The sequence below is a fragment of the Macaca mulatta genome, chromosome 4, assembly GCF_049350105.2.
Source record: "Macaca mulatta isolate MMU2019108-1 chromosome 4, T2T-MMU8v2.0, whole genome shotgun sequence".
Classification (NCBI taxonomy): Eukaryota; Metazoa; Chordata; class Mammalia; order Primates; family Cercopithecidae; genus Macaca; species Macaca mulatta.
Genome location: NC_133409.1, coordinates 143,073,613 through 143,216,761, shown reverse-complemented (window position 1 = coordinate 143,216,761; position 143,149 = coordinate 143,073,613). Strand labels below are relative to the sequence as shown.

At 45.3% G+C, this 143,149-nt stretch overlaps 3 protein-coding genes and 1 long non-coding RNA gene across 11 annotated transcripts in view; 2 read left to right on the top strand and 2 right to left on the bottom strand.

Moving 5' to 3' along the window:
* DNAH8 (dynein axonemal heavy chain 8) overlaps nt 1-45,246 on the top strand; it is a 317,698-nt gene extending 272,452 nt beyond the window's left edge. For both annotated transcript variants that reach the window (XM_078000047.1, XM_028847604.2), the window contains 6 exons: nt 3,294-3,454; nt 22,137-22,293; nt 25,451-25,603; nt 25,684-25,873; nt 41,019-41,140; nt 44,556-45,246. In XM_078000047.1, coding sequence (XP_077856173.1) covers nt 3,294-3,454; nt 22,137-22,293; nt 25,451-25,603; nt 25,684-25,873; nt 41,019-41,140; nt 44,556-44,843 — 1,071 coding nt within the window. In that variant the 3' untranslated portion in view covers nt 44,844-45,246. The remainder of the gene's footprint in view (nt 1-3,293; nt 3,455-22,136; nt 22,294-25,450; nt 25,604-25,683; nt 25,874-41,018; nt 41,141-44,555) is intronic.
* A 17,589-nt stretch (nt 45,247-62,835) lies between these two features.
* On the top strand, nt 62,836-101,916 carry GLP1R (glucagon like peptide 1 receptor). 5 transcript variants are annotated; one of them, XR_013416430.1, is made up of 14 exons: nt 62,836-63,353; nt 71,125-71,221; nt 72,201-72,308; nt 80,135-80,253; nt 80,617-80,723; nt 86,943-87,096; nt 87,701-87,860; nt 92,426-92,486; nt 93,055-93,124; nt 93,209-93,297; nt 93,662-93,800; nt 94,843-94,884; nt 100,120-100,343; nt 100,476-101,916. XR_013416430.1 is itself a non-coding variant. In XM_028847603.2 (13 exons), exons 1-13 carry the CDS (start codon nt 63,276-63,278, stop codon nt 100,285-100,287), a joined length of 1,392 nt encoding a protein of 463 aa, XP_028703436.1. In that variant the 5' UTR covers nt 62,836-63,275; the 3' UTR covers nt 100,288-101,916. The 5 variants fall into 5 exon arrangements, 4 of the variants coding, with proteins under 4 accessions (XP_028703436.1, XP_077856171.1, XP_077856170.1 ...); XM_028847603.2 differs by having other exon boundaries at nt 100,120-101,916; XM_078000045.1 differs by lacking the exons at nt 100,120-100,343; nt 100,476-101,916 and adding an exon at nt 98,902-99,176 and having other exon boundaries at nt 63,018-63,353.
* Nucleotides 101,917-111,308: 9,392 nt separating this feature from the next.
* LOC144340367 (uncharacterized) lies at nt 111,309-115,442 on the bottom strand. Its single transcript, XR_013416431.1, has 2 exons — nt 112,946-115,442; nt 111,309-112,255 (listed from the first exon to the last, which is right to left on the bottom strand). It is a non-coding gene; the product is annotated as an uncharacterized LOC144340367 (long non-coding RNA).
* Nucleotides 115,443-118,425: 2,983 nt separating this feature from the next.
* SAYSD1 (SAYSVFN motif domain containing 1) lies at nt 118,426-129,941 on the bottom strand. 3 transcript variants are annotated; one of them, XM_028846896.2, is made up of 3 exons: nt 129,663-129,941; nt 123,970-128,514; nt 118,426-120,161 (listed from the first exon to the last, which is right to left on the bottom strand). In XM_028846896.2, exons 2-3 carry the CDS (start codon nt 124,252-124,254, stop codon nt 119,817-119,819), a joined length of 630 nt encoding a protein of 209 aa, XP_028702729.1. In that variant the 5' UTR covers nt 124,255-128,514; nt 129,663-129,941; the 3' UTR covers nt 118,426-119,816. The 3 variants fall into 3 exon arrangements, with proteins under 3 accessions (XP_028702729.1, XP_014991750.1, NP_001177803.1); XM_015136264.3 differs by having other exon boundaries at nt 124,027-128,514; NM_001190874.1 differs by lacking the exon at nt 123,970-128,514 and having other exon boundaries at nt 119,690-120,161; nt 129,663-129,869.
* Nucleotides 129,942-143,149: the final 13,208 nt, after the last annotated feature.

The following is a 143,149-nucleotide window of genomic DNA, read 5'->3' as shown; positions in this document are numbered from 1 at the left end:
GCTGATGGGATCAAGTGCATAGGTGAAAGAAGAGGGGAGTCAGGGTCACCCCTAGTTTTGACTTAAGTCACTGGACACAGAATGGGGCTATTTACAGAGAAGAGGAAGGACTGCAGCAGGAATGAGTTGTATTGTCTGGGGCTGGAAATTAAGAGTTCAGTTTTGATCATGTAACATTTGAGATGTCTATTAGACATCCTAATCAAGTTGTCTAAGACTGTAACTGCCATGAGGGCAGGACTTTGTCTTATTACATCAGTGCCAAAGTCTGAGCACCGGAAACAGAGCCCAACACATAGAAGTGCTCAGTAAATATTTGTTGAATAAAAGAACAAATGCCTGAATGCTGGTGAACAAGGCACCTGGATGTACAGATCCAGAGGTCATGGTGGAGCTCAGGCATGGAGATAAGGATCTGGAATTCTTCAGCACGTAGATAGTGACAACGGAAAGCTGCTGTGTTGGTCCAGAGCCTCCGGGGAGATGTCTGAGCCAGGAACACAGGGAGGGGGAGGAAGCCTGCTCCACCTTCAAGAACTCAAGCGGGGCATTCCCCTCTCTGACCCCGCTCCTTCCTTTCTTTCTCTTCTACTTCTTCCCTGTACCCTGACATTTGGCATTTCGGGCCATAGAGGACTAGTCAGCTGACCTCAACCCTCTCCTAGAAACCCAAGATTCTCTGTCCTCTGGGCCTTGGTTGTGCAGACTTCCTGATCTAAAAGCACAGGGTTCCGTATCCAGGCCCCAGTTGATTGGCTGTTCCCAAGTAACAGCAGCTCCTCCTCACCTGAGTTATGTTACTCCCTTCTATCATCTGATTCTGGTTTCTCTGGACTCCATTCTCAGCAATTAGTGCCTGAAGTCAAAAGTTCATCCTACTATTTTCCCATTCATTTGCCCCTGAGTAACTTCTGTGGGCTCATTCCCTCCCCCTCTCTCAGGACTTCCCTAAGAGTAGCATAGCCTTCAGTGGCTTCAATTCTCTGACTGTTGGACACCCCACTTCCTTATCCTACTGAATCTTCTCTTTGCCCTACATCCTCTCCAACCTCCTGTCTTGTTGCTTTCCCTCATTCATTTCTGTCTAGCTTAGACCTGTTGCAGATGGTCATCAATAACCAGATGTGAGTTTGGGTCTCCGACCCTAAGGGCATGAGCTTACCACACAAACCTGGGAGCAGCAACCCTCTTGAGAAAGGCTGCACAAAAGCCCCACAGCCCCCACACCCTGCCTTCCCCTGTTTGATCTCATCTTCAGCCCCAGGCTTGCCTTCTGACCAGCTAGCTACCTGCCTGCACTGCCTCCACTTTACCCCAACCGTGTCATCCAGAGTTGCCCATGGGAGAAGCAGTTCCACTGTAAACTCATGCCTGCATATGGCATCCCCTGTCCCTCTGACTTTCAATCTCAGGCTTTTCTTTGAACCTTGTTTTCTCTGTTCTCAGCATCTTACAGAGTCTCTCTGCTAAAACCAATTGCAGAACTGTATTGGGTGTTTGTGGGGGATGACTGCTCACATAGTAGCTCCGTGTAGATTTCTTATTTCATATTTTGACTTTGCCCCAAAATAGCCTCCAAATTTGGTGAAACTCAGCTATTTGTGTGTGTATAAAGTGCTGGGAAAACAGGAAGAAACTTCATTTTGCTCTTACACATACACGTCATCTGGCAACACAGAATTTGGTGTGGTCATTTGTTATCTGTGTGCTGAGGATCCATGGCCTTTGCCCCCTTAGGGTGTCTTCCTGCAATTTAAGTCATCTGCATTGTGAAAAATCTAATATTTCTAAGTAATGACCATGCTCATAACACTGTTCTCTTTAATAACTTTACTCTCCATTTCTTAAATTAATCACCAGTCCTCACCCTGACATCAACAGTCATCCATGGTAGACCTCACCTCACCCTTCCTGTCCTATCTCTTATGACTACATTGTGTTCACCCTATATTCCATTATTCCCTTAACCTGCTTCTCATTTTTGCATCAGTTGTTCTATACCTTTGCTTATGTGACCTCCCCATTCCAAGTTCTCCTGTCAAAATCCTCTCCTTCAAGGCTTATCTCCAAAAATCACCTCCTTGAGAATACCTCAGCTGACATTCACCTGGATGTTCTTGTTCCTGCTTTAAATCTCCTTAGTACTTTGCTTATTTTTATTTCCTTCTGACTCTTGCCTTAGTGCACTTTGTATTGTGGTTATTAAGTAATTGGCTCATCCCTCCACTGGGTCACAAGCTCCTTGAAAGAAAGGACTGTGTGTCTCTTCTCTTTCATTGTGTTCTGGTTCTAAACTCAGCCTGCTCATGCATAGGAGTTGAATAGGATAAAACAGAGAGAGAATCAGTACACAGGGTATTTCAGAGCAATCACTGGATCTAAAAAGAGCTGGAGGAAGGAGATGGAGGGAAGGTACTAGAGAACCTGTGACCAACCAGAGTAAGGCACCGTCCCTCTTTCCTGTCAAGTGCTCTGAGTAATTCAGATGTCGTGCCTGCATTTCCACTCTTCCTGTCTTCCCATTATTTCCTTCCCCACTGGGAAAATTGCTCTGGGAGACGTAAGTCATTGCCTCACATCTGGTTCATAGGCATTTAGCATCATTTTTTTTTTCCTTTCTGAGAATAAGTCTATTCACACTAACCATATATTTGTTCTCTCACTGTTTTGTTAAAGATAATTCATATGGAATAAGAAAGGGTTGTCTTAAGGCAAACAGCAAGGCAGCTGAATATATTTACTTCTTGTGTACAGGGACATAATTAGCAAATGAAGCTCTTCAGCGCAAGGTGGGAGGGGAGAGTTTGCATGGAGCCCTCCTGGCCGTGTGCTGGGGCTCAGTGCTGTGTGAGTGAAACTGCGCATAAGGACATCCTCCTGGTATGAGCCCCACTTTGGGGAGAAGTGGGGTGATGAAAATGCCCAGATACTCTCTTGCGTGTGGGGGTATGGCCTCACAGACTTTGCAGTATGTTCCTACTGCTAAAGTGGAATTGAGAGTTGTCAAATGACTCAATTAAGAGAATGGGTTTATAGAGTTGCTCTCTGGTCCTTACTCTTAGTGAATATCCTCTTTGGTGTTAAACGGAGGCCAGGTCAAATTGTGTTCTGGCCTCTCTCTTTTCTCCATATATGTGCTAATTATTCTATCAGTAGTATTGTTAAGACACTCTCAAAATCAGTATTAAAAACTCTATTAAAATGGAAATAAGGTGGCCCCTCTCTCCTTTCTTGTAGCAGTTTTCATTTAGATGCTCATCAATTTTATTTCTTTTGTTTTCTCTCACATACAGGTCTGGTTCAGTGAGAAGATGTTTGAACCGTCATTCTGCTTTTATACTGGATATAAAATCCCTGTGTGCAAAACCTTAGACCAGTATTTTGAATACATCCAGTCACTGCCATCCTTAGATAACCCTGAAGTCTTTGGGCTTCACCCTAATGCTGATATCACGTAAGTCGCTGGCATTTTTTAATTTGAAGGGGTCATTTGTAACTCAGCCTGGCAAAGACGGTGCATTTCATTTTCTCTCCTAATCTCTCTCCTTTCCCCCTTTTTTTATTTTACTTTGAAAAATAGTGTCGCTTCCTGTCTCCCAATTACAACTTTGTCATATCTTGGCCTGCCCTCCTCTCACTAAATCCTGATGCTCCAGTGTTTATGACAATGTTAAGTTCTAATTTATGCATTGATTATTTCTCCTCTGTCATGTCATAAAACCAGTTGGTGTTAGTGGTAGCGGTGTTCTCCACCGACAGGAGAGTGGTCTGCCAGCTCCTCATCTCTTTCTTCAAAAATTCATTAAGAATATAATGCTCATAAATAGAATCTAAAAAGCCAGGCGAGAACAGATGGGAGGGTGAAGAATCATATTTCTGCCTGGTCCTCTCTCTCAGGGCCCCCCACCCCTAACTTGCTCATCTGCATCCTTTTGTCATGCTCTGCCTGTGGTGGGTGCAGTGCAGTGAGCACTTGAGCACCCGACACAGATGCACAGCCCCAGAAGGAAAGAATGGAGGGGCTTAGCTCTGCATGAGGTCCCTGCTCCACTCATTAACTAGGGAAGAAATGCTCCCCAGTCCCAAGCTCCTTGGGATGAGGTGTCATCCCTTCTGTCTTTAGAGTTCCCTACTAAACACAAGCAGCAGAACCAGAATCCTTTGGAATGGACCGCATGCCCTCTGCGGCCCCCTGATGAAAAGCCACAAGGTTTACATTCAGGAAAATGGTTTCAGGAATGGGAGAAACCAGGACTCCTCTGACAGATTCTAAGCTGAGAATGCCCTAAGAGTGGGGCATTCCTCTCTCCTAGTCCCTGGCATACTGTTGTGATTTTAATAATTCTCTGGGTTTGGACATGGACATTTCCCTGGCCTTGCTAGATGTCCCAGGAGTCCCAGTTTGCTGCCAATTTCCTTGTCTTCCCACCTCTGACTCCGCCTCCTAGCTCCCCGTATGAGGATGCACTTTTGGCCTCTTTACACCCACATTGATTCCACCTTCTCCATATCCTCTCATCTCGCCCAGGCTGCTTTTCATCTTCAAAGATGGGGACATGATTGAAAATACCTACAAATGCCAATGCTCCGTTCCACCCCCATAATGGAACCACAAAGACTCGCTGGTGACAGCTCTTGCTGTTATTTAAGGAGGCTTTCATAAGTTATTTGGGGATGGGAAAGAAGTGAAGAAATAAAAAGGATTCCTCAGGGATCGGGTTGACAATCAACTCTTACATTTTATGAAAGAGGGAGCATAGGAAAGTTGTTTTGCTTTAGCTGAGACTTTAAAAATGTGAGTCAGACCATGTCAACCCTCCGCTCAGAATCCTCCCAAGGTTCCCGTGACACTCTGTGTCAAGGTCAAAGACCGACAGTGACCTATATACAGATGACCTACAAAGCCACATAGTGCCACTGCCCTCTACCTCCCCACCCTGGCCCTTTCAGTCCTCTCCCACCTTTGTGCCCACTCAGCTCCTGTTACTCAGGCCAGACAGCTTCCTGTTACTCAGACAGGCCAGACAGCACCTGCCACAGGACACTTGCACTTCCAGGAACCTCCCTGCTCTTAGATATCACAGTGGATCACCCTTTTACCTCTTCCGGTCTTTGCTTAGATGTAGCCTTTTCAATGATGCCCACTCTGGCCGTGCTATTTAAAGATTGCAACCCACTCCGCAAGCCCTGCCCAAGACCTTGTCTGCCTGGCCTGCTCTTCTCTATAGTTTGTATCACCCACTGACATACTCTACATTTTTTTTTTTTTTTTTTTTGGAAACGGCGTTTCACTCTTGTTGCCCAGGCTGGAGTGCAATGGCACAATCTTGGCTCACCACAACCTCTGCCTCCCAGATTCAAGCGATTCTCCTGCCTCAGCCTCCCAAGTAGCTGGGATTACAGGCATGTGCCACCACGCCTGGCTAATTTTTATATATTTTTAGTAGAGACAGGGTTTCTCCATATTGGTCAGGCTGGTCTCGAACTCCCAGCCTCAGGTGAGTCCGCCCATCTCGGCCTCCCAAAGTGTTGGGATTGCAGGCGTGAGCTACCACACCCGGCCTCATACTCTACACTTTAGTTACTGATTTGTTCTTGTCCAACAACCACCAGGAAACCGTAAGTTCCACTACACCTGAAACTTTTGTGTTTTCACTGCTGCATCCCTTGTGCTATAGCAGTGCCTGGTGCTCAGGAAGTATTTGTTGACTGATCAGTGCTGCTAAATTCTTCTAGAGTGTGAAAGATGTGATCAATGAGGAGATTCCATAGAAAGATCCTACAGGTTCACGTGAGTGGGCAGAGAAACCACTGATAAGTCTTAATGCACTTGCCAATTTGTGACTGAAAATGTTCTCATATGAGAGCTCTGAGCTTTAATTCCATCCTTGACAAGAGACTGGGGAGTCATGAGAGCGGGTTCCTGGATAATCCACAGGATTCTAACAAGATGAAACCATCTCACCCTCAGCCAGGGTGATGGTGTGCCTAGGCCTTGTTCACCGCAGCCTGTTTCACTCACCAGCTCTCAAGAAAGATGAACCAGGGCTAGAAAAGGTCCAGAGAAGTACAACTCAAATGTAAAAGCGATTGGAGACAAAGACAAACTAGTTTTCCCTTGACTTTTTATTTGGGATGATTACAAACTCTTAGAAAAGTTGCCATACAGTAAACATTCATACGTTCCATCGAGATCCAGCAATTGTTAATGTTTTGATCCATTTGCTTTTTCTCCTTCTATATTTGTATCTCTGTATGTTTATATATCTACAGCTATATCTGTATATAATCACATATATTTCTCTGTGTGTCTGTGCTTTTATGCCCTCTCAGTGGATAGAGCTAGGAAGCATGTATTTTTTAAAACATCATGAGTTAAAACAAATAACTCTAATTCCAATTGTATACCTGAGGATTGTTCTTTGTCTTCCCCTATCCCACGTTGATATCTCCTTTCTCCCACTGTAAAAACTCTGGTTCCCAGCAACTTCAATATGTGTATTCATTTACTTGCAATTACTTTGCCAGTACCACTACCAGCAACAAACCTTTTCAGTAGAGGTCAAGATTTCTTTGCAGTTCTTTTTGTCCTTAGGGTATATTCCACTAAGTATACAGAGTATTGTGTTCAAAAGTCACTTGGATTAATGATTTTTTTCTGTGTGGTTATGCTATCAATTGATATATAGTTATGTTTATTTGTTTCTGTTTGTATTACATTTAAGGGTTTCCCCCCACATATGCTATTGTTTTGAATATGTAAAATATGAACATGGTTCAAAAGTTACAACTTGACAGTAAGTTGTTCTTAGAGAAGTCTCAGACCCTTTCAACCCATTTCCCTCTTATTTTATGGGTAACCAAACACAGTTTCTGGTTTATCTTCCCTGTGTTTCTTTTTGCATGTGCAGGTACATACATACATATTGTTATTACCCTTTCTTTCTTATACAAAGTTGCCATGCTATATCTATTGTATTGTGCCTTACTTTTTTCACTTAACAATGTATCCTGTAAATCACTTCATATCAGGTCATAGGTATCTTCCCCATTATTTTTTGACAGCTGCAGGCTACTTCATTGTTTATATGGATCATAGTTTGTTCAACCATTTGCCTATAGATGGGCATTTAGGTTGCTTCCAGTATTTTGCTATCTCAAATAATTCTTCCATTAATAACTTTATGCTTATGGACTCTCATATTATTGGAGATGTATTTTCAGGGTAAATTGTTATGGATGGGATGGCTAGATCAAGATTTAGTAAATATTGTCAAATTCCCTTACATAGGGTTATACTATTTTGTACTTTTACTTGCAGTCTGTGAGAGTGCCCGTTTCTTCAGAATGTCATCAACAGAGCACTGGAGAGGCATTTGAATCTTCACCAATATGACTGTGAAAAATGTTATCTCAGCATAGTTTTAGTTCACTTCTCTTATTTTGAGTGAAACTGAGAAAATTTTCATATACTTAAGGCTATTTATATATAGTCTGTCTATTCCTTTCCAATGGAGTTTTTATTCTTTTTATTTAATTTTAGGATTTATTTATATGTTAAGGATAACAACCCTTTGTTTGTGATATGGATTGCAAATAGTTTTCTCAGTTTATTTAGCTTTGCTTGTGATTTTTCCCCCATTGATCAGGTAGAAGTGTTATTGTTGTTTCGTTTTGTTTTTATGCAGTCAAATTTATGACTACACAAATTCTGTTCTTGCTGTTGTTACATCTGGATTTTTAGTAATAGTAAGAAAGCTTCTTCCCTCATCAGGGTATACAGGAATCATCTACATTTTCTTTTAGTGCCTGTAGGGTTTCATTTTTTACATTTAGTTCTTTTACCCATTAGGAATTTATTGTGGAATAAGTATGGATGAAATTCTTTTTCCAAATAGCAATCCAGTTATCCTATCACCAGTGATTTTTTTTTTCCTTTTTTGAGACGGAGTCATGCTGTGTTGCCCAGGCTAGAGTGCTGTGGCACGATCTCAGCTCACTGCAGCACCTCTCGGGTTCAAGTGATTCTCCTGCCTCAGCCTCCTAAGTAGCTGGGATTATAGGCACAGGCCACCAAGCCTGGCAAATTTTTGTATTTTAGTAGAGAATGGGTTTCACCATGTTGACCAGGCTGGTCTGGAACTCTTGACCAGAGGTGATCTGCCAGCCTTGGCCTCCTGCTTCCTTTAACATAGAATTTCCTTCCATAGGTACTTGGGTCCATTTCTGGACTTTCTATTCTGTTTTCCTTTCTATTTTGTAGCACTCTGTTTTAAATTTAGCTAGTTTCCAGGATGTTTTATTGTCTGACAGTTTTATAGTCTCCCCTCATTGCTCTTTTTTTTTTCCTGAGCTTGTCCTAGCTATTGTTTCATGTGTATTTTTCTGTTGTTGTCAGAAATTGGTGTTGAATTTTGTTGAATACCTTTCAACCTTTATGGAAATAATCACATGATTTTCCCCCAAACACCTAAAAAGTTAGTGAATTATATTAATGGATTTCCTAACTCAAACTTTCTACAGATAATCTGAAATTAATACCACTAGGTTCTGATGTATTATTATTCTCCTAATGTAGTGATAGACTCTATTAATGGTTCCCTGGGGAATTTTGCATTGATATTCACAAGTAAGAGTGGCCTAGAGTTTTTTATGGCATCTTTATCAGGTTTAATTACTAATCAATATTGTATTTGCTTTGTAAAAATGTGGACGTTTTGCTAAGCTCTGGAACAATTTATGTAGTATTGGATGCTTTAAAGTTTGGTAGAATTCTCCTGTGAAACCATCTGGGCTCAGTGCTAGTTCTTTGATATCTTTCATATTCCTCTGTCACCACTGTAGTCAATTATTTTGTCAGTTGTGTTCTCCTAGGAAATTATTTGTTTCATCTAGGTTTTCATATTTATTTACACAAAGACATGCAAAGTAATCTTTAATCTGCTCTGATAAGCTAAACTCAGTACAATGTGGTAAAGAATGAAATCACTTCTCCCTTACCCTATACTGAGTCCAACCCATTCAATAAAGTGTGGACATAACGCTAGCTCTGTAGACGTTGGTCTAAAATCTGATGACAACTTGAAGCCACTCTGGTGCCTCTCCGAAAGGAATGTACTAGCCTTCTGAATATAATCTATCAAGGCAGCTCTGTTCAACCGCTTCACTATGGTGTTGCCAACACATCCCAGAGAAACCACCGAGAAACAGTGGTTATGCTGTTATATGGTGGTTATACTTACTTAATACTAAGAAGGAACTTAGTATTTGACACAGATGAACACCTCACCAGAGCCGGGGCTCCTCTTCAAAGGATTCTCCTGCTGTCCGGCTCAGCAGGTTCTCAGTCCTCAGTGGCAAAATCACACTGTGACAGAGTAACAAAATATGTTGCAAAATGCAAAAGGCTGCAAAGCATGACTTTAATAGCATCACCCTTCAGTGTATGGTCCAGGTAGCAGTGTGATCTAGTATCTCTCTTGCTTTAAAGAGTCTTCCCTTCCCTTCACATGCCTGTAAATCTATGGCCTATGTTCTACTCACATTTTAACCTCTTTTATAGTCATTTCCACCTTCCTTCCTGAATAGAGCTCATCTATGCCAATGGCCTTTAGAACATCAACATGCCACATATATATTGTCTAGACCTTTCCTCTGTGCTCCATAGTCATTTATACAATTTCCACGTGACACCCACTGGCATGTCTTTCAGGCAGCTTGACCTTAAAAGCCCCAAACTGAATCTCCTCCATCTACTTCTCCTCTGCTTCTCCTCCATCTAAATGGCTCCCCACAGCAGTTAGAATAAAAGACAAGCTCTCTGCCATGTGACAAGGCTCATCTCTCCGCCTCATCTAGAGCACCCATGGTGACTAATCGACACCTTGGGTTGGGTACCCTGTGGGTAAGTCCAGGTGCGTGAGGATGCAGGCCTAGAATACGGATGATTGGGGGGTGGAGTGAAGCTGCAGGACAGGTCTCAAGAGGGGATTGATAGGACTTAGCGAATGCAGAGCAGTGGCTGAGAACCTTCTTCTGTGGCTGTTATCTGTTTCTTGCTGCACACTGGTGGGTTAGAGAGGGCATGGCAAGCCTTTTGTGTTTTGTCAAGTCTCTCTTCACAGCTCTGTCTAGAGGCCCACATGGTGTTGCTGGCATGCATGCTGTAGGATGCCGTAAGCGAGCTTCTCCCAAAATAGTGTCAGGATCTTGCAACTTTTCACCACACTGCTGAGGTCAAGTAGAAAGTCCTGGACCCGTGCCTAAAATGGGGGATTATATCCACTAGAGCAACTGGCGGACCGGTAAGACCTATGGTCCTCCTCTGATCTCTCTTCATCCTCAACTTCCCATGTGGTCTGCCCTAGGGTCTCTCCCACCCACCCTGATCCCTTTTCCCCACTAAATCTTAGCCCATTTCTGGTTCCTGCTTAGGCGGTCAGCTCTGTTCTGCAGCTCCGTGTTTGGTGATTTTTTTGGTCTCTGAGTAAGCCTTGTCCTAGGTTCGATTCTTCTTTCCTCTGGCTCTGAATTATCTCGTGGATGGAATCCTGCCCCTACTCATCCTGGCAAGTGAGCTTGCCTTCTTGGAGGACTTCGCTATGCCCCTTGCTGTTCCCCCACCGGCCACCAGGAAGCAGTAAGCAATAACAGACGAAGCATCCCAGCTGAAACCCACCTCTGGTCTTCACCCAGCTCCAGCAAGATGTAACTCTCCAAGCTCTGAGTGAAATGAAAGAAGGAGTCAAAGATGCCCCTGACATTGCTTGTCTGGGAGCTGGGGTAGTGGAGGAGTTTGGAACAGGAGTATGTTAGAGAAGTTACACAGTTATGTTGGGGGCATGTTGAGCTGGGAAAGAACATGGGATATATCTGAATGGGGTGAGAAATACGGACTGGAGCCCAGGTGAAAGATTTGAATGCATGTGTGCAGAGATAACAGCTTCAGCCATAAGAGAGGACTCTGTAAGATATGCTGGCTAAGTCTGTGTGAATGTCCCCAACCAGAGGAATCATTAATTTATCTGACCATCCGTGGCGTTCAACAGCATTCTTGCTTATTTTTGTTTGTTTGTTTTTGTTTTGTTTTGTTTTGAGACAGAGTCTCACTCTGTTGCCCAAGCTGGAGTGTAGTGGTGCGATCTTGGCTCACTGCAACCTCCATCTCCCAGGCTCAAGCAATTCTCATGTCTCAGCCTTCCGAATAGCTGGGATTACAGGTGTGTGCCACCACGCCCAGCTAATATTTGTATTTTTAGTAGAGACAGGGTTTCACCATGTTGGCCAGGCTGGTCTCGAACTCCTGACCTCAAGTAATCACCCACCTTGGCTTCCCAAAGTGCTGGGATTATAAGCATGAGCCACAGTGCCCGGCCATCACTTGATGATAGACTATAATTGGGCCTTGATGGAGAACTTGATGCCTCCTGTTGATTGGCATCTTCACGCTGAAGTTAGCATCCATAAATTTGAGAGAAGAGGGAGATTTGGGCAGGGCGAATCACAAGTCTGTCTCCTCAGTCATTGCGTAAGAATGCAGAATCTCTGAAGTGGAGGGGGAAATCAAGGTGAATAAATGCTTTAAAATAAGTACAATCTCTCTCAAGAGTTTAGATAGCATAGTGATAGGAACCATGAAAATACACAGTTTATTCACATTTTATTATGTAGATTTATAAGATACTAAAGACTCTGCAAATTCAACTCTCTCAATGTCAAAAATGGTTGCTTATTTTCACTCTTTTTCTCATCAGTGGTTGTGTATGTTTCTTTACCTTCTGAAATTTATCAAATGTCTTATTACAACCTTTATATTCATTTCAATGCAATACAAACTGAAATGTATTCCTTTGTGTATTCGAGGACACTTTTGAGATTTAGATTTTTAAAAAAATTTATGCTCATTGATATTTCATGTGCAAAGATATATGTAAATCTAGACTGATTTGGATATTATGGCACACTAATATCTCATTAGGTAGTTATTTCATAGACAGCTCTGTTTTTCAGTTGTTTTGCATTTATATTATCCATGACCCTGACTTCCCAGAACCACCAAGCTACAAGGGCAATCTGAGCTTCCTCCCATATTTACTCCAAAAAGAAATTTTCTTCAAGAAATAACTTAGAACCAACCCTCAAGGAATATTATAGTTCTTGTTCTTCATCTCAGAGCATTTATGAGGACTGTTCTCCTGAAAGCCCTTGGGCTTTTGTGGCATATAGAGAGATTTGCAATTCTCCGTTATAGCTAGCTAACTAGGCTTCTGCCTTTCATATCTTTGCAAACATAAAATCACATTGTGGAAAAAGAAATGTGAGTTGTTCAGCCCTGGAATACCAGGGAATGACATTCTGTGCATAATAAAATGTGTGTTGGGGAGAGCTTGGCTAGCTCTTATTCACAGTGGATCAACTTTTCAAGGCTTCTTCCCCACATCTATGTTTTCAGGCCTGGGTTCAGATCATCTCATAAAAAATTAAATCACTCACCATGAAAATGACTTTTTAGGTGGGATCTAGCAGCAGCAGCAGCATCTCCATCAGCCTCTCCTTGGAGCACCAGTGAACTTGGCCAGAGTTAGCAGAGAGCAAAATGGTCATCTTTGCAATGGTGTGCGCTGTTGGGACCTAGCCCCTGGTGCTGAGCACGCTTCCATGGAGGGCTCAAGTTGAAGGTGACTGAGAGAGCACCTGAGGATTTCGATATGGGGGCTTTCTGGGTTTTTTTTTTTGTTTTTTTGTTTTTTGTTTTTTTGTAGCTAGAACAGGTAGGAAGAATGAACTCTGCTTTTCTTAGCATGAATGGAAATTTACTGTGGTTTTCTTGTCTTTAATCATTAAAGATCTACATTGATAAAATAATAGAAGAAGAATAGCTTTACTTCACTCTCAAATTATATCTTTCTGATTCTCCTGTGTTTTGAGGAATATGTATATATGGCACAAAAGGCATTTGCAACCTATTCCTGAATTTTGAAGTAGGGCATGATCATAGTTTTTAAAAGTCATATAAAGTATAAGAAAAATACAAATAACTCTGAGAGGGGGAATCCTATGAAAACAAATAAACTTATCAATTGTCAAGGACTCAAGGAGAGATAGATAGATATTTCTAATATCTATAGATGTATTTATTATTATATTATCTTGTCATATTATATAATAGATACATAATAATCAGAAATGAATGTTCCTAATTCATTATTAGAAATGAATACAAAAGTTGTAATAAAGCATTTATACACAAACACACACACACAAACACACATACACACATTGAAAGGTGCCAGGAAATCAAAAAACAATAATAACAATATACTATGTTTTTACCATAAGAAAGAATAAGTACATTTTCATGCCCTTTAAATATTGAAGAATTGCTGTCCTTTATATTTGAGGTTTAATAAAATGCAAGCCAATTGGCCTCAATTCAACAAAAAAACATTTATTGAGAACTTACTGTCTGGCTAACCCCAGGGCACAAAGATGAGTAAGATGCAGTCCGTGCTCTTGGAGCACATTATCTATTGGGGAAGATGATGAATGGCAAATGCTGATGAGGTACAATGTGGTAAACTCTAAAATCAGGGTATGTGTACATTGCTATGATGACACAGCTGAAGGAGCAATCAATTCCAACTTAGGGATCAAAGAAAGCTAGTGAGAGAGGCTCTATTTAAGTTGTGCCTTAAAGCAGGGGTCCACAACCCCTGGGCCACAGACCAGTACCAGTCCGTGGCCTGTCAGAAACTGGGTCACACAGTAGGAGGTGAGTGACAGGTGAGTGAGCACTACCGCCTGAGCTCCACTTCCTCTCTGATAAGTGGTGGCATTAGATTCTTATAGGAGCGAGAACACTACTGTGAACTGCGCATGCCAGGGATCTAGGTTGTGCACTCCTTATGAGAATCTAATGCCTGATGATCTGTCACTGTCTCCCATCACCCCCAGATGGGACCGTCTAGTTGCAGGAAAACAAGCTTAGGGATCCCACAGATTTTACATGATGGTGAGTTGTATAATTACTTCATTATATATTACAATGTAATAATAATGGAAATAAAGTGCCCAATAAAGGTAATGTGCTTGAATCATCCCCAAACCTTCCGCCCCCTTCCCTCCAGTCCGTGGAAAAATGTCTTCCACAAAACCAGTCCCTGGTGCCAGAAAGGTTGGGGATCGCTGTCTTAAAGGATGTGCAGGAGTTTCTCAGATTGGAGCTGAGGTGGGAAGGAAGTGACTGCAGGACTGGGGCCAAGGACAAAGTGCAAAGAAGAGGAACATAATGAGCAGTAAGGACCAAGACTCAGACTGGGATGCACACACCAAGGAACAGTCCAAGGAAGGGAATGCAAACGTGAACGTGTGTGGGTGTTCTGGGAACCAGGTCCAGTACACCTGAAGCATGAGGAAGAGGGGTGCTTAAAGAGCAGAGTGGCCAATGCAGTGTGGCTTTTGAAGGTTTTGCCAGAAGAGTTTGGGGCAATATTTTAAATTGGAATACAGTTATTTAATCATTTATTTAAATGTACTTAACCTACTCTACCTTCTACATGGCCATTTCTCCTTGCATGAGGTGATGGGAATTAGCATTTTGTATACAGAGATTTAAGCCTTTTCCTGCCATCAAGTAATTCAGGCTGAAGTTGGAATGAAGATAAACAAGCATGTCATCATGTACAGAATGAGAAGTACAAAAAGAAAAGCAAGCACTGAGAGCTGTGCACACACATAGGGAGAAAGTCTAGGGAAGGCTGTCTAGAGGTGAAGACATCTAAGCTGAGCTTGATATTAATAGCTAGTTAGGAATGAGCTATAATCGATGAAGAAATGAGGGCAGAGCATTCCAGGCAGTGGAGTTAGCTTGGGAACAATCAAAGAATATGAGGGGAGTCATGGAATGCTTGATGAGCTTCAGGTAACTCACAGCACAGCGTAGAGTGTGGGAAGAAAGAAGCAAGAGCAGAAGCTGGAGATAGAAAAAGACTTAGTGATGAAAAAGGTTTGTATGCCACGTGAAGGACTTCAGATTTCATCCTGAAGGTTATGGGGAGTCTTTGAATAAATGTAATAATCACTTTTGAAATGTCAAAACTTACCTTGGAACAGTGGATGGAGGCAGGAGGATGTGTTAGGAGGTGACGGCAGTGCCACCCACGGAGGATGATCAGAAAGTTAGGGGCAGAACTGAAGGCAGTGGGGATGACAGTGGGTCATGGGGAGGGGATGCTGGAAATGATTTGGAACTAGGTCTTGGAAACTAAGAAGGTCTGGGGAGTCACAGCAAGGAGGAAGCCATCTCTGAGGGTTCTCAGTTGGGCAGCTGGGCAGACACTGATGTCACTAAAGTAGATGGGGCAAGGAACAGTCCAGGAGGGGGATAAGGGAGAACTAAAATAATAAGATTTTGGATTTGTTTGATACAGGAACCAAAGAGCTCTGGGGCTCCAGGGAAATGTGAATGCACAGAGTTCATGATAAAGTCAGAGGTTTAATGTTACCCAGGTTTCCCCGGTATTTCGTGGCTCTCTGAGATGTCAGCCATGGTGACACCTCTGTCTTCCCTAACATAGCACTTCATCCACATATTCTATCTGTAGTGTACCTAATGCTAGAGAGAGCTCATGGAGTAATATGAATCACATACAAATTTAAATTTCTGAAAAGGTATGTAATAGCATGGGGAACCTTGACTGTTGTTAACTTCATTTTGTTGCCTCATCAGCTATTTTCATCGAACTTTCCTCTCAGACTTATTTGTATTTTTTTATTATTATACGTTAAGTTCTAGGGTACATGTGCACAACGTGCAGGTTTGTTACATATATATTTTTCTTATACAGTACTTTATATGACTTTTTAAAACTAGGATTGTGTCATATTTCAAAATGTAGCAATGGGTTTCAAATGCCTTTTGTGTTATTTTACTAGAATATTGTGTTCTCTGTTCATGTATTCAACTGCATGCATGTTTCAGCTTTTAAGATAAGTGTCTTTTGGGATATTCCAAATCCCCAACATCTGAATAGAGGTTGCTTACAGAAATAGTAAAAGAATTTTAAGTTATATCTAAAGTATACTCTATAGTCCATTTTTGTTCATTAAAAATTAGCTTTTACTTCATTGATCCTTACTGGGAAAGTCATGTATTTAAAGGTAATATGGAGCTAATATCCCAATTCTGGATGGAGTTACAAACACTTGCTAGATCTGATACTAGGACCCTCATATCACTGTATCTGACTGAAAGTTCTGTATGTGAAGCATGACATCTTATGCATTTATCATGGCATGACTTTTGGAAAGGATGCAGGTAGTTCGGGTATACATGTTTGGGTCCAGATGTGGTATTCTAACTGCTAATCAAATAAAAATGCTGAAGACAGAGCATCTCCTCCATTCTTCAGCTTTGTTCCTAAATGATCCAAAGGCTGCTCTATAGGATTTCCTCTACTCCCCTCAAACGCAGCTTTTTCATAAGCAAAGAAGCCTGGATAACTTTCCCAGCAGACTCTTAGGTTTCTGCCAATTCGTGTGGCAAGTTCCGCAAACAGCTGTGGAAGTCACCCCAGGGAAGGAGGAGAGAGAATGCTGGAATTCTCTTTCCGTATGCCGCAGAGGAAAGGCAGAGGGCCACTTTCTGGCGGGGCATAAAGAGTAAGGGTTTGTAAGCTGCATCTCAGGGAACCTGAAACATTTGTCCCTGATTTATCTCTGTTAACTTCTTGACAACTGTGATGGGCTTTACCTTATGGGGGTTTATTTTTCTCTGTTTTTCAAACTGAAAATGATTTTTAATATTCTTTATTCTTAAAGTCCTCCATTCTTATTGAGGAGCATAAACAATACAGAAAAAGAAAGAGCAAAAAGAAACTAATAATTACAGAAAAAGCTAATCATGCAAAAATCCTACTGCAAAAATACCCGTCTAGATTTGTTTCTGTGCCTATAAACACAATATTAACAACAAAATTAGATCATACCATAACTGGGTTTGGTGCCATGTTATTTTATGCTATAATCCCCCAATGACACCTCGCATGATCAATGAATATACAGCTACATCACCATTTTCATTGGCTATATAGATTTTTATAAAGCTTTACTAGGATTTGTTATTACAAATACTGTTATAAAGTCATATACATTCATCTTTGTACACTTGTCTGATTATTACTTCTAAAACAGCTTTATTAAATGTTGAATAAATACAAAAGAATATGTATACTGTATATAAAATGTAAAGGACAAATATACAATGTTGCTTTTTTACACCACTCTTTCTATGTTTTGCTTTTCTTCTTCTTCCTTTTTGGCCTTCTGCTAAATAAGAATTTTCCATTTCATTTCTTTCCTCTTCTGCTACTTTGGAAATTATGTACTCTGTTTCTGTTCTTTTACTAGTTACCCTAGAAATTTTAACGTCAGTTCTTATTTAGGTCTAAAATTCATATATTTATGCTGGGCGTGGTGGCATGTACCTGTAGTCCCAGCTCCTTGGGAAGCTAAAGTAGGAGAATTGCTTGAGCCCAAGAGTGTAAGTCCAGCCTGGGCAACAGAGCGAGAACCCATCTCTTTAAAATAAATAAATAATAAATAAAATGAATATGTTTACTTTCCTTTCTCTTAGATAACTTTAGCTATAGCCACTCTCCTGACATTTCAGTATTTTAATTTTATCTTTTATAATCCCATAGTTAGACATATGATTATTGTTTTATACTATAATGCTTATTTAGACTTACCTATGCATTGGCCCATTCTTTTCAATACTTCAAACCTTCCAACAGAATAACTTTCCTCCTTTCTAAAGTATACCCTTTAGAATTTCCCCCATGAGGGGGACATTCTTTTATGGGTGATAAACTCTTCTATTCTTGTAAGAAAATGCCTTATTTTGCCCTCCTTTTTTGAAAAACAGCTTTTATGAGATGTAATCTGCCTATCTTAAATTATCTCATTTTAAGTGGACAATAAATGATTTCTAGTAAGTTTACCACTGCAATATAATGTTATACGATTTCCATCACTCTAAAAAGAAATGTTGGGCCCATTTGTGCCCAATTGTCATCCCCAACCTCAGGCAACTGCTAATCTACTTTCTGTCTCTGTAAATTTGCCTTTTCTGGACATTTTGCATAAGTAGAATTATACGTTATGTGATCCTTTACATCTGGATTCTTTAACTTAACATAATGTTTTTGAAGTTCATCCATGTTGTAGCATATATTAATACTTCCTTGGTTTTTATTGCCAAATAGTGTTCCAGTACCACATTTTGTTTACGCATTTACCAGTTGATGAATAGTTCGCTATGTTCTACTTTGGGGCTATTAAGAATACTACTATGAACATTCATGTGCAAATCTGTGTGTGGACATGTCTTTTAATCTCTCTTGTGTAGATAACTAGGAATGTTATGTAGTTATTGGGTCATTGGGTCATAATCTACTCTTAACATCTTAAGAAACTGCCAAACTGCTTTCCAAAGTGACTGCACCAGGCCGGGAGCGGCAGCTCATGCCTGTAATCCCAGCACTTTGGGAGGCCGAGGTGGGCAAATTGCCTGAGCTCAGGAGTTCAAGACCAGCCTTGCCAAACCCCCTCTCTACTAAAGTACAAAAGGTTAACTGGGTGTGGTAGTGCATGCCTATGGTCTCTGCTACTCAGGAGGCTGAGGCACGAGAATTGCTTGAACCCAGGAGATGGAGGTTGCAGTGAGCACCACTGCACTCCAGCCTGGGTGACAGAGTAAAACTCTGTCTCAAAAACAAAACAAAAGAAAGTCACTGCATGATTTTACGATCCCCTCTAGCAATTACGAAGATTCAAGTTTCTCCACATCCTTGCCAATATTTGTTATTATGTATCCTGTGATCATAACCATCCTTTGTAAGTGTGAAGTGGTATTACATTGTCCTTTTAATTTGCTTTTTCCTAATAAATAATGAAACTGAACATCTTTTCATGTGCTTATTGACCATCCGTATTTCTTCTTCGATGAAATGTTTATTCAAATATTTTTTCTTGCCTTCATTCTTGAAAGAGAGTTTTGTTTGGCGCACAATTTTAGGTGTATAGTTAGTTTATCCTAACACATGGGAGACACTATTCCGTTTTCTTCTGGATTTCATTGCTGTTGTTGAGGAATGGACTGCCAGTGTAATTGTTATTTCTTTCTAGATAATCTGCTCTTTCTCTCTGGCTGCTTTTAAGATGTTCGTTTTGTTTTTGGTATTCTACGGTTTTACTGTGATATATCTACATGTAGAGTCCAAGGGTGAGAGGGATTTGGCTTGCCATTACTGGCTTTGGAGATATAGAAAGTGGGCCACAAGCCAGGACGTGCAAGTGGCCTCTAGTAGCTGAGAAGGACCTTCAGCTGACAGCCAGCAAGAAATTGGGTACCTCAGTCCTGCAACCTCAAGGAAGTTAATTCTGCCAACAACCCAAATAAGCAAGGAAATGGATCCTCTCCTATCTCCTATGGAAAGGAACCCAGCCTTGCTGATGTGTTGATTTTAGTTCAGTGAGGCCTGTGTCATATTTAGCACCTACAGAACTGTAAAATAATAAATTTGTCTTGTTTTAAGCTGCTGACTTTGTGGCAATTTGTTACAGCAGCAATAAATAGTATAGGTTTTAAGTTTTAGTTATGTTTTATTTGTAGAAGTTCTTTTTGACTCTTTTTCAAATATGCTATTCATGTTTATAGTTTCCTCTTTAATACTTATATTTTCAATCTCCTTTTAAAACTCTTCAGTATCACAAATACAGTATATTGTAATGTGCATCTGAAGAGTCACTTAAGATCTCTACAGTTCTTATTCTGCTTTCTGTTGTTTCTACTGGCTGTTTCTCACATTGCCTTGTTTCCTTACAACTTTTTAAACTTTTGACTTTGAGCTTGTGTCTATTGAAGTTAACTGTTGGATTATTTGAGACCTGAGTCAAAGGTATATTGTTCAGGAACGAGTTGTGTTTGCTTCCATCAGGTGCCACCTAGGACTTCCTAGGACCACCTTAAAATAAATTCTTGGCTTGAGCATTTCCAAATTGCACAGGTAATATGAATAAATGGTAACTAATGTCACAAACATGGTGAATTCAGAATTTTCAGGAAAGATTTTTCCCCCACTTAGTGCTAAGCTAGATAGAACAAGTTGCCTATCTTCTTCTGACAGGTAGAGGTTACTTTCTAGTTTACCCTTATACTGAGGTTGTAGCTGTGTGGGGTCCCAGCTTTATGTAGGAATTTCCTATTACGCTTTTCACCTCAGGTATGAGGGTTTCTCCCCTGTCTCATTGCACTATCCAAACAGAAACTCGAAAACACCAGTTAGTTGATTCCCCCGGGGTAAAATCTGGCTTTATCTCTCTGGATTCCAGCATTCACTTTATTTCCAGCATTCATTTTATTTGACCCTGAGGATTTTTTATTGTCTTGCTAGTTCAGTGATGTTTTTAAAAGGATGTTTTTCATATCTTCTCCAGAAGTTTTAGTTGTTTCAGAAGGGTGGTTCACAGTAACATTTGCACCATACTGTGAGAAATGGAAATGTCAAATGTCTCTTTCTTTTTAAGGATGAATTCTTAGGTGTAGAATTGCTATATTAAAAGGTATGCACATATAATATTTGGATATATATTTCCATATTACAATGGCTTGAGATTAGGAAGTCACTAATCTCAAGCATTTGCTGAATCCCTTTTAGATTTGCCTCTCACATCTACAAAAGGAAATATGAATGTGGTTGACATCTGGACAAGAGACAAAATTAGCAAACAAAACAATAACCCTCCAAAATAAAATTATGTGAAGTGTATAGATGGTCAATTAGGAGTTCAGAAAAGGCTGAAAAATTTAAATCTGACCATGTCACACCTGGCTAGGGATATCTTCAGTGGCTGCCCATTGCCTTTAGGGTGGTGTTCAGAATCCTACAAGTTCCTGTATAACCCTGCATGGTCTGGCCCCTGCCTCTTCTTCATCCTCATCACTTCTAGCTTACTGGCTCTGACCTCACTGGCCTTATCTCTATTCCTCAAATGCACTGAAACCCTTTTCACCCCTACCCTTACTTCTTGTCTGAATGTCCTTTTCTGCCTCCCACCCCACCCCACCCCACTGCCTGGCTGACCTGTTCGTCCTTCTGGTCTCAGCTTACATGTGACTTTTTAACTTTTACTAATCTTCTAGTGTAAATTACCTCCAGCACACAAATACATACACACACACATGCACATACAGCGCCCACCCCACCCGCCCACCCCCACACACATTTTTACTCAAATGTCCAGATAATTGGTCAACCCAGCATCTCAGGGACAGAGACTAAGTTCCTGCATCTCAGAGTATCTGGTCAACCTGAGAGAAAGCTAGAGAGTGGGAATGAGAGAATCAAAACTCTCTGAAAGCATCCTGTTACTTCCCTCCACAGCACTTGTTATAATGGGGTTGTCTAATATCTATCTCCTCCACTAGAGGACAGAACTATGTCCTATTCCCTGCTATATTCTAGAACTTAGCTCAGCGCCCGGTACGTAGTAAATATTTATTGAATAAATGGATTTAAAGATGCATAGCTGCATTTGAACAGGTGGAGCAGGTGGGTGTCAGTAGATTTCCCTGGAAATCATAAAACCGGTGGAAAAATGAGAAAACAAGACAGAAAAGATGAAAACATTTTAATAGTTTATAACTCAGTGAGGAAATATGAGTGGTCCTATTTGAGCAAACAAACTGTGCTATAATGATAGACTCTTATGACCAGTCTATAGCAGAGGAGAGTGAACGGAGGTGAGCTCACTGTTTAGCAAGAGGTGGTCAGGTTAGCTACAACCAAGATGGTGAAGCAGCGATTTGGATTTCCAGGGGAGTTTTTGGGTCTCTTTCCTTGAAGATGGAGAGTGTTTCATTTCACTGATGTTCTTGATGTCCTATTAGGAGGTAGTAGAATGTATCTCTAGTTTTTTTCATTACCCCAGGTTGATAGTAGTTAACTTTTCTTCTCCTTTTTTTTTTTTTCGTAGCTTGCTTTGATTTAAGTGATTCTATCAGTTCATTTTAGCTTTGACAATTATCTCTTACGTGTTTCCCTGTGACGTGCTGAACAGCTCACTCTTTTTACTAGGTATCAGAGTAACACTGCTTCTGCTGTTCTTGAAACAATTACCAACATTCAACCCAAAGAGAGTGGAGGTGGTGTGGGAGAGACCCGGGAGGCCATTGTTTATAGATTATCTGAAGATATGCTGAGTAAACTCCCTCCTGATTACATTCCTCATGAGGTAAGCCTTGCTGCTTTCCCGCTGGCATACAGAGCTATTTGTATATTTAAACAGTAAGTCTGATTACCATGGAAAGCAAGAATCTACCTGTTGGTGACTATGTGGCAGATGACCTGTGTAATAAATTTTGACTATATTACTAAACTCTGCATCTCTCGTTGTTCACGTCATTCTCTCTTCAAAACTTAAAAATATCAGAAGAAAACATTTTCCATGTTGCATTCTTTTAAAAATTCCCTTACAAGTTAATTCCTCCTCAATCAAAGTTTCCACAGTGACCCATTTATATATCAGTTTCTATGATGCCTTAAGCTGTGGTAAAAAAACAACTCAAAAATCTTTAAGGCCAAAAGGCAATGGTGTTGGTGATTTGGTATTCTTTAAGATGTTCCAAGTGTTTTAACTGTAGATAGATGACTCACCTGTCTACTCCATTGATTTTTAATCACATCTGCAACTCATTGAATAGGGTAGAACAATTAATGGAGATATTATGATGAATATAAGCACCCCGTTACCAATCTGAAGTTTTCTAAGAACCACACTTATTCATTGATTAGAATGGTGTGGCATGGGACAGTAGCTGTGTTTTTGAGCACTCATTACAAGCCAGACCCTGTCCTAAGTGCTTCATACACATTATGACACTCAGTGCTCAGGACAGCACCAGCAGAAACCAAACTAAGTGGCAGAGCAAGAATTTGAACACAAAGTGATCTGACTCTAAAACCTGCAGTCTTAACTAGTTTTAGCATGCAGTGAGTGTCCCAACAATAACAAGTGTTTTCTTGCCTCTTAAAATAATTATTGTTTCCATTGTGTAGATAGGTACCAAGACCTTTGGTTAAGATATTGAAATCAATAGCTTCATGTAGAGATAGTTATGGTAAGGGGAGAAAATATTTTTAAATGGATAAATATTGTAAGTATACACTTTCAATAGTTTTATTGGTGTGATCTTCAAAAAACAAGGCAGCATACTTGCCTTCAAAGATTTTTAATACTGGCATGTGCAAGTGAGATAAAGCTTACTCTATATGACTGTACCACAGGGCTGCTATTGCCAGGGGAAAGGTTCAAGACCTTGTGATAATTCGAGCTGTCCAGTCTTGGTTGGAGCCACTTCACCAACAACACCTCTGTTCTGGTGATTATTCCAGCAGCAACTGAGCATCAGGGGTGTAACTAAATGGATTCCTGTATGGGAAAGAGTTTGTACTAAGAGGCATCTAAAACTTGTCCCTGTTCCAAGATCACTTACTTTTTAGCATCTTATTTTATAGACGAGATCTGTTCTTGAACATGTGGCTGTAAAGTGAATTTTGTAAATCAAAATATAATTATACCATTGACTTCTGTAGTAAAAATGAAGCTACATTATTGTAGAAAAAAACTACCTGGTCCCAGAAACATAATGAAAATGCTATATAAGATTACAGCAAGTCTTAAATTTTATTAATAAAAGGACAATTTTAGGCTGGAACAATAATTATACTCAGAATCAGGATTAGAATTGCATTTTCTAGGGTTTAAGATTTTTCTAAGCATGTCTCTATCTCAAGTAAAGTTTCCCTTTTAAAACGCTAAGCAGGACAAGGCGATTTGTTTGAAACTGCTAATATACTAGAGATACCTGGGCTATTGATTTGAGACTGTGGTCAATTCCTGAGCTTTATTTTCCACTCATGAGGTTGCAAAAGTATTTCTATAATTTCCCTTTTTCCTAAGAGTGAATTTCCACTCTTGAGATGGATTGATTTAAAGGGAATTATATATAGATGTAATTACACACACACACACACATCTGTATAGCATATATATATGCTATTCAGCCACTGGAGGCTGAAGGACTTGGGATGGAGATGAGAACGAGGCACTGGAGGCTGCAAAAATGTAGGCTCTAGAACCAAGAATTCTGGAGAGTAGCTGAAGGTTGCTACGTCGGGCTGGGCCAGGGACCTTCCCTGGCATGCTTGACTGATTTTAATATAGTTTGCCCCACCTGCATAGGTAGTCCTATTCAGCTGCCTGTTTTATATCTGTACTCAGTGTTATATCTCCTTCCGTTTTTGTGCTTTCCATCTTCCTCTCTCGCTCACTAGAAACAACCCAATTGCAGTAAACAGAGGTGTCCCTTGCTGAAAGGAAACTTCTGCACCGTGCTAGAGGCCTGTCCTATAAAAGGAGGAGAATGGTTCAGATGACTCCGAAGCCCACCGTCTCTAACATTCCAGGCCTTCTGAGGGGGCAGTGGGCATCTCTGGCAGAGAGTCCTGCAGTTCCTGGCCTCCCGTGATCCTTCAGATTGACACCTCACTTTGAGTTCTCTCCCACTCCACGTGTCCCGTCCTTGTTCCTTCAATTCGGGCATCTCTTTGATTGTGGCCAGCAGAAAGTTCAAATCCCTTTATGAGCTCCTGCCAGTATTTGTAGTCAATCTTCTGTTGGGCATATGTCACCAAATTGAAATGTGTATATTGTATTGGCTTGTTTTCCAATAATCATCATATTTTATTGTTCCCACAACCAGAGGCTTTTGTTTTGATCTCTTCAAAATAGTCAATAAGTGATACATCAAAAGGAACACATGACAGATATTTAACTGCTCTCCCACAAAATTAAATATTTTCATTTACTGGATTAGGAAAGGCTCTCTTTAGCTCTCATAGCTAAGGCAACAATGGCTTTTGGAAACTATAGCTAATCATATTTGTTGGTAACTGCTCTGTAAAGATTTTTGCTGTATTAACTTTCTATGACATTTCTAATAACTCTGCAAACATAATGAAGGAAAAAATTCCACTGTATTCCTATGAAGGTTAGATTGCAAAAAGAATATCTAATTGACACCCAGTACTTAATCATGTGAAAGGAGAAAAAGGTACAATTTTATTTCAGTTCTTTAAAGTACATTTCCAATTATTAGCTAAGTACAATCAGTAAGAAATAAAAATCATTTTAGTTGAACAGTAGTTTTGGAAACCCAGGAAATGGAAATTTTAATGGCAAGTTTGGTTCTGCAAGAGATATTTTAGAGTTCATTTTGGCTGGTAGAGATACATTCAGAGGAAGAAAACGAATTGAGAAAGAAGAGGTCATTGGAAGAGAAATGACAGGTGATAAAATCTCCTTTATTGCATTGTTTACTTTGTTTTAGGTGAAATCTCGTTTGATAAAGATGGGCCATCTTAATTCAATGAACATATTTCTTAGACAAGAAATTGACAGAATGCAAAGAGTCATTTCAATACTCCGCAGTAGCCTGAGTGATCTAAAATTGGCCATTGAAGGAACAATCATTATGAGTGAGGTGAGCTGTTCTTACATCAGTAGGCATTTCCTTCTTTGTTGATGCTTCTTATTCATGTGTTTTAACTTTTTCTTCTCCAGAACCTGAGAGATGCTCTGGACAACATGTATGATGCTCGTATACCTCAGCTCTGGAAAAGAGTGTCTTGGGATTCGTCCACACTGGGCTTCTGGTTCACTGAACTTTTGGAAAGAAATGCTCAGTTTTCTACGTGGATATTTGAAGGGAGGCCTAATGTGTTTTGGATGACTGGTTTTTTTAATCCCCAAGGTATGTGCTCATAGGAATTTTGACAAACTTGGAATTTGTGTGTTGTTGGATAGTAGCATTGTGTGATAAGTGTATACCACATAAAACAATATGGAGCCGTAGCTTGCTGGGTGCTGCACATAACCTTTCAAAGGCGAAAGGACACAAATAATTCTTCTGTATTTGTTTTACAAATTCAATCTGAAGCTCTTCCTATCAGTTTTTTACAATGTGGTGGCAAAACCCTTCCTTTTTCTTTTCACCAACTTCAGCAAACCATCAGTCTGGGGTTAGGACACATGAAAGAGTAAAAAGAAGTTTCTGTCGAACTTACAGTTTTTAAATGTTTGTGAAATGTCAAAAATGAAGCACCAAAAGATGCAAAAATTGTTTACAGGGATTAGAAAATTAGATTGATTTCAAAAATGACTGTGACAAAAGTATTCAGGGAACTTCCGGGGGGTCTTCCCCCCCTCAGTTCCCTAGTTTTCTTTTTCTTTTTTCCTGAAAGAGTGCTTTATAATTCTGCTTCATTTATTCCTTCCTTCTAGAAATGTTTACTGAGAAAGTTAATGGCTTGATGTCTTAGAGTCTGTAAGGTTCAGGAACATGACATCTTTTTGTCTTACTAAAATATGGATAGTTTTACTTCAAGTAATTCTTGGTGAAAATGAAGAAATGTTGAATTCCTTATGGTTCAGCAGCTTATGGCTCCATTTGTAATAAAATTTTAGAATCATTCACACTTACAGATTTAGGATGAATTATTGCTCCTTGTAGCAATATAGGTGCATCTCATAAAATAATGTTGAGTAAAGGAAACCAAACAGAAAACATTACATGCAGTGTGGTTCCATTTATACAAAGAGTAAGAACAGGCACAATGGCTCTATAGTGTTCAAAGTCGGAATAATGACTGTAGAAGGAGGGCAGCAATTAGAAAAAGGGTCAAAGGGTCAGGCACAGTGGCTCACACCTGTAATCCCAGCACTTTGGGAGGCCAACGTGGGCAAATTGCTTGAGCCCAAGAGTTTAAGACCAGCGGGGCGACATGGTAAAACCCTGTCTCTACAAAAAATATGAAAATTAGCCAGGTGTAGTGGCATGTGCCTGTAGTGCCAGCTACTTGGGAGGCTGAGGTGGGAGGATCACCTGAGCCTGGGAGATCAAGGTTGCAGTGAGCCGTGATTGCACCACTGCACTCCAGCCTGGGCAACAAAGTGAGATCCTATCTAAAGAGAGAGAGAGAGAGAGAGAGAAAGAGAGAGAGCGAGAGCGAGGGCACAAGGGACTTCTGGGGCCCAGGAATGTTTTGTTTCTAGATCTGGATACTGGTTATGTGGCTGCATTCTCTTGGTGAAAATTCCTTGATATTGCTGTATACTGATGATTTGTTCAGGGTTTTTTTGCGTAAAGCGTACTTTGATCAATATTGTACATGAAAAATATGCATTTAATTGTCCTCTGTATACGTACATTCATTCACTGTATGCATTTTCCAATACCTTAAAAATGTTTAAATTTGAAACACTAACCATGGTGATTTCTATGAACATATCAAATTATACATAGTATTTGATAAAGTCCGTAGCCTTTAGATTTGTAAAGGGCAGCCCCCAGATTTCACTTATCTATTTTTCTCCCAGAATTTCCGTTGAATTAGGAGAGGAACATTTTTTATTGCGGGTCTCAGATTTTGTGTGTCTACTTACGAGTCTCTTTCCTCTGTATGAGCCTCAATTTGAGTAAGTCGTCACCAGGTAATTCCTGGCTAGGGAGCCTGAAGTAATAGCATTTAACTTAATAAGGATTGTTTGACCACCTCCCATTTGCCAGCGCCTCTGCTAGGTACTTTCAATGAAGAGAGATTTGAGACCTGGTTCCTGCCCTAAAGGAGCCTATAATCTGGTTGGTAAGACAGACACATCAGCAACTTTAATGTAATGTGATAAGTGCCCCACTGTGTGAGAACTAAGTGCCATGGTAGCCCAGAGGACAGAGAGATCAATTCTGCCAAGAACTTCACACAGGAAGCAGTGAGTAGGGTTTGCAGAAGCAGGGATGCCAAAAAAAAAAAAAAAAAAAAGAGTGAGGGCTTTCCAGGCAAAGGCCTGAGCAAAAACAAGGCTTGTTCAGGGGAACAGGGAGACCAGGGCTCAGGAGCAAGGCTGCGGGTAGTGGGGAATGAGGCTGGAGTATGAAAAGTCTTCCGGGGCTTCAGGGGTTGGGGCTGTATATCAGAAGGTTATCCCAAGAGAAGGCAAGTGATGGACTGGAATAGGGAGGCCCAGTGCAATGAGACTCTTGCCAGGTCCTAGGAAGAGGGCCTGGGACTTAACCAGGTGCTGAGGAGGGAACAGATTTGATGGAGTGATTAAATGTGGGTCTCTGAGAGAGCAAAGAGGGATAATGTAGGCTGGAGGCAAGGTACAAGACAGGGAGCACTGGGAGAGAGACAGGTAGGGCAGAGAGGCAGGGAGCACTGGAGAGGTGTGTTGACAGACTTGGAGTTGGGAGAGGTGTAAGGACCAATGATTTTCAAAAGTGTGAGGTTATTGAGTGTATCTTTGATATTTAGAAACCAAGAGAGTGGAGTGGGTTCATCCCTGGCTTTCCATAGACATGAATGCACATAATTTTTTTCAGCGATTTTTTCCATTCAAAATATAACTTAAAAAAGCAAAGTTAACACTTATGAACTAATCTTTAGTTGTTAATATTGTTAAGAAATGTTACAAACCAGAACAATACTTAAATACATACAAATGTAGATTCACATGATATGGTTTGGCTCTGTGTCCCCACCCAAAACTCATCTCAAATTGTAATCCCAGTGATTGGATTATGGAGGTGGTTTTCCCCATGCTGCTTTTGTGATAGTGAGTGAGTTCTCATGAGATCTGATGGTTTAATAAGTGTTTGGCAGTTCCTCCTTCACTCTCTCTCCTGCCTCCATGTAAGACGTGCCTGCTTCCCCTTCTGCCATGATTGTAAGTTTCTTGAGGCATCCCCAGCCATGCAGAACTGAGTCAATTTAAACCTTATTCCTTCATAAATTACCCAGTTTCGGATATGTCTTTATAGCAGTGTGAAAACGGACTAATACATCACATTTCAGTTAATGCCTTACTTTCCTTCATTTGTTAATAATACTCATCTTTTCCCTTTTCTTCAGTTCTGCTTTCAAGTTAGACTTTGATTCTTTCTCTCAGGTCTCTCCACGTCTTGGAAAGCCCTAACTTATTCAAACATCCTACCCTTTACACACAAGCACACACACACCCTTATCCATGACTGCTTTCCATTAGTCACACAGAAGACTGGAAGTCAACTCTTCCTGCACACTAATCACTTCTCTGCTCTCTTTTCATTCTCTTGACATGAGGGACAAATTACTTTCTGTTCCACCTTTCTTGACGAAATCTGGCAAATAAAGATTACAGCAACTCCATACATGTTCCCAGGCAGTGTGCAAACAGATAGAGTCCTTTCCAACTGGAAACTCACTGGACACTATTTGACATCAACAGTTGATTTCCCAACATGAATGTATCTCCCGGGTTTTATGTCCTCTAACTCAGTCCTCTTCAATGAAATAATTTCTTTCTTTGGTTCAAAACATTTAAGTAAATGGCTTAAAAAAAAACCCTACATATTTAAGTAAAACACAATACAGTTTGCGTAAAGGCCATAGTTTCATCACAAGTATATATACAGTAATCAAAATCACCTGGACCATAAAGAAGACTCTAGAACGCCTGCAAAGGCTTTTTTCATGTGTGATTGCTAATGTTTATAATTTTACAATGTAATGTGGCATCTGATACTGTTTAGTGTGTTTCCCTCATTGTCCTTTTGGTGACTGCTCCACAGGCCTAAGTAACTTTGAGGTCTGTGCTACCTCAAGGACAAGTGACATGCTTCGCTTACCCCTGGTCAGCACCCGAGCTTCTGCTGTTTGTAGCACTGCTGTTGGCCTTATGGATGGCCTGATATTTTGTCTGTCATATTTAAAGAGGCTGAGTCAGACACCGTGGAGCTCATCTGGCATTTTCAGCACCCCTCACAATCATTTCTGTAGCAATTGACGAGCTCAACCATGTGGCAATTAGACTGGATGATTAAAATAGTCAAGCTGTCTATATCTGTGACCCTATGATAGTTTTTTCAATGTGTGGCTTTTTTCAGTGTGTGGATTTGTCTCCTGGCAGATTGCTCAGGCCGGGAGAACCTTTGTGCTCCACTGTGTTTTCCCAGCAGTCGTTGGTGCACATCTTCCCACATAATTTAAGATTGTTTTTCTCGGGGGTCACAAAGGATGGCCCCTGGTCTGTTTTTCCCTTAGGTGCTCCTTTTCAGTGCATCATGTAACATGGTTTAGCTTCTGGTGCATGAGCTTGCAAGTGTGTGTAGATGTCTGTGCTGTGTGTGGGATGTGTTTAAACCCAAAGAATATGAGTTGTAATGAGCCTGACTTCAAGCCAGGGTATTGACTGCCTTTCAGAACATCTTAATTGATAGCCATGCTTTGCCATTTGATGTTAGCTATGACTCACAGGGGCTGCTAATGAAATGGAGGCAGAGGCTGAACGTGTTCCCCAGGTCTCACACCTCTGTAGTAGATTGAACCATGCAGTCCCATTATTTTCCTAATGTTTAGCTCAATCTGGAGCTTGATGCCATTTAGATGCCAAACTGCACCCACTTTTTTCTGTTATTTTTTTCTCAGTGTCTTGACAAGCCATGCCAGTCTGTTATGTCAGATATCAGTGACAACTTCTTCCATAATGCAAATCAAGATTTTTCAGTTAGAAGCAATTTTGCTGGATCAAAGAGATGGATCATGTTTGTCCTGTTATCTTGCATTTCTGTAAAAATAATCTACAACCTTCTGCCTGTGTGTGTGTTTTCAGGGAAACATCATCAACTAGCTAGAATCTCTGAATGCTTGTCTTGAAGAGTTATAAAAGCCTGCCATTTGTGGAGGTGGGAATGTGTGCCAAGGACTAATGGAACTTTAGGATTGGAAGGGACTGGGAGACAGCTTCTAATCTAATAGCAATTCTAAGCATGCCCCAGTGCCACTGTTTGATGAATGAGAGCTACCCTTAAACATCTTGGGAAATCTAGGTGAGTGGACCTCAAGGTCCTAAACTTCAACATGAGTGATAGCACTAACCTGCCCTGTCCCCAAATCACTGAACTATAGAAATGCGTCGGAGTGAATAACAACCCGTACTCCTTGACTTTTTGTGTGAGCAGCTTTTATGCACTGGCCTTAGACACAACCACATCTCTTGTAATTCCAGTCTCTGCATGTGTTTACCTTCCTTACCAACCACCCAGTCCTTTGTAATCTGGCCAGGCTCCATCACTGTGCTGAAACTGCTCCCTCCACGGCCCTCATATCTAACAACCTCTCTGATGACATCATTGCCCTTGACTCGAGCTAGAATGCCGACTCTGAAAACTCTCATGCCTTGGTTTCTATCTATGCCCCTCCTCTCATCTCTTCCTACCTCAGAGCTCACTTTGTGTGCTCTTCTCGACAGCTTCTGTCCTTGGCCTCAGCCCTCTCATTGATGACCTCGGCCTGTGACTGACTCATTTAATGTCCAACTGTAGCATGCTCATTCCTCAGTTCCACCTGCCAAGTAGGAATTTCATCCTCCTGCAAAGGTCACCAGAGCCGTGATCTGCCCATCTTCCTCCTGAGTCATCCTTGCCGGGATTCTGCTGAATGTGCTTGTGCACCATCCTCTAGGTCACCTGGACTCTTGTGAATGGGGTCCTTATGTCAAACAGTGTGGGAGAGGGAAACCAGGACAGCATGGTGTCATGGAAGGCAAGGTGAAGGAGAGTAGTAAGTAAGTAGTGGCAGGTGCTCCAAGCAGGCAAGTAAGATGGGCCAAAATGGCCAGATGGATTTTTCAACAAGAAGACCGTTGGCAGAAGTCTCAGTGGAATAGGTGGGGAGGTGCAGGAGTCTGATTTGGGGGTGTGTGAGTGAAATGAGGAAATGGAGATGGGGTGAATATGGATAACATGGATAATTCTCTCAAGACATTTGGCTGGGAAGAGGAGAAGCAAGCTGGAGGAATAGGTATTTAAATAAAAAGTTTTCTTTCTTTTTCTTTTAGTGATAGGAGAGGCTTAAACCTGTTCAAATACTGGTGGGAAGGAGAGAGAAAGATAGAAAGGGGGTTGGGGGAGGGATGAGGGAGGGAGAAAGAGCCCAACAATCCCAGAGAGGAGGTAAAAGAGTCAGAAGGAGGTGGACACAGCACTCACAAGTGGAGAAATGTGCTCCAGGCAAGCAGCACCTTGCACATTGTAACAGGAGTAATAAGGAAGGAAAGGGCATAGATGCTCATGGTAATGGAGTATAGATAGGCTTGCTGGCAAGAAGTTAAGGGCATTCCCGTCTGATGCTTTCTACTCTCTGTCCGAAGGAGGAGGCGAGGTCCTCTTGAAAGCAAGAAGGTGTTGGTGGAGAGATTTGATTTATTTATTTCCATTCAGATTTTATTTTGTAAATGTGTAAGATAATTGAGATGTGCATTATTTTTATCCTTGTTTTACTCATGACTACTGACACACTATACTGCATCTTGCTTTTTCCACTTAACACAACTTGGAAGTATTTTATACAATAATAAAGAACATCAAGATCATTCTCTGTCATTTCAGTAGATGTATGGCATTGTAAGGATGTACCGCAATTTATTTAGCCAGTTTTTCATTGATAGACATTTAGGTTGTTTCCGACGTTTTGCTGTTATAAATAACAATGCAATGAACATACTCTACATATGTCAGTTTACATATTTTCAAATATACTTGAAAGACAAATTCCTAAAAGTGGAATTGCTAGGTCAAAGAGTATATGCATTTTACATTTTGATGACACAAAGGTGCTCTCAATCAGGGTTTGTTGTGGCAACTTTTTTCCCCTACTAGCAGTGTATGAGGGTGCAATTTTCTTTTTCTTTTTCTTTTCTTTTTTTACAATGAAATATTATTTTTACTTATGTCCGGTAGGCAATTATGATTAACATGAAATATCCATTTTGCCCATGGGCAGAAACCAGAGGGGAAATAAAATTACTTACACATTACTTCTTACCATTCCAACTTTATAGGAAACTTTTAAAGAATCTGGCAAAATAGTTCTTTGTAACATTTTGATTCAGTTGTGCCTATACTTTCTGATGTGAATGATAGCTAAGAGAAAACATTTGAATCTGATTACCTCTATGAAGATATTTCAATAAAGATATGTATTTTCAGGTATTTCTACTCTCAAGAATATGATTTGATAGGTCTCTTTGTGATACTGTAGCCTGATAAATGTCATTTGGGTGAGTTATGCAGTGGGGTTGCAGGTGTCAAACCCCAGATTCACTGTCTGACATGAAGGGGAATCAACAAGAGTCTCAGGTTGCGGGAAATGGTAGAGAACTAGTGGAAGCTGAGCAGAAGATAAAAAAAAAAAAAAACAACTGGAGACATCAAGCAAAACTTTAGGAATGTGTAATTGGATATGAATAGAGAATGGTAACAATAGGCCTACTTACCAAGTAAGGGTAATTTTATATTTTTGTAGCATACTCACTACAAAAACCCAACTTGGAGCATCCACTTAGAGGCTCCTTGATTTACTGAAGTCTCTTTAATCCAAAACCTGGATAATAGTTATAGTTAATAATTAATAATTAGTATGTAAAGAGAATTGTTAGTCACTGTTCTGAATGCTTTACATAACAAACCCTGGTGTTACTATCAGCCGTGCTTTATAGTTCAAGAAACAGCAGCATTCCATTAAGTAGTTTGTCCAAGGACTTATGGAGCAGATCGAGGATGGACCAGGTCATCTGGCACCAGCATGTGCAACTTTTTTCTCCTGTACTCTACTTTTTGATGATCTGTAAATTTTGATACTTTTTCAAAGTGAAAATTTGAAAAAGTGGTATCTTTTCAAATTTGGTGAAAATTTGATATTTTTTATATTATTATTATTATTTTTAAATTATACTTTAAGTTCTAGGGTACATGGTGGAGAGGTTTTAAAAGAGTGGCAGAAGTTTGAGAAAGAGGGCAGATGAGGGCGACAGGGAAGGACTAATCAGTGGCCTTGAGAATTCTGTTGAGGCTCTTGATTGTGAACTGTGGTGATGGTGGCTATGTGATGGTTTCTAGTTTCATTCAGCAGCCTGGTATAGATGTGAGAGGTGGGGACATTTGGATTCATCTGGGATTGTGGTTTTGCTAGGCAAGAGATGAAAAGGATTGATCTGAACCAAGCAGGGAAGGAAGTGAAGAAAAGGGGTGGAGTTGAGGAGAAAGTCATAAAAAATAGTGAGGCCAAGGGTCTGAGAGGTCAGATGCTGAATAGGGTACTGGAGACCCAGGTGTTGTCAGAGTGCTTAATGGGTGGCAGCAGATGGGTATATGGTAAGGACAGTGAGAGGAGGGACATGTGGCCAGAGGCTGTGGTTGTTAATGCAGCAGAATTTCCCATAAAGGGTGGAGGAACAGTTGGGAAGGGCAAGGTCTTTAGGGTTGAGCCAGGGCAACCTGGCGGAAGGTGGAAAGAACGTTCTGTGAAAAGGTGGAAAATATGAGAGTTTGTCAACAGAGGAAACAGTGGAAAGGTTTGGGAGAGAGGGGAGAAGTGGGAAGTTAGTTAAAGGGAAAGGAAGCATAAACTAGCTCAAGGAAAAGATAGTTCAGGGCAGGAATTACATTTTTAAATGTGGGACATGGTGGATTTAGCTGATCCCAGCCTTGCTAAGACGGGTAGTCCCAACTCTCCCGTTTATACTGAAGTTTTACTGTAGCCAATTATGTCTTGGATTAGTCATTTCAGAGAAGGTGTGTGTCTCAAGGGGCCCTGGAAAGAGTCAGCTTTTACCACTGACAGTCTTCTTAATATTGTGCCTGTACTATTCCCACTTGTCAGACTTGTTCTTAAAACACCTGTGGATCAATGACTGTCAAGGACTTGTCTGTAGAACTTTTTACAGGGCAGTGGTTCTCACACCTGCCTCCACAGTAAAATCACCTGGGGAGCTTTTAACACCTACTACTGCCTAGGGCCCCAGAACAAGTATATCAGAATCTCTAGGGATGAGCCCTCTAGGGTCCACACAATCAATTTTCTTTTCTTTTCTTTTTTATTTTACTTTAAGTTCTGGGATACATGTGCAGAAGGTGCAGGTTTGTTACATAAATATATGTGTGTCATGGTGGTTTGTTGCACCTGTCATCTAGATTTTAAGCCCCGTATGCATCAGCTATTTGTCTTAATGCTCTCCCTCCCCTTGCCCCCACCAGTAGGCCTCAGTGTGTGTGTTCCCCTCCCTGTGTCCATGTGTTCTCGTTGTTCACCTCTCACTTGTGAGTGAGAACACGTGGTGTTTGGTTTTCTGTTCCTGTATTAGTTTGCCGAGGATGATGGCTTCCAGCTTCATTCATGTCCCTGCAAAGGACATGATCTCATTCCTTTTTATGGCTGCATGGTATTCCATGGTGTATATGTACCACATTTTCTTTATCCAGTCTATCATTGATGGTCATTTGGGTTGATTCCAAGTCTTTGCTATTGTAAATAGTGCTGCAGTAAACATACGTGTGCCTGTGTCTTTATAGCAGAATGATTTGTATTCCTTTGGGTATATGCCCAGTAATGGGATTGCTGGGTCAAATGGTATTTCTGGTTCTAGATCCTTGAGGAATTGCCACACTGTCTTTCACAATGGCTGCAGAGAAATAGGAATGCTGTCACACTGTTGGTGGCAACAAATTTTCTGAAAAGCTTCCTTGGTCATTCTAATGAGTGAAGAACCTTAATCTTGGACCTTTGCTCCCCAGTATGTGGTCCACCAGCCAGCAGCATCTGTATCACCTGGAAGCTTGATTCAAATGCAGAATTTCAGGCCCCACTCTTGATCTACCTACTGAATCAGAACGTGTACTTTTAGTACATCCCCCTCCCCAGGTGATTCCTGTGGACATTAAGGTCTGAGAAGCCCTGCCTTAAAACAAAGCTGGCACCTGGGTTCCACCTCCGGAGATTCTGATTTTATTGATCTGAGCTGTGACTTGGGAATTGGGAGTTTTAGAAGATTCCTGGGTGTCTCTAATTTTCAGCAGTTTAACGTCCTTGCCTTACAGCAAAGAACCGGGAAAGGTGCTTGTTGCATTTTTATTCAACTGGGTTGACCAACCCTATCTTCATTTAATGATTTCTGACCTTTTGTTTAATTTACCAATGAACTACATTTGCTTCTCATTTGGGGGAAAAACTGCCTGTCGTAAACTCGTGGCAGGAACATCATTTCTCCTCATCTTCAAAGATGCTACTGGGAAGCTTAGTAACTGATTAGACAGGAAATACTGCACAGCCTAAGGCCTATTGCATAAGGACCAGTTCATTTATTAAAGAAAAGAAAATGTTGCTTATTTTTAGTATGAATCATTACAAAATGCCAACCAACTCCTTATGAATTTGAGGAGAGCAATCTTCCTGATTAGTTATTTCTTTCACCTTTTCTAAGACCTTGTATGAAATGATATTTAAAGCACTCTTCAGCTTTCTTTAAGCCAGCTGATTGCACAAGTCAAACAACGGCCATGAGTGTGCTGAACTGTTGGATTACTACTATTATAGGAATGGACACATGCCAAGTGTTACTTTAGACCTGAGTTTCCAAAGTATAATCCTAGCTTAAAAGGGAATTTTTAAAAAGAAAGAAAACAGGAAACTGTATTGTACTGGGAGGAGGCTGAAGGAGAGATGAAAAAACCATTTGGATATTGGGGGTGGGGTAAGTGGGGGGTAGTTGTCTATAACTTTCATTAAGCGCTTTTTTTTTCTCTTCTCTTTTTAAAGTAAGCGGCAGGCTTTGGGTTGGCAAACCCCAGGGGGATGCAGAAACCTGAGGCTGCTACCTTTTTATCTGCCTTTACGGTACTGTCCTCTTCCCCCAGCTCCTCCCTGACTCCATGGACCAAGCCTCAGACTTTCCAGCTAACTGCTTCCCATGAGCCACTACTCTGATACCAGCCTATAACCAAGGGAGCTGGGTGGTCCAGGCTTGGTGAACAACCCTTCTCAGCCCACTCAGTCAGGGTGCTCCCCAACTGCAGGCAGGAGGCAACACCCTGTCTGCTACCATCCTCCCCTTCCAGAGCCTCCTGCCTGCCCAGCCCTGCCCTGCCCTGCCCAGCCGAGCCATACCTTACTTTGTCCCATCTGGGGGTGCCCTGCTCAGGGATGCGCTGGCAGGGCTGCACTCAGCTTCTCTGGTAAGCAGAGGCTCAAGAAACCTCTGGGGTCTTGTTTTCTGGTTGTGTGATCCCAGGGGTGCACATGTTCCTCTTGGGTGTCTGAACAGGAAGGGCCTGGGAGGGAGGGCCACACCCCTGCAGTCTTGCTCTGCTGATGTAGTGGGCAGCTGCCTACCCCCACCCGACCCTGCACTGTGGGCTCCGGAATCAGCAGATTAAGCATTTTATAAATTGTATTTTAGATACATGTTTCAAACTTGTGAGTTTTTTCAAAAGAACAAGCTTGACAAGTGTGTGAAGAATTCATTATGCTTTATGAGTTTGAGGGGGAAGAATTTTTTTTTAAAGCGTCTGATTCAGACCACATGTAATTCAGATGTTTAAATAATCAAATCACCTGTTTAATCTCATGAAGAATAGAAGGTTACTATTGTTGAAGATTTTCCCCAACTTTTTGATTCTCCCTTTGGAGTTAAACATATGAACATAAGAATCATTTTTCTACCACTGATGATTGAAATTTGGTTTAGGAATTATTAAAACCAAATTGTGCCGGCCGGGTGCAGTGGCTCATGCCTGTAATCCCAGCACTTTGGGAAGCCGAGGCGGGTGGATCACGAGGTCAGGAGATCGAGACCATCCTGGCTAACATGGTGAAACCTGTCTCTACTAAAAATACAAAAAATTAGTCGGGTGAGGTGGTGGGCGCCTGTAGTCCCAGCTACTCGGGAGGCTGAGGCAGGAGAATGGCGTGAACCCGGGAGGCAGAGCCTGCAGTGAGCGGAGATCGCGCCACTGCACTCCAGCCTGGGTGACAGAGCGAGACTCTGTCTAAAAAACAAACAAACAACAACAACAAAAACTAAATTGTGCCAAAACAAAAGTACTGCTTTCAAGCTCTTATAAAGAAAAATATATCAATAGTCTTTAAAAATTATACAGGCTTCAAAAAACCAGTTTTTCATTCCATTAGATTTGTTATCAGTCTACAAGAAAGATGGCCATTCATTTTTTAAATTCAGTAATGAACAGTTCATTGGATTTGCTACCCTTTGAGTGCCACAAGGATCATGCTTTCTTTAGGAAGCAGAAACAAAACGATCAAGACTTGAAAGGATATGTATCTTCTCTACGTTCTCTGAACATGGGAATGGCCCATTAACGTTTCCTATCCTGCACTCTCAGGCTGCAAATATATTTAACATTTTCCTTTCTTAATAGTACAAGGTAACATAAGTGTGTTCTAGAGTCCGCCTCCTGGCATTCCTAAGCATTAGGAGGCTTATGGCTGAAGTCGGTTGGCCAACATGATTCCCATGAGAGAGCACCTCTCCCCATTAGGGAGAAGACAAGAAATGGCCTCTCTTTATTCGCACTAGAGTTTTTCAGAGCTCTGATGATGGCTGAAGTCTTTGAAGCAGATGTGCTAAATAAGTGAGAATCCAGTTCTATCCTCCTCTGGCACCTATGACATTATCTTGAGTGCCACAAGGAGTGAGGTCAAATTTGCAGTTTAGCTGGAACTTTAAATGTTATAGAAAAAATTTAATTATGCAACTTGTGCAAATGGATGGTTAAGACCAGGATTCATGCCTTGTACATTATGACCTTGTAGATTTATAGAATAGTAATGAATCTTAAAATGTCATAAAATAGGGTTGATTTAATTCCAAGGCCACATAACCCTACTAGGATATAGTGTCTAATACATGGGTGCACACTGAATGTTCAGTGGTGAAAATGACATTTTCATGGAGTGCCTTAGAATGGAGAATTGGATTTTATTATTTTAGTCATATATACCATTGACTGGAAAACACACCAAATGTTTTACCGCTAAAGTATGGGAGCCTCGATGTTTAAAATGGAAGTTGCCTGGCACAGTGACTCAACATCTGTAATCCCAGCTACTCCAGAGGCTGGGGTGGGAGGATCACTTGAGCCCAAGAGTTTGAGACCAACCTGAGTAACCTAGCAAGACCCTGTCTCTAAAATAATAAAAAAAGGAGGTCAACATAATTGCATGCTGATCAAATCCCCTCAAGTGACTCCACGTAGAGCACAGGCATTGACCAGCAATTGCTGCCAGGCAAACTTGCACTATATTTCCTGCCTCCTATACTTAACATTTTGTATCATAAAACCGGTCTCTCCTACTATGCACTCTCGGTTTCATGAAACTGTAGCTGTATAAGAATCTATGAAAGTCCTTCACTCAGCTGCTTTGGTCGGCTGGTCAACTCTTCTTTTGGGTTAATGCAAGGGCCCTTCTTTACCACACCAAATCCTATTTTAGTGGGCACTCTGAGTAAACTTTTCAAGATGCAAATAAAGCATTTGCATTTGAGTTATTATTTAAATTTTCAGTGGCTTCTCTCCATCCACAGACTTAAATCCAAACTCTGACCTTGAAAAATCACTCCTCCATCTTCGTTCTGAACTTATCTGTGGTCACTGACTCCACACTCTCTCAGCCATCCGTGTGTGTGCGTGTGCTGTTCCTTTACCTGGAATTGCCCCATCTGGCAAACTCCTATGTTGCTCTCAAGAGTCACCTTCCACTTCATCTTCTCAATGACGCTTTCCCTGAGTTGTCTTCCTGAGTAGTTAACTTTGTTCACACCTTTGTTCATAATGACAACGTTGTGTCAATGTCCAGCCTCCCCCACACTCCCTCTGGACTGAACTCCTTGAATGTGGGTCCCATGGATGGCCTCTTGATCTTTGTGGTCATCCCACATAGTACAGGGCTTGGTACATGGTGGCCACTTCAGCAAGATTGACAGATGAATGAAAGCATGACCATATGAGTGCCTCTCCAAGTGTCTCATTTGATAATGGGGAGAACTTGACTCTCAGTAAAGCCAGGCTAGGACCTGTTCTTCCCTTCCAACTCCAAGGGATCTCGACTCAATGCTTATAATTATGCCTTGCAACTCTCCCCTCCCCCAACTCCCAGTCAAACCCGATAAAATGTTATCATTTTTGTGTTGTTTTGTGCATACATTGGTATGTGCTGGTTTTGTTCTCAGAGTTAACTAATCTAGGAGTAGCAGGAACACACACATTATAAAATTTTACTCATTGGAGAGCTTTATGATTTTTAATATTTATGTGGAGGCCAAAATAAAATATGTAGACCATAAATGTGTTTTCTTAAGGTTTTGAAGTCCAGTTTGAAGTTTAGGGTATTTTTTTCTAACATTGATTGTTACTCTCCAAGAAAGGCTTATCTTATTGAATTGAATGGCATGGTTTGCAAATACTAACTTTAAAGAAAAGCCACAATGTGCAGAACCGCATATTGTCTTAAAATCACTGTATTATGTACATTAAAACATGTAGCTTTCCTTTCCAGGGTGATTGCTTTGTTTGGTCAAATTGAAAGTCAGGTTTTCTATTTTGGCATTACGCCTTATTTCCCTAGACTAAATGAAATTGTTCCATTATAGCAAATAGATGCTTAGTAATGGTTTGATTCAAGTCTAATTGGAATGCTATTCTCAGAATATTTCACCATTCCGATCTTATTCCTCGATATTATATTTTCAAATAGAGACTGTGAGCTAGAATTGGGTTACAAGCCTTTAAGACTTGAGCAGCTGAAATCTCAGGAGAGTTTCAAACCAAGGGCCAGTTTGAAGTATAAACGGTACTGCTTTCCTGCTGTCAGCAGGCGAGATTTAGCTCATTGCCGGTCCCCACAGAAATGAAACACTGAGAGAAATGTCTCCCCTGGGGTTTGGCCTCAACTCCTTTTGAGTGGGATGTGTAGTTTGGAGATTGATAAGCAAGTAACACTTAACATTGCTTCCTTCTTGTTTTTAAAATGGATTGCAACAAGAAGTCAACATCTCCTCTTTTTTTCTTTAAGGCTTCCTCACAGCAATGAGGCAAGAAGTGACCCGTGCCCACAAAGGCTGGGCACTGGACACTGTGACCATCCACAATGAAGTTCTGAGACAGACCAAGGAGGAGATCACGTCACCCCCTGGGGTAGGCATCTCTGGGCAATAGCAGGGACCGTTCTGGAGACAGAGCTGAAATTTCAAGTTCTGCTTAAAACTGAGCTATGAGTGCCTTGGTTAGGTCCATTTGCTTTGCAGCAAGAGTTCCCTCTGTCATAACGAGAAGACCTCCCCTATCTGCCGGAGTGGAAGGTTAATGAATGACAAGGTCTAATGAGCTCTCAGAACTCCGCAGACTACATTTCTACAAAATTAGAAGTTATACTTGTGTTTGCTAAAAAGGCTTTTTGGCTAGGTGCAGTGGCTCATGCCTATAATCCTAGCACCTTGAGAGGCTGAGGCAGGAAGATAGCTTCAGTCCAGGAGTTCAAGACCAGCCTAGGCAACACATGGAGACCCTGTCTGTACCAAAAACAAACAAACAAACAAAAAAATAGCCAGTCGTGGTGGCACACATCTGTAGTCCCAGCTACTTGGGAGACTGAGGTGGGAGGATTGCTTTAGCCCCGGAGGTCGAGGCTGCAGTAAGCAGTGATCACACCACCAGACTCCAGCCTGGGTGACAGAGTGAGACCCTGTCTCAATAAATAAATAAATAAGGCTTTTCTACACATCTCCAGCTACTGCTATGGGCCACTCACAGATTCTACTATAGGCAGCAGAGACGAAGAGGACTAGCAGGCTGGAGCCGGGGGCCAGTTCCAGGGTGTCCCCTTCGAGCTTCGAGTGGAAAGGAACATGGCTGGGGAAAGAGCCCCCACTGCCTGGACGCTGATCTGCTCAATGAATGTGGGCAAATTCTTTAACTTTTTTGAGTCTTCACATCTTCATCTGCAAAATGAGCGTGATAATTCAACCTTATTAAAGGTAGCTGTGGCCAGGCACGGTGGCTCACGCTTATAATCCCAGCACTTTGGGAGGCAGAGGCAGGAGAATCACTTGAGGTCAGGAGTTCGAGATCAGCCTGGCCAACATGGTGAAACCCGTCTCTACTAAAAATACAAAACTTAGGCTGGGGTGGTGTTGGGCACCTGTAATCCCAGCTACTTGGGAGGCTGAGGTGGGAGGATCGCTTGAATACAGGAGGCAGAGGTTGCAGTGAACCAATATCCTGCCACTGCACTCCAGCCTGGGTGACAGGGCGAGACTCCATCTCAAATAAATAAATAGATAAATAAATTTTTTAAAAAGGTAGTTGTGAAGATTTAAATGTGATCATTTAGGTGCGGTGCTGGACCCCACGTAGAATCTCAATAAATCAGTCTCCCTTTCCCTTTCTCTGATTTTCATTCCCTCATTTGTCCAGTAAGGGGGCTGGACCAGATGATTTCCAAGTTCTAGCCAAGTTCCCTGCCACCTTATAACAAGGGCTGCCTTTCCTTCAGTTTCCAGTATTACCTTCCTCATTCCTGTCTGAGGCCTCACTAGAAGCACCTTAACCTCCAGGTTCCCACCAACAATCTCTTCTAGGCAGTTTCAAAATTCCTCCAGCCTCTCCCCATTATGCAATTCCAGAATTCCTTCCACATCTGTAGGCATTTGTTACCGCAGCATCCTGCTTCCTGGAATCAAAATCTGTGTTCCTTTCAAGGCTGTCGTAACAAAGTATCATTACAGTGGGTGGCTAAAAACAAAGAGATCTGTTCTCTCGCTGCTTAGGAGGCCAGAAGTCAAATCAGGGTAGGGTTGGTTTCTACTGGAGGCCCCGAGGGAAAGTCTTGTTCTCAGCCTCTCTCTTAGCCTCTGGTGGTTACTGAGGATCTTTGGCTTTCCTTCATCATTACAATCTCCGCCTCCTTTCTCACATTCATCTGCATAGGTATGTATATCTCTGTGTCCTCTCCTCTTATAAAGTTACCAGTCACATTGGATTTAGAATCTACCTTAATTCAGTGTGTCCTTATCTAAACAATGTGTGCAAAGTCCCTATTTCCAAATAATTACATTCCAAGGTTCTGGGTGAACATGAAGTTTTGGGTGACACTATTCTATCTACCACACCTTCTCACTGACTTTTTAAAGTTCTGAGGCTGAAAGCACCCTGGAGAGGGATACAATTTACCATATGATGGCTTTTTAAGTGGTCCCATTATTCATGTAGTTCATTGTCACCCACGGAGTTAATGATGGTAACCGTATGTCCTGATTTTCTGGGACTGCCCATGGTTTTACTGTCAAACCATGTGCCTCCGTTTTTGGTTCAAAAAATATGGTCCTCACACGGTGAGTCCACGTGGGGGGGGATTCCAGAAAACACTCTGCAACGAATCTTACTGTCTTTTATTCTAATCGGCATTTACTTCCCCTGATCTGATCCTCACTGGAGATGGAAAAATGGTCACCATCCTCTACATTTATCTCTTTGGTGAGCTGGCATGATTGTTGGAGCCTCCCCTGTGATTCTCCTTCACCCCTTATTTTTTTAGTGAATACATGTTCTGTGGCTCCCCACTGCCTACAGGATCCAGTTTAGCACCCAGATCCTTCCACAGTCAAGCCCTAACTTCTTTTACAACCATTGAGCCCTCTGGTAAAGGAAATACTGGGGCTCTTCCTCCCGCTCTGCCTTTCTTTGTAGTGTTACTCCTGCCTGTGTTGCCTGTGCTCTCGCCTTTGTCTTTCCAAACACAGCCCCCTGCTGCAAGGCCATCAAGGCCCATCAAGGCCATTCCCTCTACAGAGGCCCCTGAGCACTCCAGCCACAGACACCTTGCCTCAGAAGTCACTGCCGTCACCCCCAGAGCAGTTCTCCGGGCACTCCCAGTAACAAGTGTGTGCTGCTATTCAACTCATCTTAAAAAAAATTTTCTGCACCTATGCATCTTATCTCCCTGATTTAATGATGAGGACCTCCAGGGCAGGGCCTATTGTATGGGAGAGACACTGGGGAGGGTGGCCAGACGCTGCCCCTGCCATGCTTCCCCTGGCTCTACCATGCCTGACCTCTGGGGGCGCTCTGACTCTCCCACTAGCTGGGCCTGGCTATGGAAACCTCACCTCATCCTGTGGCTGAGATGAAGTTGAGACACAGGTTGGCTAGGCCAGTGGCAGGCTGAGATCCTACATGACAGCAGCTCCAGATCCTGTTCCATGCTCCCGCCTTCCACCAACTCAAACCAGACCTCTCAGAGACTTTCACCTCCCTGTAGAGGTGATCTGGTGCTACTGGCTTAACCTGTAGCTCAGGGAGGCCACCCCCACACTTAAATAACTAATAGCAAACACGAACATTTCTACAGCACTCATAGCCTCAACACAGGCTGCAGGAGAAAACTGGGCTTAGTATTTCATGAATGCAATGTGCCCGGTGGTGCCTTCCTCCCTCTGGTAGTGTTTTAAGACTGGTGTGTGTTTTATTTCCAAACTGACGGCCTTTATGACACTAATTTTGCAGCACCTAGTTTAAAAAATAAATCCTATTACCTTATGCTTGACTCTTCCAGGAAGGTGTGTATATTTATGGGCTCTACATGGATGGAGCAGCCTGGGACAGACGGAATGGGAAGCTCACGGAATCCACCCCCAAGGTACTCTTCGCGCAGTTACCCGTGCTCCACATCTTTGCCATTAACTCCACGGCACCCAAGGACCCCAAGCTGTATGTGTGTCCTGTTTACAAGAAACCCAGGCGAACTGATTTGACCTTCATCACTGTGGTATATTTGCGAACAGTGTTGTCCCCAGATCACTGGATCCTGAGAGGAGTGGCCCTTTTGTGTGACATCAAGTAAGTTCATTTCCATCTGCTGAGGGCACCAGAAGCCACATAGGCAGCCTGTGCTATTGAGGGACTCAGTGATGTGCGTGTCTTTTCTCCCCAATAATTACTTAATTACTCTTTCTAAATTAAAAAGTTGATGTTCTCAAATTGCTAGTGTGTGTGTGTGTTTTCCTCACATATCAATATTCAAAAAGATCACTCTAAACGAATGTTTTTTATTCTGGGAAATCATATTTCATTTTAATTACTTTTCAAAGATAAAACCCTGTCTGGACGTTAGAACACTTTGGAAGCTCTGCATTTTAAAAATTTTGAAAGTGTTGACATGTGACATCCTAAAAAGAGCCTAGTAGTTGAAAACTTTTCCCTCAAGTAGGTACCAGTTTCCCTTGAATAAAATCTAGCCATGTCTATGTTTGTGCTAATGTGTTACCTTTTGTTCTTTTGAGTTTGGTATTCTCTCTCTGCTTCCGAAATGGAAACTGAAGAGATCCAGCCAGTACTCCTTAGTAGTAGAGCTGTTCAGTATGAAGTGTTTAAGACAGAAAATCCACTGGGATGGCCATTCTTGTGATGTATTTTAATTTTATTTCATGTTGTTTTATTTTAATTTTTACTGCTTTTGAGGCCCAGAGAACTTAGACTCTCCAGCTCTCCCTCCCAACTCCAATTCTGCAGGAGATAATGAAACACATTTCTAGGCAGCAAATGGAGAAGGGAAAAACAAACCCTATCAAATGAAATTAGGTTACATGCTGAATGTCTTAAAAAGCAAAGTCTTTAAAAAGTGAAGCTATTTCTTATTCCGTAGCTAGTCTAAAACTCAGTTTGAACCTTGATTTCCTGCTAAAGGAAATTGTCAATTTAACAAAACAGATGGGGTCCTATACTGAATGCTCATGCGGCTTCAGGACAGTGAAGAAGTGTCTCTACCAGTCTTCTCATCTAGAATCTTTGTGCCTGCCCGCAGCTAAACGCACAAACTTCATTCCTTCTGTCTATTCTGAAGGAGGGAATGTTTCAAGTTGCCTTGTTTCCCTCTCATCCTTCTGCCACCTTGATCAGAGATGCTGTTGACAAACAAAGCCAGGCAACCAAGCAATAGCCCAGGTAAGCTTTACAGAAAATACCCCAGAGAAAACTCTGCCACAGTCTAGTGTACTTTCAAACAGTAGAAAACACATTATGAAATGCAAATTGAAGCAGTGGCCTCTGGTATTTTCCTGATATTGATTCAATGTCAAAACCATAGAACTGTAAAAAAAGTAAATGCAGTTTTAAAAATAAAGTAGCCAAGCCCCTGGCCCCAGTGTTTCAGCACTTTCCTTGGCCAATACATACACTAAAGTAAGGATGGCATTCTCGAGAAAGAATGTCCTCCTGAACTGAGGCTAGAATTTGGAAGCACCTGTCAGTCTGGGTAGACACAGAAAGTTAAGCACCATGACATTATAGCAAACCAAGCTGCATGTTCCTAAATCAGACACACATGTTTTATTGATAGCCCTGTCCTGCTGCTAAAACAACTGAAGGCAAATGCATAGTCAAAATGCCTGGATATCATGATAGGTTTTCCAAGAATAACAGTTATGTTCAGTGTTCTCTAGTGACTTGAAAGCTCATGGAAAACTGGGAAAAGAGGTGAAGAAGATGTAAATCTGGCAAAGATCATTGATCAGACCAGTTAAAGTCACACATGTGCTATTTCCTGGGAACTCTCTGCTGTTGCTGGTTACTTTGCACTATGTCAACATAGAAGAGAGAGATGGGCATTAAGGTCCAGCAAGGATGGGCACCAGGCACCCGAGCAGAGCCTCAAAATGGTCTTCTTTCTGGTCAATGCTTCTCAGCTATCCCTAGTTCTGCCAGGGTCTAGTTCTGCTTTCTTTCTCTAGGCCCAGTAAATGGTTTCCTTGGACATTTTAATTGACATTAATTGAAATTCCATAAGCACATAACCATTTTCTCTGCAAAATTGTTGCTCTTTCACTAATTACATAATTTGCCCCACTTGAGTCAGGGAGACCTGGTGCGCATAAAAGAGCAAAGGATAGAGGACGAAATGATTAAGCCAATGAAGCTGGGAGAGAAGCAAAGTAATTGTTCTTCTTCCTTGGAATCAGTCCACATCTTCTCATTTTGCTCTTGGCAAAATGAGCAATGAGATTTATACCTTCCTTGATTCAAAATGTTCCTTTACTTTGGACTTTGCATAAAAATAAGACCAAAAGAAACGTGTAGAGAGATACATCTTCCTAAAGGGATTGGTTTTGTGGATGATGTTGCATGAACGAGCCACCATCTCTGCCACCAGAGACCTCAGATGAATAGGGGACTCACCATAATTGGAGGCGCAAGGTGACTCAGGGCCATGGGTGAAGTTCAAAGGAATGGTGAAGGAAACTCAGGGTTGAGGATGAACTTGAAGACAAGGTAGCATTTCAATTGGGTCTTCAACTTTTCATAGATATTACCAACACAGTAGATGGGTATGTTCAAAGGAAGGGAGCAGCATGAGGGAGAGAACAGTCTAAAGGTGGGAAACCTCATGGAACGTCCAGAGACAGAAGATGGAGCCTTCGATGAGTTTCCATTGCCTGGAATGTACTCTCCAAATACCCAAGCCCTCTAGGAGCTGGCCTCAAACAAAATTTCTGCTTTATCACCCATCCCATCTCTCAACCTGCTCGATTGCTTCTGCTACTCTGACTCTCTGATGTTCTTGATGTTCTCTGAAACATTTTCACCATCCTTTGATCACCTTATCAAAGAAAACCCTCTTGTGTGGAACAACTGGAAGTTTCATACATGGCTGTGGAGGCACTGTCAAATGGTACAACCATTTTGGAAAACAATGGTTGGGTAGTTTCTTAAGAGTAAAACATATGGTTACCATATGACCCAGATATTTCGCTCTCAGGTATTACCCTAGAGAAATGAAAGTGTATGTCCATACAAAGACATACATACATTCCAGTGCTCATAGAAGCTTTATTGGAATAATCAACAATTGGAAACAATACAAATGCCCATCAACAGGTAAATGAATGAAAAAAATATGGTGTATACCTGCAATTGAATACTGCTCTGCAACAAAAAGGAACAAACTATTGATGATGCACACTAAAGCTGGATGAATCTCAATTATGCTGAGTGAAAGAAGTCAGACCAAAAAAGGAGTACACAATGTATAATTTTGTTTATGTAAAATTCTAGAAAATGCAAATTAACCAACAGTGACAGAAAGCAGATTAGAGCTTGACTGGGAAGGAAGGGAGCAGGAGAAAGAGGTTACAAAGGGGCAGGAGAAAATGTTGGAAGGTGAGGGACAGATATGTTCATTTTCTTGATAGTGGTCATAGTTTCATGAGTGTCAAAACTTATCAACTTGTACACTTTAAATGTATGCAGTTTATTGTACTTCAATTATACATCAATAAAGCTGTAAAGGAAAGCTCATCCCATAGCACCTGATCCTTTCTTCACCTTCCTTGAGGATTTCCACGACCCCTCGCTCCTCCCCCAGGCAAGATTCATTGTGCTTTCTGAATTTTGGTTGCAACTGTGTTTAGTAATCTGGGTTGCAATCGTAGAATTTTAATGCAAGGAGTTAATTACGTGCATCTATCTCCCCATTCTATCATGAACTTTTGGAAAGCAGAATCTGGCTTTTGAGCACCCTAGGAAGTGTTGACCGAATGACAGAATGAATGGACAGCAAGTAACCCCAATTTGACTGGTAAATGTAGGCAAATGATGGAGAAGGAGGGAACACCAGGTGTGAGCCATGTTGGGAGGGTCTAGAGTGCCACGAAGGACAGTAGGGAGTCACTGGTGGTTCTGGACTGCTAAAGGAATGGAAGTGAGTAGGTCAGCAAGAAGGCTTCTAGACCAAAATCGAGAAAATGAGTGTTGGAACTACAGAGATGACAGTTAGAATGGAAGCAAAGTAAGGCATTTGAAAGACGGTATGGAGGTAAAATTTGGGGACTCAGAAACTGAGCTGAGATGAAGAATAGTCAGAAAGGGTCTAAAGATAAGGCAGTTTACAGACTGGGGAGTCTAGCTGGATGTTTCCTGTATCATTAAAATTTGGGGAAAAGAGCTATTTTGCTAGCCCTGTGCTTATAAATAGCTGCCAGGGTCTCTGAAGAGAGACTTAAATATCTGTGTGCTCACCGTTGCTTCCAGTGAGGTCCGGGAGTTAGTAATAATGTAGTGTACCTGTTTGCCAGGCATTGGTCTAGGCACTTGATGGGAATTAATTTATGTAATCCTTGCACCAACCCCATGAAATTAATACTGATATTATTATCTCCGTTTCACAGATTAGGAAACTGAGGCACAGAGAAGCTAGACAACTTGCCCAAGTTTTCACAGCTAGTGAGTGACAGAGCTGGGATGAACATAGGCTTAGGGCTTCTGATGTACTTTGTAAGACAATACTGGGTTTTTCAAAAGCCACAGTCCAAAGGCATGAACCACTAAAATTCATAATTGTGTATAGAAAATAATATTATCTATGTTTCTCTGACTAGTTAATTTGAACAGCTTTCATTACCTAAATGGACAGAAAAAATGTGCATAGAGGAGAGATTATAGGCAAATATCAGCATTTGTGTGATATGCAAATAAATATATTTAAAATTCATGGATTTTGAAGAGAATTGGTTGGTTTATTTTAACATGCTTTTTCTGGGCTTTCTTGAAGATTCTATACCAGTAGCTCCATTGCATGGTAACCAGAAGAGCATGGCTGGAGAATTTTGCCCTGAACTCCAAGTGAGAAGACATGGGGTTTAGTCCTGAGACACAGGGCCCGTGCAGGGCTACTACCTTGTCCACATGAAAAGGAAGAAAAAATAACTAAAATGTTATTTTCAAGAACACAATTCAGCAAGGGATAAATGGGAGCAAAAGTGTAAAACATAATTCACTATCCTAAATGAAGAAAAAAACTTAAGAAACTATGGAGATTGTTTCCACTTAAAATGCCAAAAAAAAAAAAAAATTCATAGTTAAAGTAACTCAGTAACTTAATCCAGGGTATCTAATAGAATCTCCAATGCTGTCTTTTTTTAAGGTTTTAGAAAAATAATCCTACTTTAGATATAAAAAGATACCACATGACAACACTCTAGGTATAGTTGGGATATATAGCATAAATCCAGAAATATGCACTAATATTGAATGAATGAAGATACCAACGGTTTTCCAGGGCTATGACAAACACTCTGACTTATATGCCTTTTCTGTATTTGACAAAAAATTATCTACTCATTAAAAACACTAAAAGCTTTGTCCCCTCCCTCTTCCCTCTCTGTCTTGGGTGAGGTTCTCTGGAAAACCCCTCTGAGATGGAGATCTATGTAGAAGAGGTTTCCCGGAAACGGTTTTTAGGAGCATCACTCTCGGGCGAGTAAAGGAGGCAGGACAGGGCAGAGGGAGAGGTTGGGCTGCGATGCAATCACAGCAAAGGCCTCCGCCACCCCTGGAGTTATGGAGCAGGCATGTGCCCCATGGGGTGAGGGGACACAGGGACCGGACTGAGGCAGCCAGGCAGCTGTGAGCCAGCACTTCCGGCAGCTGGGGAGGACAGCCTGGGACCTGAAGGCGTCCGTGTCCTGCCTTTCTTCCTCCACACTCTTCTCATCTTCTTTCCCCACCTCCTTTAATTTAAAAACAAATCATGAACATACTTTTCCTTGCTTCCTCTTTATGCTTTCCTCAGAGGATCTTAACAACTTAAATCAAGAGTGTTTTTGACACCTGCACACAGACTCCATATCCCTGAAATGTAGAGAGCTTTCCAGAATGTCTGAAATGGTGGACAAGACACTGGAGGGACATGTGGTTTCTGTCCTGTCTGAGAGGCTGGGAAAGAGGGGGTCCCTGGCTGAGGGAGTCCCCAGGCTGAGCACAGTGACCAGATATATTTTGAAGAGACCTCCAAGTGCAAAGACAACTGAAACCTGAAAGTCTCCTTTTACTTAACCGCTGTTTTTCTCAGTCATGAACTTCCTCACAACTTTTGAGGGATAGAGCTGTATTTTGCCTTTGAAAAATTACTTTTGTGTCTTGAGCAGGTGGAAGAAAAGCTAGTCAACTCTGTCGTTTCTATCTTCCAGCATCTGGCTTTGATGCAGATAGGAACCAAGGTTTTGAACACTCAAGTCTTGATTTACATCCAACCTTCTAAGATGAACATAAATACTTTGGAGTAATGCTTAAGATATGAAGCTGTTCTGTCTACCCTGAATCAATACCAATTCCTTACGGAAGCTGTTGGCTTATAGAAGATTACCCTAACCCATTCCATTCTCCCCAAAACAAACTGGAGAGGAGGAGCTCACAGTTGATTCCAGTCCTCTGGGGCTTGCAAGATCACCCTTCTTGGGAATGTGGGGTGTGACAGGGTGACAGTGTTACCGTTGTTTCTTTATAAGCTGCTTTGATTGAACAGGTGTCCTCAGGGAGGGTGGAAATTCCTCTTCATACATGTGCTGTGCCAGCAGCTCCCTGTTTCTCCTGACAGAGCTGCTTCTCCTCTCATTCTCACCCAGGACGAGACCGGTTCATTAAAGCACCTCCTCTCTATTTCCAGGCAAAATCCCCACCTGACCTGGTGCAGGGATTTGATGCTTGAGCCTCTAATTCCCCCGCATCTTCACAGCTTCTTCAAGATGGAGGGCTATGAATGCGAGGGCTCTGTCCCCATCTCCTAGATGACAAATACATGGGCGTTTCTGTCACTGGAACCTCAGCCTCCTCAGACATGTGAGTGGGGATGTCAACCTGTGTCTGGGGGATAAGGACACCCATCTGTCATTTGTGGTTTCCGTGTGGTCCTTCCTGATTATGCAAACCCTTTCCTTTCCATTGTTCCTCCTCTATTGTCCCCCTAAAGGACATCCGGTGTCCCTTCATGATAAGAACCTGAACAAGACAAATAGAAAATGCTCTTCCCCCTCCTCCTCCCTCTCCCCCTCTCCCTCTGTCTCTGTCTCTGTGTGTCTCCTGTGTGAGTGTGTGTGTCTGTCCCTCTCTCCCCAATCCCGCTCCCTTCAGAGCTGATAACTAGCTCTTTGGCTTTTAGCTAGACTACGTCAGAAGCTTTGTCTATTATGTGTCATCCCCTCTCTTGGGGAAAGCAGTCACTTTTAGTTTTTTTCCATGTTTATGGAATTTTTTAGAGTAGACTTGCCCTTTCTGCCTGGTCTGCTTTTTCTGGAAGCCCACACAGCAGTCCTTGGCCACCAGCAGCCCACTGTGGAGTTCCCTGGTGGGCCCTGGATCCTGCATTCCCCTCAGGGCCCTCCTCTGCCCATGGAACACTTGGCTGTGGGACAGCTGGCCCAGAGGTTGACTTCTCGTCAGGCCCTGTCCCGCCCCTCATGCCCACCTTTCCACTCTGCCCTAGGGCTCCTGGGACTGATGCCTGCAGGAGGGAGGAGGGAGGTTGTGCTCACGCTTCATTTGCTCACATCACTCACTCTGGGAGCCATGCCAGGCGAGAGCAGGGGGGCCCCGCCAGCCCCAGAGGGCACTTCTCTCAGGGCCAATCTGTGATGTTTCTCCATTCTCTTCCTCCTGTCCTGGAGGAGGGACGTGCTCACTGGGGGAAGCAGAGGGCACACGTGGGAAAGGGCCAGGGGGCTGCCATGCCTGTTTCTCATGACATCCTTCTAACAGCCCTGGAAAGGCAAGATGGCACCAGCCTTGCATGCCATACCACGTCCCCCTAAATGACGTGTGTGAGCGTTGCCCTTCTTCTCGAGGAATAGTCTGGGTTCTTCTAACACTCAGAGTTGCCTTTGCTTCCAACATCTTTTTGGGAAACTCTGACTTGACTGACACATAATGGGCAGCATCTGCCACAGCCAGCCACGCGGAGCTCAGCCCACTCCTCACTCCATTCTCATCAGGGCACCATTCGGTGGTGTATATGTCTTTGGTCAATTTATGTATTAATTTGCCACTTGGTGCATAATATTCAGCACTGAGATAAAAACGAATAAGCCATTCCTATGAGGAATTGATTTTCCCTTCCACATCTGTTCATGAAGATATAAATCTAAAGTTTTGGTACTTTAAAAGCCTCCAAATGCAAATATAATCTGAAATGACTAGGCTTTGAAATTGGGCCTCTATGTCAAAAAATGTTTCTAAACCCAGTCCCCGGAGCCTGACTGTTCATCTTCTGCCTCCAGGCCCCGAAGGCCTTGGTCACCTCTCGAGGTCCTTTCCGATTCATTGCAACAAAATGGAATGGTGCTGCATGCCTCCTGTGCACTGTCAGCTCTGTACGCACCCTTAGGAGAGATGCAAGAACCACCATGGCATGGACCCTGCCCCCAGACAGGCAAGACAGCAGAGAACATAAACTACACATGAACAGCCATCATGTAAGGCAGAAGGTGGTCATTGCCCTAAAGACGAAGTGACATGGGAACCCAGAGGAGACAGACTTGACTTTCTTTTGAAGGATCAAGGAAGGCCTTTGGAGAAAGTAGAATTCAGGTGGAGCTATGAAGGATGGATGGGATTTGACCAAAGGAAATAAGGGAGCAGAGCATTCTAGGAGAGACAGCAGGAGCTGAGGCCAGAGGTGCGCAAAGGCAGGCAGAGCTTAAACCAGGAGAAAGTGTTTGGTGTGGCTGCAGCACAGGACATATATCACCGTGGAGGTGCATGAATGTTGTGGGCATGACCCTGATTTTCTTCTATCTAGATGGCATTTTGCAATTTCCTATGTTCTTTTATGCACATTATCACATTTGATTTTCACAACAATTGTGTAAGTAGGCACTAGAAGGGATGATCATACAGATGAGAAAACTGAGACTCAGAAAGTTAAGGTGCTCTGCCTTAGGGGACAAAGGAGAATAGCAGAAGACCAGGATGAGAACTCAGGTTTTCCAACACCCTGACCAGGGCCTTTCCCCTAAACCAAGCAGTGGCAGGGAGCCTGCGAGAGAGCCTACCCCACAGTTATTTCCCTTACTGTGTGTTTGTGGGTTTTTGTTTGTTGGCTTGCTTTCAGGTTTGTTCACTGACTGTTCCCATGTAAAGGCACCATGTGGTGGCCATGCCTGGATGCTATGATGTGGGTCATTGTATTCACAATAGGGAGACTTGGGGAACAGTCTCTTTCCCGAAGTTAGCTCTGTAAGTCTTGGATGTGGCATCAAAGGCACAGAGCTGGCAGCACTGTGTCACCATGCAGAGCACTGTGTGGGGTTTGCCTATCTTGTCCCCTGGTAGTCACCCTACACCAGGCTGAAGGAGAGCATGGCAGGATGATGGTCCTGCAGACAGCAATGAGTAACTCCTTGGGCCGCTCAACTCCCAGACTGACATTATCGTTGCAGTACCTTATGGTGACAATCACTTTGAACCTGATCCACCGGCCAGCCTCGGGCTGCTTTTTCACAAACATGAGCTTCAGAACCTTGTCCTTGAGGGGCACCTCCAGGAGAAAGTCAGTGACCTCAAACTCCTTGATGGGCCGAGAGAAGAGATAGACCTTCAGGGATTTGATCTTCATGTCCTTGACCTGGCAAGGTGACTTGGTGATGGAGCCCGACTCCTTGTCCTAGACTTGCATCCACAAGATCTGGAGTCTCAGTCTTGATGTTGACCATAGCCAAGACCCCAGCCACAGCTGAGCTGCCAAAGTCTCCCCATTCCAGGGCCCCAAGGTTCTCTGGCATCATCAAAAAACTGTGCATTTTTGTATCACAAAACTGCCATGCTTGGAATTAATTCTGTGAGCCCACTTCCCTTAGGAGCCCCCCTCAGAGTGCCTGAAAGGTGGGGGATTAGACATCTGAGCTATTAGGTACTGGGTAGGCTCATCAGCTTTGTTTGCTATCCCGTTTGGCAAATGAGCCAGAAACCAGAGCATCACCGAGTGCATTGGAGGCGAGGGCTTTCAAAACAGAGAAGGAAGTAACTCAAGCTGGTTTTGCAACTGGTTCCTTGGAAAATGACACCTGCTGGGCAAAGCTGCAAGTCCACCTGAGGCCAGGTCTAGAGGTCAGACCAGAACAACAGAGGGAAATTCCGAGCTTCCCTTAACCATAGGCCAGTTTTAAATTCTGATGTGTTGCCACATCACAAGTCCGAGGGACTGAGAGAAATGACCTGGGGCGGGAATGAAATCTTTTGGGCTGTGAGCCTATGGAGGGGTAGGAGACATCTGCAGGCTCAGTCCTAGGTGGCCGCCCCTCCAGCTGGATCCGGGGTGTGACTCGTAAGGTCCAAGGTGGCTGGAGATGACCACTGAGCCCACACTCCGAAAACAAAGGCATGGTGCTGCTGGCTGTTAAGAGGAGTTGACCCAGAAACATTCAGATTTTCCATTTTCTGTTTGTTTTCTTTTATTTGGGAGAGGGGAATGAGTGGGTTATCAAATTCCCTTTATGTGGAACCAGGGGAGGTAATTTTGTCTAGCCTGAGTGTGGTGAGTGAAAGGGAGACCCAGAAGGCTCAGAGACAAGGGTGGGCCTGTTGCCTGGGAACCTGCCTGCCCTAGAGCTCCTCCTTCCTTGCCTGGGGGGCTCTGAGGCAGCTTTACAGTGATCTTTACTCAGCGCTGGTGCTAATCCTTGTCCCTGAAAGCCAGCAGCAGCTTCCCCACTCCTGGCTCCAGGGCCATTCTTTTCAGAGAAAATTCGGGTGCCTGGCTGGCCTCTTTTCCTTCCTCCCCATGAAGGTCTGAGGGGGCAATGAGGGGAACAGCTGGGACAGTTTCTGGGAAGGAGGCTGCTTGGGCCAGTCAACATGTTAGTCTGAGGAAACCTTTTATTTCAGACAAGGGTTAACATTGGTTTCATTTCTCATTTTGGTCTCAGTGGGTTTCTCAGTCGTGCCGGAGGTGCTGAAAGGCGACAGTGAGAAGGCCTCGTGTGACACTTCTTTTTCATTTGATTTCCAAATGTGTGAAATTTGGTACTTTTCCTCCTTACCCACAAGAGCTTTAATTCTGTGAAGGGGCAGTGTGGGCTCTGTCATAACACCTCCTCCCCAGCTCCCCACCTTTCCTCCAGAGAAAAAGGCAGACAAGAGGGGGAAAGCTGGGGCCAGATGGACAAGAACAAATGAATCTACTCCCCTGGCCCAGAAGCCACGGCCGCATGGACCCAGAATCCTTTTTCTGACCCTGTGATCCATTGAGTAAGGTGAAGGGAGTAGGAAAGGAGGAGATGGGCCCAGAGTGAGGAACCTCATTTACTTAATTGCCCCTACATAGAGGGAACCTTCAGCAGCCCCTCTGCCTGGACTAACTGGCCCTGCCCCCAGATAAGCTCAGGGATACATGCCACTGGGCTTGTCTGGGTGGGCTGACTGCAATGACAAACAGCCCCAAATCTTGATGGCCTAACAAACTACAACCCAACATGAGTTGGCAGGAGGCTGCGCTCCACACAGTCATTCATGGATCCAGGCCCCTTCTGTCTTGAGGTTCCATCATCCCTTGGGGCTTTGGCATTCTCCACTGACTATGTGTGTCCAACATGGTAGATGCAGGAAGAGAGGGTGTGAAAGGTCTTATGGGCCCAGCCTGGAGGTGGCCTGTGTCACTTTTCTCCACATTACCTTGGCCACCCTAAACATCAAGGGAACCTGGGAATGTGGTCTTGATGTCTTATAGGTTGAGTTGTCACTCACCAGCAAAAGATATCTTGAAATCCTAACTTCCAATACCTCAGAATATGACCTTATTTGGAAATATGGTCTTTACAGAACAATCAAGTTAAAATGAGATCGTTAGATGGTCCCTAATCTGACTGGCATTTTTACACAAAAGAGAAATGTGGGCACAGAGGGATGACCATGTGAAGACAGGGAGAAGGCCACCCACAAGTCCAGGGATGTCTGAGGCTACCAGAAGCAGGGAGAGAGGCAGGCAGAGTCTCCCTCATGGTTCTCAGATGGAACCAACTTTGCCAACACTTTGATTCCAGACTTCTGGCCTTCAGAACGACGAGACAACAAATTTCTGTTGCTTAAGCCACGCAGTTTGTGAAACTTTGTTATGGTTGTCCCCAGGAAACTAAAATACACTGTATGCTAAGATTTGGGGAGCATCCAGCCAGCTGTGCTGTGCAATCTCCTTGTCTGAAAAAAAGAGAACAGGTAGCTATTAGCACAATAGCTACCATCTTCACTGATAGGTACTTTCTGGTTCTATGACTGTTGCCAAGCTTCTCCACCCATGACTCCCTCCCTCCCCTGGGTTTTCGCTCACCTTCTCCCCACTTCTGATACTAATCCTTCCCAGAAGAGAGCAAGGGAGCCCAGTCATTTCTGTCTAGAGTTCCCATGTGGAGAAGAGAGAGGAACTTTGCCATTCTCATCTCATTTTTTTTCTCTTCTTTGGTCCAGAGTTGTACAAACCCTTCCAGCACCTTCCTAAATGACCTTGAGCAAAACCCCGACTCTTGTGATACTCAGTTTCCCTCCCAGTAAAGTGGGTGTGATCCCACTGAGTTCTTTTGCAACAGAAAAGTCAGTTATAAAAATGATGCTGTAACGCTTCAGAAAAACAGCGTGCTGCATCCACCCACAAGAGCAGTAATCACTGTAGCTCAAGAGGTTGTAAATTCTCCACAGCTGACTGTTGGGAGCTGGACAGGACCCAGCACCTGGTGACCTTGGCTGACTTGGTAAATGGGGGGCAACGATGGTGCACCACAGAGGAAGGGACTCTTTGCCCTGGCAGACCTCCTCCCCATCTAGACTTGCGGGGGGGATCTGACTGTAGCCACCTGAGCCAGGAAGTGATGTTCTGCACCACAGCCCCTGGGCATTAGCAGCTGTACTTGCTGCCTGGATGAGACCTGGCACAGCTGGTGCACCGCAGCAAGGAAGACAGAGGGCTGTGGGGAATAACAGTGGTGTTAACACTGCCATTTACTAGGACTTATTTGTGCCAGGTTCTGGGCAAGTGTTGCTTCTGATAGTCAAACTATCCTGCAAGGTGATAAATGTGGGATGTGGAGTTAGTGTGTGGATCTGTGGGGGTTTGCATCCAGGCTCTCCTGGGCTGTCTCAAGCCATCTCACGCTAGTTACCTAAGTGCACTGGGGATCAGCATCCTTATTTGTAAAATTGGGGTAAAAATGATCCAGGCGCGGTGGCTCACCCCTGTAATTCCAGCACTTTGGGAGGCCGAGGTAGGTGGATCACGAGGTCAGGAGTTCGAGACCAGCCTGGCCAACATGACGAAACCCCATCTCTACTAAAAACACAAAAATTATCCGGGCGTGGGGGCGGGCGCCTATAATCCCAGCTACTCGGGAGGCTGAGGCAGGAGAATCGCTTGAACCCAGGAGGTGGAGGTTGCAGTGAGCTAAAATCATGCCCTTGCACTTCGGCCTGGGCAACAAGAGCAAAACTCCATAAAAAAAAAAAAAAAATCCCACTCTACAGCTCAGGGTTGCTCCCAGGGCAGAGTCTGAGAAGAGAAGCAGGAGGTGGAGGGGTGGAGCCCTTACCTAAAGAGGCATCCTCTCATGACACCCTCCTTTGCCCCCAGGACTTGCTGGCAGCCAGGTTCTCCTGGCAGAAGGTGGATTCCTGGCCCACTGCTGAGTTCTCTGCCTTCTCTCAGCAGCAGATCTTCAGACTGTCTGGCAAGGGCCAGCCTGAGGGCGATGGTGAGCATTAGATGAAATAACACATAAAAACGCTCCTAAAACAGTGCCTGGCTCAAGGCAAATGCTCGGTAAATATTGGTTCTTATTATTGGACCCATTTTATACCAAGGCTTAGTGCTACTAAGAATACACAGTAAGTGACTGAGATGGATTTGACTGTTAGACTCTAAAATCTGTGTTTAGGTATGTGTGTGCATGTGTGTTTATATCAGGCTGAAAAAATGCTGGCTCTTTCCTCCTCTCATCACTCAGAAGATGAATGTGGTCTTGAACTTTGGGAAGTAAATGAGTTTCTTAGGGACATGGAGCTTGGAAAGAAACCTGAACTATGTGTGCAAGAGATACCTGTCCTGGCAGGGCTCAGTGACTCATACCTGTAATCCCAGCACTTTGGGAGGCTGAGGTGGGCGGATCACTTGAGGCCAGGAGTTTGAGATCAGCCTGGACAACATGGTGAAACCCTGTCTCTGCTAAAAAATACAAACATTAGCTGGGCATGGTGGCATAAGCTTGTAATTCCAGCTTGGGAAGCTGAGGCACGAAAATCGCTTGAACCCGGGAGGCGGAGGTTGCAATGAGCTGAGATTGTGCCACTGCACTCCAGACTGGGCGACAGAGCAAGACTGTGTCTAAAAAAAAAAAAAGAGAAGAGACACCTATCTTTTCTAGCAATTCCCTCTCCTTCCCTGTCCTTCTCTCCACTCTACGACCTCCCTCTCTCTCTTTTCCTTCTCTCCCTCCTGTCTCCTCTCAAGTGAAAGATCTGTCCTGGGCCGGGCACGGTGGCTCACGCCTATAATCCCAGCACTTTGGGAGGCCGAGGCGGGAGGATCACAAGGTCAGGAGTTCGAGACCAGCCTGGCCAACATGGCGAAATCCCATCTCTACTAAAAATACAAGAATTAGCCAGGCGTGGTGGCAGGCACCTGTAATCCCAGCTATTCGGGGGGCTGAGGCAGGAGAATTGCTTGAACCTGGGAGGCGGAGGTTGCAGTGAGCCAAGATTGTGCCACTGCACTCCAGCCCCAGTGACAATGCGAGACTCTGTCTCAAAAAAAAAAAAAAAAAAAAAAAAAAAAAAAAAAAAAAAGGATCTGTCCTGCCTACTGGCCTGGTCTTCCTGCTAGGGACAAGGCTTTCCTGTTGAAGACAAAAGAGGGTTGGGTGGCCTGCTCTCAGGTCTGCCTCCTTGGTGAATGGGCCTTGCAGCATCTTTTCCTTGGGAGCACACATCAGTTGCTCCCATTCCTATTTCTGAAGACAATCTCAACACCATGTTTTCTTAGTGGAAGCTGAGGGCACCCCACGCTAGGGTCACTGGAGAAGCCTTGGGCCTAAGGGTAAGGAGCAGGACCCAGAGCTCTGGGTTGTAGAGGGAGGTGCTCCTGGACAGGCTGGCTGAGCTGCAGCCTGCATCCTCTGTGCTGCCACAAATTCAGCTGCCTATCGGCAGCTTTGGCACCAGCTCTGGGGGCAGGTGGACCTAGGATGAATGCCCTGTTTGCTCTTATGGGCAACTCACTTTTCATCGCTGAGCCTCGGTCTCCTCATCCATAAAATGGGCACAATAACACTTGTGCATAATACTGGATGAGATCAGGGCACACCAAGCATTCAGCAGCTACTGGCTCAGTAAGTAGTAGCTATTATCTTTGTTTTCAAGGGTTTTCGTTTGTTTGTTTGTTTGATATGGAGTCTTGCTCTGTCACCCAGGCTGGAGAGCAGTGGCATGACCTCTGCTCACTGCAGCCTCTGCCTCCTGGGTTCAAGCGATTCTTCTGTCTCAGCCTCCCGAGTAGCTGGGATTACAGGTGCTGACAGTTTAGCAAACAGTATGCCATCCATTCAAATATCTGCTCTTACGGAGCTCATCCTTTCCTCTGCTCGAAGGAACCTGAGTGAGAGGCCCTGGTAACAGCAAGGGGAAAGAAGGAAACTATTCCCGAGTCCATACTCTGTCCTAGCATCACAGCAAACTCTGAGGTTTTTGGACCCCCAGATGTTAAGAGGAGGGACTGGCCCTAAGCTTCCCAAATACCCTCATATGCCCAGTGTCTTCAGCTGGGCTCTCCCAGAAGCAGATCCTGAGATGAGGATTTAAGGACAAATCATTTATTTATTTTTTATTTATTTTATTTTTTGAGATGGAGTTTCACTCTTGTTGCCCAGGCTGGAGTACAATGGCGCGATCTTGGCTCACTGCAACCTCCACCTCCTAGGTTCAAGTGATTCTCCTACCTCAGCCTCCCGAGTAGCTGGGATTACAGGCATGTGCCACCACGCCTGACTAATTTTGTATTTTTAGTAGAGACGGGGTTTCTCCGTGTTGGTCAGCCTGGTCTTGAACTCCTGACCTCAGGTGATCCACCCGCCTCAGCCTCCCAAAGTGCTGAGCTTACAGGCGGTGAGCCACTGCACCCAGCCAAATTGTTTATTTTTATGTGAGGTGTGACCCCAGAAGCACTGGCACCCTACTGTGGGAAAGTGGGACAAGTGAGGAAATGAAGCCAACACAGGGTGCATTCCTGAGCAGGTAACTGCTGTGGGAAGCTGGGCTCCATCACCTCTGGGAGACTGTGGTACACACCTCTGGATGGGGTATTTATCCATCCACTCCTGTCCATCCATGGTTGACAGCTGCTCCTAGGGGTACCTACCCTGCACTGGCTGAATGCAAAAATGTTCCTGCATGTCAGAGAAAGCCCCCTGGCAGAGAAAACATGGCCTTATAAGTGCTGGGGGCATTTGCTTATCATTATAGTGCTTATCACAATTATAAATGACTCTAATAATTATTTGTTTAATGTTTCCCTCCTGTATTAGAATATAATCTCTCTGAAGATAGGGACGGCATCACCAGTTGTATCCCCAGGACCTAGAATGGTGTCTGGCATGTGGTAGGTTTTCAATAGATACTTGCTGAATCAATGTAATCTGGAGGTTGATAAATTCATGATAAAGACCCCAGTTCTGTCTGAATAGCTTCTCTATCTCTTCCTTTCTCCTCTCTCCACCCCAAACCTGACATAGTAGTGCCTAAAACTCACTTCCAGTGCCTTTTTTAAAATTTGACTTCTTCTAGAGTATAAAAGCCCAATATTTAACCTTGCCCATGGTTGCCTGGAATAAAGGGTGCTTTTTCCAGCCTCCTTTGCAGCTAGGAGTGCCTACGTGACTAAGTTCTGACCAAGGGGTGTAGAATTGATGGCTGCCACTTTCAAGACATGTCTTTATGGGTGGAGGTGCACCCATCTCCTTCCCATTCCTCCTTCCTGCTGGTTGGAATTTGGATATCATGGCTGGAGTAGCCACCTTGGATCATTAGGTGGAAACCTTGGAGCAGAGGATGGTGGAAGCTAGAAGATCCAGGCACCCTGATGATCAGGGAGCCACACCTTGGGCTGAACCTCTGGCCTTGCTTTACATGAGAGAGCCCTTGGTTATGCCATTGTTATTTGGGGTGGGATTTTCTGTCACTCCCAGCTGAACAACCTAATCCTAAGTGATACGTAGAAGGTCCCTGCTAGACCGACCTCTTGGGACGGGAGGGAATAAATGAGTCTCAGGTGGTGGAACCAGAGCTTGCTGGAGAGGAGGGTCTCTCCTGCTGAATGGAAGCCAGGGGCCCCTCCCACAGGCTGTCTCCCTCCCTGGGCTCAGACAGGTCCAGCCTTCCTCAGGACTTTGAGAAGTTCAGTTCTCTCCCCAGGACTAGCTATTCTCACAAACTTCCTGTCCCTTTAGTCGACATGCCCCACGGCAGGTCCAAGGCTGGGCACCGCCACAACTCACCTTTCCTAAGAGTGGCATCAAGGTTCTTTGGTGGGGGATCCTCTTTTCCCATCCCCACTTCTCAAGAGCATTAGGGAAGATACAGTCAGTGCCCTCTTAGTGTTCTCTTTCCACTTGTTGGGTATAAGAAGGGAACCTGAGGGCCCTGCCGTGTTTAGGGGTGGGAGTGGAAACAGAGGCAGGAAAAATCCAGAGTCCCCAAAAAGCGAAGCAGGGAGACAGATAGAGAAGGCAGGAACAACCATGGGCACACGTTATCACACATACACAGGTTACAAGAGCAGGAGGCTGGAGCGGCAAGAGGTGGCAGGGAAGCTTCCAGAAAGGCAGATTCCAGCCTCATACCTCCCTGCCCTGCAATGCTGAAGTTCCCAGGTAGAGGGGAACCTCTAGACCCTTCCGACTGTCAGGGCTCTGTGGATCCATTTGTGGAAAGGACCTGGGAAGGGGTAACCCTGGGGAAAAAAAGTTCTTATTAGTCACCCCTGGCTCTGGGGATACTTTCCAGGAGTGGCCTGCCAAGCCGTGTGACCTTGGACAAGTCCTGTCCACTCTTCGGGCCTCAGTTTCCTTTGACGGACCTTGAATGGGCGGGGGTTGCTGTGGCTTTCTTCAGCTGGGAGACCAGGGAGGAGGTCCGGGGTGCCAGGGTGGGAGGCGGGCCCGGCTTGTCGCTGAAAGCCGGCCAGGCGCACTGTCGGCGCTCAGAGCTGGTGGCCGCCTCCTGCGCTTTCTGATCCCCAGCCGCGCTCGCTTGGAGCGCAGTGCCCACTATCTCCTGGCCCGGGACCGGCCAAGGGGTGCGGCGGGGCGGGCCCAGGGGTCTCTGGCGGCCGGGACGGAAGAACCAGGACCCTACCAGGCCCCTCCCGCCGGCAGGGCGGCCCCTCGCCGGCTCCTCCCCCGCCGCCCGCCACCCGCCCGGAATCAGTCGCCGCACGCGGTTCCGCAGGTGGCAGCGATGGCCCAGTCCTGAACTCCCCGCCATGGCCGGCACCCCCGGCCCGCTGCGCCTCGCGCTCCTGCTGCTCGGGGTGGTGGGCAGGGCCGGCCCCCGCCCCCAGGTGAGACCCAGGGACCCCGACGACACCGGGGGAGGGGGTGGCGCTGCGGGCTGCAGGCGCAGTGTCCTGGCGGGGGGCCCCGGGACTTGAATGAAACTCCGAGACCGCTGGCGGGGGCATCCGAAAGCCTCGGGGGGAGTAGGGACTGGAGAGTTTGTGCCCTTGGGCTGGAAGGCCCAGGTGAGGGCTTGGACCACAGAGGATTCCCCCAACCCCAGCGGGACGCCCTCTTCCTGGCCGCCAGGGTCCCTCTGCCAGGGCACCCGCTGCCCCGCGGCCGCCCTGCGCTGACTTCTGCCCCGCTTCTCCTTCCTCCCCGCCACTTTCCCAACTCCTTCTAAACCGTGTCAGTGGCCCTGGCACAGCCTGGCATCCTCCTAGACTCCCTCCGCCCCACAGTCTGCCCCAGACCCCTCTCCCGCAGTGCCTCCCCAGGCAATCCACCTGCTCAAAGACCCTGAGAAGGCCCTATGAAGGCTGAGAGCGCCAGGGTGCGGAGACCGGGCTCCTCTCCCTTTCTCGTCAGCCCCCAGCACAGCCTTTGATTCATGGCCCCTGGGACCCTGCGGTGGCAGCTTGTCCTTCCCAGTGACCTCCCAGATGGAACCTACCCCCGTCCCCTTCCAGCCTCTGTAGCAAACAGGCAGAAGGCTCAGTGCCCCCTCTGGAAGCAGCTAACCCACCGCCCCACCCCACCCACTCTGCTGACCTCCCATTCTGACCCTACACTGACAACAGGCACCAAGAGAACGCATGCTGGGACACGCAGGAACACCTGGGCTCCTTGGTGCCACCAGAGAGCAGGCCACAGGTGGACATCTGTAGCCCCTCTCTCCTGTCTTTGCTGCCTTTCCTGCCCCAGGCTCCTGGGCTGGGGGCAGTGGTCAGCTGCTTTTGAAGAGGGGAGCTGTCCAAAGATGCTGGGACATGCTTGAACAGAGAGGAGACATAGACTTGGGTGGCCTGTCCTGGGTCAGGAAACAGGTTCTTCCCATCACCTCCCACTGCTACCGCCAGACCTAAAAAACTGAGATCCGTGGGGAGTGGACCTAGACGAACCTTGAAGTTTGCCCCAGAACCATTGCCTTGGTGAGGGCAGACTCCACCGGAGCTGAAACCCCAGATGTGGACAGACGTGCCTCTCAGCTGAGGGGCCAGCACATTTTCAGCCCCCAGATTCTTTTCCAGATGCATCCTCTCCTTGCCCCTGTTCCCCAGCCCACCTGCTGCCCTGAGCCCCAGGAGACACCCACTCCCTTCCAAGGCACCTTCCCCACAGCGCCCCCAGCCAGGCCTTGGTTTTCCTGGTGTGGTTGGGATCTTTCAGGGGTCAGGGCTGCAGACCCAAGACATGGTTCTTGCCCATCGTTCCCTCCTCTTATGGACTGGGTTGGGGTAGGGGTGGAGGCTCTGCTTCCTGGTCCCATCCTGCTCTAGGCCAGGTTTACAGATCTGGTTTGAATGAAGGGAAGAAAGCATAGGGAAGAGGAAACTTTCTGTGAACTGTCTTCCCAGAGGCCTTATTCCCAGAAGTGTCAGGCTCCTGAACCCGCACTTCCCTCTGATCCAATGTTACTCCTTAGCCCCAGGCCTAGGGCAAAAGCTGGGCAACCTGGGGGCATAACACAATTGGGGTGGTAGAGAAGGATAGGAGGGGACAGGTCCTAGCTGGGACGGGAGCCTTGAGGGGGTGCTCTTGTCATGGGAAACTGAGCTGCCACGGAGATCTGAGTTACAGGGGGTGTTAAGGATAGATGCAATAATTATGACACAACATCATGCATGCTTATAGGACTAAAAAATAGTGTATTTTGCATTTTGTTTTCTGCCTATGAAGTCAGCAGGGTTAGAGTTTCTCCCCTCGTGTTGCTGATGGGGGGATGAAAGCTCAGAAAAGAGGGTCCCTGTATAAAGTAGTCCAGCAGTTCAGGAGCAGGGAGGAGAAAGGGGTGAGGGGCTGGGCTCTTGATCTAATACCTCCTACTCAGATGGGACTGAAGGGAGAACTCGGAGAGTGAGCTGCTCACTGTCGGGTCTGCTGAGGCTGGAAGCAGCATCCCTGCAGGTAGGGGGATGGCTGAGTTGACTTCTGGAAAAGGTGCCCTAGGCCACTCTTTCATTGTTGCTGGGAAACCTCACTCCCCTACCCTGGTCCTTACCTGTCCAAGACCCCGGAGAGGGAGTGGGCCTACTGAGGAGACAGGCAAGCCTTTGGCACTCAAAGTTAAAATCAGAACTGGATTCAAATATAGAGACTGCTATTAGCTGGTGATCTTGAGTTGCATATTTGATTATCCCCAGTCTGTGTCCTCATCTGTAAATAGGGATCATAAACTCTATCACACAGGGTTATGGAGGGGATGGACACTGGCACCCTGAAATGGCAGCTTTAGTCACTTTAGTCAAATGGGGGAACTGACCCATTTGTCCTTGGGGATTTGGAAGTGTTTTCCAGGGCTGCAGGATAGGACTGAGAGGGGCTCTTGAAGACCCTGGGTCTCTGTACTCTAGTGAATGGTGGATGGAGTCCAGGGCTGAGCGTTGGTCAGAGTGGACATTGTTCTAATCTGGGCTTCCTTCTGGACAGAACCCAGGCTGGGGGCTGGGGCAGGAGCAACCAAGAAACCACATCCTGCCCTTGAATGCCCTGCACCAAGGCAAAACAGGCTTCCTCGGCGGCAGCCTGCCCCTAGGAAAATGCCTATGTGTGTGTTGGTGGTGGTGGTGGTGGTGGTGGGGGCAGAGATAGAGACAGGTAGACTGAGACAGATCAGGGGGAGAAGGGAGTGAGCTGTATGAGCCCCCATTTCCCAGGTATATGTGAGTGACCGTGTGTGTAACAGTCTGTGTGGGTATGAGTCCCTGTGTGCAACATCTCAGCATGCAGTTGTGCATCTGACAGTGTCTATGTGTTTGTGACCCTGCATGTCATACTGTGTCTGTGGGAGGGTCTGTGTGTGTGTGTGTCTGTGTGTGTGTGTGGCATCTTGGTGTGTGAATGGGTGTCAACTAGTGTGTGTCTATATGTGCAGGGGAGATAGTGTGCTTGCGAGAGTGTCTGTGCGTTCCTCTGTGTGTGTGTGTGTGTTGGGGACAGTGTCTCAGCATGTGAGTGTGTACCTGGCAGTCTGTGAGTGATGGTGTGTGGTGGGAGAGAATCTGTGTTAGTGTCTCAGCATTGGGAATGTGCATGGGGGCGTGTGTGATGATGCGTGTGACAGTGTCCACGTGGGGGTTTTTGTGACTGTGAGAACATGTGTGTAGTATTCCTTTTCCTGTCCTTTCGTTCAGATATCTAAAGCCCTTAGGGAAAAAAAATGGATTGTAAGCTCTGAGCTTTAAAAAAAAAAAAAAAAAGAAGAAAGAAAGAAAAACAAGGGGCAGTCAAAGAGACAGGAGTCTGTTGATGGAAGGGATGATTTGACTTCTAGGAGGTAACATAAAGGAAGGAGGTTGGGGTCCTGGGAGGAGATGCCAGGGAACCTGAAGGGCTGGACCTGGTTGGGGGCCTCCAGAAATTTGAATTGGAATCCCTTCTTCCTCCTTCTGAGAGGCCCTCCTGCGCGTCTCCCACCTCATGGCACAGAGAGGCCAAGATCTCTGTCCTCCTTCCCGTCAACCAAAATGGTCCCCAGAGAAGGAAAGAATCTGATACACTTACCCACGCTGAGAAATAGGAGGCGCCTTTCAGGTTGGCGGCCAGTGTTGGGAGAGGGAGCCCCCTCCCGGGGTGTTGGAAGGCCTGCCACCCCGGGGGCTTCCGCTCCACCTGCTTCCTTCTCTGCTGTCTTTCCTTCCAACGCTGCCTGCTCGTACAGGGCTTGAGAAGTCACAAAGATTTTCACCTGCTTTATCTTGTTGGATCTGTACAGTCTCTGAGAAGAATGATATGCCCATTTTACAGGTGGCGGAACTGGCAACTGATGAGTAAACTGAGGTCCAAAAAGATAAAGTGTGTCCCACCGTCCTGCATTAACAGAGCTGGGATTTAGACCAAGGACTTGTAAATCGCTGACCAGAGCTCCTTCCTGTAGATCACACCACTCCCTCCTGGTGTCCTCTCTCCTGTCTCCTGCTTCCTCCCGAAACTCCTGAATCTGAGGGATGCCCCTTCCTTCTTGTAACCTCCAAGCAGGCGTCATCCCCATGTGCCTTCATCCACCTCAGAGAGATCCCATGAAGCCTGTCAAGTCTTGATTCTAGAAACTGCCATCCTGCCCTTACCATGGCCCCTTAGACCCCCACTGACCCCTGCCCTGCTCTCCTCGTCAGCTCTGCTGCCTTGTGAGGGACAGGGACATCGGGATTGCATCCTCCCCGCTCCCCAGCACCCACAGCCCCACCTTGTCAGGCTTGCGGCAGGGACTTATGTTGTGGGAGGATGAAATGGAGGAGTGGGGGACCCTGCTGGGCAGGGCCTTGCCCGTCCTCACAGGGCATGGGGTTCCAAGCCTCCTCCCTGCTTCACTTTGCCATTGGCTGTGGTTACTGCTGGAAGATCTCACAAATTAAGCAGAATGATTGGTCATTGGATGTGAAAATATATTAATTTCCTCTTTCTGGGAATGTGTTGATCCTAGAAGTGAGGAAGGGGTGGGGCCCCAGTCCCCAGGAAGCCTGGTCACTCCCTCCCACTCTGCTCTTTCCTCTAAACAGCAGAAATCATGGGGATTGCTGCCATTGACTGAGCCTTCTCCATGTGCCCACCATCCTAAGCATTAACTCAGTCCTCACAGCCGTCTCATGGGGGAGGGGCTGCTGTTCCCATTTGCACAAGTTTAAGCTGAGGCTAAAACATACAACTCTTGCACTCGGTTGCAAACCTAATGTCTGGGTGAGCCAGGTCCAGGCCCAGATCTGAGCCCGAGCCCAGGGTTGTTCAGCCTCCACTATGTTACCTGGGCACCCAGGCCCTGTGGCACTGGGTGACCCCAGCCTCATTTACCCAGCCTTTCCCCAGACCAGAACCTCCCATCTGTCCCAGGGCCTGCCACCACTCTCTCCCTGTCCCCCAAAATCCTCCTGATAACAGTCCACAGCTTTCCTCTGCTCCCCAGAGCACTGATGTCCCCACCCCTGTGCCTTTTCCCTGCTGTGCCCTCCTGCTGAAATGCCTACCCTCCTCCTTGCTAGCCCAGTCTACCCCCAACCCCCTTCACCCCAGCCCCACCTCACAGTCCCCAGTCCCTCAGGCCTCTTGAGTCTACACTGAGCCCTGCCCCAACCACTCCCTGAACACTTTCACCCACTGGCTTCCCTGTTATGTCACTTGTCCTGTAACGCATTGACCCCCACCCCCAAGTAGCCTGAGGACTCTCTCAGGCAGGACTCCTGCAGTCACCTTTATACTCCCTGCATTCCCCTCCACCCACAACCACCCAGAACCTGGCACCATTACGGTTTCTGTAAATACGAGGTGTGGGAGAGGCCAGAAGTCTGGGTAGTTCGTACTGTGTGTGTGCCTGCAGGGTTGGGATGAAGGCTCCAGGGTATCTAGAAACCCTGAACTCATCCAGGGAGAGGACAAGATATTCCTACTGTCAGGAATCCCTTACCTAAGGGGGAGGCACAGCCCCGTCCTCAGGGAGCCCCAGTCTGAGGGAGACGCAGCCCCGTCCTCAGGGAGCCCCAGTCTGAGGGAGACACAGCCCCGTCCTCAGGGAGCCCCAGTCTGAGGGAGACACAGCCCCGTCCTCAGGGAGCCCCAGTCTGAGGGAGACACAGCCCCGTCCTCAGGGATCCCCAGTCTGAGGGCGACGCGTCCCCATCCTCAGGGAGCCCCAGTCTGAGGGGGACGCAGCCTGTCCTCAGGGAGCCCCAGTCTGAGCGGGACGCAGCCCGTCCTCAGGGAGCCCCAGTCTGAGGGGAGGCACAGTCCCATCGTCAGGGACCCCCAGTCTGAAGATAGTTTTACGTCCACAGCTCTGCTCAGAGTAGGTGACAGCGCTGCCCTGGGGTGCCGGAGGCCAGATTGGCCTTCATGGCGAGGTCGTTAACCCCTCCCCCGCCTCTGGGGAGAACTGGCTTCCACAGCCTCTCTGCCTGCCCCAGACACACCTTCTGCCCCAGTTCCCAGCAGTGACCTTGTGCGTTGTCTACTTTCATTCTAGAAACAGAAACTAAGGGGGATTTCTCTGTCTCTCTGCCCTCCACCCCCAGCAGCTGCTGCATTTTGGGGCCGCGTGGAAGAGCCCTTTACCGGGAGAAGAGGGAAGAAGGGAGAAGGGAAAGGGGTTAGGGCGGCGGGGTTGATCCACCAGGACTTGCTCTGATGAAAACTGTGCCACCTCCTCAGCTGTGGCTAATATCATGGACAACACCTTTGCAGCTGTTATGTTTGATTTCTTGTTCTTTTTTTCCCCAAGCAAATACAGCTGACCTTTGCCCTCAGACGAGCTCTGTCCTTCAGGGTAGCCCCTGCGGCCTCGGCACACTTATGCCAAGGACGCTGCTGGGGCTCAAAGTGAGCTGGGCCCTTCCGAGGGGCCTGCGAGGCAGCAGGGGGTGAGCAAGGCAACCCAAGTCTCTCAGGGAGGTGCGCGATAAGCCAGCTAGAACCCGAGACCAGATCCAGCGTGTGCCCAGCACGCTACAAGGCAAGGGGGCAAGCTTCTGTAAAGAAGCTATTTTAATTTCAGCACACGTGGACATTTTTGTGATTTCAAAAGGCAAAATGTTGTTTTAAATTATGTATAGGTCCTACATTTTATACATGGGGCTCTTGGGTCATTTCAGCATCTGCAGCCTCTAAAGGACGAATATTTATAATTTTTAAGGCTGTTCAGGAAAAAACTAAACAGAACCACAATCCCAAGACATAGCTGAAGGAAGTGCACAAAAACGCTAAGAAGGAACGGTGGATTCTCAGTGGGATGGGTCTGTTTGGGTCTGTGTGCTAAAAAGCCATTTCGGTGACCTTACTGGAAGTGGAGGCTCAGCTCTCCCTATGCACAGGTGAGGGGGATCCCTCCCATTGCAGGCGTGACTTCAGTGGTCTGCAACCTCCCTGACCCCTTCACCTCATGTCCTCAGGACTCTTCCTTTGGGTGGATAGAAGCTGGGTTGAATATTAGATTTGGTGGTTGTGTCAGAGGGGAGCACGGGGGGGCTGTGTCGAGTGCATTTGTAAGTGAGTGCATTTTGGAGGAGGAATGCTAATGGCAGACATCCAGGTTCTCTGTAGCCCTGAACGCCGCCCCGCTTGCCCCCGCATACCTTCCAATATTCCACCATGGTCACTGATCTGAAGGACTCCAGATTCTAGCCTTAACTCTGCTTCCTGGGGGGGGCCTGTGCACCCTTGATTCAGTTCCTCTCCCACTCTGGCCTGTGTGTCTCCTTCTAGAATGGTTGAAAGTGAAAGAAGCCCTCAGGCAGGCTGACTAGGCACCAGAAGGAGCTTAGAGTCCTGGGCCCTCAGAAAGTCTCTCTCCTAAGTGAAATCAGAGACCAGGAATGAGGCACACACTCTCCTTTCCTCCTTCATCCACCCACCTCCCCAAAAGCATCAATTTAGCAGACATTTGCTGGGTACTTGTGACACATCAAGCTGTGCACCGGTCCCCTGGGAGGAATGAAGATGTCGAACCATCCACCTGGAGCTCCTGGGTGGCAGTGACTTATTCCCACTCTCCTTCAGAGGTGGCTGATGCCTGGCAGAGTTTGGGGCTTTGAGGTTTCATGGAGATCGAGAAACCAAGTGTGTTGGGGGTGAGGGGGGAGGAGAGGGGCTGGCTGAACCCACAGGCCTCCCATGTATGCCTTCCCTCAGGGTGCCACTGTGTCCCTCTGGGAGACGGTGCAGAAATGGCGAGAATACCGACGCCAGTGCCAGCGCTCCCTGACTGAGGACCCACCTCCCGCCACAGGTGAGTCCGGGGGAGCTCCCCACCTTTAGTGCTCCCCACCCAGTGAACTCCTGGAGGAATCTGATGAACCCAACGTCTGTGACTGGGACTCATTTGCCTCTGTAGGATGCCACCACCCCTGCCCTCTGCCTTCATCTCATTGTCCAAGCTACTCCTTCACCTGGATACCTTCCTTTCTATCGACCAAAGTCTTCCTGTTCTTCAAAGTCCGCGGAAGCACTGCCTCCTCCAGAAAATCTTCCCCAGAACTTCGACCATCATTTGGCTCTTACTCGTTTGCTGTAGTCTGCTTTGGGGTTGCTGTCTTACTTCTGTCTTAGCTGTCTTATCTGTGTGGCCTCCCTCCCGCCCCCAGCCACCCCCCAGCTAGAGCCTCTCAGAGCACGCACCTGGCCTTTCCTTTTTTGTCCTCAGCACCCCCAGCCTGTGCATGGACTGAGGGCTCCACAAACGTATTTACAGGAAGAAATGTTTCGGGGAGTTCACCAGGTGGTTTAAAGAGCACAGGATTGGAGCCCGCTGGGCCTAGGTTGAAATCCTGACTGTAATTATAACACATGACCTAAAGAAGGTTATCTTAGGTGAGATCAGAGGGAAGGTGAGCTAACATTTCCCTCTGATCTGTGAAGTGCAATTTAAGAATAGGCCTGTAGTGATTGTTCGTTGAGCACGTACTATGTTCCATTATCTATGTAGCATACAGTCTCGATCCCACAAAGCCCTATGGGGCTGGAAATACTCCTGTTTTACAGATCAGGAAACAGACATTCAGTTACTTGCTCAAGATCCTGCCACTGATAAGTGGCAAGTGCCCCTGCTTGGCTCTTGCTGGGTGGGGAAAGTGCTTGGCATACAGTAAGTGTTCAGCAGAGGTTAGTGGCATGCAGCCTCTGAGGAGGGGAGGGGTCTTGGGGAAGGGAAGGAAAGTACCATGGCCAGTCACAAGCAGGGACTCAGAGACTGTTCTCTCTGCTCCCAGACTTGTTCTGCAACCGGACCTTCGATGAATATGCCTGCTGGCCAGATGGGGAGCCAGGCTCCTTCGTGAATGTCAGCTGCCCCTGGTACCTGCCCTGGGCCAGCAGTGGTGAGCCCCCTCCCCCACCTGGTACCTGCCCTGGGCCAGCAGTGGTGAGCCCCCTCCCCCACCTTCCCCTGTATCCAGGAGGCTGGGGTCGAGACACTGCTTCCTTTCCTCTGAGACACAGCCCTCCCCACCCAGAATGTCTTTAGGCCTCCTAGTGAGTGGTCTGCCTGCCTTTCCTGGGGTGAGGGGAGTGGCCAGCAGTGATAAGTTTCACGATGGCCTGAGATGCCACCTGAGTCTGGGTGCGAGGCCAGTGCTGGCAGGTGTGTGGGGAAGGGAAAGTAAGTGTCTGAAGAAAAACACGATCCCCTCCAATCCAGTAGTCAGGAAAGGAGCTAGGTGGGGACAGACCCCTGCGGGGAGGGAAGCTATCCAGGGTGTCTGCTGTGTGTATACATGTATGTATGATATGTGTCTGCAGGTGGCCCATACCTATTAGTGACATTTAGCTATCTCCTCACTCTCTAGGGGTTCACTGGGAGGAGTGATCAGGGCATTGGTGGGGTAACCAACTCCATCAGACTCAGCCCTCCTCAGCTCACTCCTGCCTGCGAGGGGGACCCTGTACTGGGAGAGGTGTGACTGGGTAGGTGGGAAGGTCATTGGGGGTACAGAGATTTGCAGAGGCTGCAAGCGGATCCCTGACCAGAGGGTTAGTTAATGTGCCCCCCTATCTATCCCAGCCTCCCTTACTGAGCCCAGTTTCATCCAGGCACCATGGGGGATAACAGGAGACAAGCACCCTCGTGGCAAGGAGCTCCCAGTCTCCAAAAGGGGAGAAAAGATATTTCCCTGTCATCATCATCATCATCATCATCATCACCACCACCACTATTTATTGACTACATACTGTGTGCCAAGTCCTGCCCTAAAAGCAGGACTTTATAACTACCCTGTGGTTATGCCTGCTGTACAGATGAGGAAACTGAAGCACAAAAATTTAAGTCACTTGTTCCAAATGACGTGGTCAATGGTAGAACCAGGATTTGAATCCAATTCATGCTCTTATCATCACACCTTGAAGGGGCCAGAGCCCAAGCAGCAACTGGCTCAGAAGCAAGTGTGGGCATGAGGTTATGCTCTGGGGAAGCCAGGAGTCTTCCTGGAGGAGGTGGCCTGGTGGGGCCCAATGTAAACTTCACCTTGGCACGTAGGACTGAAGTCAGATGAGGCCCAGGCAGGTCTCCTAAAAGTGCTGTCTCCTTGTCCACCCTCACCTCTCCCCAAGGGGCAGGGAGAGCCTGGGCCTAGAAGGAGGTGGGAGCCTGGGCCCATCAGTGGCCTGCCTTCTCCAATACTGCCTGTTGGAAGCACTTTCCACGCTACACTCTTTCCATCCTCACAACCCTCTGAGGCAAGTACTCTGATTACCCTCCCATTTTCAGATGAGGAAACTAAGGCACAGAGGTGCTCAGTGACTTTTGCAAGCTCACACAGCCATTAGTGGGTGACCCAGAAGCTTGGTTTAGAGTCAGTGTGGCTAACTGCTGCACCAAAGGCTTCCTTGGTGGAGGGTTGGGGGGTGCCCTTGCATGTGGCTCTGGCCTGGAGACAGGTGAGTGGTCTGGATGCCCTCTGCTGTCTGGGCACACCTCTAGGGACAGGGATGAGCTGCCTGCCCTCTCCTATGAACTCTGCAATCTGGTGGTTCCGCTGACTAGCTGTGTGAGCAGGAGCAAGTTGCCAGACCTCTCTGTGCCTTGCTTGACTCATCTGGGAGATGGGATAGAGCCAAGTGACATGGGTGTGGGGAGGACCACAGGGCCTTGAGAAACGGTAGCTGTTAATTTTTCCCACCTCCCTACATACCTCCCTGACTTCCTGCAATACACACGCTTTCTCTGCCTCCCATAGATTTGAGACTGGCAGCTTGGCCAGCGTCTGCCGGGCTTCTAGACCCCAGGGAGCCAGGCGTAGGACAGGGCCCATCACTCAGCACTAAGCCGCCCCCAGCTCTGCCTGCCGCTTGCAGCTCCATCCATCACCTTTAATTTTATTTGAGCAGGAAATAGGTCCTGGTGGTGCCCATTTATGAGTGTACATGGTTTTATTGCTTTCTCCATGAAGATAACGGCCACGGCACAGGCCCCCTGCCAGCCTTTCCCCCACCCCCTCCCCCCACCACTCGCCAGGCTAATTTACTCCCTTTTTTGACACTCGGAATCACCGACTCTGCCTCCCTGTCCCCACTCCCTGAGTTAGGGATGCACAGAGACACCTGCCACAGGCTCAAGCTGCATAATTGCTGTCTGTGGCCTCTCCTGGAGCTTTCTTTGGCAAAGGTTGGCAGCGGGGGCTTCCCTGACCCCCACCCAGGTGTGTGGGAGCAGTTCTGAAGAAGGGGACAGTTCTGGAGCTTTCTTGGGCTGATCAAGGGAGTAGCCTGTGGAGAAACGTCACAGTGTGCCCTGGTGTCAGGGAGAAGGAAGGGGGTCCTGGCAGAAAACATGCTCAGTTGGCAATTTGGAGAGAATTTAATGTGGGACGGGGGTCCTTTTCAGAGGCTGGGCAAGGTAAAGGGACCAATAAGGCATATAAAGCACCAGGGACTACAACAATGGAAAGCTTGAGCACCCCTAGACCTGAGAAGTAAGGGGCAAGAATGGGGCTGGGGATCCCCATGACAGCTGGGCTACAATGGAAAAGCTACCAGCAGGGCTGTGGCCACAGAGGGGCAAAGTCACTGGCAGACCTCAAATCAAGGCAGGGAGGGAGCAGGGGAGAACACCTAGCATCTCTCTCCCTCCCTCTGCCCTTCCATCTTCTGCCAGTGCCTCCCACTGGCCCAACCCAGCAGAGGCCAGGGAAGCCGAGGGGTGCTGTCCCATGGCTCAGGCTTCTAGAGTTCAGAATGGAGCAGAGGAGTGGGTGATCTGAGAAAAAGCAAAAGTCAAAATAATCACCAGATCCTTGAGCTGGGTCATGTTAGGAGCTAGGGATGCCACTGAGACCTTAGAGGTGTGTGAGTGTGTGCGCTGGGGAGAAGGGGTAAACCCCTCCGTGGAGCTGAAGGTCGGCTCAGCAGCCCAAGTAGTGGTACTGAGGGAGGCCAGAGCCACCCCTTCTGCCAAGAGTGTGGCGCCATTAGGAAGTCTTCCAGGGACAGGTGGGACTGGGGCCAGACCTGAAAGAACAGGCAGATGCGGAAGGGAAAAGGAAGCTCCTCCAAGGAGCAAGGGTTCCAGGCAGCACCTTGGACATGGGGCCAGGCTACCGGCCTCGGAACTACACGGTGTCCTGGAGAAGCCAGCCAAGCCCTTGAATTCTGACCCCTCTAATTGAGAACTTGGGACTCAGGATCGTGCAGAGAGAGCAGGAGCAGATGAGTCAAAGACAGAAGATGTTCAAAGGAAATGACTGGCGCAAACGAGACCTGGAGGAGAAGGCTGAAGTGGGGCTTCAGAGAGCCTGTTGGCCGCCCGAGGACCCTTCAGCAGCCTCGCTTGCCCATAAATAGCTGATCTGCTGGTTACAAATCATTCCGGCCTCATTAGCTACACCCCCTCCTGATCCCTACCTGTTTGTTAGCTTAGTTCTAATTATATGAGAGTCATAAAATGCTTTAAAAATAACCTGTAACTCACAGTTCTTGGAAACTCTGGCAGGTGCCTCCCCTGAGTAATGTCGAGCCTGGGGGCTTTTACAACAGCCTGGGGTTGCCAAGCGGAGACTGGGCCCAAGCTTGTCCCCAGAGGAGTTCTGGCTGAAGTGGTGTCACAAGCTCCATCTCCAGTCTTAGTGAAGAAGTGCCCCTTCAAGAAACCGGCGTCGGGGAGGATGTTTCAAAGGTCTACTATGTACTGGGCACTTCACATGTTTTATCTTCTGGGAAGTCATAATGCTTCCCATTTTACAGATAAAGAAACTGAGGCCTGAGGATGTGAAGGGACATGCCCAACGTCCCACAGCTGGTTGAAGGCAGAATCAGGATTTGAACTTGGGTCTGTGTTGTTCAGAACCTGAGCTCCTTCTCCTAAGCCCTGATGCTCTACAGTACCCTTCACCCTGGCCCTGAGCTGATGCCTTCATTTCGAGCCTGGCCTTTGACCCTCATCTCACTCCCTTGGGGAGGCCCTGTGCCTGGCCTCTCTGAGTCTCAGCTTCTGCATCTGTAAAATGGGGCCCAGTAGTCCTTGCTGGCCACGTTGTTGCCAGGGTGCAGGAGCTAATGGATTCATGAGCAGCTCTCCATGGCCCTGAGTGCCAGCACCCACGTGGAAGGGCGGCTGTTAGCTTGATTACAGGCGCCGCATCAGCTTCCGGGAGGAGAAGTGTTTAATTGGGGGTTTTATTTCCAGCAGCAGGGTCTGGCTTAATGAAATATCCCTGGGCCTCCTGGCATGTGGCTGCTGGGCTGCCTCCCTGTGTTGACAAGCCTTGAGCCAAATCCCTGGCTGTGATTTACCAGCTCCTCCCAAGCCAGATAAAGCCTGGCTGATAAGTAGGGCTATGCCCTGACCCACCCCACCTCCAGCCAAGATGGGCATCTGGGGATCATGGGCCCAGCCAGGAACCAGCCTGGCTTTTAATATTTGATGCTAATGAAGGGTAATTGACAGATGCACTTGCACAGGCTTGCTGAGCGAGGGACACAGCGATCCTTTGACTCTGTGCCGGTAATGCACACATCTGTGCACACACCACCTCCCCACCCTCCCACCTGGCTCTGAACAGAGGGCACAGGAATGGTGCAGCTGCCGGGGGTCTGCACTGGCAAGAGGGCCTGCTGGCAGGAGACTGAATGTTGAGAAATCTGAGCCCAGAGGAAGGGCAGAGGAGAATGGCACATGCCACGTTCTTTCCTATTAACAGCAAGTTTGGCCGCTAATTTTAGGCCTCTGGAGGCAAAGAGCTGGGGGGTTTTAGTCTTGACTCTGCTACTTTCTAGTTGATGATCTTAGGAAAGTCACATGGCCACTCAGAGGCTCGGTTTCTTCATCTGTAAAATGGGACTAACCATTCCTACCTTGAAAGGTGGTTATAATGTCCAAAGGTGTCAGGTGTACAGTAGGTGTTCAAAAACTGGTTCTGTGAAGGCGCAGCCTACGGAAAGAGCGTATAAGGAGCATGTTGTGAGGGAACCTGCAACAAGGCAGTGCCTACTGTATGCCAGGTCCTGTGCCAGCTGTGGAAAGTGGTTCTTACTATCATCATATGGTTGCAGACTGAGTCCTGGGTATGTGGGTCTTTAGATGTTTTGTGTGCCAGCGGTTCCATGGCTGTGTCTTCTTTTCCCTGGCCCCTCAGCCTTCTTCCTTTCTCCCCATTCCCTCCCATCAAAGCAGGGTGCTAGAGCAGGCTCTGACAGCATCTCATTCTGCATGGAGTCAGCTCAGGTTCCCATCACTGCTTTTGGGGGTATTTACAGGAGAACACTGATTTTTCCTCATGTCAGAAGACTTGGCCCCAGTGAAGAATCTCAGGCATCCATGCAGCAGATAAGAGAGGCATCTGGGGGCTTGAGAGGGGCCCTTCACATTGCTAAAATCAGACCATGTGCCTCCCCTTCTCTGCCGTTGGGGATACGCCTGATTTTGTTCATAAATGCTTTTGAAGGGTATTGGAACACCATCGTTCCCACTGCTGTCAGTTTCACCATTAGATTTTCAGGTTTTTGTTTTTCTCCCAGGTGAAGTGTCTTTTAAAATGCAGGTTCTTCCAGAAGGAGTCATGCCACAAGCTGACTCGCCCCACTGGGTCACCAGATAATGTCTGTGTCTTGAAGAGGGACGTGGTTCAGGGTTTGTCTGGGAAAGGAGCTGGGAAGGAGGAGAAGAAAGAGCAGGGAGTCCTGGTGTCTGGGATCAGGGTTAGGGAAGGGCAAGGTCCATTGGCAGGCCTTGCTGACAGTGCTGTAAGAGGGCTGTCATCGGACTCTGCAGTAAAGTTGTCCCTGCCACATTTTTTGCTGGGGCGAAAAATAGAACCCCCAGACTAGATGGTTGCCCCTGTCCTGCACCCCTGAGGGTCAGGCCCTGGGGCTGCCATAGTCCCTATCTCTCTCTCTCTCTCTCACACACACACACACACACACACACACACCCACACACACACACACACACCCACTCTTTAATAAAGCCTCTTCTCAGGAGACCCAGTTCTTTTTTTTTTTTTTTTTTTTTTGAGACAGAGTCTCACTCTGTTGCCCAGGCTGGAGTGCAGTGGCTCGATCTTAACTCACTACAACCCTACAACCTCCGCCTCCCAAGTTCAAGTGATTTTTGTGCCTCGGCTTCCTGAGTATCTGGGACTACAGGAGTGCACCACCATACCCAGCTAATTTTTAGTATTTTTAGTAGAGATGGGGTTTCGCCGTGTTGCCCAGGCTGGTCTCGAACTCTAGAGCTCAGGCAATCCACCTGCCTCAGCCTCCCAAAATGCTAGGATTACAGGCATGAGCCACTGCGCCCAGCCAAGACCCAGTTTTGACTGCTGTCTCTCCACATGAACACTGACCAGTCACTACCCTCAGTGGGCCTCTGGTGTCTTCTCCCTTCTCTGTCCCTCATTCCCTCCTTCCTCCCACAGCTGGGAAAGCTGGTCTTTAAAAAATCTTCTAGACTTTTAGAATGTTGAACTCTTTTAAAGTTCGTCCTGCCTACAGCTTCCCTTCTTGGTCCCCCTGTGCTCCCTACAGGTCAATGTCCCCCACACCCTCTCACTGTGCCCTTTGTCCCAAGTTCATTGGCCCTGGTGTCAAACTTAAGTTCCCCTGCAGGGAGGCTAGGAATGAGGCATTTCCTCCTGGATGCAAATAAGCAGTGGCCTCTATCAGCCTCACATCAAACCTGAGGCCACAGGTCAGCCATCTCCCTGGTAGGTGGACATGGGGCATGGCGGGGGACAGCCTCTGCTGCGATGTGAATGGGCACAGGCCATGCCCCACCTCGCCTCTGCAGGGCCTGTGTTTGATCTCTGTTAGTTTCCATCTATGCTGTTCCTTTCTGAGGTCTTTTTTGTTTTTTTGTGTGTGTGAGTCTTGATTCTCTGAAGCCAGGGACGGTGCCACCATCCTCAGACAGGGGAGTTGCCTGAGGACAGGGGCTGGATCCTTCCCTCTCTCCAAGGGCTATCTCCATTTCCAACATATAATTAGAGTCTACATGAAGGTAGGAGCTGGGTCTTCCCCTTTTCTATGGGGGATCTCCAAAGGCCAAGGCTGCATATATCCATGAGGCTGTGTACTCCTTTTAGACCCGGAGGTCCTTGTAGGTAGGTCTGTGTCTCCTCCATCAGATTAGGACTTCTTATGGGCAGGGCTGTGTCTCTCTCTCTCTCTCTCAGATTGGTGCTCTGCCTCCCTTCCCTTCTCTTGGGAACTCAGTGTTAACCTTGTTCCCAGGGTCTGCTCTCCCCAAGGAGTGTGGGAGGGAGGTGGGTGCTGAGTCCTGAAAATCAGAAATAGCGAGTGACTGCTGCTGGTTGGTGCCAGACCTTGTCAGTAGTGTGATTTGAGGCTGAAGGCAGGGACACGGATGTGAGCTAAACTCGTCTCATCTCAAAGGCATGAATTCATTAAACTGTGTCCTAGGGTGGCTGAGAGGCAGGGCTGAGGGTGGAGCTGAGGAGCCCCTACCGTGGTGACCCCATCTTGTCCCTGGACCAACAGGGTATATGACAGGAGAGGAAGGTCCAGGTCTGTGTGTGTGTGTGTGTGTGTGTGTGTGTCTGTGTGTAAAGAAGGGAAAAGGATGTCACTAACTCAGAGTGGTCCATTCTGGGGGAGCAGGGATAGCCCTCAGGTTTGGGGAGGAAGGGGGGCATCTAGCACTGGGCAGGCTGCCCTATTCTGGGCTGAGGCTCAGGGCCAGGTCTCCCCACCCCAGTGCCGCAGGGCCACGTGTACCGGTTCTGCACAGCTGAAGGCCTCTGGCTGCAGAAGGACAACTCCAGCCTGCCCTGGAGGGACTTGTCGGAGTGTGAGGAGTCCAAGCGAGGGGAGAGAGTGAGTTGAGGCGGGGTTCTGAGCCAGGGGGCGGGGAGCTGTGTCTTGGCTTCACTGGAGCAAAAGCCCTTGGCTTTGGTGGGGGCATCTGCGGTCATTTCATCTATCCCCTTGCCTCTGGGGGCTTTGTACACCATGCTTTCTGGACAAAGGTGGTATGTATTCACCTCTCTGGCCTTGGAACGGGGCCCGAGATATCCAAGAACCATCGCCATAGGTTACGGTTATTCTCTTTCTTGGTCCCGGTATCCCTGGTGAGTCCTGACTTGGGTCCCAAACTCTGCCTCTGTCCCATGGGAAGGAAGGTTGTGGGAAGAGGGCCATGGGCTGCCCATGTACACTTATGTCCCCTGTGTGCCACAGAATTCCCCGGAGGAGCAGCTCCTGTCCCTCTACATCATCTACACGGTGGGCTACGCACTCTCCTTCTCTGCTCTGGTTATCGCCTCTGCGATCCTCCTTGGCTTCAGGTAAGGTAGCCCAGACCCCAGGAGGGGGCCGCTTCATCCTAACTCCCCCAGATAGAGGAATGAAGCAGCCCAACACCAAATCAAAGCAACAGTGCGGCACATTCTTCCTTCCCTTAAGAGCTCTCCAGAGAGCCCTGACCTTAGAATATGAGGTTGAAAACACAGGATATGATACTGTGTTCTTAGTCTAGTCTCCACTGTGTAAATGTGTGCATATGTACTGCAAAAAAGAACAAAAATACCACACATGCACCACCAACCTCAGAACTTTAACTGTCGGTGACGGGATTACAGAAAATCCCAGGAGATCTTCTCCAATGAACATATGGAACTTTAATAATCCAGAAGTCAGTATGATTTTAGAAAAGATCTTGGGGACTAGAGATCCTCCTCCCTTTGGGGCTTTTCAGCCCCAGTGGAAAAGTTCCTCCTTAGGTCTAACCTAGATGAGACGTTCCTTCCAAACTAGGAACTGGGAACAGAGTATCAGGTTCTTCCCACTCCTCTGTACTTGGTGGAGGTGGGCCTGGGGGACTGGGTTCAAAGAAGGGAGGAATTCTGAGAGAACGAGACCTCAGGACACCAGGCAGCAAGAGCAGGAGAGGTGGCATTCCCCCTCCCACCTTCAAGGCACCTGGCACAGTCCTGGGCACATGGTGCTCAATAAATGCATTCACTCAATGAATATTCTCCTCTTTTATTACAAATTATTCCAGTGATTCAAAAATGCAATGACTGACTGATATTATGATCACTCATGCATACACCATCCAGCCTAAGAAATAACACATCTCATAGTTACACTTCTCTGGGCAACCCTCTCTGATCACATCCCTCTCCCTGCCCTACGCCCCTCAGAGGTAAGCCCTGAATGTGCCTCTTTGAATTCCCAAACATTTCCTTGTACTTTTACCACATTTGTGAGTAGCTATAGAAATATATAGCAAGATTCTGTGTATTTTTAATAGTGTGTTGAACATACTTGTCTTAGTCTTTTCCTGCTGCTATAGCAAAATACCTTAGACTGGGTAATTTCTAAATAACAGAAATACATTCCTCATGGTTCTGAAGGCTGTGAAGTCCAAGATCAAGGCACCAGCAGATTCCATGTCTAGTAAGTGCTCATCCTGTCTTTCCAAGATGACACCTTCTCACTGTGTCCTCACATGGCAGAAGGGCAAATGGGTGAAAAACTCTCATAAACACCCTCAAGTCTCTTTGATAAGGTACTAATCCCATTCGTGAGGGCAGAGCCTTCATCAACCGAATCACCTAAAGGCCTCACCTTTTCATACTATTGCCTTGGGGACTAAGTTTCAACATGAATTTTGGAGTGACACAACATTCAAACCATAGCATTCTGCCCCTGGCCCCCCAATTCCTGTCCTTCTCACATACAAAATGCATTCATTTAATCCCAATGGCCCCAAAGTCTTAATTCATCCCAGCATTAACTGTAAAGTCTAAGTCCAAAGTCTCATCTAAATATCATTTAAACCAGGTACGGGTGAGACTCAAGGGATGATTCCTCCTGAAGGAAATTTCTCTCTAGCTGTGAACCTATGAAATCACCGAAGTTATGTGCTTCCAAAATGAAATGGTGGGGCAGGCATTCTTATTTCATAGGATGGACATTCTCATTTCAAAAGGGAGCAATAAGGGTTGGGTGTGGTGGCTCATGCCTGTAATCCTAGCTAATTGAGAGGCTAAGGTGGGAAGCCTGCTTGAGGCTAGAGATTGGAGACCAGCCTGAGCAACGTAAGAGACCATTAAATAAATACAATTGTTTATTTTTTATCTGAAACAAAATAAAGAATTAAAATTAATATCAAAAAAGGGAGAAATAGGAAGAAAGGGGTAACTGGTCCCAAGTAAATCCAGACTTAACAGGACAAACAAGATCAAATCTTAAAGCTTGAGAATAATCTTCTTTGATTCAGTGTCCTGCCTTCCTGATATAGAGGTGGGAGTTGAGTCCCCAAGTCTCCCCGAAGCCCCACTCCCACAGCTTTGCTGGATTCAGCTCATGTGGCAGCTCTCTCAGGCTGGAGTTGTGTGCTGGTGGCTCTACCAGTCTGGGGTCTTGGGAGAGAATCTTGTCCCCCATGACTCTGCTAGTCATTGCCCTAGTCAGGACTCTCTGTAGCGGCCCTGCCCCTGTGCCTTAACTACTATAGATTTATTAGAAATCTCCACTCTGCCCAGGCCCTGAGGCTCTCCAGGATATCCTTTGAAATCTAGGTCTTCCTGGATTTCAAAGAAGCAGCTATGTTCCCTATAGCTCTTGCACTCTGTGTGTGTAGAGTTAGCACCACATGGGCACTGCCAAGGTTTACTGCTATGTCCTCCAGAGGGATGGCCTGAGTTATACCTGGGCCCACTTGAACCACAGCTAGGGTGGCCAAGGAGCACTGCACCCCAGTGTAGGGAGCAGAGACAGGAGGTGGCCCTGGGCAGTGAGTTCCAATGTCTCACATTGTCCAGGGCTCCTCCCCCAAAACTGTTCTGCTCTCAAGACCCTGACATCTGTGCCTAAAGATCTCTGAAATGCATTCAGGGTAATTCTTCCACTTTCTGGATGAATGGCACCTGCCTTTCCTCTATCCATACTAAGCTTATTAAATGTTCACTTGGCCACACCCTTGGCATTGTCTCTTGAACATGCTTTTGCATTCTTTACAATATGACCAGACTGAGAATTTTCCAAATCGTTAAGTTCTTCTTCTCTTTTGATTATAAATTTCATCTTTCATTTCTCTCCTCCCACATTTTGCTATAAGCAGTCAAGAGAAGCCATGCTGTACCCTCAACACTTTGCTTAGAGATTTCTTCCACCAAATATTCTCTTTCATTGCTCGAAAGTCTTTTCTCCCACAAAACACTTGGATATAGACACAGTTCAGCCAAATTCTTTACCACTTTATAACAAAGATGGCCTTTCCTCCAGTTTCTAATGCAATGCTCCTCATTTCTATCTCAGACCTCGTCAGAATGGCCTTTACTGTTCATATTTCTACCATTATTATGTTCACAACCACTTAGATAATCTCTACAAAGATAGAAATTTTCTACATAGCTCTCATCTTCTTCTGAGCTCTCACCAGAATCACCTTGTATGGGCCATTTGTGGAAACATAGACTTTTTTCTAGCCCACCACCCAATTCCACAGCTACTTCTACGTTTTTAGGTATTTGTTTCACGGCTCCCCACTCTCGGTACCAATTTCTGTCTTAGTCTGTGTCTGCTGTTATAACAAAATACCTTAGACTTGGTAATTTTTGAATAATAGAAATTTATCTCTCGCAATTTAGAGGGTGGGAAGCCCAAGATCAAGGCACCAGCAGTTTGATGTTTAGTAAGGGCCTGCTCTCTGCTTCTGAGATGGTGTCTTCTCACTGTGTCCTCACATGGTGGGGAAGGAGTGAACACTATGCCCTCACATCACAGAAGGCAAAGGGCTCACAAACTCACATAGGCCTCTTTTACAAGGGCACTAATCCCATTCTTGAGAGCAGAGCCCTCATGATCTAATCATCTTCTGGAGGCTTCACCTCTTAATACTGTTATTGCATTAAGGATTAAGTTTTATCATGAATTTTGGAGGAACACAACATTCAAATCATAGAAATATTTTTCTGTAATTTTTTGGTCCAACATTATGTTTGTATGAGATTCATTCACATTGACACAAGTAGTCCTGTTTTGTGGATTTTTAACCACCATTCCATATTCCATTGTATAATAGAGCACAATTTATCTGTTAACCTTTTAATGGACATTTGAGTTGTTCTCTTTTTGTCTTTCTGAATTACAAATGTTGGTGCAATGTGCATTCTTACTTGTGTATTTCTCTGGGGCATATACCTAGGAGTAGAATTGCCAGGTCTGACTACCACCTGCTTTTACAATTTTACTAGGTATTGTTAAGTTGCTCTTCTCTTTGGTCACACCAGTTTACCCTCTCACCAGTAATAAAAGAGAGCTTCCTTTGTCTGGCCTTATCACCAATGTTTAGTGTTTTCAGACTTAATTGTTGCTAACCTGAAGTATCTGAAACTGCCTTATGATTTTAATTTGCATATTCCAGATTCCCAGAGAGATCAAGCATTTTTTTCATGATTTATTCTGTGAATTGCTTTTTCAGATCCTTTGCTTACTTTTCCATTGGCTTATTTGGATTTTTCTTTTCTATTTTACATATTCATTATATATTCTGGATACTAATCCAGAATTTACCCTCTCTTTAGTCCGTGGCTTATTTTTTCACTCATTTTATGGTGTTTTCCGCACAGTAGTTCTTCATTTTAATGGAATAAAGTTTATCAATTTAGTATTGATAAATAAAATTTATCAATAAAGATTTACCAATTGATAACAGTTAATTTTATTGATTGGTTTAAAATTATTCATTTTTTTCCGAAGAACAAATTGTGGACAGTCTTATTAAGAAGTCTTTCCTTGGCCGGGCACGGTGGTTCATGCCTGTAATCCCAGCACTTTGGGAGGCCAAGGCCGGTGGATCACGAGGTCAGGAGATCGAGACCATCCTGGCTAACATGGTGAAACCCCGTCTCCATTAAAAATACAAAAAAATTAGCTGGGCGTGGCGGCTGAGGCAGGAGAATGGCTTGAAACCGGGAGGTGGAGCTTGCAGTGAGCCAAGATCGCGTCACTGCACTCCAGCCTGGGCAACAGAGTGAGACTCTGTCTCAAAAAAAAAAAAGGAAAGAAAGAAAAAAAAAGAAATATTTCCTTACCCTAGTGTCATAAAGATGGCCACCTATATTTTCTGTAAGTTTCAGAGTTTTGCTCTTCCTTATGGTTCTTTGATCTGCTTGGAATTCATATTTGTGTATGATATAAATAAAGGATTTCATTTTTTTTTCTATATGTGGAATTAGCTGCCTGAGTACCATTTATTGATAGCCTTTCCTTCCCTGTTGATTTGCAATGACTGCCCTTCCATGTAGCAAGGCTCCATATACGAGTGGGTTGGTGTCAGTCACCTACAGTTTTTTTCTGTTAGGCTGTTTATCTTTCCCTATCCCGATACCACGGTGCCTTAACTACTGTAAATTTACTAGAAATCATATAGCAAAATCTCCTCCTCTGTGATTCTTTAGGAGTGTCTGGAATATTCTTAGCCCTGGCTCTTCTTTATAAGTTGTTAAAGTTCTACTTTAAAAATAAGTTAGAATTTTTATTAGTATGGAGAGACTTCACTCCTTTAAGATAGCGAGTCTTTCTATCTGTGAATGTGATGTGTCTGTCTCCCACTAATTTAAGTCTTCGCTAATGATTTCAAGCAAGGTTCATAAAATTCTCCATCGAGATCTTACCCATCTTCTGTTAGACTCATTTCAAGGCAGTTAATTTAAAATATTGCGAATAAATTATTTTCAAACATTTACTTTAAATTTTTTTAACACAGGCATATACAAACATGCTTATCAGCAACCTTGCTAAACTGTCTTATTAGTTCTAATAATTTGTAGATTTCTTCAATTTTCTATGAAGATAATCTATCATCTACAAATAAGAACCATTTTGTTTACTTCCAATTCTTGTACATTATTCCCTTGCCTTATTATTGTGGGCAGGATCTGTAGTTACAATGTTGACTAAAGCAATGATAACAGACGTCCTTATTTTGTTCCTGATTTCAAAGGAAATGCTCCCACAATTTCTCAGTTAGGATTGATATTTGCTCCTGGTTAAGTAAATAGCCTTTATCAGGTTAATAAATGCCCCTGTACTTTCATTTTGCTACACATTTTCACATGAAAGGATGTTAAAACTATCCAATAGTTTCTGAATTCCTACCAAGTGCCTAGTCCTGGTCTGCCTCTGTGAGGCATTTAAGATGTAGGCCCTGTCATGAAGAAGCAATGTTCCCGTTGGGGAAACTGATCCTCATGCATAAATCTCTTCAGTTATGCATGACTTTGTGTAAGAGAAGATGCTGCAGAGAGAAGGATAGAATGTGGATGGGAGGAGGGGGCAGTGACCACACAGCGGAAGCCTTCATGGAGAGGCAGGATTTGAGTTGGACAGAGGATTTTCACGATGATGGGGAATAAGGGTATTCACAGGAGATGACACACGCACAGTCCCAGGGCCGGAAACATGACTGATGTGTGTGTTAGCTTGAGAACTTGGGGTTGTAGAGCAGAACTGTTGGCTGCCTTGCCAGGGAAGGGCCCTGATTTCTCCTTCAGACACCTGCACTGCACCCGGAACTACATCCACCTGAACCTGTTTGCATCCTTCATCCTGCGAGCATTGTCCGTCTTCATCAAGGACGCAGCCCTCAAGTGGATGTACAGCACGGCCGCCCAGCAGCACCAGTGGGATGGGCTCCTCTCCTACCAGGTGTGTGGTGCATCCAGGATCACTTTGGGAGCGATAGGTGGTTGGAGGATGCCTGCCTCTGCCACCCTAGCCAGACCTGGGACAGGGGAAGGCAAGAGCTGACCAGTCCTGGCCCTTTGGGAGCCCCTAGTCTGATGGGAGAGGCAGTTCACCTTGGGACCCTCCAGTCTGCTGAGAGAGGCAGTCTACCTTGGGGAGCCCCCAGTTTAAGGGAGGAGACACTGCCCTAGGGAATTCTCAGTCTGACACAAATGAGTAGTCTTTGGAGACACACTTGGGTTTGAATCCCAGCTCTGTCACTTACTATCTGTACACTTTTAGGCAAGTCCCTTACTTCTCTGAGGCTGAGAAATAAGTGAGAAGCCACTTACTTCTCTCACCTGCGGAGGGGGGGGGGATAATATAACTTTCTTCCAATCAGGATAATGAGGATTCGATGAGCTAAAGCAGATAAAGTCCCTAGCACTATCCCTAGCCGGAGATGTGAGCTGTCTCCTCCTGCATTAACCATGGCAGGATAGTGGCTGGAGCAGGATGGGGAATAGTATCAAGAGAGGCAGAGGGCAGAGCTGCTGTCCCCACAACACCCTTCCTCTACCCCCAGGACTCTCTGGGCTGCCGCGTGGTGTTTCTGCTCATGCAATACTGTGTGGCGGCCAATTACTACTGGCTCTTGGTGGAGGGCGTGTACCTGTACACACTGCTGGCCTTCTCGGTCTTCTCTGAGCAACGAATCTTCAGGCTGTATGTGAGCGTAGGCTGGGGTAAGGCCCACCGTCACCCACCCCGAACCTGTGGTATGGGGGTGGGAGACTTTGGCCCCTCTTCTAACTTGGTACTTGGAATGCACTGCTGAGCAAGGGGCAGGGCCCACTGGGTAGCCCCCTTCCTGGGCACAGGACCTGCTGCCCGTGGGCTGTTAAGATGCTGTAGGGGGTTATGGTCCTTCCCTCCTCTGCATAACTATCCTCCCTTAATGGAAGCCTCCACCCCATGTGGCCAAACACCACCCTCTACCACTATCATGCATACCATTGGAGGTATGCACTGTCCTCTTAAGACCACATGGGGACATAAGTTCACACCCAGTCCTGAGCAGCCCGAGGACCTGAGGGAAATGGTGAGTCCTGGGCCTCAAGGTGGGGAGGGGATCAAGAGGTCAGGGCGATGGCTCGGGGGAGCCTGCTGGTGCTCTGTCATGATGGTGGAGAGGAGGGCTCACAGGAGAGCCAGGTACGGTGGGGCAGCGGGACCAGAGGCCAGCCAAGGAGAGGGGGGACGGCGGATGTGCCTGGAGCCCAGCTGGAAATGTTCTAGCCAAAAAAGTTTGCCAAGAACCATTGTGTCTTTTTTTTTGCTGGAACATTTCTGGTTGTGCTTCTGCCTCTCACCACGTGGGATTGTAATGAGGGGCAGTGTTGGGGTTGGGCAGGGGGCTGGGATCCCCTTCACCCCTGGGAAAACATGCAACAGGCCTTTCTGGAGGGGGCCACGGTGCCCAGAGGATAGGCCCTGCCCTGTGCCCTCCCTAATCTGTCATTGAATCCATGGTAGTTTTCCTGTTCCACACCATCCCCCACCCTGCTTGCCACTCCTTTATTCACTCCTCCTTCCTCATGAGCCCACCTCATGCTGCTCTGACCATGGCTGCCACTGTCACTGACCTCCAGGGACTTTCCAGCTGAGACACATCCAGACTCCTCTTCCCTGACTGGTTCTGCCCCCGGGCCTTTGCAAGGCTGTTCTCCATGCAGGAATGTTCAGGGAGCAGCCTTCCCACACCAGGGGGTCCACTGCCTCTTCAGGAAGGTCCCTCAGGCCACTGGCCCTCGAGGTTCTGTGCCCTCCACCCTCTCAAGCTCTCCATCCCCTGTCCTTGCACTTCATTTGTTGTTACTGGTGTTCCTCAGCCACTCTGCTCTGTGCAGCCCCCCACCGGGAGAAGAGTAGCCTGAGATTTTAATGTGACCAGTGTTTTGAGGGCACCAAGGCCCAGAGCTGGCAGGGCCTTACAGGCAGAGCAGGCCCTGGAACCCAAGCCTCCTGACTCCCAGGTTCTGGGCCTGTGGCCATCATGCCCTGTTCTCTTGCCTGGACTGTGTCCCTTCAGTTCCCTGCAGCACCCCTGAGAAGGCTCGGGCCTCTGCACAGGTGGGCAGGTAGGCCTGGCTCCTGCTCACAGATCCCTGCTCTCACCTTCCTCCTCCTCCCCCAGGACCCAGTACCTTCCTTGGCCTTTTCTCCCCAAGGCTTCTTCCTCCTGCTAGAGCAGGTGGAGAGCCCTGCAGCTCACTAGGGGTTGGGGAGGAGGGAGGCCATTGAGGTCAGCTCAGGGAAGGCTGTCTTCAGGGTGGGGGACGGTGTCTGTCCATTCTAGGAAATAGCATCAGCGCTGTTAGTGCCTGTCACCATGGCGACCCGAGGGCAGGAACAATCAAGGGACGTGTGTGATGTGTGCAGAGGAGCGGGGGTGGCTGGTTGGAGTTTGGTGGGGACACACTGCCCTAGAGGTCTCTGAGTGGGAGATGGGGGAGGGAGTGCCAAGTCCTTTTCCTAGCACCTCACACCCCAGCTCAGGGCTCGGGATCTGTGGGAGCACAAGGGCAAGACCCAGAGGATACTCTGCTCCAATCAGAATACCTTTTTCTTGAGGAATTGTGGTGGGGGGAGACGGAGAGAGATTCACAGGTTACTAGGAGCTTGGACCTGATGCCAGGAGGCCTTGCCCAAGCTGGGATACTTGGGAAACAACTTTTAGCTTCGTGTGCAAGTAGAAGAATTGAAATTAGGACTCTGACACAGTTGGAGAGGTCCCCCAAAGGGCATGGCAGCTTCTGCTGCAGTCCCCAGGCAGTTGGGGGCCTGTAGAAATCCACACGGAGGCTGTGCAGGAGGGAGGCCGGTGATGGATGAGGGAATCATTACTTCCCGGAGCCAGTTCTGTGTGTCTTAATTTGAGCTTTTTTCTCCAACCTGTCTTGCTCGTTTTCTAAATGGGAGAAAGATGAAGCCAGCAGGGAGTACGTAATGTTTGCTTGCGGCAGGGCTTTCGTGGCTGTGTTTTTTGAAAAGGCCTTGTTAAGGAAATGCTGACGATGAGTGAAACTTGCCAGGTCTGGCTGATAACATGGGTGAGTGCCCTGATCCTGGAAGGAGGGAGGTCTCAGAGAGAAGGGACAGCAGGGGGCGGGGGATGCCCAGAAGGAAGCTTCTGCATGTGTATGTGGTTCAGGAAATCGGCATGCTCTTGCCTAGAGAAGTTTCCTTCCCTCATTGGTGTATTGACTCACCCATCATTCATTCCATTCTCACTGCTCATCTTCTATGTGGCAGTCCCGTGCCATGTGCTGGGGCCTTTGGAGATCATCCCGTTCCTTGTCCAGTCTCATAAAGGCCTGTTACTAAAGCACCTTGGATGCTGAGAGGTCTGATTTGTGTAGAAATAAATGGGCCAGGAGAGAGAGAGCTGACGAAGAATGCTGGTCAGCTTGGGGCTCCTTTGCTTCCTCCATCTCTCCCTGCATCATCAAGCACAGTAGATCTGGGCACACAAACTGCTTAGTAGCTGCTGTTGAGTGGACACTGATGTGCTAAAGATATAGACAATCGTGACAGGAAAGGCTCTGAAGTGGTTCGGTCCTGGAAATGTGCTCCCGGCAGAGATTCCCCAAAGCCACACGTGCACACTCATGGTCCACCCACCACACCCTCACACACACGTGTCTACATGCCTTAATATGTACACACTTACCTATCTCAGACACATCAACACTGAGGGAGCCACCAGTGGAGCATGGAGAGAGCCAGTGCAGAAGGCCACTGAGTGGACATGGGATTGCAGCCCTGCATTCGAGCCCCACCTGTGCCCTTCTGAGCCCCTGATCCATCTCCTCATCTGTCATGTGAGGAAGGACAATCCAATTTTAAATCAACCAACACAGATTGAGCTCTCAGGGTGAGCTGGGCATTGAGGCTCTGAAGGTGAGTGAGGCCTGGGCTCTACCCTCAAGGAACTGGGAACCAGTTGTATTAATTTTCTGTTGCTACAGAACGATTAACCCTGAAACTTAGCTGCTTAAAACAACTAACCATTGTTATATCACAGTTCCTGTGGCCTAGAATCTTGATTCAGTTTAGCTGGGTACCTTGTGGCTCAGGATCTCAGAGAGAAAACTCTCTAGGCAAGAGCATGTGGATTTCCTGAGCCACATACACATACAGTAGCTTCCTTCTGGCCATCCCCCACCGCCTGCTGTCCCTTCTCTCTGAGACCTTCTTCCAGGATCAGAGCACTCACAGAGAAGCAGCCAGCTGTCACCAGGGTTGCTGTCATCTCAAAGCTTAACTGGGGATGGAGAATCTACTTCCAAGCTCACTCACGAGGCGGTTGGCCGGAAGACCCAGTTCCTTGCTGGCCGAGGCTGGAGGTCTCCATTTCTTGCTGCAGAGACCTCTATCTAGGCCTTCTGAGTTCTCTCAGCACATGGCACCTGGTTTCCCCCAGAGCAAGTGATCAGAGAAAGAGAGAGAGCTTGCAAAACAACCCACAGTGTCTTTTATAACAATCAGAAGTGACATGCCATCACTTCTGCCAGATGTCATGGGTCACATGAAACAATACTGATACAATGTGGATTAACTGCACAAGAGTAAGAGCACAGGAGGTGGGGATCCCTAGGGGTCATCTTAGAGGCCGTCTACCACACAAATCAAGTCTCAGCTGAGTGGAGAGTAGTATTGTTGTAGCTGTTGTTATTGTAGGCCACTGCGGACAGTTAGTTGGTCAGTTGGCATCAAGGACTGGGCTCCTGTCTCCATTCCAGGATTCTGCTGAGCCCTCTTGCAGGTGTACAGGGGTAGAGGACAGATGACTGAAAGGACATCCAGTGCCTGAAGGAGATGACTAAGATCGGCAATGTGGGCTGAAGCAAGAGAGAAAAAGGACATCAGAGGGTTCACCTGCACCTCGCCTCATCCAGCGTGCTGTCTCCACCGCACAGCCCAGTCCCATTGCTACTTGGGTGTCTGTGACCTGGTGACTCAGGCGGGACTCTCAGGGCAAGTCCCGACAGTGTGCCTGGCACATAGGAGGTGGGGGACTGACGACTGATGAGGACCTCTCTGTAAGGAAGAGTCTGGGAGTCTGCATGGGGCTCCTGCTGCCTCTGTTCTCCCAAGTGCCCAGACAAAACTAGAAAGCATAGTTTGAGGCCAGGCAAAGAGAGAGGCTGGAAGTGTGAGGGGCCTGGGGCAGGGAGAGGCCTCGGCATGTGGACTGTGGCTCTGGCCTGCCAGCCCCTCTCCCCTTCTATCTTTCCCTCTCTCTTAGGTGTTCCCCTGCTGTTTGTTGTCCCCTGGGGCATTGTCAAGTACCTCTATGAGGACGAGGGGTGAGTGTCCTGCTCCAAGGGGGTGGATGTGTTCAGGTCCCCATCCTCAAGGTCCATGGGATTCCTTGGTACCTGGGGCACCCATCTGTTGGGAGGATAAAGGTGGGGACCAGGAGATTAGAATGTGGATTTTGTTCTCTAATCCCTCCCTGCCCCTGCCTGGTCCTAGGATTGTTTGATGACTAATGGTACTGGGTCTATGGGGTACATGGTGCCCTCCTGCAGGTTCTTCTGTAATATCCGTTTATGTGAAACAGTGAAATGTTTTTGTCATTTTGTATATGATTCTGCGAACACACATGACTGTGTTGGTAGGTCCTTGAAAGCTTGTTTGGGGGCTGTGTACATCTCCGTGTATGACTGTGTATTTGGACTGTACGTGTGTATTGTGGGGCTGTGCACTGGCAGGGCCCTGTGGGTCCATGGGACTGGTTGTTGGGTGGCTCCTGGGAGCTGTGTGTGTGGCACTCGACATGGCCATGTGCATCGGTGGCCCCTGTGCCCGCACTTGAGCTGGGGATCCTGTGAGTCCTGCTGGATGCATGCATGCATCTCTCTCCCTCCCCAGCTGCTGGACCAGGAACTCCAACATGAACTACTGGCTCATTATCCGGCTGCCCATTCTCTTTGCCATTGGGGTGAGTGATGGTGTCAGGGATGGGAGTGGCAGCTATGATAGGATTGGGCTGGTGCCCCCTGCCAATCCCGGCCCCACCCCGCAGGTGAACTTCCTCATCTTTGTTCGGGTCATCTGCATCGTGGTATCCAAACTGAAGGCCAATCTCATGTGCAAGACAGACATCAAATGCAGGTGATGTAACTGAGCTGAATTTACTGAGGACCCTCAGCAGGTGCCCCTTTCCTTCTAGCAGAAAGAAAGAGAGATCCTGGGATGCTTAGCTTAGAGCCCTACACTACCCTCTTCTTCCACCCAGGCCTGGCCTGGGACCCCAAACCCTTGCTTTTGCCCTGTCTCTCGGCAGCCCCTGGTCTTCTTGGGGTCTTGACCTCTATTCTTTCCCTCCAGGCAGACTGTTTTCCCAGGGTATTTGGGGTGGGAGAACATCCATGACCCAGATGTCAGGACTTGGTAGGAAGTGGAGAGGGTAGAGAAAGGGGAAAAGAGTCCATGGGAGAGGTCCAGAATGACTCGAGATCTCCGCCTTGCCCCTCAGACTTGCCAAGTCCACGCTGACACTCATCCCCCTGCTGGGGACTCATGAGGTCATCTTTGCCTTTGTGATGGACGAGCATGCCCGGGGCACCCTGCGCTTCATCAAGCTGTTCACGGAGCTCTCCTTTACCTCCTTCCAGGTGACTTCATGGTTGGGGACACTTGCTTGTAAAGTCCTAGAGTGGGGGTGGGACAGACACCAGCCTGCATCATGCAGATGGAAAAGGTGGGAAGACTGAGACCCGGAGAAGTGATCCCTACCCAAAGTCACCTAGTTGGAGCAGAGCCAGAACTAGTATCCCCAGGTGTCCCAATACCCCGGCCAGTCTTCTCTGTAAGCACATGGGACAAGAAACCTTCTTGGATGTAGCTCTGGGTACCCAGCCTGGCATTGCAGCTGCCATCTACTGGGTGGCAAGCACCCTGCCAGGTGCTTTACATGCATTTTTGCATGTAAAATGTAAAGGAGTGAATTGCGCCCTATAAGGAGTGAATTGCCCATTCACTCTTCACAGAACCCAGGAGATGTGCAGGGTTAGCCTCGCTTTGCAGAGGAGCCTCAGAGGTGTTAAAACCAGAGTTACGGTGTCACAGTTTCAAAGAGAAGAACTGATCCTCTCCACTAGCATTAGATGACGCTAAGGGGGTGTAAAAATACAAAAAACTGGTCCCTGCCCCTCACGAATGTCACGAGATGCCTGCACACATGTGGGCTCATGTGTGTGTATTTACATACATGTGCAGACATACAGAACACAATTCTGGAGCCCTGGGTCTCCTGCGTGAACAGATGGGGCTGGGGTGGGGAATGTTCTCCACGATCAGAGTCATTGTACTTCACTGGATCAGACCTCTTCAAGGAGAGGTTGGATGTAGGATCTCTACAGCTTCTGGGCAGCTTCTGAGCAGGGTCTCCTGGACCCCATGGCACATGCCTGGGAGATCCATGGGGAGAGGCTAGCTGGGGCCTGTAGCCAGGCCTAGTCAGAGAGGTGCAACTCTGGTGTTCCTTCAGAAAGGAAATAAGAGGGAAGCCACTGCCCCATTCCTGGATCTGCCTGGGCTACTGGATTTGGGGAGGGGGATATTGAGGATGGAGTCCCAAAGTGCTTCTGACCAGGGGCCAGTCTTCAGGTCACCTCCCTCTTGCTTCCTCCCTCCTGATGTGACTCTTGTCTCCAGGGGCTGATGGTGGCCATCTTGTACTGCTTTGTCAACAATGAGGTAAGCTCTGAGGAGGGATGGTGGGGACCCTGGTGGGTGGGTACCATCGGCCAGTCTGGAGTTGTACAGTGGGGACTCCCATCAATCTTGTCAGCTGAAACCCCCTACTCACCCCACTGAGGCACTAGGGGTGAGAAGGCATCTTGTTCACAGATTTGGTTTTCTGTGCATGGATCTCTCTCACACATGAACACACACACACACACGCACGCACACACGTAAATGTACAGGCATACCCTAATGGCATGTGACCCTAGGGAAGACCCAGCCTCAGGTTAAGGGAATCCTGAATGACCCTCTTTGCTTGGTGGTGGTGACTGTCACTTACAAAGTGATTCAACACACACATACCCAAGCCACATGGTTGGGGCTTTAATAATCACTATCTCATTTAATTAGGACCCCCACACCCTACTAAAATTCTTATTTCATATTCCCATTTTTTTTTATATATACATGAGAACACTGAAGATCAGAGAGAGTCAGAAACGTGACCTAGGTTTGGAAATAGTGGCACACATCGCTTCTTAGCTTTTTGGCTAAGATGAAGTATGGGAATAGTGGCATGGCAGAGCCAGGATTCAAATTAATTCTGCATTAAAGCAGAAAGCACCCCATTCTTCATACACACAGGCAAGAGCCCTGGCTCACTTTGGGGGAGGGGGTGGCTTTCTGGTGCTAGGATGGGAGAAGGGGGTTCTTGCTGGCCCCACACCTTCTCCTGCAAATGGCTGCAGGACAGCAGGCCTCCCTCCTATCCCTGAGATGGTCAGCTCCTGGGAGGAGGGCATGGCTGTGTCGTAAGCACCTGGAAAAGGCCCCTTCCTCCAAGGTACTCAGCTATGGAATCCCAGAGCTCAGGGATCTTGGAGTCAGCGCATTAATAGACTTGTCTTTTTCTATGGGTGTGGGGGATGCAGAAAGGACAGTGGGTGGGGACCTGGGTGTTTCAGGGAGCTATGAGATGGCTTGAAGAAGCAATGTGATGTAGCAGAAAAGATGCAAGGATGCAGGCTTTGGCGTCTTACTTGGTCTGATCTAGGCCCCATCACTTAATGAGCTGTGTGACTTTGCCTAAGTTACTTGCCCGCTCTGAAACTTAGTTTGCGCATTTACAAAGTGGGGGTAATAATGCCTACCTTTGAGATTCCTGTGAGGATTAAGAAAGTCTGAAAAAGGTGGGAAAGGGGAACAGAGAACAGGTCCCTCCTTCAAGGTGGGATGCTGAAGGCCCATCCTAGCTCCTCACAGGTGCTGCTTGGCACGAAGAAACACACACCATTATCTCCAGATGCTCAGTAAGCAATCGCTATTAAATATCAGTATTCAGTGATTCCCAGAGACAGGGGCCCAGGGAATTTCAGAGGATGCCATGCAGAGAAAATGAGGCTGGGTGAAAAGGAAGGGAGAGGAATGTTCCCCTGTCCCTGAGCCTCCCCCTGCCTCTGCTGAACTGGCTACCCATGGGAAGCATGGCCCTCAGACCTCCAAATGGGAGGGAAACCAAGGTTTCTTAAGTGCTTACTGCATATAAGCTGCTCAAAGCGTCTCATTACATCCAACGCTGTGCAGCAGATGGTATCCCCAATTCACAGCTAAGAACGTTAAGGCTCAGCAAAATGAAATGAGTAGCCCTAATTCAATAGCTAGAAGGCGGTAGAGCTAGTGGGCTGTGGTGGGGGCGAGATTCCACTGGGCTGTGGTGGGGGTGAGATCCCGCTTAATGCCTCAGGGCAGCAGGTGCTGGGGAGGTGAAGGCAGTGCCTGGCAAACAGTGGCTCATAAATGGGATTCTGGCTGCTCCTGGGGCAGGTCTCAGAGGATCCAGCAGGCTCAGTTTGGAGGATAGGGCAGGGAAGGAGGGAAGGGCCTCACCCAACAGGCTCTTGACCCACAGGAGGCAGCAAGACACCGCAGCCCTGGTCCTCCTCCACTGCCATATCCTCAAAATGAATTTCTTTAAAACTGATGCAAACGAGGAAGTGCAAAACCTAAGCTCTGTGGATGGCCTTCCCTCCAGGAATGCTCTCAGCCAGCTGGGTGATGTGCTACCCAACCCTGAGCTCTGCTGCTTTCCATTCCAGCCCAGTGGTGATGGGGACAAGACAGGGTGGCAGGAATCCCTGTGTGGGGATGAGGAGCAGAGGCCCGTGGGGAGAGACCGAGGCTTCCTGCTGCCACCTTGTCATCTCAGCCCCCCACGTGCCTGTTTCCCACTTCTCTCTCCTCTGACACACTCACCGCAGCCCCACCAGCAGACATGTGTGCTTGGTTTCCCCGCCACCATTGCCAAGAGTCTCCCCTGACCCCTGACTCAGCTGCTTCTCCAGATTCCATCCTTCCAAGCCCAGTCATCTCATCACTTCCCTCCTCATGCACCACCTATGACTGGCCCACCTTTGTAAGGGGATAGTACTTCTTTGCCCTTGGAAAAGAACTTGACCCTGAATCACCAGAGTTGCACCTCTCTGACCAGGCCTGGCTACAGACCCCGTGGATCTTCCAGGCTTGTGCCATGGGGTCCAGGAGACCCTGCTCAGAGAACAGGAGAACCTGTCTCCTTTCAGAGCACCACCCAGTTCCTTTAAACCCACCCTGAGACTCCTCATGCCCTGGCTGCTCCAGGCACAAGGACAGATACATCATTGTCACTGGGCCACAAAAGACACATGTGGCTCTCGGGCTGAGGCCTCTGTCCACAAGAGCCGTTCTGCAGACCCAGGGTTGCCATGGCAGTGCCAGATACTTGTGACCTGAGGAGAAAAGATGGCTTGAATATTGGTTCTGTGTGGCTGCCAAGGCCTGCACCAGCTGCTAGTGAGCGGGAGCGGCGACAGGGCGGGGGAGGCCTGAAGGTGCTTTTGCTGTAGCTTGTGCCTGAGAGCCACAGTGAGGTGACTCAGAGCCCTGAGTGCTGGTCCCAGCCCTGCCACTGCTGAGCTGTGTGACCTGGGGCAAGTCGTTTTGCCTCCCTTGCCTCTGTCTCCCCAGCTCTAAGTGAAGGTGAATGCGCTTCCCAATTCACTCCAAATCCTGAGGCTGGCGTGGTGCCTGCTGGAAAGGGAGGTCAGGAGGGGTGTGCTGCACTGCAGAGGTGGAGGGCAGGGATGAGGATAAATCCGATGGTGGAGGAGGAAGTGTGGTGGCCGAAGTGCCGGCCCAGGTGCTCGGGATCAGTGGTGTTGTCTTTGTGTGTTCATTTTCATAGCTGAGGAACAGAAGCAACCTGATGTGAAATGCTCATCTACTTACGTGTTCATTCATTTGGCTCATTTAAAACACATGTATTGAGCACCTGCTGTATGCTGGGCACTGTGCTAGGTTCACGGACGCTGAGATGAGGAAGATGTGGCCCCAGCCCTCGAGGTGCTCCCAGGTGAGGGGGGAGGAGATGGACCAGGGACAAGCAGGACCGCAAAAGTCATGCAGTGGGAGGCCGGAGGTTAGGAGCCGGGCATTGGAATCAGGCCAGATCTAGGTTCAAATCCTGGCTAAGCGACCTGGGGAAATAAACACTCTGCACCTCGGTTTCCTCATCTTTAAATGTAGAGCTGCTTTGCAGGGTCGACGTGAAAGTTAACTGAGATAATCAATGGAAAATGCCGTGCATACAGTAAGTGCCCAATAAATATGGTGATTTTCAAGGACAATTGTGATTACAGGGGTCACAGCAGAGGTTCAGGAAAAGTGCTGAGGGAGATGGGGGCAGAAGGAGACACTGTGTGTCAGCACCTTGAGAAGTCCCACAGGTGTCCCTGAAACCTCTTTGGTCTCTGAGGTGGTTTCCCGGGGGTGTGCCTCAGTTTACCATCTTTCCCCCCTTCTCCAGTGGAAAGGCTATGAAACAAGCCTGACTTCCTGGCAACTGCACAAGTGGGGTCCACCACTGGACTCAGGGCCCCCATCCCAGCTGTCAGCATATGCTCCCTTCACAAAGGCTCAGCCGGGCAGGGAGCTGGAATACAACAGGGTGGCTGTAGGTGGTGTCTGCTCAGCCTCCTTCCCTCCCCCACTCAGGCTTGGGTTCCTGACGCTGCGTGGGACACTGGCGTCATCCTGGCAGGCAGCCTCTGGGCCATCTCAACTCTACTCAGTGCAGAAAATGTTCTTTTAAGGGATGGCATGCAGCCATACCAGGCGTCTTGCTGGGCGTAGCTGGATGGATGACAAAGGAGGAGGAGAGGAGGGTTGTTTGCACAGGGGCTGGTGGGGCGATTGGCCCCTTATCCACAGCCGCTGGCAGCAGGCCATCTTGGTGACTTGGCCTAAAAGGAAGGGCCCAGACCCCAGACACTCTGGTGTGGGAAGGCTGGGGACTTCAAAGAAGCTCTGGAAAGCAAATTTATGGGAACATCACCCAGAAGAGCAGTCTAGACCCCCCAGGACTAGCGTTTCAGGTTCCAGCTAGGCCTCTCCAGGGACCAGAATCACTGGCCACCACAGGGAGCCACGGCATTGTCACAAACCCTCAAGGGATGGGGGCTCCACAGCGTTACTTGGATTTGTCTCTTTCTGCCCCAACAATCTGGTCCCCAAGCATCTGCCCTCCTGAGAGGCTTTTCCTGATGGGGAGGCCAGAGCCCAGCACAACAGGGATCCTGGCTGACTGACCTCCCTGGGCTGCACCCAGGTCACTGCAGAGTCTCTCTGGATGGCATCAGTTGAGAAGCCCTCATTGGCTGCCCCTTCCTCCCTGCTGTTGCTCGTCTCAGCCGCATTCCTTCCTTCCCTCCCTCCTCCCCTGTGAGGTGCTGGGGCCTGGAGAGAAGCCCTCAGGGAGTTTAGAAGGGTCTGCTGTAGACACCAGGAAGGCTGGGGGTTGCTGTCCCCCTTCCCAATCATCCAAGCTGAAATTGGGATGTGTACTGTAAAGACAGAGTCTCTCTTCTCTCTCCCATCTCCTGTCTCCCTGCGTTTCACCCTCCCTCTCATTCTCTTCCATTAAATAATACTGTGATGGATTGTAAAAGGTACTTAGCTGAATCACAGAGTTTAGAGATGGAAAAGACCAAATAGGTCATCAAGCCGATCTCTCTCCCGAGGAGATGCAGAAAATAGGAGGCAACAATAAACAATTTTATTGGGATATTAATTTAGGCGCCCGAAGGCCTTGACTTCTGTCTCTTAATATAATGCAGTGGATTTCTTCCCTTCCCCGCTAATGTAACAGTGGGGCCATTTTGTGAGCAGTTGGTTTGCAGGATGGCTTTTGTTTCCCTCCTTTTCCCATGGAAGGTCCAGTTGGAATTTCGGAAGAGCTGGGAGCGCTGGCGGCTTGAGCACTTGCACATCCAGAGGGACAGCAGCATGAAGCCCCTCAAGTGTCCCACCAGCAGCCTGAGCAGTGGGGCCACGGCGGGCAGCAGCATGTACACAGCCACTTGCCAGGCCTCCTGCAGCTGAGACTCCAGCGCCTGCTCTCCCTGGGGTCCTTGCTGCAGGCCGGGTGGCCAATCCAGGTGGGAGAGACACTCCCAGGGACAGGGGAAGGAAGGGACACACACACACATACATCCTGCTTTCCCTCCCCAAATCCATCAGACAGGTAAATGGGCAGTGCCTCCTGGGACCATGGACACATTTTCTCCTAGGAGAAGCAGCCTCCTAATTTGATCACAGTGGCGAGAGGAGAGGAAAAATGATCGCTGTGAAAATGAGGAGGATTTCTTCTCATGAAGCCACAGGCCCTTGGGGTTCCCCCAGACAGAGCCGCAAATCAACCCCAGACTCAAACTCAAGGTCAATGGCTTATTAGTGAAACTGGGGCTTGCAAGAGGAGGTGGTTCTGAAAGTGGCTCTTCTGACCTCAGCCAAACACAGAGCAGGAGTGACGGGAGCCTCCTCTGCTTGCACCACTTGGGGTCACCACCCTCCCCTGTCTTCTCTCAAAGGGAAGCTGTTTGTATGTCTGGGTTGCTTATTTCCCTCATCTTGCCCCCTCATCTTACTGCCCAGTTTCTTTTTGAGGGGCTTTGTTTGGGCCACTGCCAGCAGCCGTTTCTGGAAACGGCTGTAGGTGGTGTTGAGAATGAGCATTGAGAAGGTGCCCGCTTCTCCTCCAGGTATTTGTTTTGGTGCCTGCCTCTGCCATGCCCAGAGAATCAGGGCAGCCTTGCCACCAGGGAGCCCAGCCCTGGGGTATGAGCTCCCAAGTCTGTTTTAAAGACGCTCAAGAATCCTCTGGGTTTCATCTAGGGACACGTTAGGAATGTCCAGACTGTGGGTGCAGATTACCTGCCACTTCCAGGAGCCCAGAGGGCCAAGAGAGACATTGCCTCCACCTCTCCTTGGAAATACATTATCTGTGACCACACGCTGTCTCTTGAGTGGGAATTTGGATACACTCTCTAGCTTTAGGGGATGTGACCATGAAGAGACTCTCTTAGAGAAACCAATAGTCCCCATGATCACCATGGAGGCAGGCTCCCCCTGTCTTTGAAATTCTCCCACTTGGGAGCTTGTATATACTTCATTCACTTTTCTTCATTGCTGTGAACAGTCTGTGTGCGTAAATGGACAATTCCGATTCCTCCCATCTAGTGGAAATGAGCGGAATCATGGTGGTTGTGGTGGTGTTCAGGAGAGTGCAGCAGTAATTGATTTGACCCACTCACACTTGGAGCTAATTAAGGTTTGCCCTGCCTGCAGCCTCCCCCACAAATAATGAACAGCAGAAAGGCTGGGTGGGGAAACCTACCAATTCTGTCCCCAGCCACGGTGAGGAAGCCCCAAGCCATGGTGACACACAGCAGCACTGCAGATACCCAGACAGCCAGCCATCCTAGAGAGGCTGGCAAGGAGTTCGTGGCTGCAAAGGAAGCTTTTGGAGCAAGAGAGAGCTCGCTCTTGGGCGTCAGGACCTCCGGGGAGAGCAGAGGGTTCCGACGGATTCCTTTATGAGTCGGTCTCTCCCTCCCTTTTAAATGGTGGGAACCCTCCCCCAAACCTTACCCCAGACACATTCTCCTGTGCCCCTCAGAGAGGCATGTGATGTGCAAGGAAACTAGGATATTAAACACATCAAGCAGAAAATTTCTTATACTTCAGCTTCAGTGAAGTGTTGTCTATGTTAATAGGGAAGTTGAACCTCGGGCTAAAGAAAGGAATTGTGTGGATGGCTGCCTTGACTGAGACAATATGGGCAGGGGGGCATTCCTGCTTCCCCAGAACAAGGGCAGGCTTCCCAGTGGCACCCCTTATTTGCTGTCTCTTCATGAGGGTGGGCACCAGTGGGTTGATGTGGGGCACAGCTCTGGTGCAAGTGTTTAAGTTTTGGATAAACTGAGGATTTTGAGAATGATTATTACATTACATAGCAACAAAGAAACAGATTGATATAATCTGTGTGAAATAAATTGCTGAGAAGAGGGATTGTAGGGAAGAAATTGCTTAGTTAGGCACCTGGGAAGCTCAAATCATTTAGTTTAAACTGTAAGTAGAGTTGTCTTCCCAACTGGAACTGGTGATTCCTGATTTCAGAAGGCTCGTCAGACCCCCACACCCAAGCCTTTTAACATGGAGGAAGTTTGTCTTTCATGAAAACATACAAGATATCGAACTGAAGAAATCTTTGCTTTGCTCTAACCCCCGCTCCCCACGCCCCCCGAAGCTATTAATAGTCATTCAAATGGCACTGCACTCTTTCCAAGCTCTCCTAAGCTAAATATGGCTCCAACAGGTCTGGGAACTATGGAATGCGATGTACTCTGAAATTCCACCAGCTGTTTACATGCCTGATGCCTAATGCCACACGCCTGGAGCTTGCTGAGAACTCTCTCGGCTGCCTCTGTCCCGGGGTACTATTGCTGACCAACAGGGTGTAGGTGCTGCTTTTGTTTGAGCTTTGCAGCCACAAGGTCTGATGGCTGTTGTGAACAGCAGTTGACTTCAGCACTCTGGCCAGCTTCCTCAAACTTGTTTGGGGCTTGCATTTTGTCAACTTTTCTTTGCCATTTCAGTCTTTCAAGCAGCCGAATCACAGAACTGAAACAAACCACTTACATTGCAAAGTTCCTTCCCTTTAAAATGAGTTTCTGGATTGCAGGGATGATTTCTGATGGTCTTAGTATGCCTCATGCTGTAGACCACATCGTTGGAGCTCTGGGAGACTCTGAGCAGAGAAAGACCTTGGTGATCTCCCCTGGCCCAATCTATAGGATTGAGGAATGAGGCTTGCAGAGGTGGCTTGCCCAAGGTCACGACACCAGAGGGTGGTTGAGCTGGGCCAAGACCCAGACAAGCCCTTGTCTCTCAGTCTAGTGAGGTCTCTGGGAAGGATAGGTGAAAACTATAAATAGCTGTTCAAGATACTCTAAGTAAAAGTCAGTGGTGTTATCTGGAATTTCTGCTGAAGAGGAAACACAGCGGCAAAGGTAGACTCATCAGATGGTGAAAGTGTCATCTCCTTTGTAATTTATACCGGTGAGAGGAGGGGAAGGATGTGCTTTCCTGTTTTTACTCTGGTACTTCATTCATCCTTGTCTTAAACTTTAGAAATGAAATGCATCAGGGCACACATACGCATAGAAACAGCACGTGAGTCATGTTGGACAGCAATTCCAGCACTCTTTTAATGGACTGGCTTAATTTTTTTTTTCTGATGCCTCTGTATGTGTTTGAAAAGTTGTATTGATAGCCACACAGAGTGTACTAAAATAGCCTAAAAGGTCTAGAACCTCCCCCTTTACCTCTTTAGCACTCTCTGAATTTGGAGACAGCTAGCAAATGGCAACTGTAGCCTAGCAAAGATGGCACAGCAGCACAAAGGGCAAATGGAGTCAACTCCCATCCATGCTCTGAAGGTCTTGGCCACTCTCATCAGGGTTGGCTGTGTTCTATCCAGCAGCTCACAGTCAGGAGACCTCTGCTCCTCAGTCCCTCCCATTTCTTTCTTCCGCAAGGAAAGAACATTGTGTGTGGGTGTGTGTGGGTGTATGTGTGTGCATGTGTGTGTGCATGCTTCTTCTGTGCATAACAGCATAAAGTTAGGAGATGATGACTCCAGAATCATCACACCCGCTGTGCAGGTCACAGGACCGCACACCCGAGGCTAGGAGTCTAAGTGGTAGATACTTCCTCTCCATGCGCAGACAGGGCTCCCATTATTTGCTAATGCCTGCGACGTGCTCAGGGAAGGCAAAATCTATTCCAAAGGTTTATTTTCCCTCTGTTGAACTGATTCTAATCTACAGTACTGATCCTACTTTTGGCTCCTATGAGGCAAACTATAAAAATTCTCAAGTAAAATACAGAGGCTTAGTCTGCTAAGACACCTGTGTGAATGACGTGCTAAACATTCAGCAGAAACCAATTAGGATCAACTCTAACATTTTCCCCTCTTTTGTGGCTGGAGTGAGTTCCCCTGGGAAAGAAAATAGCCCAAGTGAGAAATTTATGCCAACCACATTACCATGCCCCTATACTGTTACCTGCTGGCCCAAATCAGCTCTCTGGGTCTGCAGAGGGCCGAGACAGGAAGCGTTATTAAGCAGTATAATTTTAAACACTTTATTTAGTGCCACAGTGTGTCTGCAATATCTATAACTACTTCTGCTCTGTCAATGAATACAGACTGGCAGGAAGCAGATAAGCATAATTGTTTTCCAATAACTCCCCAAGCCTCTTGGACGCTCTCTCTCTCTCTCTCTCTCTCTGTATATATATATGTGTGTGTGTGTGTGTGTGTGCGTGTGTGTGTATATCTGAATCCCTCAGAGGAGAGAGTTTTCTCTCTTCTTTGGCCATTTTAGTCTGTTTTCCAGGACCTTGTCTAGCAGTGGCTCCATTTTTCCCCTGATGCATCCAACTTCCCTCCCTGCACTCCTCCTCCCCGACTGCTGCCTCAGGAAGAGGTGACCCTGCTGGCCATACTGTGAATGCTGTTCTTTCAGCTGTGACCAATTTGGGGGTGCAACTGAGAATGAGGGGCTGTCAGGGTTGAAAAGGATGCACCTCATTCTACATTTGGATGCAATGAGGAGTGGGGCAGCCACCGGCTTGGATCCTAACTTACATTGGGTGATGCAACCTTTCCGATGGGGCCTGCCAAGCTCTCAGTAATTAGCCAGCCTAGACAATGTAGCATGACTAATTATTGCTGTGTCAAAGCAATTCAGGACAAGAAAAACATATCTAAATGAGAATGTTTAGATGTAGTAAGAAAAGACCTCTCACTACAGTTTGGAACGTATAAAAAGTTGAGTTCTTTGCAGGGGAGCCAATGGGAGCATTGAGGGAAGGGCAAAATTCACCCCAGCCAGCCAGTGCTTGATCTTGCCAAACAGTTCACACTTTACCTCCAAACCTGCAGTTCTAAGCTCCTCCCACTAAAATAATCATCACATCCTCAAAGCAGACAAACTCCGGCATCCCATCAGTTCTGGAGGGATTTGATGCAGACCTTTAAATGCACCAACAGAGAGGTAAGCCAAGCTCTCAGGAGGGACAAAGCTAGATTTCTATCTTCAGTGCTCTTGGGGGATGTTTGTTCTTCATGAATGTTTAAACAAGATCATTTCCATGTGATTTCCTAATGTATAAATTCCTGCAAAATATGACCAGTTTCTATAGGTAGCGAATGTGTAGGTCATATAATTCCTTGTACAGATGTGAATGGATGCAGGCTCTTTCCTAATTTGCCTTGTAAGTCAAATAAAAGTCTGTCCCTACTGTCTCTCTTGCTCTTCCTTTGTGAGAGGAGGCTTTCTGCAATGTCAATCCAGGTGACTCACGGTGCAGTGGGAAAACACAAAAGATGCCGTTTCCAGCCCAAGGAAAAAAAAACCCTGCTCATTACTCATACTGTGATTTTCATCTTCAAAGCACTCACCAAGTACTAATTTATCCATCGCAGCCTTTATGCAGGGACTGCAATGTCATTTAATTAGAAAAGTTGGGTGGTCGAGTGGCTTAAACAATGACTGACGGCCAAATGGATGTGTATTTTAATTCCGCTCATTCATTCGATCTCTCCTGTCTAAATGAACTCAGTCCATTAAATCCATTTTTAAAAAAGTCATAAAAGCATAAGCTTTGTTTGCAAAGCAACCACAGAATTTGAATGGAACTGCTGTTTAGAAATTCATCTTCAGAAAAATGAACTTTTCTCCAATTTAAATAATTACTCACTCTCCAGATTTGCAACTCACTCTTACAGAAAGGCAGAAGCATTGCAGATTCCCCTAATTCCCCCATCATTTCAGTTACACCTATTTGAAGGTCAGTGTACTTACCTGAAAGTATCTTTAAACATCCGCTTTTTAGATAAGCTGTGGTAATTGTCCCTTTCAAACATGAGAATAATTCTTACTCTAAGAGCAAGTTACACCTATAACCAACTCCTGATAGTGGCAGGTGGAACGTCTGTGTTTGTTTCTCTGCACCCATCCTGCTTTTGACTTAATTCCCACCCCTACTGATATTCTCGCATTTCTGTGCTCTTCCCCTTCCACTTAGCAGGACCAAAATAGAGGTTTTTATCCCCTCCCCACCTTTCAGGAAAACATCCACCCAAACCAATTAATGACCACCACATTTCTAGGTAGCTATTATGAATAATATAAATCAGGTAGAAGTGCACCTTCTTTCTCTGAGGTTGCACTGTGGCTTAATAAGGGCTTGACCTCAGCCTAAAGAAAGGGGGTTGGGGAGCTGTTCTGAGGCCTAGCCACTGGGGAGACAAATCAGAATTCTTGGCCTCCAGACTCATTCATGTTCACATGCAATATAAAGCCATATTCTAGTGACTACTGCCCCCAGATAGGGAGGACTGAGTTCCACATAGAGTTTGTGAAGGATCTCACTCACATGCCATTGCATATCAGCATTTTCAAGGTTTAAGAACTCCTGTCCCCTTCCCTCATTATCCTCCCAAAACCCTGTGCCATGAACATATGGCAGTTCAGTCTCTTTCAATCTCTGTCTCTGTCTCTTCCTCCGTCTTTCCTTTCTTCCTTTCTCCCTCCTTCCCTACCCATCCTCCCAACACATACACACAAAGAGAAAGACTGAAAACGGTGAGGTTTTCCCCATCAGAAGTAGAGAAATAGTTGGTGGGGCAGAGAGGGAAGGCTGGAAACCAGCAGCACAAGCTGGACTAGATGACAAATGTAGCCAGATGGTTGGAGAAGATGAGAACAGAGATCCAATATTGTGTGACTACAAGGAAGGAGTCAAACTGAGTATCCCCAAGGTGGGAAGGGTAGGTGAGGAAGAGAAGATGAAGGGGCCAGAACATAAGCAGATAAAGAAAAAAGAAAAATAGTAGACTGTTTAAATGTGAAAAAGAGCTGTAGTGAAAGAGGGGAGGAAATTGCAGAGGAGGAAAAAAGAATGAGAATTACAAGTGGCAAGTGACAAGGAACTAGGTTAGGAACCCTATCTCCAGTCAGCGTTATTAACTCCATCTTCCATAAATCTGAGCTCCTTCCCTGTAGCGTTCTCTAATCCTAAGCAGTGATAGAGTATTTTCTTTTGTACAAAAGCTCATTTTAACTAACACAATGATTTTGGAAAGAGAAAAAGACCCATGGCCTAGAGTGAATCCAAGAAGACTTTTATTTTTTTCGCACTGACACTGGGCACCAATGTGAGAATGAATTACTATGGCTCCCCCTCATGTAGGACAAATAGACCTTAGAATTTATTTGTGGTACAACCTCCAACTACAAACAAAATCAATAGCTGAGAATTACAAACACTGGGTAGTCCCATGCCGAGAGATGGATTGCCTTAGAGCTAATGCAGGCTGGTAACACCCAGAGGCGATTAGCAGGTTTTTGTTTTGTTTTGTTTTGTTTTAACTTTCCAAATCTTTAGGGTGAAAGAGCAAGGACTTGAGGCAGTAAATGATATTTACACAAAACTTTTTTTAATGCCGATGACCTAAGGTGGCATTAGAAACACACTTGGCAACTACACAAACTAAATAGTGACAACAAAAAGGCCATGGTTACTTTACTCTTTAGCTCCAATCTTTGACCATCTGTAACCGTTATGTACATTTCTGGCTGAAAAAAAAAAGGTGTTTTACCACCATATTTTTGCCCTCCAGAACCCTTCTGAACCTTCAAAATTCCTAGGAAATTGAATTTACAGCTTTAATAAACCCCACTGCTACCCATCAATTAGATGCTACTTGACAATAAAATCATCCTCAAGCTCTTTCATCTTTCAAATCCTGGTGTTAAAAGTAAAGACTAGAGAACCCAAACCAGAGACACACACCAAAGCAAAGACATTTCCCCCTAGTTAAGTTAAATCAATGTCTTCCAATGGCATCCTTTGGAAAGGTACAGTTAAAAACACAGGCAAAGGCTGGACACAGTGGCTCATTCCTGTAATCCCAGCACTTTGGAAGGCTGAGGCAGGTGGATCATGAGGTCAAGAGATCAAAACCATCCTGGCGAACATAGCGAAAACCCGTCTCTGCTAAAAATACAAAAATTAGCTGGGCATGGTGGCGCCTGCCTGTAGTTCCAGCTACTCAGGAGGCTGAGGCAGGAGAATTATCCATCGCAGCCTTTATGCAGGGACTGCAATGAACCCGGAGGCAGAGGTTGCAGAGAGCTGAGATTGTGCTACTGCACTCCAGTCTGAAGACAGAGCAAGACTCTGTCTCAAAAAAAAAAAAAAAAAAAAAAAAGATGAAAAGATTTCTCGTGTACACTCATCATATGAAAGAACCATGTTACATTAAGAATTATACTGTGTTGAAATATTCTCAGCTATCAAGAAAAACATCTATAACACCCCAGCTACATGAAGTATTTACAAAAACACCTAGAAATTGGTAAAGATTGTGAAGCCTGCCAAACAAGGTGTGGTGGTGCCACAAGTCCAGAAAGAATGCCACCCATGGGGTCTCAGAATCAGCTGTAATGGCAATGCTCTCACTCACTCTCCTAGCCTTGAACAACACCTGCTTCTCAAACACAGACCTTCCTTCTGGCAGGAAGGGGCCCTTACCTCTCAGGCTCCATGACTGAGTTAGTCTTGCTGTCACTTCTTACATGAGAAGTGCAATAGCTCTTTAGACATTCTGTATCCACAGTGCAGATCTCCTGAGAGCATGCCAAGCTACCCAAACCCCAGTAATACCCCAAGTTACAGTCATCTCCATAATGAAGTGTGGGGCTCATGCACCTTCTGCATTGGCCGCCCACATGAAGAACAGCTTTCTTCAGCTGCACTAAGAATGATGCATAGATGTAGATTTCCAAAGGCTATAGCAGCAAGATCACAGAAACCTTACATGAACTTCAGAATCTGACTTCTCTCTCTTCCCTGGGGCTGGATCCTCCGAAGTGATCAGATCCTAACATGAATTTCCAAAATGATCATGTTTCTTCAGGAAATGTCTCTTCCAGGGCCCTTACTCGCCCTGCATTGCCCAGCCTTTCATTAGGCCATGAGGATTCTGGGAAAAATGCAAATTGCCTAGGAAATGCTCCTTTTTACAGAAATAGATTTTTGAAAATTATATATAGGGCAGAACCTGATATAATCTATGAGAAGAGCCAGAATAGCCAAAGACATTACTTTTTTTATTGATGAGGATCTAGAACAAGGCAATTGTTTCATACCAACCGGGTGCCATTTCACAATATGTTTGGCACTGCCAAACTCTGTCTAAATCTCAGAGGAAAAGTCATTAGAAGAAAAATGTTTAAAATAAGCTCTAAAAAACAAAGTTATTTCTGTCCCTAGAGATGGTCCACTGTAAATGAACTGACATGTATATAAAGAATACTCTGCCTGTCAACACATATGCTTTTCTCTAACAGTTATTAAAATAAGATCAATATTATTAGTGAAGCAATAAATGAAATATTTACCAAGAGAGAAAGGGAGTAAAGGACATGGAGATATGGGGGTAGGGTGCTATTGTAGGCCGGATGGTCAGGGAAGGCCTCTCTGATGAAGTGACATCTGAGAGACCCCAGTGGAATAAGGGAGCAGGACCTAGGATCATCTAGGGGAGTGAGTTCCCAGAAAAGGCAACAGTCAAATCCCTAAAGCAGAAAGAAGCATATTTAGTTTGTTAGATCAGTAAACTATGGTTTACCACCTGATTTTATAAATAAAGTTTTATTGGCACATTCATTTACTTATATATTGTCTATGGATGCTTTTGCTCTACAATGGCAAAGTTGAGTACTTGCAACAGAGACAGTTTGGTCAACAAAGCCTATTTACCAACTGGCCCTTTACAGAAAGTCTGCCAAACCACAATGTAAGATGAACACCAAGGAGGTGAATGTAACCTGAAAAGAGAGGCAGGGGCCAGATCACTTTGGGCCTCGTAGGATAAAACCACCTAAACAACCACCTACCTACTAAACAACAAACACATCCCCAAGAGATTAAGAGTGCAGATATTATTTACAAATTTGGGTTCAAAGGTTTCTTTTCACTGCCTCATTCTAGGGTACCCATCTGACCTCTGCTTTATTTCTGGTCCCCAGGGTTCTCAGCCTTTTTTTCCATGCGACAGGGACGTACGCATCTGAGAGGGTTCCAGGGACATATCCACAATAAGCCCAAACAAATGAGATTTAAGAAAATTGTCAAATGATCGTTCACAAATAATAATTATATGCTACAAGTTATTTTGATACAAATGTGATATTTTAAACTATATCATAAGACACAATGAAACTACTGCTACAGGCTATATTTTCCAGCATTTTTTTTATTCAAGTAGAATTCCCCAGAAATGAAATATATTCAAAGACCTTGCTAAGCAAAGTGTGGTCCAAAGACCAGTGGCATCAGCACCTAAAAGGTGGTTAGAAATGCAGAATCTCAGGCCTTGACCCAGACCTATTTAATCAGAATCCACAGTTTCATGAGATCCCCAGGGGATTTGGTGATTAAAGGTTGAGATCCGGTTTTAATAGGGATTGGCTTCTAATTACTCTTTTCTAAGAGATGGAAATATAAAATTTTAAATTTCAAAGAGGTGAGCCTGGTTTGTACTATTCGTGCTAGTGACAACCGAATACAACTGAAGTGTTTAATAATATGGGATTGGCTAAATAAAGGCTGGTACATTTATCCATACAGAAATATTATGCAGCTGTCTGTATAATGTAGGAGAATAACATGAGAATATATTCAGAGTTAATCATTAAGTGAAAAAAATCAATTGTAGATAGGACTAAGACTAAAAAAATGTAAAGATAGGACTAAAGAACAGAATATAAATGTTATAAACCTTAATGATATGATATAACTAATAAAATGAGGGAAGGAAGAGAGGAGGCATAAAAGGCAGTGTTGGCATGTGGATTTCATTATCAGGGCAAAATATATCAGTTAAGGCTGATAAGTAGTAGGTTGTAATTATATTTAAAGATATAAGTCAATCAATTAGTCAATAAATCAGTAGAACTGGGGTTTGAAAGATGGAGAAAAGTAGGAAGAAGATGGAAATATAAATTTATTACACTTATTTTTATAGGATATTAATAAACACTGCCTAAAAATATCAATTTTTAAGTAATCAATATAAAGTTAAAAATATAAACTTGAAATAGAAATTTAAACTTTCTAGATTATTGAAAGAAACACACATACACACAAACAAAACAAGCAAACGAAAAACCCAGAGACCATATGGTAAAAGAAGCTACCTAAACAGAATAATATAAAATGTGATGAGATAAGCAAGACTTTCATAAACATAAATAAGTTAAACTCACCTATTAAAAGAAAATATTCTCATAATAGATTATAAAAGAAAACACAACTAGTCTTTATATACAAGCAGCATACCTAATAAAAATAATTCAAGCTGAAAACAAAACTATGGGCAGAGGCACATGAGGCAAATGCAAACAAAAAGTAAGCAGGGCTTCCAGCCTTAATATCAGACAAAAATAAATTCAGGGAAAAATGCAATAAAGAAAACAAAGAGGGCTTTGCATAATGATAAAGGGGACAATCTATAATGAAGACCTAAAAATATGCTTTTTATACATTTCAAAATCTAAAAGTGTTAAAAAATAATATAATCTCATGAAAATCACCGATAAAAACCATAAATAAAACTATTAACAAACAGAATCTATCAGCACATTAAAAAATAGTACATCACAATCAAGGGTGGATTCCAGGAATAAAAGGATGGTTCAATAAATAAATCTGTAATATTAATTGATTATATTAATTGATCAAAAAGAAAAACTATAAGATTAATGTTCACTACATTGAAAGGAGATTTTGTGAAATTCTACATCCATTCTTAAGAAAAACCTTTTAATAACATAAGTACAGAGAAGTAATTTCTTTTTTGTTTGTTTTTTGTTTTTTTGAGACAGAGTCTCGTTCTGTTGCTCAGGCTGGAGTGCAGTGGTGTAATCTTGGCTCACTGCAACCTCCACCTCCCAGGTTCAAATGATTCCCATGCCTCAGCCTCTCGATAGCTGGGATTACAGGGACCTGCCACCACACCTAGCTAATTTTTGTATTTTTAGTAGAGACGGGTTTTCTCCATGTTGGCCAGGCTAGTCTCGAACTACTGGACTTAAGTGATCTGCCTGCCTTGGCCTCCCAAAGTGCTGAGATTACAGGTGTGAGCCATTGCACCCAGCCCAGATGAGTGCTTTCTTAAGATTTCTGTTTGTCTATCTATCTATTCACCTACCCCAAAGCCAGGATCATGCTTAGTGGGAAATACTGGCACATGCTTATTAAAGTCAAGAGCAAAACAAAGATATCATTGATTACTATTCTGATTTAACATTTTTCCAGGTGCTTTAGCCAATGTAATGAACAAAGAGAAAAAAATAAGAGGCATAAAAATTGGGAAAAGAGGCTGGGCACAGTGACTCACGCCTGTAATTCCAGCATTTTGGGAGGCCAAGAGGGGAGGATCACTTGAGGCCACAAGTTCAAGATTAGCCTGGCCAACAAGGCAAAGCCCCGTCTTTACTAAAAATACAAAAAATTAGCCAGGCATGGCGGCGCACACTTGTAGTCCCAGCTACTCGCGAGGCTGAGGTGAGAGAGCTGCTTGAACCCAGGAGGCAGAAGTTGCAGTGAGCCAAGATTGTTCCACCGTACTCCAGCCTGGGTGACAAGAGTAACACCCTGTCTAAAAAAAAAAAAAAAAAAAAAAAAAAAAGGGAAAATAGGAACTAAATTTTACATTATTTGAAAAGGAAATAATTACCTACATGGCAAATCCAGGCAGATCAACTGAAAAACCATTATAATTAGTAAGAGAATTTGGTAAAGGACTGGTACAAAATTAATATACCAAAATCAATAGTTCTCATGCACACACACACACAACAATGACAAGTTGGAGGAAATAATAGAAGAAAAGATCTACTGACCTTAATAGCAAAAGATAAAATAACCAGGAGTAAACAGGGAATAGGAAGATCAATATAAAGCAAACTTGAAAGTGCAACTGAGGGGCAGTAAAAGAGGCTTAAACAAATGGTAGCATACTGTATTCTTGAATAGTAAAACAGTAACTTACAGATGTGTCTTCTCCTTAAGTTATCTGTATAATGTGAGACCAATAAAAATATCAAGAGAAATTTTGGGGACCTGGTCAAGTTAATTCTAAAGAACACAGGGAGAAAATAAACATGTTAAGTATAAGTTTTAAAGAAGAAAGCAAAAATAAGAGTAATAAAGAGGTGTCTACCCCATTCAGATATTAAAACACACCAAAGAGCTTCAATAATAAAAAGTGAAGTACTAGAATATGGAAAAGCTGTCAGATCAAAATAACAGATCAGAAAGCCCAAAATAGATACAAATACACAAGAAATGTGGTATATGATACAGATGGGTTTAAAATTAGCCTGAAAGAGTTGGGTTATTTAATAAATGAACCTGAGGGAACTAGTTAGATACCTGAACAAATAGATGCCTGAATAAATAAAGTTGGATCCGTATCTGTAACCCCACTCCAAAATAAATACTAGGTAGATAAAGAACTTAAATATAGAAAACGAAAGCAGTGGGTAAACATGGAAATTTTTTTGCCATATGACAAAAACCCAGGTCATAAAATAAAATACATAAATTTGACAACAAAAAATTTCTACACAGAAACAAAAACAGCAACAAGTTTGAACAAATTGAGCAAAAATATTTGAAATGCATAATTCAAAGAGCCAATTTTCTTCATTTACGAAGAGTTCCTAAATGAAATTTTAAAATTCCCAATAACTCAACAGAAATCATGCAAAGGCTAAAACAGTTCACAGGTAAATACAAATGACTCATAAATTTATAGAAAGATGTTCACCCATAATAAGAAATTTAAATTAAAACTATGAGGTGCCATTTCACCTCTCAGATATTGGCAAAGTACAGAAGACAGTTGGAAAACACCCTGTGTTGGTGAGGATATGAGGAAATTGGCATTTTCATACATTGCTGGTAGGAATGTAAATAAGAATCACTTCTATGCAGGGCAACATCTATCAAACATTTTCAGTCAAATATCCTTTTGCCAGCAAATCTAATTCTAACAAATTATCCCAGAGAAGTATTCCCATATGTTGAAATGACATATGTACAAGGATATTCGTTGTACATTGTTTGCAACAACAAAAGATTAGAAATGACCTAAATATACATTAACGGAGACTTGTTGAGTTACAATCTATCCATACAATGGTATACTCTGTAGCTGTGAAAAAGAAGGAAGCAGCTCTATTTGTGCTGATGTAATTACTAAGAAATATTGTTTGCTCAAAAAGCAAGAGGCACCCAATATTCTTTTCTGGAATTGCCTCTCATCAATTCCTTTTATTCGTTCCTTAACATCCAAGTCCTCAGAATGCATCCAAGCTTGTTATTCTCCTTCATGATTATCACCTTTCTCCCAGGTGGTTTTCTCTGACCAAAATGCTTTTTGCCCCCACCTTCTTTTTTGGGGGAGTACCTAGTCCTCCCTTAAACTCAGCACAGCGCCACTGCCTCCAGGAAGCCCTTCCTGACCCGTGATTTAAGACCCTCTTTTGAGGCTGGGGTCCTCGTTCAGATGACATACTCTCAGTGTGGCTTACCACACTGCACTGTAACTGTCTGGTTACTGGCTACCTCCCCCATTTGACTGTGAGGTCCTTGAGAAAAGGAACCTTGTCTCCCTTATATCTGTATGAGCCAAGTCCAGCACCAGGACTGGCAAAGTTTAGATGCTCTGTAAATGGATAGATGGATGGATGAATGAATGACATAGAGAATCTACTCCCCACCATAGCATGGATGATCTTTTAGAAATGGAAATTGAGGGCCGGCTGCAGTGGCTTACGCCTGTAAACCCAGCACTTTGAAAAGCCAGGGCAGACAGATTACCTGAAGTCAGGAGTTTGAGACCAGGCAGGCCAGCATACAGTGAAACCCCTTCTCTACTAAAAGTAGAAAAATTAGCTGGGTGTGGTGGCGCATGCCTGTAGTCCCAGCTACTTGGGAAGTTGAGGCAGGAGAATTGCTTGAACCTGGGAGGCAGATCGTGTTACTGCACTCCACCCTGGGGACAGAGTGAGACTCTGTCTCTCAAAAAAAAAAAAAAAAAAAAAAAAAAAAAAAAAAAAAAGAGAGGAAAAAAAAAAGAAAATTGGATCATGTCACTCCCTTACATAAAAACTTCAAATGCATATAAATAAAATTCAAACTCCTAAAAAAGAAAAAAGCAAGCAAGCAAAAGAATAGCGTGTTTAGGATGGTGTCATTTGCAGGCTTGAGAAACTACAAACACGGCAGGGTAGAGGGAGATGTTCTCCCTATACACCCTATATACCTCTTGACTTCTAAAATATATTCACAGAAGTACAACAATATTTTATTCCTTCCTGTATTTCCAAAATGGTCTAAAACGAGCATGTACTTCTTGTTGTAATCATTTAAAGAAAACCTCAAAAATAAAGGACGTTTAATTTCTGCGTAGTCTTTGGAGTTAGTTCCTCATTGTTTTAAAGCTATGTTTCTTCTTCTCTCGCTTTGGTGTTCCAAATGAACAGTTTGAAAAATAGCAAACCTCATTGCTCCCTTTAAAAATGCACAACCGTTTTCTTTGCTTGGATCTAATAATCACTAAATTTTCTTCCTATTTTAACATTTATGGTTTACGTCAGCGGCTCTTAATCTTTATTATGCCAGAGATCACATCAGGGAGGCTGTTAAAATGCAGATTCTCAGGATTCTACCCCCAGACATTCTGAGTCAGTGGGGGCCCTGGAATCTGCATTTTACCATTACTACAGGAGATTCCTATGTAGGTGGGTGGTCTATAGACCATACTTTTCAAAACGTTCATCCATGACTTGTTCAGGAAAGAGTATTTTTCATGTAGAAGTGAAAATCCTATATAGTATTTAGGATTGCAAGTGATTTCTCCCTTGAAAAAACACATGCACACACACACACACACACACCTTACACCTTTATAAGCATTCACATTGTGTCCTATACTTCATAATACAGTTTTGTGTGCACTCATCTTGTCTTCTCTCTCAGCTTTTTGAAAATGGGATGCAAGTCTTTATGTATCCTAGTGCTCCAAAGTTGTGAAATAAAAGTATGTGTGATAGAAACCAAAGCATATGGTTCAAAAGTTACTTTCTTTGGCTTCGGGAGTTGGTTTTCTCTGCCAACTATGTAAATTCTTAGTCATTCCCCTTCTCCTTCCCGCAAAGCTCAGCTATGTGCAAGCAACTGTAACACTGCCTGCTAAGTCTAGAGAGGAGCTGCTGTTTTATTTTAAAATACATATATAAATCACTTCTGGTAGCTTTCTATGCCTTTCCCAGGACCTCTGATGAGCCCTTTCCTCTGTAAATTTTAAAATGGAAAAAAAAAAAATCTGAAAAAGCAGCACAAGTGGTTGAGATAAACATCCCAGAGGGTTTTCTACATTACGTAAATTTTCAAGTGTGAGGTGAAGGGACCCGTGAGGTATAGTGGCAGCTCTACGCCACCGCCTGGTGGCAATATGCTCCATGACATCCCAACCCCACCCCTGCATCCCTGGGCTCTTAGGGACGCTCATCCTATGCAGGAGCTCCTGTGTGTGTGTCCCCAGCAGCGCCAAATCCAGGGCATCTACAACTATTTGCTGGTATGAGTAGCAGGAACTAAAAACACATAGCTCGAATTTTGATGTCTTCTGCCCAACTGAGGGTCACTGGTTCTTTCAATTGTATAATTTTCTAAGATTTTGCAGCACAGAGCTTTTTAAATGACACACAGGTTAGTCAAAAGACAAATGTGGAAGACTGCCTATACTCAAAGCATAACTCTAATAGCACAAAATACACATGCCTGTCATCACTGGAAAAGCTCCAAAGCTTTTGAGAAAGGTCATTACACCCATCCACAGGGACATTCACCCTCACTCAAACCTGAAAAACTTAGGTCAGGGCTAGCATGAAAGTGACTGAGTCCCAGAGGTACAGCTCAATGACTTGGCCTAAAGAGCAGAGAGAAAAGAGAACTAAGGGTTTACCAGTCTGAAGGATGCTCACATAGGCCTCCAGGGACTCCACATCCACTAAGATTAGGAGACAAAATAACCCCAGATGGTGAGGATGGGAGTGGCAAAAGTTCTTTCAGTAAACATAAAGAACCTCCTAGGAAGTACCTGGAATCTTCTTTAGGGGTTCACTAGAAACTAATTATCTTTACTTGGGAATAAATGATGGCCCTGCCCAAGGTTGGGGGTGGGGAACACACTTGATGGCATTTTGGGGTCCCTTCCAACTTTAGATGTAGAGTTTCACTTAACAGTCTCTATCAGTAGGCAAGATGGGATAATGTGAATAAAAGCAAAAACCAAGTTACTTGTTAAGACTTGAACAGAAATGACTTCACTCGTGTATAAAGTTATCACAGGGATTGCATCTACCTCTGGGATTTCAAGTTCCCTGATGACAGAAGAATCCTTTAATGGAGGCTGCATGCTGGGTTAATGGTCAGGCTATGAGTGGAAATTCTGAGATCAATAGGCCTAAATTCGGGAAATCAAGGCTGCACCTAAAGCCTAATGGTCTGATGAAAGCACCAAATACTTATTGTTCTTTCTTCTTCTCCCTGTCAGGCCTTTAATTGATTCATACCCTATTTTTCCTAATGCCATCATTACATGCACCTTTGGGAAGAGGTGAGGAGAACTGACAAAATTGTTCACAGAAAAGCCCATGCAAGATGGGCTTGAGGCAATCTAGACTCCACCTCAAAAACAGCTGCATTTCAAAAATCACTACTGAGGTCCACCCAACCACAGGTCAAGTCTCCTGTGTGCTTAAGTCTTTACCCCACTGGGATTACTAATTGGATCAAACCTCTCTAATTCAGAGTTACAGGCATTTTGTTTTAGGGGAAAGTTTGAATTATACGTTTTTAAAATACAAATGAGTTCTTTCCTACAGCAATGCTTACTGCCCTGAGCACTGCAGTAAAACTTAGATTAGGGAATTACTCCCTTGTGTGGGACTTTTATGAAATGGAAAAGTCCAAGGAAAGTATCAAGAAAATTAAGAAAGCCTTAAGAAAATAAATCAGTCAACAAAATTGTATCTTAAATACAATCAAAACTTCATGTTTAATAGGGATTCATCTGTTTCCCATACTCTCTTACATGTCCAGTTCAGACAGAAATCATGGAAGAAAAGACTTTTCTGTGAGCTAGAACGGACCACCTGCTTGACCGGATGGCTCTGAGGAATAGCCAAACTCCCAATGGGCAAAGGGCTGTGAGGAAGAGCAACACATATCAGAAGAATTTTCAACAAGGGCTGAAACACCATGAAGTTAGCCACAAAATGGAATTAATGAGAGAAGCCCCAACCCAATGGGAGTCTGCCTGATTTTAACGAACCCAAACTCTAACATTGTACTGGAAGAGGAAGGAACATTAAAATCCAGCCTGATTATCACTGTTTACAGAATTTCTCACCAGAGGCCCACAGATGAAAAGGCTGCTTACTCTAAAGCCCTTAGAACCCTATAGTGAACTGCACATGCGAGGGATCTAGGCTGCGTGCTCCTTATGAGACTCTAATGCGTGATGATCTGAGGTGGAAGTTTCATCCCGAAACCACCTCCACTACCACCCCGTCCATGGAAAAACTGTCTTCCACAAAACTGGTCCCTGGTGCCAAAAAGGTTGGGGACTGCTGCCTTAGAATATAAGAAACAACTCAAGCAGCCAACAGGTCTGGAGTTACACTTCCAGCCCTCCCCTTTGTACACACTCAATACTCCTTGCTGAACTGGCTATTAATAACCACTTGTGAAATCCCTCCCCATACCTGCACTTAGTCCTTTGTCTCTTCCTACCTTCCTTTACTGAGTGGTGACAAAATAATAGAGAGTGGAAGATGGTGATGGGCAATGAAGAGGGACCTATTTCTGAAGAGATGTTTTAAAGATATTTTATTTTTCAATACCAGTAATGACTGAAAATGAAAGAATTAAAGCAGGAAGCAAAACAAAAACAAACAAGAAACCCAAAACTTGCAACCTAAACTTTCTGGGAAAAAAAAAAATTGCTATAAATGTTAAAAGACTTAAAGAGAACATTTACAATGCAGCCCTGATGTACCTAATCATTACTTCAAATGGCTGGATGTTTTAAGCTGAGAATCTTCCCAGTGCCTTTCTAGTGCTCTAAAATCATCCCCCAAACAGATGAGAAATGAGACAAACAGGTCTCCCTTCTTGAGTACATAATTTTTATAAATTGCATCGGACCCACAGTGAATGTACTTTAGAGAGTTTCCCCAACACTAAAGAGAAATTCAAAGATCAAATGGCAGCAAAAGATCAGGGAAAGAATGTAGAAGAACCATGCAGTCACAGAGCTAACCTGCAAGCTGCCCTTAGTCCTATACACCTGAAATCAAATCCATAGCCAGTGGTGAGGAAGACATCAGAAGTTAGCTGCATGATGGCACAGCTGGGTCCTATCTCCCTGCCAGGGGTCTCAACTGTAACTCGCGCTCCAACTGCTCTGCAGTCAGGGTGCCCTGGATGGCTTCGCAGCCCGGATTGAACACAGAGTAGGCGCTCTTCTCTCCCTCCTTCTTCTCTTCAGGGCCTCGTGTCCCGACGTACATCCAATAGAACAAGGACAGGACAAAATATGCCAGGCCAAATTCCAGTTCCACAAACAATCCCAGCAGGACCAACCAGAGAAGAACCTTCAAGAAGGTGATATTGGTCAGGAAAGACTGGTCCCAGCATGATGGTAGAGGAATGGCTATGTTCCATGGTGGCTGTGATGTGCTGCCCTGGGGCTGCGGCGCTTCCTAGGATACACAAACAAAAGAAAGAATAAAGGGTAATGGAGCTGAGATGATCAAAACTAATCTGAAAAGGCAGTTTTCATTGCTGTGAGAAGGCTGCTGGCTCATTGATTTCTATTCTCTCACCCTACTCTCTAAAACAATCACCTCCAAAGAACTATGTGCTCTGCTCCAACTGAATCAAAACTGATCAGCACTTAGTGAGATGAGACCTAATAAAAGCCCTACAGCATTCAGACAGATTCTTATTCGTGGGAGTCATTTCTTCAGATTAGTCTGCTGCTAAGAAGAGCTAATTTGTGCCCCATACAGAAACTCCTGAATAATCGATAATGCAACAGTCATGACAAATGCTTCAAACACAGAGTCAACGTACCTTTGTTGATCTGATTAGATGACCTAAAATATTATGACTGGCGTGATTCTAAAATAGAGACAGGAAACAAAAATCCTTTTCACGTTAAAAAAAAAAAAAAAAAAATCAGCCAGGCGCACACTTGTAATCCCAGCACTTTGGAAGGCTGAGGCAGGCAGATTACTTGAGCTCAGGAGTTTGAGACCAGCCTGGCCAACATGGTGAAACCTCATCTCTACTAAAAATACAAAAATTAGCCAGCATGGTGGCACATGACTATAATCCCAGCTACTCAGGAGGCTGAGGCATGAGAATTGCTCAAACCTGGGAGATGGAAGATGCAGTGAGCTGAGATTGCACCACCACACCCTAGCTTGGGTGACAGAGCAAGACACTGTCTCAAAAACAACAAAAACCACTGTTACAGCCATTACTGGGCCCTCTTACCTTCCCATCCCCGTGACTAACCTACACAGGTCGTTGTCACTCACCCAAGGCCCAGCCAATGTCTCCTAACTAGACTCCCTGCCTCCTATCTCTTCCCTCCCCAAGCCATCCTATGTACAACTGCTAAATGAATTTTCTTAAAGACCGATCATCCTCCTGCCCACAAATCTTCAAAAACTTTCACTGCCTACAGGATAAAATCCAAATTCCTTGGGCTGGAACCCAAGGACCTCAATTTGTTCAACAGATTGAAATGCCAGTACACAGGCTCCTGTGCCAGATGCTAATGGCAGACACAGGTATTTAGACAGCTCTGTGTCCAGTCCACTGTTCTCAGAACTCTTTGAGCATGCCCTACAATAAGGAATACATTTGAGACTGTAACCCAGAATACATATATGCAACAACCTTTCACAAGTCAACACTTACCCTCCCGGAGACATTCTCTTGTATTTCCTATTCTATTTTAAAAACATTTTTAATAGGGGACAAGATCTTCTATATTAATTTCACCATCCACTAGTGGGTCACAGTGGTCTAGGAAATTCCATTACAACAGGATCCACAATCTTTTGTTCTATAAATGACCCTTCTACTCCAGCTTAACTGGTCTTATTACCCAAAGATATTCTCAGTCCTCATCTCAGGCCTAGAATTCCATCCACTTCCTCTTTCTTCCTCAACTATTTGCCTTCCATCCAGGCAAGCACAGTTCATGAACTGTCAGCCCTGACCTCCCTGGCCATCAGGGAGGGTGCCCCCTCTGCCTCCCCAAGCACCAGCTAGCTCTCCTGCTCATTGAGCATCAAACTATTCAGTACTACAGTGTCTCTCTTTTAATATAGGTCATGTGATGTGTGATGCCAGATTGTTTAAGTACCAGGAGGCAACGTGTCTCCAGATCCAAACACAGCATCCCATACTTAGGTTCTCAATACATAGCAGAACTTTTAATTCATCTCTTCAGTTACATCCCCTATTCTTCTTCACATGAATATTTAAAAGGGGATCACAAATACTGGTTATCTGATTTATGATGCTTCAGAAGTTCTATTTTGTCAGAACCTTCTTTTTATAGCATCAACACTGTAATTAGTATCTCTTCGGTTCGATTAGAAAGTCTGATTGGAGAGGCCCTTATATTATCAGCCACATCCCTGACCCCTGATACTCTAAGAAACGTCTGTTTCAGATTTGACATGCATGCATAGTACTTCTGGCCCAAGAAGAATGCATCTGGGCAGTGTACTGGGCAAGGGGGAGAGTAGCATGAGACGACAGGGCTAAGGAGGGAGGGCAGGAGGGTGGGAGCCAGATCAAGTACAGCCAGGCAGGCTGCAGTGAAGATTCTGGAAATGGGAAACAGCTGAAGGTCTAAGCAGGGAACTTATAATCCACCTTTCATTTAAGACTGCTCCAGCTGTCATCTGGAGCAAGGGTTCCCAATCCCGGGACCCATATGGATTTGTGGCCTGTTAGGAACCAGGCCATACAGCAGGTGGTGAGTGGCCAGTGAGCATGCATTACTGCCTGAGCTCCACTTCCTGTCAGATCAGCGGTGGCATTAGATTCTCATAAGACCATGAACCCTATTGTGAACTGCGCATGCGCAGGATCTAGGGCGCCCGCTCCTTATGAGAATTTAACTCATGCCTGATGATCTGAGGTGGAACAGCTTCATCCTGAAGCCATTTCTCCCCACCCCTGGGTAGAAAAATTGTCTTCCACGAAATCCCTGGTGCTAAAAAGTTTGGGGAGGAGGCCTAGCAAGAGAGAGCCAGACATTGACCGGGGGGTGACAGCAGTCAGATGGAAATAATGGATTGATAGACACAAAATACATTTTGAATATACATGTTGAAATTCACAATAAACTAAATTTATCATTTAGGGAGTATAAAAAGAAGAATGCTCCTATGCCACCATTTACTGAGAGCCTTCAAATGTATGAACTCTTGTAATCCAGCAGGCAGGCATTATTATTCCCAATTTACTGATAAGAAAACACTAAGAGATTAAGTAATTTCCCTAAAGCCATACAACTAGTGATAGGCAGAGATGAGGTCAGTCTGGGATCCTAGGATGGTCTCCTCCAAAACCCATTTTATTTAATTAAGGGCCTTTATAGGGGCTGGCAAGAGAAAGGTTAGGGAGCTAGAGGGAGATGGGTGTGCGGGGCGGGGGGTAAACAAACTGACGAAGGGAACAAACAAAGAAGAGGAGAGATACGGACATTCCTCTGCCTCATTTGGAATTTGTCTGAGTACCACTTCCCTTCTGCTGTAAAACCTGGGTGAAGAAGTGTTTATGACTGTTGCATCACACACAGGCATGGTCCAAGGAAGGCACTGCCATACCTCAAATATCAGGCTGCTTCCTACCTCAGGGCCTCTGCACTTGTGGTTCCCTCTGAGAGGAATGCTACCTTCCCCTCACATATCACCTGGTTGGCCCCCTCCTACTACAAACAGCAAAACTGTCACCATATGTGCCCTTGGCTTAGTCCCCGTTTTTGCCAGGGTGGTTTCTTCTTGTTAAATGTCTCCTCCTTAGTGAGTTCTCCCTGCTCAGCTGATTTAAAATAGTACTCTGCTACCCTCACCCCTAATTCACTATCACAATCTACTGGTTCTATCTTTTTTCTTTCATAGCATTTATCTGGTTTTGTTTATTGTCCTCCTTTCCCTGTTGCCCAAGCTCAAATGCAAGTTGTACAAGAGTAGCACTTGTGTCTTAATCACACTGTCTCCCAGGATTTAGGACAAAGGCTGGAACACGGTGGGCACATGACAAGATTTTTGTTGAATGAATGAATGATAGTGAGGGAAAGGGAGAAATTCAAGATAACTACTAGATTTTGGAGGGGTGAGGCAAAGCTGTGCTTAGCCAGGCGACTCCAAAGGAGAGCCTTTGAGCAGAAAGCCAGGCTGAGCCAAGGCCTGGAGGTCAGGAGTGGTGGATGGGTATGGGGAATGGGTTCTGGAGCAGGGTGGTATGCAGGGGGCTTGCCTGGGATATGGCTGGAGAGGGAAGCAGGAGGCTTCTATAGGAATTTTTAAAAGTTACCAGCATTTTTGTCCTAATGTGGAAGAAGCTCGTCACAGAATTATTTCGGGAAACTGCTTTTCTCCAAGCAAAATCTGGTAGTGGGAAGGAGGATGTGGATACTTCCTCATCAATGACTACTGAAAAGATGCAGCAGCATTGTCGGTCAGAGGGAGGCCCGGGTGGGGGCAGAGGCATCATTGTGGTCAGAGCTCGGCCCAGATGGAGGCCACAGTGGCTTCCATCCATGGCATAGCACGAGGCAGCTGCAGCCTTGGCGGTTCACTTGTGTTGCCCCAAATGACATGGTTTAGTTATTTTGATGGCCAAAGAGTATTCCTTTGTGCATATACATTACAGTTTCTCGATCCCTTCATCTGTGCATGGACAGGAGATAAAATTTTTGGAATCTCCATGCCTGAGATTAAAAGGTGTGGGACTTTCTCTACCAGGCTCATTTCTTTGGACCTAATGTCCTCTAGGTTTCTCCACGTGGCTGTGGATGACAGGATTTCCCAAAGGTTTATGGCTGAAGCATATTCCACAGTGTATCTGTATGGTGGTTTCTTTATCCCTTCAGCTGTTGGGTGGACAGGACAGGTCATTTACCATGATGACCTCTAGGTTCAACAGTGTGGCTGCAAATGATGTAATTTCATTATATTTTTCTGGATGAAGAGTATTCCATTTGTGTATATATACTACAGTTTCTTTATCCCTTCATCTGTGGATGAACAGGTTTCTCCACATGATTGCAAATGGATTTCATCCATTTCTGTGGTGAAAGGATATTCCATTCTGGATATATATTTCAGTTTTGTCATCCCTTCATCAAGGGAATAACAGGTTCAACTGTGTGGCTCCAGGTGATATGATTTCAGTATATGTGCATGGCTGAAGGGTATTCCATTGTGAATGAATACTACAGTTTCTGTATCCCTTCATCTGTGGATGAACAGGTCTTTCTCCACGTTGCTGGAAGTGGGGTGATGTCCTAAAGTTTGATGGCTGAAGAGTATTCCACTGTGCATATATCCTAGAGTTTCTGTATTCCTTCATCTGTGAATGAACAGGACTGTTTTACATTTGGCTTATGCCAATGGCCATGTGGAAGCAGTCACTCTCCAGGTGAACTGAAAATGCCAGACTGACATTGGTGGCAAACGAAACAGGATGCCTTTGATGAAGGCTGTACATTGCCAGGAAGAGATTTGTGTCATCACTCTGCTAGAACGTGGCACCAATCCAGATCTTATGGATGTCTACAGCAACAACGCACTACACTATGCTATCTATAATGAGAACACACTACTGGCAGAAAAACTGCCTTCACACCATGTGAATACTGAAGTGCTGAACAAGCATGGAAACACACCACTTTATAGTTTGCAAAACACAGCAAAAGGTGGAATTTTAGTGAAGAAACAAGCAAATGTACATGCTGTTGATAGGTTGAAAAGAACAGCCCTCATGGCTGTTGTACATTATGGCTTGTCAGGTATAGTTAGCATTCTTCTTCAACAAAGTATATGCATACTCAAGAGTATGTATTAACAGACTGCAGAAGATCATGCTATTTCTGATGGTCTGACAAACACAACAAATTTTGCAACATTAAAAAAAAAGATACTTGAAAACGGTCTTCAAAACAACCACCCAGAAGAAGCATCCAAGAAGAATGCAAGTTTGAAAAAAGGAGGAGCAAGTGCAAAAGATTCTGGGAGTTCTGAAGCATCTGCATTCAGTATTTTCAAAAAACTGTGTGTTGATTCATGCCCTAAACCAGATGATGAAGACTTGACTTTTACTACCAAGCAGAGTATCCCTGAGAGTGTTTCAAGGTCTTTACTTGGACCTTCACATAAAAAAGGAAAAAAATACATAGTAAATGAAAAGGGAGAAGGGCCTCCTGAAAACATCTTTCCCTAAAGCCTACCATGGAAATGAAAGATTCTGTTGTGAAGAAAGCAATAGAAAGGAAGAATGAACAAACACTGAAAGCAGAACAAGAAGTACAAGTGACCTCAGAGGAAGAACAAGAAAAGCTTGAAAGTGAAAATAAATAGCCACAGGTTGAAGAAGCTAGAAAGAAGTACAAAAGTAAAAACAAAAAACAAAAAACAAAAAACAACAACAACAAAAAAACAGTATCAAAAAAACCTGTAGGATAGTACATCTGCTGATGACGATGATAAATTAATTCAACAAAGGAAGAGTGGAAAACCTTACCATCAGCGATTTCCTAGGAAGAAGAATGAAGAGTATGCTAGGCCTGCAAAGAAAATGTCAAATGAAGAGAAAAAGGTCAAAAAGCAAACTCATTTAGAGATGAACCTGATGACTTAACTCGGCTATCTGAAACAGCTTCAGAGGATCATGAGGAATCTTACCCTCATTATAAGAAGTTTATGATGCTCATTAAGCAATATGGAATGGATTGTAATGATTCTCATATCCTAATGGAAATCCACAATGCATTTATTTCATGTGAAAAGTCACTGGACCTTAAAAAAATTATCTGTGAACAACTTACACTAGACAATAAAAATATGAAAACTGAGTTTAGTGTACTGAAGAAGGAGCTATCCAAAACACAAGAAATGAAGTCACAGTTCAATATTAAAAAGTGGAATGGAAACAAGAACTCTACAGTTTGAATGCACCTTAAAAGAAGAAGATGAGAAGAAATGCTAATATGTTGTATGAAAACATTAGGGAAGAGTTAGAAAGGAAAGTGGAGCAACATAGGAAAGAAGTTGAAGTAAAAGAACAGCTTGAACTGACCATCGGATCACTAGAAATGGAATTGAAGGCTTGAAGAAATACTTTAAGTCAAGATTCTTGCAGTCATAGAAAAAAGAAAGACCTGATGCATGAAAATTGCTTGTTGAAGAGAGATACTGCCTTTATTGTGTATGTAAGTATACACAATAAAAAATAAGAACCTCAAAAAGGAAAAGAAATATTGAAAATATTGAAGGACATTGAAATTATTAAAGAAATGAATGGTGACCTTCAAGAGACTATAAAACTCAATGGAAAAATGTTAACAAAAACAGTATCCCAGTATAGTCAACAGCTTAACGACCTCAAAACTGAGAACAAAATGCTCAAGTCTCAACTGGAGAAGGAGAAACAAAACAAGGAAAGACTAGAAGCTGAAGTTGAGTCATTCCATGCTAGACTGGCTGCTGCTGTAAGTGAGCGTGATCAAAGTGTGAAAACAAAAAGAGACCTAGAACTTTAGAGAGAGCACAAGGCGTTTCTTTACAAGAAAGAAAATGAGTTCTGATATTTCTGAACTAAAAGATAATAATGAGTTTTTAACTGAGCAACTTTCCGAAGCTCAAATTAAATTCAATACCCTAAAAAGTAAACTCCATGACACAAGAAATTCTCTCAGAGAAAAGGTTTTGGTTTTATAAAGTGTACAAAAAGACCTCTAAGCCAAGTAAATCCTTTGGAAAGTGGGACTACGTAGAGGAGAGAATATCTCAACTACAACGTGAAAATCTGCTGCCTCAACAACTAGATGGTGCTCATAAGAAAGGGGTACCTTACAAAAGGTAATTAATATCCAAGGATGCTGCCTTGAGAGTGAAAAGGAAGGTCTTCTGCTACAAGGGAAAAATGAGGAGTTAATCAATGAATGTAATCATTTAAAAGATTGTTTCAGTATGAAAAAGAGAAAGCTGAAGGAGAAGTAAGTATCAAAAAAGATAAACATTCTTAAACTCCCAGAAGGAAAATTTAAAATATTTGGCTATGGCTACATGTTGAACCTAGTTGAATATAAAAATTAATAGATGAAAAATGTGTTTACCATACTGTATAATTCCATTTACATGAAACATCCGGAAAAGACAAATGTATAGAGATAGAAAGTAGATTGACGTTTGTGCAGGGCTGGGGTTGGAAACGGGTAGTAACCGCTAACGTGCATGAGGGGTCTCCTTGGAGTGATGGAGGCGTTCTAAAGTTGGATTGTAGTGATGGTTGCATGACTCAGTAAATTTACTAAAAATCTTTGAATTGTATGTTAAAAGAGATAAATTCTGTAGTATGTAAATCTTATTTCAATAAAGCTGTTTCAATTAAAACACAAAAATTAAAAATAATTTTTAAAAAATAGAATGCTAAAATCTCTGACAGGCCACAGTGTGCCATCAAAATTATCTGACATGAATTGTAAATTAGAAATTTTGTTTTCTAAACTAGAGGCAGAATCTGAAGAAAAAAAATTAAATGAGAATTTTCACACCAGAGCAAACCCAGAAATGGTAACAGTCAATGAAAACGAGCTTAAGGCAGAGTCTCTTATGAAAAACAGAGCAATTAACAAGAAACTGGAGGTCCAGCATTTCCTCTCATCCTTTGGCCATCAGGGTTCTCAATAATGGAAGTTTTTCTCTGAGTTCAGTTTCTCTGGGTCCAACTCAATGATCTCATTCCTTTGGAAATGAGACATACAGTCAAAAGCTCATTGCGTGGGTTAGACATTGTTTTTAACTGCAGAGAGAAAAAGAATAAGGGAAATGGTTTCTAAAATCTTAAGCAAGTGTTGTACTTAGAAAGTTCTAGTCAACAACAAAATTATCCAAAGACAATTAACACAAACTGCACACAAGGATTGTTTGAACTCTGCTGCGCTCTTTTCACCTTTCTGCAAGTCACCTGGAATCCTGTATATCACTGAGAATATCAAATCAAAATTAATAGGTTCACTAATTTTTAAAAATTCCCTCAAATCAAATGTGCAATAATAGATGAACTTAACGGAAACAATTTTAAGGCGAGAAAGGTACACTTTTCTTCCACTACATTTTCATTTTAAAGGGAATTTTTTAGTTCTTATTACACTTAGGAGGAACAAAGCCCTTGGCACAAATTATTACAAAGCACTTATCCCTTGATACGTTTTGTCCTGTATTTCCACACAGACATTTCAATCTCACCGCAAGCCACCTTAGCATTTTACTGATGAGTTAAAACTAAATGAAAACACAAAAGGATGCAAATTAAATTCATCTGCAAAATAAGAGATTATCAAAAGAATTAAATGTGAAAAGGTTTTCATACTAAATCACTTTTTGTCTTGAACATTGACTGTGGAACTTGAATAAGCTTCTGCCACTACCGCAGTTTCAGTTACCACACTTTGGTAAATTCTGTATTCAAATGCATTTCTAAGTCACAGGCTATGTGGGCTACTAGCTGCATGTGCCCCAGGTGCGAATCAAATGAAGTTTTAATTACTGCTACTTTTGATCAGTATCCAATTAGACCTTTTACCCTCCATTAGCAGAGGGCTGTGGCTCAACTTGGTTGTGGAAAGGTTTCCCGAAGCCACAGGGCGTCACGATAACTCAATTCGGGGTGAATAAATTCAGGGCAGAGGTGCTTTCTTCCAGAACCCTCGACTCTCGCCTCCTGCCTCGAATCAGGAGCTGCATGGGTCGCGGGCTGGAAAGAAAATATCAAAACCGGTAACAGTGCTGACACGTGGGGCGGGAGATGAGCGGTCCAGCCCTGGAGCAGGAGGGAAGCGCCAGTAGCCCCGCCTCCGGCAGCTAGGGCCACACCCCCGGCAGCTAGGGCCGCCCCCTCGACTGTGGCTCCGAGGCCACGTCTTAGGGCCGAGGTTTCCGTCTTCTCACCTGAACTAGGCCGGGCTGGGCTCGGGCACTCGCGGGCCTAGGTTTCCATACCAGGAACCGCTTTAGCCACCCCGAGGCTGCCTTTAGAGTCGCTGCTGCTTCCGCCTTCTCTCCTGGGGTTTGTGCGCCCTGACTGGCAGCGCTGGGTTGGGCTGCCAGACCCGCCCGTTTCCGCGCGGCCCGAAACTCAGCTAACCGTTGTTCCATCGCGCGCGCCTCGCGTCCGTTGGCCGGTAAGGGAGCGCGCGCCCGCAGGCCGCACAGCCGTTGCCTCCTCTCGTCCCCCGCCGGGCCGCCGTGCGCCTGCGTGACAGGAGCCCCTGCTGCGCGTGCGCAGGGGTGTGACCCGCGTCCACTTCGTTTGTGAAGTCTAGCGGGTGGCGTGTGTCCTTAGCCGTCCTCTCTTCACAGGCAAAGTGTCACCTCCTCAAGCCAAGTCTAAAGCACAGGGGTGCCCCATTGCCCCTCTCCCAAGGGCCGCTCTGCCTTGCTCCACCTCACTTAAGGGCTTGAGCACCCACTGATCCGGCGTCCTGTATTCGGGATCTCTGTTGTTGGGCACCAATAAAGAACGCCACAGTGAGAAGATGGTTCCAGGGCATGGGAGACGCCCGTGATCCCTAGGACTTTCCAGCGCTACATCCTACCCTTTTTCTCTTATCAAGGGTATGCCAATCTTAGTACCTGGGGGTGACTTTCTCACTGCTCACAAAGCAGGCTGTGCAGCTCCATCATTGCTCTTGCCACGTTGGGAGATTGTCTCGTTTTGTGTCTAGATGCGTCAGAACCTTAAAAAGCCAACAACAAAAACTTTCATTGGGATGCAACATAAAATACACATATCTTGAGAGTATGGCTCAGTAGATTTGCTCTTATGTATGCACCTGTGTAACTACTACCCAGATGGAGATAAAGAACATTTCTGTACTCTGGGAGTTTCCTTGTGCCCTGTCCCAATCAGTACCCTCCCAAAAGGACACAGTTCAGGTTAGGGGCTGTTTTATACGTTCTTAAAGCTGTAAGTATCTAACTAAGTGTCACTCACATAATTAAGACTCAAATATTTGTTGGATCTGGCTGAGGTTGAATCGAGAAATTAGACAGAACGGAGTCATCCATTCCTTTAACAAACGTTTACCTAGGGCCTGCTCTGTTTCAAGTCACAGGCACTGGGGATGCTGGGATGAAAGGAAAAAACAAACCAGAAAACCTGTTTTCTTAGAGCTTACACTCCAAATGGAAAGACAGACAATAAACAAATGTGTAACTACATGTTTCATGTCATACCAGGTACTGATAAGTGCTGTGAAGAAAAGTGAAGCAAAGTAGGCAATGGTGGAGGTATTAGAGAAGACCTCCCTGAAGGTTTGTCATTTGAGCATAGACTTAAATGAGTGAGTGAGGCATGTAGATATCTGAACAGGAGTGTTTCAGTCAAAGGAAACAAGTGCAAATGTCCAGAGGCCTCAAATAGCGTGCTTGACCTGTTCACAGAACATCAGGGAGGCTGTTATGACTGGATTGGAAGGAGGGAGAAGGAGGCAGGAAGGGAGGGAGGGAGGGAGGGCACGAGGGAGAGAGGGGAGGAGGGAGGGAAAGAATGACAGAAAATAAAGATGCTAGGGACAAGATCATGCATGTAAGGCCCTGTAGGCCATGGTGAAGACTAAGTGTGGTGGGAAGCAGTTAGTGGATTTTGAGCAGGAGATAATATGATATGACATATTTTTAAAGGATTACACTGGCTGATGGAGGTATAATCCTTTGATCCTTCCAGGATGCAAGAATAGAAGAAGGGAAAACAGCTAGGAATAAATATAGTAGAATGAGAGATTGTAGTAGTTTGAGCTGGAGTGGTAGTGATGGAGGTCACAAGAACTGGTCAGATTCTGAATGTATTTTGAAGATCTGAGCCAACATGGCGTGAGACAGATTGGATGCGGAATGTGAGAAAAAAAGGTATCAAGGATGACAGGGCCAGCCATGGTGGCCCACGCCTATAATCCCAGCACTTTGGGAGGCCGAGACAGGGGGATCGCTTGAACCTGGGAGTTCAAGAACAGCCTGGGCAACATAGCAAGACCATGTCACTATAAAAAAAAAAAAAAGGATGACAGTTTTCTTCCATTGCTACCCCACTCGTCCCGCCCCCGCATACACACACACATGCCCTGAGCAACCAGGCAAATGATGCTGGAGCCCTCTACTGAAATGAGGGCATACTGGGAAGAGAGGATTACAGAATAAACATTGAAAGTTTTGTTTTGGACATAGAAAGAACTCGAGATGCCTATTGGATATCCAAAAAATAGGCAGTTAGATAGTGAAAATGAATTGAGCGGAAAGTCAGGACTGGAGGCACCCACTGGGATTCATCAGCATGTGTATATTTAAAGCTGTGAGACTGGATAAGCTCAGTGAGTGTGGATACCAAGAGATATGAGGACTGAGACCTGAGTGGATTAGAGATGGTTTGTAAGAGAAAAGAATGGGATTACACCACAATGGTCCTCTCTTTGAGAACCCACAGAGAAAATTTCTTGCCCATTTTGGTGTCAACAGTATGTCTGCTGCTCTTGAGAGATGGGATTCTTTCACTGATTTTGTCTCCCACTTGATGATGACTCTAAGACCTTAGACCCACATCTTGCAGGCATATAGAATTAAGGCATATGATTTGTGGGCAGTTGCAGTCAGGGTCCCTGACAGGAAACATGGCAACTTCCAAAGGGTGAAGTAAGAAGGGCTTAGTGAAGGAGTACGTTACAAAGGTATGGCAGGATGAAGGAAGCCAGCAAGGGATGGTTCACGTGAAGTGCTACCTGTCTCTAGGCCTGAAGCAGCAGGAGGACAGAGCAGTTATCAGAACCCAGTGAGCCCTGTAGCTATAGGAGAAGCCAGGAGACACAGGAGCCCTTCAGGGAACATAGAACAAGTAGAGAAGGGTGGAAAGAGGATCAGAAGAGGGAAACAAAGAACATCCAGGCCAGTGCTAACGTGGTTCCTGCTCTGTCCTGCTTTGGAAACCTTATTTTCTTTTTGCTTTGTTTTATTTATCATGAACTTACTTTTTCTTGGTGCTTTGTAAGCCTCTTTAAATCCTTTTTGGAAGAGGTTTAAAGAATAGAAAAAAGAAAAGATGAAAGAGACAATCATGAAGAACAACTCCTGCCAAGCCAACTTCATTTCCTCTTTGATAGGATTATGAGACTAGTAAATAAAAAGGGTCCCCAAAATGTGCTTAATGTGTGAATTTCATTAATTTTTATTATGAAATGTTTTGTGAATACCGCATTTTACATACATATAATGTATATGTGTCATACATATACATTATAAATAAAATACCCACATGCCTTGTGGCCCTTGTCCCTGCCCAAATTTCATGTCAAATTGTAATCCCCAGTGTGGAGGTGGGGCCTGGTGGGATTGGATCATGGGTGTTGTTTCTAATGGTTTAGCACCACCCCCTAGTGCTGTCTTGTGATAGAGTTCTCACTAGATCTGGTTGTTTAAAAGTGTGTGACTTGCTGGGTGCAGTGGCTCACACCTGTAATCCCAGCACTTTGGGAGGCCAAGGCAGGTGGATCAATTGAAACAAAGAGTTCGAGAGCAGCCTGGCCAACATGGTGAAACTTTGTCTCCACTAAAAATACAAAAATTAGCTGGGCATGGTGGCACACGCTTGTAATCCTAGCTACTCAGGAGGCTGAGGCATGAGAATCGCGTGAACCCAGGAGGCGGAGGTTGCAGTGAGGCGAGATTGTGCTGCTGCACTCCAGCCCGGGCAACAGAGCGAGACCCTGTCTCAGAAAAAAAAAATGTGTGGCACTTCCTCGCCCCTTCTCTCTTCCTCCTGCTCCAGCCATGTAAGACCTACCTGCTTTCCCTTCACCATCTGCCATGATTGTAAGTTTCCTGAGGTCTCCCCAGCTATGCTTCCTATACAACCTGTGGAACTGTGAACCAATTAAACCTCTTTATAAATTACCCAGTCTCAGGTGTTTCTTCATAGCAATGCAAGAATGCACTGATACAGGCCCTGTTATATAATTGAGTCATTGGCCCAATTCTATGTTCCTCTCTGTATCCACGCCATAAAAGGCAGAGTATACTTCCCCATTCCTTGACTGTAAACTCAGCCATGCAAATTGCTTTGGCCAAATGGGATGATGGCAGAAACTATGCAACAGGAACTTGAAGTGTGTTTGTCCTGTTGAGTAAATTATCATAATATTCCACATTTCCATGAGATAAACTTGCAACAGCTAGCCAACTAATCCAAGAATAATGAAAGACATTTAGGCTGTGGTCACTTGGCTGACCCAGAGACTTGCAGTTTAAAGCTGAGCTGCCCAACTGAGCCCAGCCTAAAATAGCTAACCCCCAGCTTACCCTAAAATGTATGAAAACAAATGCTTATTTTACATAACTGAAATTTTGCAGTTGCATGTTACACAGCAAATAGTAACCAATACATACATACCCAATACCCAAGAAGAACATTTTAAGTTCCCCGTGTCCCTGTATGCTCATTCTTGATTCCCCACTCCTTTAATCTATTAATGTGGTGAGGTATAGTGATCGATTTTCTGTTGTTAAATCATCCTCCATTCATGGAATAAATAAAACTCAAGTCACTTTATAAAACATAAAACTCAAAGCTAGATTCAGTTTGAGAATTTTCCAGAAATTTGACATCTTTTGTTCATTAATGAGATTTTCCTGTAATTTTCTTTTCATGTGCTGTCCTCAAAAGGTTTGGGTTTTTAGATAGATTGTGCTAGCCTTATGAAATAAGCTGAAGTGTGCCTCCATCTTCCACCCCCCTCCCAATTTTCTAGAACAGTTTGAATAAAATAGGAATTAACTCTTTCTTTAATGTTTTGGTCGGACTTAGTAGTAAAAATATCTGGACCTGGTGTTTCCTTATATCAGGTAAATAAATGTAATCTACAATTAAGTGGATTCATAGCTGGTCAATTCACCCTTACCCAAAAAGGGTCAAGAAATGGATCAACATTGCTGTGTCCTGTTTGATATTTTTGGGAGTGTCTTGGGTGAAAATATGAGAGACAATTTATCATTTATTCAGGTGACAAAAATTTGGTAGAGAAGATCTGGAGTTATGCCTTTAGGGTAAAAAATAAACCAAAATGAATTTGATTCAATTTATTATGATTAAAGCATTGTGGAGATGCTCAGAGGGAACTCTGCTTCCTTCTAGATTTCCCTTTATGTTTTTATATCTTTGTTTTTATTTCTTAATCATTGGCTTGAGAGCAATTTGTTTCAATAGGACTTGGAACATTTCCCTGACCACAGACTGGGTAGGAGGAGGGATATATGGTGAATGTTTTAGCTGCTACTATGAATCTCATTTTCAGAGTGAGAGAGGATATAGTTTTGTTTTGTTTTGTTTTGTTTTTTGTTTTTGAGACAGAGTCTCACTCTGTCACCCAGGCTGGAGTACAGTGGCATGATCTCAGCTCACTGCAACATCCGCCTCCCAGGTTCAAGCAATTCTCATGTCTCAGCCTCCGAAGTAGCTGGGACTACAGGCATGAGCCATCACACCTGGCTAATTTTTTGTATTTTTTGTAGAGATGGGGTTTCGCCATGTTGGCCAGGCTGGTCTTGAATTTCTCACCTCAGGTGATCTGCCCGCCTCAGCCTCCCAAAGTGCTGGGATTGCAGGTGTGAGCCACTGTGCCCAGTCCGAAGATATTTTCTTGATACTCCCATGCATTCATGCTGTCTTTGGTCCTATCCTTGCAGGTACCACATACCAAGTTCTGAGCACTGTGCTTTATATGACAAACCATATAAAGCAGAGAGGAGTAGCCTGGATGATGATGTGCCTAGAACAGGATTTCTCAGCCTTGGCACTTTTGATGTTTTGGGCCAGAAAATTGTTGTGGGGGTTGTCCTGTGTATTGTAGGATTCTTAGCAGCATCCCTGGCCACCACCCACTAGTTGCCGGTAGCACTCTCCCTTAGATGTAACAACCAAAAACGTCTCTAGATAGTGCCAAATGCCTCCTAAGAGGCAAGTTTGCCCCCTTTGGAGAACCACTGGTCTAAAAACCACATTGTAGTAAGAATGGTAAAGGCAGTGAGTGATTTGGGCCAGAGAAGGAGATTCACAGTGAAAACACCAGTTTGTTTTAGAAACTCTATTAAAAGTGCTGTTGTGTCCCTCTGGGCGACTGCCTTCCAGTCATCCAACAGGCTAGACAGGAAATTCGCCAGGCTGCTAATCTTCTCTTACCTACTCCAGATTCCCAGCCATATGAAGACACCCTAGTTGGACGATCAGTTCTTGTTAAGAATCTAACCCCTCAAACTCTACAGCCTCGATGGACCAGACCCTGCTTAGTCATCTATAGTACCCCAGTTGCCATCCACCTGCAGGACCTTCCCCATTGGGTTCACCATTCCAGAATAAAACTGTGTCTGTCAGACAGCCAGCCTGACTTCTCCTCTTCCTCCTGGAAGTCCCAGGTACTCTCCCCTACTTCCCTTAAACTCACTGGAATTTCTGAAGAACAGTAATAACCCTCATGAGCCTAATACATCCCTTCATTCTATTAAGTCTATTCATCCTTACCCTACTTTTTGCAACAGGGCTTTACACAGTCACCCCCACTACTTGGACTGCGCCCACAAAACTTATCCTTACTATCTTCTGTCTAGTCATACTCCTATTCACCATTCTCAGCTACTCATAAATGCCCTGCCCTTGTTTACACTGCCAGTTTACACTGTTTCTCCAAGCCATCACAGCTGATATCTCCTGGTGCTATCCCCAAACCACCACTCTTAACTCCCTCTTAGAGTGGATAGATGATCTTTGCAGCAGGGCGCCCTCCAATACTTTCACCCTGATAAAGTCCTATTCCTTAGTTTTATACTCACTCTTATTCTCGTTCCCGTTCTTATGCCACCCTCTACCTCTCCCCAGCTATCTCCACCACACAATCTCACTCACTCTCTCCTAGCCGTTTCTAGTCCTTCTTTAACAAACAATTGCTGGCTTTGCATTTCTCTTTCCTCCAAAATTGCCGAGGCCTTGACTTACTCACTGCTGAAAAAGAAGGACTCTGTATATCTTTTAATGAAGAGTGTTATTTTTACCTGAATCAATCTGGCCTGGTATATGACAGCATTAAAAAACTCAAGGATAGAGCCCAAAAACTCTGCAACCAAGCAAATAATTATGCTGAACTCCCTTGGGCAGTCTCTAATTAGATGTCCTGGGTCCTCCCAATTCCTAGTTCTTTAATACCTGTTTTTCTCCTTCTCTTATTCAGACCATGTGTCTTCCATTTAGTTTCTCAATTCATATAAAACCGCATCCAGGCCATCATCAATAATTCTATATAACAAATGCTTCTTCTGACAACCCCACAATATCACCCTTTACCCCAAAATTTTTCTTCAGTTTAATCTCTCCCACTCTAGGTTCCCACACCGCACCTAATCCCGCTCAAAGCAGCCCTGAGAAACATCACCTGTTATCTCTCCATATCACCCCCAAAGATTTTTGCCGCCTCAACACTTCACCATCATTTTGTTTTGTTTTTCTTATTAATGTAAGAAGACAGGAATATCAGGCCTCTGAGCCCAAGCTAAGCCATCATATTCCCTGTGACCTGCACGAATGCATCCAGATGGCCTGAGACAACTGAAGATCCACAAAAGAAGTGAAAGTAGCCTTAACTGATGACATTCCACCATTGTGATTTGTTCCTGCCCCACCCTAACTGATAGGATGTGTTCTCCCCTGCCCTTAAGAAGGTACTTTGTAATATTCTCCCCCGCCCTTAAGAAGGTACTTTGTACGCCTATCCCAAACCTATGAGAACTTAATGATAATCCCACCACCCTTTGCTGACTCCTTTTTCAGACAGACTCAGCCCGCCTGTATCCAGGTGAAATAAACAGCCTTGTTGCACACACACACACATATATATATACACACACACACACACACACAAGTGTTGCTGTGGTGGAGGAGAATCATTCTGTGGGACTCCAAGGGGTAGAACTAAGTTGGAAATTACAAGATGACAATTGTGGAATCTAAAAAAGAAAAAAAAGAAAAAATTTGGCATCTCAATTATTTCAGCAATAGAATGTGCTGCCTTGCAGAGGCAGTAAGTTCCCTGACACTAGCAGTATTCAAGCAGGGACTGACTGTCCACTTGTCAGGGTGTTGTAGAGGGAAATTGGAGAGCTTCATATTTCAATCCAAGTAGACTAAACTAGGAGGAAAGAATGGAAGACTTTGGGGCATTTGAGTCCAGAAGTCTTAGTCGTAGCTATGATGAGTAGCATAAGGTACTGGTATGGCTACCCATATCCCCTCAATCTCACTGTTGCTGTACATGATGATGGCTTTTTTCCCTCACTTTTTTTTTCTTTTTAGGGACAAGGTCTTGCTCTGTTGCCCAGACCAGAGTACAGTGGCGATTATTGTTTACTGCAGTCTTGAACTCCTGGGCTCAAGCAATCCTCTGTCTCAGCTTCTCAAGTAGCTGGGACTACAGGTGTGCACCACCATGCCTGGCTATATTTTTTTTCTTGTAGAGACTGGTTTTTGCTATGTTGTCTGGGCTGATCTGAAACTGTTAGCCTCAAGCTATCCTCCTCCCACCTTGGCTTCCAAAGTGCTGGGATTATAGCCACTATGTAAGCCATTGCACCCAGCCCTGATGGTTTCTACAAGCACCTGGGGGCTTTCTCTGGCTGCAGGAGTGTGTTCAACTAGTGCATGAGTCAAATTAGTAGTGGTGGGACACTATTCCTCTCCAACCCTGAAAGAGCCTTCAACTGATTTTAGATGGGAGTTGGTGGATAAATACCCCAGCTCCCTCACTCCTTATGGGGGACGATTCTGATGTGTGTTCCCCAGAGTATCCCAAGAGTCTTCAGTAGGAATGAGCCTCAGTTGCCCCCAGCTCATTAACACACCTTATATCATCTTTCTTCCCTTTCCTGTCTCACTTTCCTGCTGCCCTATCAGTGCTCCCTAGAATCACTTTCCCAGTAAACTTCTTACATTTGAATCTTTAGCTCAGGATCTTCTACCAAGAGAATCTAAGAGCTATGCAAGACCTAAGCCTATGGACTTGCCTGAGAAAAGGGAAGTAAACCAGAGGGATGGTTGGTATGAGGGATAGTTGGTATTTCACATTTACAAAACCCCTACCTTGATGTTTGAAGCAAGCAAAACAAGACTTTAGACTGTCACCAAAGAGGATATTTGGAAATGGTAATACAGAGGATGGGAAGCAGAGGGCTATAGTGCTTCAAGTGAAGTAGCCTGCTCAGGACTGCTGCTGGACTGCTGCTGGACTGCTGCTGGGAAGGTTGTTTAGCCCTCACTTTATGTTGAACTCTGCAGAGGTCACAGTCCTAGAATAACCGATCCAGTCATTCTGATTCTGTCCTCCAAGGACTTTAGAGACCATTTAGTCAGGAAATATTGATGGAACACCTGTTATATGCCAGGCCCTGGACCAGGCTTTGAGGATGCAAAGGTGAATAAAACACAGTCCTACTGTTAGGAATTCAAGGTACAGTTAGAAAGACAGACTCACTGATAGAAAGTTACAACACAGAGGTCTGGGGAAGCAGAGGAGGGGCACTAACTCAAGCTGGGAGTTCTTCAGATTTAAATATGAGGAAACTGAGGCCCAGAGAGGGAAAGCTGATGAGATAATATAATTCATGGGCATTGCTATAGACAGTAAATATTTCTGGTGATAGGTCGATGCTTTGTAATTATCTTTTGCATGAAAGGTAATGGTTCATGACCCTTCTGCCCCCACTTACTCTTGGCTTTGTGGTTACAACTGCTTTTCCTGATACTTATTGCTGGCTTGAACTTTGCCTTTTTGTATGCCCCCAGTGACTGGGATCTTGTGTTCTGAAAGAGCTCAGCAGTCTCTACTATTTTTCCCCATCAGTCCACCCAATCTTATTACCTGAAGCTTCTCCATTTTCCTCTTCTACGTCTCAACTCCCTATAAATTCCAAGATCTTAGGTTGTGACAATTTCCTACCCACCTGACTTTCCTCATGTCCAAGTTCCATTGTGCTTAGCTCTGATGCTGAAGAGAAATGCCTCCTGTGGCCTGCAGAACAGATGTCCTAAAGCTCACAGGATTGCAACAAAAATGATCTGTATGTAAATCCCATCTCAAAACTCTCCCCCAAACTATCTGAAAGTGGTTAGAGAAGAATCTCTTTGCAGGTTGACAATGCACATGAAGAAAGCCGTAAGCATTGTGTGTTTCATAAGAGCCTGCTTCTTCATGATTTTGTATGGGAATAAAGTCAAAAGGAAGGCAAGTTTTTGTCATATGAAGTCCTTGGAAGAAATGGGCCATTTCACTAAAATATATGTACATGCATCCAGAGAAGTATATTTCCTGACTCGAAATATTGCCTGCTTGGCTATCTCCTTGGAAACTCCTGCTTCAGCTTTACATTTCTCTTCAACCATTGACCTTCTAGAGTCTTGACTAAACACCAGGGTTTAGGGCCCAAATGGATCTATGTTTCACCCTAACAGCGTTAGCTGCTGTTGAGGCTCAGAGGCAAAGCTGGCCCCTTCTGCGTGACTTAATAGCAGGAACACTGCCTGACAGCCTTGGTGCCTGACTCTGCTCTGTCCTTGACTGCTCAGCTGTTAGTCATTTCAATGCTCTGCACACTGGGGAGCCATTATTGCAGTCTATGGCAAGGCGGACATGATGGAGGGGAAGTGAGGCAGTCCGACTGAATATTCGGCTTCCTTCCAACTGTGTGTTACTTTTCCTAGACCTGTTTCCTATAGAAAGATTTTCTATCTCCGAGTTCATCCTCTCTCTATATATATTAACCTTGAGAACCAGTTGAATCATTCACTATTAACAACAAATTGGGCTCCTAAAAATATCTGGCCTTTGTGGAGTGATTAATGTGTGCCAGGCCTATCAGAGAAATGCAAATCAAAACCACAATGAGATACCATCTCACACCAGTTAGAATGGTGGTCATTAAAAAGTCGGGAAACAACAGGTGCTGGAGAGGATGTGGAGAAATAGGAACACTTTTACACTGTTGGTGGGACTGTAAACTAGTTCAACCATTGTGGAAGACAGTGTGGCGATTCCTCAAGGATCTAGAACTAGAAATACCATTTGACCCAGCAATCCCATTACTGGGTATATACCCAAAGGATTATAAATCATGCTGCTATAAAGACAGATGCACACATAAGTTTATTGCAGCACTATTCACAATAGCAAAGACTTGGAACCAACCCAAATGTCCATCAATGACAGACTGGATTAAGAAAATGTGGCACATATATACCATGGAATACTATGCAGCCATAAAAAAAGGATGAGTTCATGTCCTTTGTAGTGACATGGATGAAGCTGGAAACTATCATTCTCAGCAAACTATCACAAGGACAAAAAACCAAACACCACATGTTCTCACTCATAGGTGGGAATTGAACAATGAGAACACTTGGACACAGGGTGGGGAACATGACACACCAGGGCCTGTTGTGGGGTAGGAGAAGAGGGGAGGGATACCATTAGGAGATATACCTAATGTAAATGATAAGTTAATGGGTACAGCACACCAACATGGCACATGTATACATATGTAATAAACCTGCACATTGTACACATGTACCCTAGAACTTAAAGTATAATAATAATAAAAAAATGTGTGCCAGGCACTGTACTGACCACTTGAAAAATATTATGTACTTTAATTTTCTCAACAACTCTTCAGGAAGGCGTGTGAGCAGATTCCGTAGTTTGACGTCACACTGCAAGCAACTAGCAGGACCAGGATATGAATCCAGGGAGTCTGACTCCAGAGCAGAGCACAGAAACCCACTATCCTGTCTATTCTATGTGCAGATCAGTTACAAGTTTCTGGGAAGAGAAGCAGGTATAAGTTGTGGTCCTTGAGTTCCAGAAAAACTTATGAAATCATAGGGAAGATGAAACAAGAATGCAAAATGATAAATAATGCCAGAAACTACTGCTAAGTGTCTTATCAGTGGGACAGACAGGGCAGGAACTTACCAGGTAGAGGAAGAGATCAGTGAGGCAGGGGAGGTCTAAACGACTCCATGGAGAAGCATGGCATTTGATTGGCCTTGAAAGATTGAAAGGACTTAGGTAAGCTGAAAGGAGGAAGTCAACCAAGATAAGAGGACTTTGCACACATGGGTTCAAGTCCCAGCTCTGACGTTATCTACACAATCATAGGAAAGTCACTCATTCTTCTTATTGTTCTATTTCCTTTTTATAACGAGAGAATCTCAGGGAAGTGGTATGGAGTAAGAGACAAAGGACAAATTTGGAACCTGGCTTCAGAGAGGTGGGGAGGGAGGAGTTAATAATTTGGGGAAGAAGTTCTAGTTCTTGACCTAAACAGTGGTTCCATGAGTAAAAACCAATATCCAGGCTGGGCACGGTGGTTCACCCCTGTAATCCCAGCACTTTGGGAGGCCAAGGCGGGCAGATCACCTGAGGTCAGGAGTTCAAGACCAGCCTGGCCAACGTGGCAAAACCCCGTCTCTACTAAAAATACAAAAATTAACCAGGTGTGGTGGTACGCGCCTGTATTCCCAGCTACTTGGGAGGCTGAGGCAGGAGAATCGCTTGAACCTGGGAGACAAAGGTTGCAGTGAGCTGAGATCATGCCACTGCACTCCAGCCTGGGTGACAGAGTAAGACTCTGTCTCAAAAACAAACAAACAAACAGGCCGGGCATGGTGGTTCATGCCTGTAATCCCAGCACTTTGGGAGGCCGAGGCAGGCAGATCACCTGAGGTCAGGAGTTCAAGACCAGCCTGGCCAACGTGGCAAAACTGCGTCTCTACCAAAAATACAAAAATTAGCCGGGCGTGGTGGGGGTACCTGTAATCCCAGCTACTCAGGAGGCTGAGGCAGGAGAATTGCTTGAACCTGGGAAGTGGAGGTTGCAGTGAGCCAAGATCGCGCCACTGCACTCCAGCCTGGGCAACAAGAGCGAGACTCCAACTCAAAACAAAACAAAACAAAACAACAACAACCAAAAACAAATATCCATAAATGATAACCCATCAAGCAGTAAAAGTAAGTACATAAGTAGCTTCTAATTTTTATTTGTCTGTTTCTTTATTTGTAAATGGGGATGATACCTCACAGGAAGACTAGAATGAGGTGACCTGATGGGGAGTACCTAGCAGTACACAGGCAGCTAAGAAGGTATGAAACCGGCATGGTCCAAGCTCAGTAGGTGACCAAAGTCCTGGAAAGAAACGGGGGGGAGGAAAAGAAAATCCTCCTATCCCAAAGGAATTGGAATGCATATGGAGAATTGGTGCCTAATAGGTTTTTAAACCAGAGAAGACACTATTCATCTGAGATAGTTGAAATTGTTTCCATATTAAAAAACAAAAAACAAAAAACAAAAAAACTGGTGGG

Excerpts from the sequence above, each read along its gene's own strand:
- GLP1R (XM_078000044.1), top strand. The coding sequence starts at position 63,276 with ATGGCCGGCACCCCCGGCCCGCTGCGCCTCGCGCTCCTGCTGCTCGGG. Across the intron at positions 72,309-80,134 it reads CCTGCCCTGGGCCAGCAGTG|TGCCGCAGGGCCACGTGTAC; the intron begins GTGAGCCCCCTC and ends TCCCCACCCCAG. Across the intron at positions 87,861-92,425 it reads GTATGTGAGCGTAGGCTGGG|GTGTTCCCCTGCTGTTTGTT; the intron begins GTAAGGCCCACC and ends CCTCTCTCTTAG.
- SAYSD1 (XM_028846896.2), bottom strand. The coding sequence starts at position 124,254 with ATGGATGGAAGCCACTGTGGCCTCCATCTGGGCCGAGCTCTGACCACA. Across the intron at positions 120,162-123,969 it reads CCTCTCCAGCCATATCCCAG|GAAGCGCCGCAGCCCCAGGG; the intron begins GCAAGCCCCCTG and ends TGTGTATCCTAG.